This window comes from Leptodactylus fuscus, chromosome 8 (genome assembly GCF_031893055.1).
Source record: "Leptodactylus fuscus isolate aLepFus1 chromosome 8, aLepFus1.hap2, whole genome shotgun sequence".
Lineage (NCBI taxonomy): Eukaryota > Metazoa > Chordata > Amphibia > Anura > Leptodactylidae > Leptodactylus > Leptodactylus fuscus.
Genome location: NC_134272.1, coordinates 1,015,584 through 1,158,711, shown reverse-complemented (window position 1 = coordinate 1,158,711; position 143,128 = coordinate 1,015,584). Strand labels below are relative to the sequence as shown.

Sequence of the window (143,128 nt, the reverse complement as noted above, 5' to 3'; positions counted from 1 at the left end):
AGAGCCCCCCTCCATGTGTCACAGTAGGGACATAACAGAGCTCCTCCATGTGTCACAGTAGGGACATAACAGAGCCCCCTCCATGTGTCACAGTAGGGACATAACAGAGCTCCTCCATGTGTCACAGTAGGGACATAACAGAGCCCCCTCCATGTGTCACAGTAGGGACATAACAGAGCCCCCTCCATGTGTCACAGAAGGGACATAACAGAGCTCCCTCCATGTGTCACAGTAGGGACATAACAGAGCCTCCTCCATGTGTCACAGTAGGGACATAACAGAGCCCCCTCCATGTGTCACAGTAGGGACATAACAGAGCTCCTCCATGTGTCACAGTAGGGACATAACAGAGCCCCCTCCATGTGTCACAGAAGGGACATAACAGAGCTCCTCCATGTGTCACAGTAAGGGACATAACAGAGCCCCCTCCATGTGTCACAGTAGGGACATAACAGAGCCCCCTCCATGTGTCACAGTAGGGACATAACAGAGCTCCCTCCATGTGTCACAGTAGGGACATAACAGAGCTCCTCCATGTGTCACAGTAAGGGACATAACAGAGCCCTCCTCCATGTGTCACAGTAGGGACATAACAGAGCCCCCTCCATGTGTCACAGTAGGGACATAACAGAGCTCCCTCCATGTGTCACAGTAGGGACATAACAGAGCTCCCTCCATGTGTCACAGTAGGGACATAACAGAGCTCCCTCCATGTGTCACAGTAGGGACATAACAGAGCTCCTCCATGTGTCACAGTAGGGACATAACAGAGCTCCTCCATGTGTCACAGTAGGGACATAACAGAGCTCCTCCATGTGTCACAGTAGGGACATAACAGAGCTCCTCCATGTGTCACAGTAGGGACATAACAGAGCTCCTCCATGTGTCACAGTAGGGACATAACAGAACTCCTCCATGTGTCACAGTAGGGACATAACAGAGCTCCTCCATGTGTCACAGTAGGGACATAACAGAGCTCCTCCATGTGTCACAGTAGGGACATAACAGAGCCTCCCTCCATGTGTCACAGTAGGGACATAACAGAGCTCCCTCCATGTGTCACAGTAGGGACATAACAGAGCTCCTCCATGTGTCACAGTAGGGACATAACAGAGCTCCTCCATGTGTCACAGTAGGGACATAACAGAGCTCCTCCATGTGTCACAGTAGGGACATAACAGAGCTCCTCCATGTGTCACAGTAGGGACATAACAGAGCTCCCTCCATGTGTCACAGTAGGGACATAACAGAGCCTCCTCCATGTGTCACAGTAAGAAGGGACATAACAGAGCTCCTCCATGTGTCACAGTAGGGACATAACAGAGCTCCCTCCATGTGTCACAGTAGGGACATAACAGAGCTCCCTCCATGTGTCACAGTAGGGACATAACAGAGCCTCCCTCCATGTGTCACAGTAGGGACATAACAGAGCTCCTCCATGTGTCACAGTAGGGACATAACAGAGCTCCTCCATGTGTCACAGTAGGGACATAACAGAGCCCCCTCCATGTGTCACAGTAGGGACATAACAGAGCCCCCTCCATGTGTCACAGTAGGGACATAACAGAGCCCCCCCCCATGTGTCACAGTAAGGACATAACAGAGCCCCCTCCATGTGTCACAGTAGGGACATAACAGAGCCCCCCTCCATGTGTCACAGTAGGGACATAACAGAGCTCCTCCATGTGTCACAGTAAGGACATAACAGAGCCCCCTCCATGTGTCACAGTAGGGACATAACAGAGCCCCCTCCATGTGTCACAGTAGGGACATAACAGAGCCCCCTCCATGTGTCACAGTAGGGACATAACAGAGCTCCCTCCATGTGTCACAGTAGGGACATAACAGAGCTCCCTCCATGTGTCACAGTAGGGACATAACAGAGCTCCCTCCATGTGTCACAGTAGGGACATAACAGAGCTCCTCCATGTGTCACAGTAGGGACATAACAGAGCCCCTCCATGTGTCACAGTAGGGACATAACAGAGCTCCTCCATGTGTCACAGTAGGGACATAACAGAGCTCCTCCATGTGTCACAGTAGGGACATAACAGAGCCCCCTCCATGTGTCACAGTAGGGACATAACAGAGCCTCCTCCATGTGTCACAGTAGGGACATAACAGAGCCCCCTCCATGTGTCACAGTAGGGACATAACAGAGCTCCTCCATGTGTCACAGTAGGGACATAACAGAGCCCCCTCCATGTGTCACAGTAGGGACATAACAGAGCCTCCTCCATGTGTCACAGTAGGGACATAACAGAGCCTCCTCCATGTGTCACAGTAGGGACATAACAGAGCCCCCCTCCATGTGTCACAGTAGGGACATAACAGAGCCTCCTCCATGTGTCACAGTAGGGACATAACAGAGCCTCCTCCATGTGTCACAGTAGGGACATAACAGAGCCTCCTCCATGTGTCACAGTAGGGACATAACAGAGCCTCCTCCATGTGTCACAGTAGGGACATTACAGAGCTCCCTCCATGTGTCACAGTAGGGACATAACAGAGCCCCCCCCATGTGTCACAGTAGGGACATAACAGAGCTCCCTCCATGTGTCACAGTAGGGACATAACAGAGCCCCCTCCATGTGTCACAGTAGGGACATAACAGAGCCTCCTCCATGTGTCACAGTAGGGACATAACAGAGCTCCCTCCATGTGTCACAGTAGGGACATAACAGAGCTCCTCCATGTGTCACAGTAGGGACATAACAGAGCCTCCTCCATGTGTCACAGTAGGGACATAACAGAGCTCCTCCATGTGTCACAGTAGGGACATAACAGAGCCCCTCCATGTGTCACAGTAGGGACATAACAGAGCCTCCTCCATGTGTCACAGTAGGGACATAACAGAGCCCCCTCCATGTGTCACAGTAGGGACATAACAGAGCTCCCTCCATGTGTCACAGTAGGGACATAACAGAGCCCCCCCCCATGTGTCACAGTAGGGACATAACAGAGCTCCTCCATGTGTCACAGTAGGGACATAACAGAGCTCCCTCCATGTGTCACAGTAGGGACATAACAGAGCCCCCCCCCCATGTGTCACAGTAGGGACATAACAGAGCTCCTCCATGTGTCACAGTAGGGACATAACAGAGCCCCCCCCATGTGTCACAGTAGGGACATAACAGAGCTCCTCCATGTGTCACAGTAGGGACATAACAGAGCCCCCTCCATGTGTCACAGTAGGGACATAACAGAGCCCCCTCCATGTGTCACAGTAGGACATAACAGAGCTCCCTCCATGTGTCACAGTAGGGACATAACAGAGCCTCCTCCATGTGTCACAGTAGGGACATAACAGAGCCCCCTCCATGTGTCACAGTAGGGACATAACAGAGCTCCTCCATGTGTCACAGTAGGGACATAACAGAGCCCCCTCCATGTGTCACAGTAGGGACATAACAGAGCTCCTCCATGTGTCACAGTAGGGACATAACAGAGCCCCCTCCATGTGTCACAGTAGGGACATAACAGAGCTCCTCCATGTGTCACAGTAGGGACATAACAGAGCCCCCTCCATGTGTCACAGTAGGGACATAACAGAGCCCCCTCCATGTGTCACAGTAGGGACATAACAGAGCCCCCTCCATGTGTCACAGTAGGGACATAACAGAGCTCCTCCATGTGTCACAGTAAGGACATAACAGAGCCCCCTCCATGTGTCACAGTAGGGACATAACAGAGCCCCCTCCATGTGTCACAGTAGGGACATAACAGAGCTCCCTCCATGTGTCACAGTAGGGACATAACAGAGCTCCCTCCATGTGTCACAGTAGGGACATAACAGAGCTCCCTCCATGTGTCACAGTAGGGACATAACAGAGCTCCTTCATGTGTCACAGTAGGGACATAACAGAGCTCCTCCATGTGTCACAGTAGGGACATAACAGAGCTCCTCCATGTGTCACAGTAGGGACATAACAGAGCTCCTCCATGTGTCACAGTAGGGACATAACAGAGCTCCTCCATGTGTCACAGTAGGGACATAACAGAACTCCATGTGTCACAGTAGGGACATAACAGAGCTCCTCCATGTGTCACAGTAGGGACATAACAGAGCTCCTCCATGTGTCACAGTAGGGACATAACAGAGCCCCCTCCATGTGTCACAGTAGGGACATAACAGAGCTCCTCCATGTGTCACAGTAGGGACATAACAGAGCTCCTCCATGTGTCACAGTAGGGACATAACAGAGCTCCTCCATGTGTCACAGTAGGGACATAACAGAGCTCCTCCATGTGTCACAGTAGGGACATAACAGAGCTCCTCCATGTGTCACAGTAGGGACATAACAGAGCTCCTCCATGTGTCACAGTAGGGACATAACAGAGCTCCTCCATGTGTCACAGTAGGGACATAACAGAGCTCCTCCATGTGTCACAGTAGGGACATAACAGAGCTCCCTCCATGTGTCACAGTAGGGACATAACAGAGCTCCTCCATGTGTCACAGTAGGGACATAACAGAGCTCCTCCATGTGTCACAGTAGGGACATAACAGAGCCCCCTCCATGTGTCACAGTAGGGACATAACAGAGCTCCTCCATGTGTCACAGTAGGGACATAACAGAGCTCCTCCATGTGTCACAGTAGGGACATAACAGAGCCCCCTCCATGTGTCACAGTAGGGACATAACAGAGCCCCCTCCATGTGTCACAGTAGGGACATAACAGAGCCCCCCCCATGTGTCACAGTAAGGACATAACAGAGCCCCCCCCATGTGTCACAGTAGGGACATAACAGAGCCCCCCCCCATGTGTCACAGAAGGGACATAACAGAGCTCCTCCATGTGTCACAGTAAGGACATAACAGAGCCCCCTCCATGTGTCACAGTAGGGACATAACAGAGCCCCCTCCATGTGTCACAGTAGGGACATAACAGAGCCCCCTCCATGTGTCACAGTAGGGACATAACAGAGCTCCCTCCATGTGTCACAGTAGGGACATAACAGAGCTCCCTCCATGTGTCACAGTAGGGACATAACAGAGCTCCCTCCATGTGTCACAGTAGGGACATAACAGAGCTCCTCCATGTGTCACAGTAGGGACATAACAGAGCCCCCTCCATGTGTCACAGAAGGGACATAACAGAGCTCCTCCATGTGTCACAGTAAGGACATAACAGAGCCCCCTCCATGTGTCACAGTAGGGACATAACAGAGCTCCTCCATGTGTCACAGTAGGGACATAACAGAGCTCCCTCCATGTGTCACAGTAGGGACATAACAGAGCTCCTCCATGTGTCACAGTAGGGACATTACTGAGCTCCTCCATGTGTCACAGTAGGGACATAACAGAGCCCCCTCCATGTGTCACAGAAGGGACATAACAGAGCTCCTCCATGTGTCACAGTAAGGACATAACAGAGCCCCCTCCATGTGTCACAGTAGGGACATAACAGAGCCCCCTCCATGTGTCACAGTAGGGACATAACAGAGCTCCCTCCATGTGTCACAGTAGGGACATAACAGAGCTCCCTCCATGTGTCACAGTAGGGACATAACAGAGCTCCCTCCATGTGTCACAGTAGGGACATAACAGAGCTCCCTCCATGTGTCACAGTAGGGACATAACAGAGCTCCTTCATGTGTCACAGTAGGGACATAACAGAGCTCCCTCCATGTGTCACAGTAGGGACATAACAGAGCTCCCTCCATGTGTCACAGTAGGGACATAACAGAGCTCCCTCCATGTGTCACAGTAGGGACATAACAGAGCTCCTTCATGTGTCACAGTAGGGACATAACAGAGCTCCTCCATGTGTCACAGTAGGGACATAACAGAGCTCCTCCATGTGTCACAGTAGGGACATAACAGAGCTCCTCCATGTGTCACAGTAGGGACATAACAGAGCTCCTCCATGTGTCACAGTAGGGACATAACAGAACTCCATGTGTCACAGTAGGGACATAACAGAGCTCCTCCATGTGTCACAGTAGGGACATAACAGAGCTCCTCCATGTGTCACAGTAGGGACATAACAGAGCTCCTCCATGTGTCACAGTATGGACATAACAGAGCTCCTCCATGTGTCACAGTATGGACATAACAAAGCTCCTCCATGTGTCACAGTAGGGACATAACAGAGCTCCTCCATGTGTCACAGTAGGGACATAACAGAGCCCCCTCCATGTGTCACAGTAGGGACATAACAGAGCCCCCTCCATGTGTCACAGTAGGGACATAACAGAGCTACCTCCATGTGTCACAGTAGGGACATAACAGAGCTCCTCCATGTGTCACAGTAGGGACATAACAGAGCTCCTCCATGTGTCACAGTAGGGACATAACAGAGCTCCTCCATGTGTCACAGTAGGGACATAACAGAGCTCCTCCATGTGTCACAGTAGGGACATAACAGAGCTCCTCCATGTGTCACAGTAGGGACATAACAGAGCTCCTCCATGTGTCACAGTAGGGACATAACAGAGCTCCTCCATGTGTCACAGTAGGGACATAACAGAGCTCCTCCATTTGTCACAGTAGGGACATAACAGAGCTCCTCCATGTGTCACAGTAGGGACATAACAGAGCTCCTCCATGTGTCACAGTAGGGACATAACAGAGCTCCTCCATGTGTCACAGTAGGGACATAACAGAGCTCCTCCATGTGTCACAGTAGGGACATAACAGAGCCCCCTCCATGTGTCACAGTAGGGACATAACAGAGCTCCCTCCATGTGTCACAGTAGGGACATAACAGAGCTCCTCCATGTGTCACAGTAGGGACATAACAGAGCTCCTCCATGTGTCACAGTAGGGACATAACAGAGCCCCCTCCATGTGTCACAGTAGGGACATAACAGAGCTCCCTCCATGTGTCACAGTAGGGACATAACAGAGCCCCCTCCATGTGTCACAGTAGGGACATAACAGAGCTCCTCCAAGTGTCACAGTAGGGACATAACAGAGCCCCCTCCATGTGTCACAGTAGGGACATAACAGAGCTCCTCCATGTGTCACAGTAGGGACATAACAGAGCCCCCTCCATGTGTCACAGTAGGGACATAACAGAGCTCCTCCATGTGTCACAGTAGGGACATAACAGAGCTCCTCCATGTGTCACAGTAGGGACATAACAGAGCTCCCTCCATGTGTCACAGTAGGGACATAACAGAGCTCCTCCATGTGTCACAGTAGGGACATAACAGAGCCTCCTCCATGTGTCACAGTAGGGACATACCAGAGCCTCCTCCATGTGTCACAGTAGGGACATAACAGAGCTCCTCCATGTGTCACAGTAGGGACATACCAGAGCCTCCTCCATGTGTCACAGTAGGGACATAACAGAGCTCCTCCATGTGTCACAGTAGGGACATAACAGAGCTCCTCCATGTGTCACAGTAGGGACAGTCTTCTTCTCAGGGCAGGCTTCATGTCTCCGTCTGTGACCATAGAGCTGATGGGCCAAGAAGTCTCCTCTGTCCATAGGACATTCCCCAGAAGCTTTGTGGTTGTCAGCATGGAGTCTGGTTATTACTTGTGTCAGATTTTGGATATTTCTGGGACCATTGTGGGATTTTCTTTAATTAAATGAAGGGGGCCAACAATTTTGTCCACATGTGTAGATCTCATCCCTTCCGGCCTGCGGGGGGCACCAGTGTGTAGTGTCGCTCTGTGATCAGTGACATCATCTGAATCCACCTGTTACCTCATCACCGTCTTGGCTGCCATCTTAGCTCTCCCTTGTGCTTCACACTGCAGCTCTGCTTATATATATGATATATAGTGTAGATGAGCTCCAGGTCACTGTTCACACACAGCACTTGTCAGTGTCCTCGGCTGCACTAGGCTCCACCCTCTCGATGACATCATTTGTTTCATCCTCAGACTTGTCAGAATGTTTCACGGTAAATGGCAGAGATTACCGGGGTTCGGTGAACTACGCTGGGCCGGAGAAGACTCCCTGTCTGTACTGGAACCAAACAATCCAACACCGCTACAACACACAGTCCGACCCGTCCGGGGAGCTGGGGCTTGGAAACCACAACCATTGCAGGTATGGCGGGGGAAGGGCTGACACTCTGGCCCCAATAAGTGCTAAGCCATTGCTGCAATACGTGAAAGTGGGGACAACCAATATGGTGCCCAGGTAGCCCATCACTACACCCTGAGGTGGAGGTCTCCATAGCGAGACTACCCTTAAAGGGACGTTCAAAACAGCAAAAGCTCCACATGGAGGAGATGGCAGAAAAAAAACAATAATAAATTACCTCATACCGGCAGTGAGTGACAGTCACAGAGAAGCAATGACCTTACATGAGACAGTCGGGAGTCCGGAGGTGACAACAGTCTTACATGAGACAGCCGGCCTGGAGGTGACACAACAGTCTTACATGAGACAGCCGGCCTGGAGGTGACAACAGTCTTACATGAGACAGCCAGCCTGGAGGTGACACAACAGTCTTACATGAGACAGCCAGCCTGGAGGTGACACAACAGTCTTACATGAGACAGTCGGCCTGGAGGTGACACAACAGTCTTACATGAGACAGCCGGCCTGGAGGTGACACAACAGTCTTACATGAGACAGCCAGCCTGGAGGTGACACAACAGTCTTACATGAGATAACCAGTGTGGAGACTTCCCAATGGAGTTACGTCCTGGCTTCATCTGTGTGCAGATGTGTAGCATACAGTGGTGAGACCGGAGTTGCCCCGCTCTTTACTTCACCACTGTGCCCTCTTTGTGCTCCGGCCCTGGGCGCGATGTAATGACATCACTCTTATCACTCCTGCAGTCACCTGAGGACTCCGGGAGCAGAGACAGCTCATAGCACAGCAGGAGAGCGAGGAGGGGTGGGCAGAGTTTTGCTTATGTTAAACTTTGGGGCCAAATGGAGAAGGAAGACATTACACTTGGGGGGGGGGGCAAATAAATGGATGAAATACTTGCTCACACTATTCTGTTTAGCTATGAAATTGTTGTACAAGACACAAGCAGCAGCGGTGATACTGAGACCAGTTGGAGTAGATGCCAGTCCATGGCAATGACCAGTCCCGTGCTTATAGACCTACATGTGTCACCAACGCCACCAGGCCGTGCCACCACCACCACCACCACAAGGCTGTTTATTACAATGTGATCATTATGTCTACAGGAATCCAGATGCTGATGTCCAGCCTTGGTGCTACGTGTCTGAGACAGAGGACGGAGTCTACTGGAAGTACTGCGACATCCCATCATGCCACAGTATGCGCAGGGGGGCTCATCTGTATAGTGGGGTGCAGAGAATTGTGGGCTTATTGTTGTCTCTCTATCCCTAGTGCCCGGATATGTCGGCTGCTTCGTGGACCGGGGCTTTCCTCCTGCCCTCAGTGGGGCCAGTGGAACATCAAAAAAGCTCACCATCCAGACCTGCATCCAATTCTGCAGGAGGAAAGGACTTGAGGTAGGAAAAACGCCACAACATCATCCATACCATATCTTCTATGTTCTGACATCATCCATACTATACCTTCTATGTTCTGACATCATCCATACTATACCTTCTACGTTCTGACATCATCCATACGTTCTGACATCATCCATACCATATCTTCTACATTCTGACATCATCCATATTATACCTTCTACATTCTGACATCATCCATATTATACCTTCTACGTTCTGACATCATCCATACCATACCTTCTACGTTCTGACATCATCCATACCATATCTTCTACGTTCTGACATCATCCATACCATATATTCTACGTTCTGACATCATCCATACCATACCTTCTACGTTCTAACATCATCCATACCATACCTTCTACGTTCTGACATCATCCATACCATATATTCTACGTTCTGACATCATCCATATTATACCTTCTACGTTCTGACATCATCCATACCATACCTTCTACGTTCTGACATCATCCATACCATATCTTCTAAGTTCTGACATCATCCATACTATACCTTCTACATTCTGACATCATCCATACAGTGACTTCTGACATCATCCATATTATACCTTCTACGTTCTGACATCATCCATACCATATCTTCTAAGTTCTGACATCATCCATACTATACCTTCTACATTCTCACATCATCCATACAGTGACTTCTGACATCATCCATACCATATATTCTACGTTCTGACATCATCCATATTATACCTTCTACGTTCTGACATCATCCATACCATATCTTCTAAGTTCTGACATCATCCATACTATACCTTCTACATTCTCACATCATCCATACTATACCTTCTACATTCTGACATCATCCATACAGTGACTTCTGACATCATCCATATTATACCTTCTACGTTCTGACATCATCCATACCATACTTTCTACGTTCTGACATCATCCATATTATACCTTCTACGTTCTGACATCATCCATACCATATCTTCTACGTTCTGACATCATCCATACCATATCTTCTATGTTCTGACATCATCCATACCATATATTCTACGTTCTGACATCATCCATATTATACCTTCTACGTTCTGACATCATCCATCCATGCTTCCAATCATGTGACCTGGTTCCTTACCCCCTTTGTCCCGGCAGTACGCGGGGGTGGAGGCGGGCTACGCTTGCTTCTGCGGCAGTTCCTCGGATGTGGCAGCTCTACAGATGGTCAGTAGTTCTCAGTGTGACCAGGTCTGTTTTGGAAGGAGCGATGAGCTTTGTGGTGGTGACGGGAAGATGAGTGTGTACAGCGGTGAGTGTGCGCAGACCTCTGGAGCAGACGTGTTGGCTACTAGCCACAGACATGACATTTGCTGTGTTATTTTCTCTGCAGTATGGGTGGGTACATGCCATGGAAACTTCTCCTCCACCACGGGGGTCCTGTACTCTCCAGATTTCCCAGATGAATACAGTGTGGACAGGTCATGTTTCTGGGATATTTTCCTCCCAGGCACCAAGGCCATACACCTCCAGTTTAAGTCCTTTCAGATCCCAGACCCTAATGATGTTCTGAGGCTAAAGGATGGAGACAGTGGACACCTGCTGCTCCAGATTCCAGGGGGACAAGAACCTCCAAACAATGTCACCTTTCAGACGGACCACCTTCAGATAACCTTCCAGTCTGACCATGAGCTTAGTGGTGCGGGATATGTCATAGTGTACAGAGGTAGGTCCCAACCTAAAGCAGGAGCAGAGCGCTGGTAGTTCTTGGGTTAATGGAGAGCTTCTACCTCCCTGTTTTCCAGGTCTGGGGACCCTGACATCATCTGTGGCCCCATATTCTAGGACAACCTCTACCTCTGTCCGAGAAGAAAGTCCTGCAAGGCAGAGTAATAGTGAGCAGCAGAGCCCCAGGAATGGTGAGTGTCGGAGCGAGCAGCAGATATCTGGAGAGGTTGTGGTGTCTGCCGGACTGTCCGGGTCAAAGGGATTGGACGCTGCTCGGTTATTCCCAGTATAGGTCCCTGGGGGTGACAGTTCTGATGTCTATGGCCATGTTCAGACCCTTCTTGTATCTTCTTCTTTACAGCTTGGCTCCTCTTGGCCGCAAGCTCGTCTGTTCTGCTCCTCGGCATTGGATATTTGATGTGGAGGTAAGATGGATGATGGCAAGTACAGCCATAAGTGCACCAGGAGTGATGTGATGAACATGGATGAGCGAACCTTTCAGGCTTGGGTTTGTTTGGCGTTTGGGGGCTTAGGCCCCTGATCCAATTGGCAGTGAAATGATTATACTCTGGAGTCTCTCTCATACTGGTGACGCTTGCTTGTCCACATGACCGCTGCGGTCTAATCACGGGCATATGAAGATACCGAGAGGGAAGGAGGACCCAAAAGAGAAGGGGAGGATAAATCTCTTTGTTTCTGTCCCCTCCTCTGGCCACAGAGTATAATGAGTTATTGCCCGTCTCAGTGGCCATTTTAGTTCATGTGAGATTTTGTACCACCCTCTGGCGGCCGCCTCCCCCCACCCTTGTTACTCGGATATTGTCTTGTTTTCCCCTTCCTCATATGGTTGAGTGCGGTGTAGCCATCTGTTGAATGATGAGATGTGGTGTGAACGGTGTCTTAGGCCGGTGACTGACGTCTGCCTTTTGTGCGGTCTTTGTACAGTTACCTAACCTGTGGTCGTTGCGCGCCATCTCTGGGACCGAGCTGCAGTCATTCGTGCTGCTCCATGCCGTACAGACACCAGAAGGCACAGAGCGGAGACCTCACCAGTGTCAACCAGTCCATGAAGTCACTGTTGTAAATATCTGGCCCCAAATCGCCCCCAGAACATTGCGAGATATGTTTTTGACACTTCTGGAAAGTCCAGTATGACTTGTGAATGGGGGAACAGCAGGGGGCGCTGGTCACACCCGTCCTCCTAACAGGACCGACGTCTGTACAGCTCGGAGAGGACAAGAGGCTGACACGGACACGAGGACGCCATTGTCAGTCACCAGTCCAGCTGTATACGCTGTTATTGTTCTACGTGACGTAAGTCTATAAACAGAAAGGACAATTCGGGGACAGTTTTACTTTCAGGATAACTCTTCATATTACTACAATAAGTTGTGTGAATCCTTTGCTTACATCACTTCTTACACCTCCAGAGCTGCATTCATAATTCTACGTGACATGTGCTGACATAACCTGGACTATAGATTAGGCTTTGACCTATTGTTGCTAGGCTAGATGAATAAAAACGGACACCAGGATTGTGATATACGTGCTGAGCATGATCTACTCCAGTCACATCCAGAGCTGTCTGATAATCCCATCACATCCTGAGCTGAAGTGACAATACTTCGGTTAAGCTTGGCCCAATACTCCAGTCACATCAAAGGCTGCAGTCGCCATTCTGTTGTTCCATGCAGAACTGTAGTCACAATTCTGCTAATACATCAGGTTATACTGCAGTCACCACCAGAGCTGCATTCACTATTCTGCTGTCCTAGAGCTGGGTTCACAGTTCTTCTGTTCCCAAAACCTTATGTAAATAGACATATAGATTTCAGTGGGTGCTTGTCATCATTTTGCGTCCGTTCCGTCATTTTTTTTTTTTTAACTGATAAAACATCCACATCCTCAGGGCTTGTACCTCTGTCCAAAAAATGGATCCGCAACGGAAAGCGACAAATACAAAGTCATTGGAATGTGGAGGGATCACCTTAGTCTGTCCGTCCGTTCTCTGTACAGAGGTCCCTCAGCTTACACGTTTGTAAAGGCGAGCCAACGTCCCAGTAGTAGGTAGATGGATGACTAGGCCTGAACCTCAGAAGACTTGTGGCTGTGTCAGAACTTAGATTTCTTACCTCTGAAGGTGAGGAGTGGGAACCCCATCAACGAAAACTATGACCCTAGTTACAGGCACCTTATCTCTACCTAATCAAAAGTGACACCAACCATCACATCTGTCAGACCTTACTGAGCCCCAAACCACAAGTAATTTGGCTATCACACTTGCCAGATATTACAAGAGCATTCCTCTGCAGGATCAGAATGGTCGGGGCTGTGGAACATTCTTCTGCAGGATCAGAAGGGTCGGGGCTGTGGAGCATTCCCCTGCGTAAGTTTCTGCGGCATCTCTCCTCCTCCGGCCACTGACGTTTCTGGATTCTGAGTCCTGGAGAAAGCAAAAGAATTGTCCACAAATCTGCGGGAAAAGGTGGCGGAACTGAATAAACCAGGAAAGGGCTCCAAGGAGATCTCCAAGGAACTGCTAATGCCGCTCAGCCGTGTTCACACTGTGAGTAACAAACGGAAACTCAGGGGCAACAACCAAACAGGTCAAGGAGACCAACCAATATGTCCGACACAACTGCCTGGGTGCAAAGACAGACCCAGACATAAGATCAGCCGAAATCCAGGAGTCTCTGAGATCTATCAGTGCGACTTTTACAAGATGCACAATAAGGAGGAGCCTGAGGAAAAATGGGTTGCATGGTGGAGTTGTCAGAAGAAAGCCATTACTGATGCCACAAAAATGTTGCCTTCAATACGCCAAACAGCACAGACACAAGCCTCAAAACTTCTGGAACAAGGTGATGTAGAGCGATGAGAAAACCAGAATCGTTCCATCTGGAGAGGACACAACAAGGCCTATGATGGAAGGAACGCCATGCCTACTGTACAGCCCAGAGGTGATCACAAATGATGAGGAGATGTGGGAGCTTCAAAGGCTCAGGAAACTTGGTCTGCGTAGAAGGAAAGATGAACGCAACGCATTATCAGCAAATACTGGAGATTCCTCAGCTAGGAGGCTGTGCATGGGACGGACTGGGACGTTCCAACATGACAACCATCCAAAACACAAAGCCAAGTCGTCCTGTCATTGGCTACAACAGAAGAGAGTGAAGATTCTGGAGCGGCCATCTCAGTCTGACCCCAATATCATTGAGCCTCTCTGGGGGGATCTCAGGACATGGAAGACAGGCCGGGAACGTACAGAAACAAGAAGAAAAAAGAGGGGGCACCGGGGGAGGGGAACTGAACAACTGGGGAAACTGTTCAACAGCATCATCAATAACAGAATCCTCACCTTCCTCACACAACACGGGGTCCTCAGCAAGAGCCAAGCAGGGTTCATGCCAAACCACCGCACCACAGACCATATCTACACCCTGCACAGCCTCATCAAGACGCACGTCCACAACACCAGAAGAGGCAAGATATTCGCCTGCTTCGTAGACTTTAAGAAGGCGTTTGATTCAGTATGGCACCCAGGCCTACTTCTAAAACTCCTAGAGAGTGGAATAGGAGGAAGAACGTACGACGTCATCAAGAGCTCCTACACCGGAAACCAGTGCAGTGTGAAGGTGAATGGGAAAAGGACAGCATACTTCCAACAGGCCCGAGGGGTCAGACAAGGCTGTAGCCTGAGCCCAACGCTCTTCAACATCTATATCAATGAACTGGCTACAGCCCTGGAGGCCTCACCAACCCCAGGCCTCACCCTGAACAACCGGGAGGTGAAGTTCCTGCTATACGCCGACGACCTCCTACTCCTGGCCCCCACCGAGAAAGACCTCCAAGAAAGCCTGTCAGTGCTGGAAAAATTCAGCACCACATGGGCTCTACCCATCAACCAGAAGAAGACCAAAGTCATGGTATTTCAGAAGAAGGGACACAATAAAGCCCCCACCCCACAATTCACACTGAACGGCTCCACACTGGAGAAAACCAAAAGCTACACCGACCTGGGACTGGAGCTCAGCCAATCAGGAAGCTTCAAAGCAGCAATAGAAACCCTGAAAGCAAAAGCCTGCAGAACCTTCTACGCCATCAGAAGACAACTGTACCACCTCAAACCACCGGTGAGGGTCTGGCTGAAGATATTTGATGCAGTCATCCCCCGATCCTTCTCTATGGCAGTGAGGTTTGGGGCCCAGCCACCTACCCAGACCAGTCAAAGTGGGATTCCAGCCCAACAGAGAACTTCCACCTGGAGTTCTGCAAATACCTGCTCCATGTCCATCGCAACACCACCAACATGGCCTGCAGGGCAGAGCTAGGCAGACTCCCCCTATGGCTCACCATACAGAAGAGGGCGCTAGCTTTCCAGGCACACATCCAGGGGAGCGACTCCTACCACCACCAAGCCTGGCTAAGCCACCTGAGCAAACCAGACACCCCCCAACCAAACAGCAGCCAACCACCAAACCAAAAACACCAACAGATGATTACCAAGGCCGAAATAAAGGCGACCACAGAGGCAAACAGAGAGCGGTACATTGAAGAATGGAGAAACGAAATAAATAACTCCAAGAAACTCACCAATGTGTACCAATCCCTACAAAGGGACTACACCATGGCCACCTACCTGGAGAGAATACGCCACCCCAAGCACAGACAGACCCTGAGCCGGTACAGACTGAGCGCCCACAACCTAGAGATAGAGACGGGGCGATACAGGCAGACGTACAAGCCACGGAAGAAGAGACTGTGCCAGCACTGTGACCAGGGGGTCCTAGAAGACCAGACCCACTTCCTGCTACACTGCACCAAATACTCAGCTGTGAGGGCCGTCTACTACCAAAGACTCTCTGCCCACATCCCAGACTGGGAGAAGAGGAAACTCTACATCCTACTGGGAGAAGAAGAGGCCACTGTGGAGATCGCTGCCCAATACGTGTCCAGCTGTCACCAAACAAGAGGAAGATGAGACTCCACGGACTGTTATATTTATCCCAATACACCCGCCCCGCCCCACCCCCCCATATAGCGGTCACCAACTAAGAGGAAGATGAGACTCCACGGACTGTTATATTTATCCCAATACACCCGCCCCGCCCCACCCCCCCATATAGCGGTCACCAACTAAGAGGAAGATGAGACTCCACGGACTGTTATATTTATCCCAATACACCCGCCCCAGCCCACCCCCACCTCCCCATATAGCGGTCACCAACTAAGGGGGCGTTCACACTACCGTCGGTGTCCGACATGTAGTGTCCGCTTCTAGTGTCCGCTCAAAATCTGTCACGGACACTAGGAGCGGACACTAGATGTGTCCGTGACACCTGTCATTCACTTTAATGGGCATCGGGTGCGTTCTTTTGCACTCCGTGCCCGTCCTTCTCTGTCCGCAAGAGAAGATGTCCGACTTCTCAAGCGGACAGAAAAACCCTGCATGCAGGGACAGGGAAGGACGGGCACGGAGTGCAAAAGAACGCACCCGATGCCCATTCAAGTGAATGACAGGTGTCACGGACACATCTAGTGTCCGCTCCTAGTGTCCGTGACAGATTTTGAGCGGACACTAGGAGCGGACACTACATGTCGGACACCGACGGTAGTGTGAACGCTCCCTAAGAGGAAGACGAGACTCCACGGACTGTTATACCCCAAACCACCCCTGACTCCAACTCGCCCCCCCCCCCCCCCCACTTTACTAGCTTTGGCAATGCCAAATATCTATTCAGACGTGCCAATAAAGCTTGTTTGATTTGATTATATACATACACACACATATATACACAGACACATATATATACATACACATATACACCCCTAACCCCCACTATACGATAATGTACCTCATAATCTATACTGTCTACTATAATACGCTATAGGGGGGTTATTGGCTGTTTTTGTTATCGGGGTATATAATGCCCAGTTATTGGCTGTTTTTGTTATCGGGGTATATAATGCCCAGCACCTCCCATCACTGACTGAGGAGATCAAAGCTGCAGGGGGCGCTATAACCCCAACCTGACTGCAAGTGGAGAGTCTGCATTGTCTGACTAATCATGGCACTGGCCGGCCGGGGACAGGTGGGTTCTGTGTATACCCGATGATGTCACGGCCTTGTCACTGTATATTCAGCTATACTGTCAATACTCGGCTGCACAGGAATCACCGTCCTTCACCCCATGTAATAGTGGGGTACATCCCAGCACTATACACTGAGAGGGGGCCCAAAACCCCTGAGTGCTCCCCCACATTACACAGCAGAGACCCACAGGCTCAGAGAGAAGCGGCCATTTGTCAGCCTCCTATCTCCCAAGAGGAAAGGCCCTCCTCCTAGTTTCGGGGTACAGGCTCTCCTCTCAGGTTCGGGGTACAGGCTCTCCTCCTCTTAGGTTCGGGGTACAGGCTCTCCTCTCAGGTTCGGGGTACAGGCTCTCCTCTCAGGTTCGGGGTACAGGCTCTCCTCCTCTCAGGTTCGGGGTACAGGCTCTCCTCCTCTCAGGTTCGGGGTACAGGCCCTCCTCTCAGGTTCGGGGTACAGGCTCTCCTCTCAGGTTCGGGGTACAGGCTCTCCTCCTCTCAGGTTCGGGGTACAGGCTCTCCTCCTCTCAGGTTCGGGGTACAGGCTCTCCTCCTCTTAGGTTCGGGGTACAGGCTCTCCTCCTCTCAGGTTCGGGGTAAAGGCTCTCCTCCTCTCAGGTTCGGGGTACAGGCTCTCCTCCTCTTAGGTTCGGGGTACAGGCTCTCCTCTCAGGTTCGGGGTACAGGCTCTCCTCTCAGGTTCGGGGTACAGGCTCTCCTCTCAGGTTCGGGGTACAGGCTCTCCTCCTCTCAGGTTCGGGGTACAGGCTCTCCTCCTCTCAGGTTCGGGGTACAGGCTCTCCTCCTCTCAGGTTCGGGGTACAGGCTCTCCTCCTCTCAGGTTCGGGGTACAGGCTCTCCTCCTCTCAGGTTCGGGGTACAGGCTCTCCTCCTCTCAGGTTCGGGGTACAGGCTCTCCTCCTCTCAGGTTCGGGGTACAGGCTCTCCTCTCAGGTTCGGGGTACAGGCTCTCCTCTCAGGTTCGGGGTACAGGCTCTCCTCCTCTCAGGTTCGGGGTACAGGCTCTCCTCTCAGGTTCGGGGTACAGGCTCTCCTCCTCTTAGGTTCGGGGTACAGGCTCTCCTCTCAGGTTCGGGGTACAGGCTCTCCTCTCAGGTTCGGGGTACAGGCCCTCCTCTCAGGTTCGGGGTACAGGCTCTCCTCCTCTCAGGTTCGGGGTACAGGCCCTCCTCTCAGGTTCGGGGTACAGGCTCTCCTCCTCTCAGGTTCGGGGTACAGGCTCTCCTCTCAGGTTCGGGGTACAGGCTCTCCTCCTCTCAGGTTCGGGGTACAGGCTCTCCTCCTCTCAGGTTCGGGGTACAGGCTCTCCTCCTCTCAGGTTCGGGGTACAGGCTCTCCTCCTCTCAGGTTCGGGGTACAGGCTCTCCTCTCAGGTTCGGGGTACAGGCTCTCCTCCTCTCAGGTTCGGGGTACAGGCTCTCCTCCTCTCAGGTTCGGGGTACAGGCTCTCCTCTCAGGTTCGGGGTACAGGCTCTCCTCTCAGGTTCGGGGTACAGGCTCTCCTCTCAGGTTCGGGGTACAGGCTCTCCTCTCAGGTTCGGGGTACAGGCTCTCCTCCTCTCAGGTTCGGGGTACAGGCCCTCCTCTCAGGTTCGGGGTACAGGCTCTCCTCTCAGGTTCGGGGTACAGGCTCTCCTCCTCTCAGGTTCGGGGTACAGGCTCTCCTCCTCTCAGGTTCGGGGTACAGGCTCTCCTCTCAGGTTCGGGGTACAGGCTCTCCTCTCAGGTTCGGGGTACAGGCTCTCCTCTCAGGTTCGGGGTACAGGCTCTCCTCTCAGGTTCGGGGTACAGGCTCTCCTCCTCTCAGGTTCGGGGTACAGGCTCTCCTCCTCTCAGGTTCGGGGTACAGGCTCTCCTCCTCTCAGGTTCGGGGTACAGGCTCTCCTCTCAGGTTCGGGGTACAGGCTCTCCTCCTCTCAGGTTCGGGGTACAGGCTCTCCTCCTCTCAGGTTCGGGGTACAGGCTCTCCTCTCAGGTTCGGGGTACAGGCTCTCCTCCTCTCAGGTTCGGGGTACAGGCTCTCCTCCTCTCAGGTTCGGGGTACAGGCTCTCCTCCTCTCAGGTTCGGGGTACAGGCTCTCCTCCTCTCAGGTTCGGGGTACAGGCTCTCCTCTCAGGTTCGGGGTACAGGCTCTCCTCCTCTCAGGTTCGGGGTACAGGCTCTCCTCCTCTCAGGTTCGGGGTACAGGCTCTCCTCCTCTCAGGTTCGGGGTACAGGCTCTCCTCCTCTCAGGTTCGGGGTACAGGCTCTCCTCTCAGGTTCGGGGTACAGGCTCTCCTCCTCTCAGGTTCGGGGTACAGGCTCTCCTCTCAGGTTCGGGGTACAGGCTCTCCTCCTCCTCTCAGGTTCGGGGTACAGGCTCTCCTCCTCTCAGGTTCGGGGTACAGGCTCTCCTCCTCTCAGGTTCGGGGTACAGGCTCTCCTCCTCTCAGGTTCGGGGTACAGGCTCTCCTCTCAGGTTCGGGGTACAGGCTCTCCTCTCAGGTTCGGGGTACAGGCTCTCCTCCTCTTAGGTTCGGGGTACAGGCTCTCCTCCTCTTAGGTTCGGGGTACAGGCTCTCCTCCTCTCAGGTTCGGGGTACAGGCTCTCCTCTCAGGTTCGGGGTACAGGCTCTCCTCTCAGGTTCGGGGTACAGGCTCTCCTCTCAGGTTCGGGGTACAGGCTCTCCTCCTCTCAGGTTCGGGGTACAGGCTCTCCTCCTCTCAGGTTCGGGGTACAGGCTCTCATCCTCTCAGGTTCGGGGTACAGGCTCTCATCCTCTCAGGTTCGGGGTACAGGCTCTCCTCCTCTCAGGTTCGGGGTACAGGCTCTCCTCTCAGGTTCGGGGTACAGGCTCTCCTCCTCTCAGGTTCGGGGTACAGGCTCTCCTCTCAGGTTCGGGGTACAGGCTCTCCTCCTCTCAGGTTCGGGGTACAGGCTCTCCTCCTCTCAGGTTCGGGGTACAGGCTCTCCTCCTCTCAGGTTCGGGGTACAGGCCCTCCTCTCAGGTTCGGGGTACAGGCTCTCCTCCTCTCAGGTTCGGGGTACAGGCTCTCCTCCTCTCAGGTTCGGGGTACAGGCTCTCCTCCTCTCAGGTTCGGGGTACAGGCTCTCCTCCTCTTAGGTTCGGGGTACAGGCTCTCCTCCTCTCAGGTTCGGGGTACAGGCTCTCCTCCTCTCAGGTTCGGGGTACAGGCTCTCCTCCTCTTAGGTTCGGGGTACAGGCTCTCCTCCTCTCAGGTTCGGGGTACAGGCTCTCCTCCTCTCAGGTTCGGGGTACAGGCTCTCCTCCTCTCAGGTTCGGGGTACAGGCCCTCCTCTCAGGTTCGGGGTACAGGCTCTCCTCCTCTCAGGTTCGGGGTACAGGCTCTCCTCCTCTCAGGTTCGGGGTACAGGCTGTCCTCCTCTCAGGTTCGGGGTACAGGCTCTCCTCTCAGGTTCGGGGTACAGGCTCTCCTCTCAGGTTCGGGGTACAGGCTCTCCTCTCAGGTTCGGGGTACAGGCTCTCCTCCTCTCAGGTTCGGGGTACAGGCTCTCCTCCTCTCAGGTTCGGGGTACAGGCTCTCCTCTCAGGTTCGGGGTACAGGCTCTCCTCTCAGGTTCGGGGTACAGGCTCTCCTCTCAGGTTCGGGGTACAGGCTCTCCTCTCAGGTTCGGGGTACAGGCTCTCCTCTCAGGTTCGGGGTACAGGCTCTCCTCCTCTCAGGTTCGGGGTACAGGCCCTCCTCTCAGGTTCGGGGTACAGGCTCTCCTCCTCTCAGGTTCGGGGTACAGGCTCTCCTCCTCTCAGGTTCGGGGTACAGGCTCTCCTCCTCTCAGGTTCGGGGTACAGGCTCTCCTCTCAGGTTCGGGGTACAGGCTCTCCTCTCAGGTTCGGGGTACAGGCTCTCCTCCTCTCAGGTTCGGGGTACAGGCTCTCCTCCTCTCAGGTTCGGGGTACAGGCTCTCCTCTCAGGTTCGGGGTACAGGCTCTCCTCTCAGGTTCGGGGTACAGGCTCTCCTCTCAGGTTCAGGGTACAGGCTCTCCTCTCAGGTTCGGGGTACAGGCTCTCCTCTCAGGTTCGGGGTACAGGCTCTCCTCCTCTCAGGTTCGGGGTACAGGCTCTCCTCCTCTCAGGTTCGGGGTACAGGCCCTCCTCTCAGGTTCGGGGTACAGGCTCTCCTCTCAGGTTCGGGGTACAGGCTCTCCTCCTCTCAGGTTCGGGGTACAGGCTCTCCTCCTCTCAGGTTCGGGGTACAGGCTCTCCTCTCAGGTTCGGGGTACAGGCTCTCCTCTCAGGTTCGGGGTACAGGCTCTCCTCTCAGGTTCGGGGTACAGGCTCTCAGGTTCGGGGTACAGGCTCTCCTCTCAGGTTCGGGGTACAGGCTCTCCTCCTCTCAGGTTCGGGGTACAGGCTCTCCTCCTCTCAGGTTCGGGGTACAGGCTCTCCTCCTCTCAGGTTCGGGGTACAGGCTCTCCTCTCAGGTTCGGGGTACAGGCTCTCCTCCTCTCAGGTTCGGGGTACAGGCTCTCCTCCTCTCAGGTTCGGGGTACAGGCTCTCCTCCTCTCAGGTTCGGGGTACAGGCTCTCCTCTCAGGTTCGGGGTACAGGCTCTCCTCCTCTCAGGTTCGGGGTACAGGCTCTCCTCTCAGGTTCGGGGTACAGGCTCTCCTCCTCTCAGGTTCGGGGTACAGGCTCTCCTCCTCTCAGGTTCGGGGTACAGGCTCTCCTCCTCTCAGGTTCGGGGTACAGGCTCTCCTCTCAGGTTCGGGGTACAGGCTCTCCTCCTCTCAGGTTCGGGGTACAGGCTCTCCTCCTCCTCTCAGGTTCGGGGTACAGGCTCTCCTCCTCTCAGGTTCGGGGTACAGGCTCTCCTCTCAGGTTCGGGGTACAGGCTCTCCTCCTCTCAGGTTCGGGGTACAGGCTCTCCTCCTCCTCTCAGGTTCGGGGTACAGGCTCTCCTCTCAGGTTCGGGGTACAGGCTCTCCTCCTCTCAGGTTCGGGGTACAGGCTCTCCTCTCAGGTTCGGGGTACAGGCTCTCCTCCTCTCAGGTTCGGGGTACAGGCTCTCCTCTCAGGTTCGGGGTACAGGCTCTCCTCCTCTCAGGTTCGGGGTACAGGCTCTCCTCCTCCTCTCAGGTTCGGGGTACAGGCTCTCCTCCTCTCAGGTTCGGGGTACAGGCTCTCCTCTCAGGTTCGGGGTACAGGCTCTCCTCCTCTCAGGTTCGGGGTACAGGCTCTCCTCCTCCTCTCAGGTTCGGGGTACAGGCTCTCCTCTCAGGTTCGGGGTACAGGCTCTCCTCCTCTCAGGTTCGGGGTACAGGCTCTCCTCTCAGGTTCGGGGTACAGGCTCTCCTCCTCTCAGGTTCGGGGTACAGGCTCTCCTCCTCTCAGGTTCGGGGTACAGGCTCTCCTCCTCTCAGGTTCGGGGTACAGGCTCTCCTCCTCTCAGGTTCGGGGTACAGGCTCTCCTCCTCTCAGGTTCGGGGTACAGGCTCTCCTCCTCTCAGGTTCGGGGTACAGGCTCTCCTCTCAGGTTCGGGGTACAGGCTCTCCTCCTCTCAGGTTCGGGGTACAGGCTCTCCTCCTCTCAGGTTCGGGGTACAGGCTCTCCTCCTCTCAGGTTCGGGGTACAGGCTCTCCTCCTCTCAGGTTCGGGGTACAGGCTCTCCTCTCAGGTTCGGGGTACAGGCTCTCCTCTCAGGTTCGGGGTACAGGCTCTCCTCCTCCTCTCAGGTTCGGGGTACAGGCTCTCCTCTCAGGTTCGGGGTACAGGCTCTCCTCCTCCTCTCAGGTTCGGGGTACAGGCTCTCCTCTCAGGTTCGGGGTACAGGCTCTCCTCTCAGGTTCGGGGTACAGGCTCTCCTCCTCCTCTCAGGTTCGGGGTACAGGCTCTCCTCCTCTCAGGTTCGGGGTACAGGCTCTCCTCTCAGGTTCGGGGTACAGGCTCTCCTCTCAGGTTCGGGGTACAGGCTCTCCTCTCAGGTTCGGGGTACAGGCTCTCCTCCTCCTCTCAGGTTCGGGGTACAGGCTCTCCTCTCAGGTTCGGGGTACAGGCTCTCCTCTCAGGTTCGGGGTACAGGCTCTCCTCTCAGGTTCGGGGTACAGGCTCTCCTCCTCTCAGGTTCGGGGTACAGGCTCTCCTCCTCTCAGGTTCGGGGTACAGGCTCTCCTCTCAGGTTCGGGGTACAGGCTCTCCTCTCAGGTTCGGGGTACAGGCTCTCCTCCTCTCAGGTTCGGGGTACAGGCTCTCCTCTCAGGTTCGGGGTACAGGCTCTCCTCTCAGGTTCGGGGTACAGGCTCTCCTCTCAGGTTCGGGGTACAGGCTCTCCTCCTCTCAGGTTCGGGGTACAGGCTCTCCTCCTCTCAGGTTCGGGGTACAGGCTCTCCTCCTCCTCTCAGGTTCGGGGTACAGGCTCTCCTCTCAGGTTCGGGGTACAGGCTCTCCTCCTCTCAGGTTCGGGGTACAGGCTCTCCTCTCAGGTTCGGGGTACAGGCTCTCCTCTCAGGTTCGGGGTACAGGCTCTCCTCTCAGGTTCGGGGTACAGGCTCTCCTCCTCTCAGGTTCGGGGTACAGGCTCTCCTCCTCTCAGGTTCGGGGTACAGGCTCTCCTCTCAGGTTCGGGGTACAGGCTCTCCTCTCAGGTTCGGGGTACAGGCTCTCCTCCTCTCAGGTTCGGGGTACAGGCTCTCCTCCTCTCAGGTTCGGGGTACAGGCTCTCCTCCTCTCAGGTTCGGGGTACAGGCTCTCCTCCTCTCAGGTTCGGGGTACAGGCTCTCCTCTCAGGTTCGGGGTACAGGCTCTCCTCTCAGGTTCGGGGTACAGGCTCTCCTCTCAGGTTCGGGGTACAGGCTCTCCTCCTCTCAGGTTCGGGGTACAGGCTCTCCTCCTCTCAGGTTCGGGGTACAGGCTCTCCTCCTCTCAGGTTCGGGGTACAGGCTCTCCTCCTCTCAGGTTCGGGGTACAGGCTCTCCTCTCAGGTTCGGGGTACAGGCTCTCCTCTCAGGTTCGGGGTACAGGCTCTCCTCCTCTCAGGTTCGGGGTACAGGCTCTCCTCCTCTCAGGTTCGGGGTACAGGCTCTCCTCCTCTCAGGTTCGGGGTACAGGCTCTCCTCCTCTCAGGTTCGGGGTACAGGCTCTCCTCCTCTCAGGTTCGGGGTACAGGCTCTCCTCTCAGGTTCGGGGTACAGGCTCTCCTCTCAGGTTCGGGGTACAGGCTCTCCTCTCAGGTTCGGGGTACAGGCTCTCCTCCTCCTCTCAGGTTCGGGGTACAGGCTCTCCTCCTCTCAGGTTCGGGGTACAGGCTCTCCTCCTCTCAGGTTCGGGGTACAGGCTCTCCTCCTCTCAGGTTCGGGGTACAGGCTCTCCTCCTCTCAGGTTCGGGGTACAGGCTCTCCTCCTCTCAGGTTCGGGGTACAGGCTCTCCTCCTCTCAGGTTCGGGGTACAGGCTCTCCTCCTCTCAGGTTCGGGGTACAGGCTCTCCTCTCAGGTTCGGGGTACAGGCTCTCCTCTCAGGTTCGGGGTACAGGCTCTCCTCCTCTCAGGTTCGGGGTACAGGCTCTCCTCCTCCTCTCAGGTTCGGGGTACAGGCTCTCCTCCTCCTCTCAGGTTCGGGGTACAGGCTCTCCTCCTCCTCTCAGGTTCGGGGTACAGGCTCTCCTCCTCCTCTCAGGTTCGGGGTACAGGCTCTCCTCCTCTCAGGTTCGGGGTACAGGCTCTCCTCCTCTCAGGTTCGGGGTACAGGCTCTCCTCCTCTCAGGTTCGGGGTACAGGCTCTCCTCCTCTCAGGTTCGGGGTACAGGCTCTCCTCCTCTCAGGTTCGGGGTACAGGCTCTCCTCCTCTCAGGTTCGGGGTACAGGCTCTCCTCCTCCTCTCAGGTTCGGGGTACAGGCTCTCCTCCTCTCAGGTTCGGGGTACAGGCTCTCCTCCTCCTCTCAGGTTCGGGGTACAGGCTCTCCTCCTCTCAGGTTCGGGGTACAGGCTCTCCTCCTCCTCTCAGGTTCGGGGTACAGGCTCTCCTCCTCTCAGGTTCGGGGTACAGGCTCTCCTCTCAGGTTCGGGGTACAGGCTCTCCTCCTCCTCTCAGGTTCGGGGTACAGGCTCTCCTCCTCTCAGGTTCGGGGTACAGGCTCTCCTCTCAGGTTCGGGGTACAGGCTCTCCTCTCAGGTTCGGGGTACAGGCTCTCCTCCTCTCAGGTTCGGGGTACAGGCTCTCCTCCTCTCAGGTTCGGGGTACAGGCTCTCCTCCTCTCAGGTTCGGGGTACAGGCTCTCCTCCTCTTAGGTTCGGGGTACAGGCTCTCCTCCTCTCAGGTTCGGGGTACAGGCTCTCCTCCTCTCAGGTTCGGGGTACAGGCTCTCCTCCTCTCAGGTTCGGGGTACAGGCTCTCCTCCTCTCAGGTTCGGGTCCTCCGATAGAACATCCATCTTTGCTTCGACCTATCCGGATGAGGCGTGGTCTTTGGTTGCCTGGAGACCGCTGCTCTCCACAGCCCGTGGTACTGATGGGCGGGGCTTCTCTGTATTGCACGTTCGGGCGGGAGGCGGGAAAACGAATGACAGAAAGCGGGGGGCGGGGACAGGGAGGGGGCGGAGCCTGAGACCGCTGTCCGCCTGGAGCTGCCGTGGAGACCGGGAGACGGCGCCGGTGAGAGGAGGCCGGAGAGACGGCAGCGAGACATCCGACCGGGAGACTCCTCCCCTGACCGCCCTGAAGGGAGTCCGTCAGTAAGAGACCCCTCACAGAGACCTCATCAGTAAGAGACCCCATCAGTAAGAGACCTCATCAGTAAGAGACCCCTCACAGAGACCTCATCAGTAAGAGACCCCTCACAGAGACCTCATCAGTAAGAGACCCCTCACAGAGACCCCATCAGTAAGAGACCCCTCACAGAGACCCCATCAGTAAGAGACCCCTCACAGAGACCCCATCAGTAAGAGACCCCTCACAGAGACCTCATCAGTAAGAGACCCCTCACAGAGACCCCATCAGTAAGAGACCCCTCACAGAGACCCCATCAGTAAGAGACCCCTCACAGAGACCCCATCAGTAAGAGACCCCTCACAGAGACCTCATCAGTAAGAGACCCCATCAGTAAGAGACCCCTCACAGAGACCCCATCAGTAAGAGACCCCTCACAGAGACCCCATCAGTAAGAGACCCCTCACAGAGACCCCATCAGTAAGAGACCCCTCACAGAGACCCCATCAGTAAGAGACCCCTCACAGAGACCTCATCAGTAAGAGACCCCTCACAGAGACCCCATCAGTAAGAGACCCCTCACAGAGACCCCATCAGTAAGAGACCCCTCACAGAGACCCCATCAGTAAGAGACCCCTCACAGAGACCTCATCAGTAAGAGACCCCATCAGTAAGAGACCTCATCAGTAAGAGACCCCATCAGTAAGAGACCCCTCACAGAGACCCCATCAGTAAGAGACCCCTCACAGAGACCCCATCAGTAAGAGACCCCTCATAGAGACCCCATCAGTAAGAGACCCCTCACAGAGACCCCATCAGTAAGAGACCCCTCACAGAGACCTCATCAGTAAGAGACCCCTCACAGAGACCCCATCAGTAAGAGACCCCTCACAGAGACCTCATCAGTAAGAGACCCCTCACAGAGACCCCATCAGTAAGAGACCCCTCACAGAGACCCCATCAGTAAGAGACCCCTCACAGAGACCCCATCAGTAAGAGACCCCTCACAGAGACCCCATCAGTAAGAGACCCCTCACAGAGACCCCATCAGTAAGAGACCCCTCACAGAGACCTCATCAGTAAGAGACTCCTCACAGAGACCTCATCAGTAAGAGACCCCTCACAGAGACCCCATCAGTAAGAGACCCCCTCACAGAGACCCCTCATAGAGACCCCTCACAGAGACCTCATCAGTAAGAGACCCCATCAGTAAGAGACCCCATCAGTAAGAGACCTCATCAGTAAGAGACCCCTCACAGAGACCCCATCAGTAAGAGACCCCATCAGTAAGAGACCCCATCAGTAAGAGACCTCATCAGTAAGAGACCCCTCACAGAGACCCCATCAGTAAGAGACCCCTCACAGAGACCCCATCAGTAAGAGACCCCTCATAGAGACCCCATCAGTAAGAGACCCCTCATAGAGACCCCATCAGTAAGAGACCCCTCACAGAGACCTCATCAGTAAGAGACCCCATCAGTAAGAGACCCCATCAGTAAGAGACCTCATCAGTAAGAGACCCCTCACAGAGACCCCATCAGTAAGAGACCCCTCACAGAGACCCCATCAGTAAGAGACCCCTCACAGAGACCCCATCAGTAAGAGACCCCTCATAGAGACCCCATCAGTAAGAGACCCCTCACAGAGACCTCATCAGTAAGAGACCCCTCACAGAGACCTCATCAGTAAGAGACCCCTCACAGAGACCCCATCAGTAAGAGACCCCTCACAGAGACCCCATCAGTAAGAGACCCCTCACAGAGACCCCATCAGTAAGAGACCCCTCACAGAGACCCCATCAGTAAGAGACCCCTCACAGAGACCCCATCAGTAAGAGACCCCTCACAGAGACCCCATCAGTAAGAGACCCCTCACAGAGACCTCATCAGTAAGAGACTCCTCACAGAGACCTCATCAGTAAGAGACCCCTCACAGAGACCCCATCAGTAAGAGACCCCCTCACAGAGACCCCTCATAGAGACCCCTCACAGAGACCTCATCAGTAAGAGACCCCATCAGTAAGAGACCCCATCAGTAAGAGACCTCATCAGTAAGAGACCCCTCACAGAGACCCCATCAGTAAGAGACCCCATCAGTAAGAGACCCCATCAGTAAGAGACCTCATCAGTAAGAGACCCCTCACAGAGACCCCATCAGTAAGAGACCCCTCACAGAGACCCCATCAGTAAGAGACCCCTCATAGAGACCCCATCAGTAAGAGACCCCTCATAGAGACCCCATCAGTAAGAGACCCCTCACAGAGACCTCATCAGTAAGAGACCCCATCAGTAAGAGACCCCATCAGTAAGAGACCTCATCAGTAAGAGACCCCTCACAGAGACCCCATCAGTAAGAGACCCCTCACAGAGACCCCATCAGTAAGAGACCCCTCACAGAGACCCCATCAGTAAGAGACCCCTCATAGAGACCCCATCAGTAAGAGACCCCTCACAGAGACCTCATCAGTAAGAGACCCCTCACAGAGACCTCATCAGTAAGAGACCCCTCACAGAGACCCCATCAGTAAGAGACCCCTCACAGAGACCCCATCAGTAAGAGACCCCTCACAGAGACCCCATCAGTAAGAGACCCCTCACAGAGACCCCATCAGTAAGAGACCCCTCACAGAGACCCCATCAGTAAGAGACCCCTCACAGAGACCCCATCAGTAAGAGACCCCTCACAGAGACCTCATCAGTAAGAGACCCCTCACAGAGACCCCATCAGTAAGAGACCCCTCACAGAGACCCCATCAGTAAGAGACCCCTCACAGAGACCTCATCAGTAAGAGACCCCATCAGTAAGAGACCCCTCACAGAGACCCCATCAGTAAGAGACCCCTCACAGAGACCCCATCAGTAAGAGACCCCTCATAGAGACCCCATCAGTAAGAGACCCCTCACAGAGACCCCATCAGTAAGAGACCCCTCACAGAGACCTCATCAGTAAGAGACCCCTCACAGAGACCCCATCAGTAAGAGACCCCTCACAGAGACCCCATCAGTAAGAGACCCCTCACAGAGACCCCATCAGTAAGAGACCCCTCACAGAGACCCCATCAGTAAGAGACCCCTCACAGAGACCCCATCAGTAAGAGACCCCTCACAGAGACCCCATCAGTAAGAGACCCCTCACAGAGACCCCATCAGTAAGAGACCCCTCACAGAGACCTCATCAGTAAGAGACTCCTCACAGAGACCTCATCAGTAAGAGACCCCTCACAGAGACCCCATCAGTAAGAGACCCCCTCACAGAGACCCCTCATAGAGACCCCTCACAGAGACCTCATCAGTAAGAGACCCCATCAGTAAGAGACCCCATCAGTAAGAGACCTCATCAGTAAGAGACCCCTCACAGAGACCCCATCAGTAAGAGACCCCATCAGTAAGAGACCCCATCAGTAAGAGACCTCATCAGTAAGAGACCCCTCACAGAGACCCCATCAGTAAGAGACCCCTCACAGAGACCCCATCAGTAAGAGACCCCTCATAGAGACCCCATCAGTAAGAGACCCCTCATAGAGACCCCATCAGTAAGAGACCCCTCACAGAGACCTCATCAGTAAGAGACCCCTCACAGAGACCCCATCAGTAAGAGACCCCCTCACAGAGACCCCTCATAGAGACCCCTCACAGAGACCTCATCAGTAAGAGACCCCCTCACAGACCCCATCAGTAAGAGACCACTCACAGAGACCCCATCAGTAAGAGACCCCTCACAGAGACCTCATCAGTAAGAGACCCCCTCACAGAGACCTCATCAGTAAGAGACCCCTCACAGAGACCCCATCAGTAAGAGACCCCTCACAGAGACCTCATCAGTAAGAGACCTCATCACAGACCCCATCAGTAAGAGACCCCCTCACAGACCCCATCAGTAAGAGACCCCTCACAGAGACCCCTCACAGAGACCCCATCAGTAAGAGACCCCTCACAGAGACCCCATCAGTAAGAGACCCCCTCACAGACCCCATCAGTAAGAGACCCCTCACAGAGACCCCATCAGTAAGAGACCCCCTCACAGACCCCATCAGTAAGAGACCACTCACAGACCCCATCAGTAAGAGACCCCTCACAGAGACCCCATCAGTAAGAGACCCCTCACAGAGACCCCATCAGTAAGAGACCCCCTCACAGACCCCATCAGTAAGAGACCCCTCACAGACCCCATCAGTAAGAGACCCCTCATAGAGACCCCATCAGTAAGAGACCCCTCACAGAGACCTCATCAGTAAGAGACCCCTCATAGAGACCCCATCAGTAAGAGACCCCTCATAGAGACCCCATCAGTAAGAGACCCCTCACAGAGACCTCATCAGTAAGAGACCCCTCACAGAGACCCCATCAGTAAGAGACCTCATCAGTAAGAGACCCCTCACAGAGTCCTCATCAGTAAGAGACCCCATCAGTAAGAGACCCCTCAGAGATCCCATCAGTAAGAGACCCCTCACAGAGACCCCATCAGTAAGAGACCTCATCAGTAAGAGACCCCTCACAGAGACCTCATCAGTAAGAGACCCCTCACAGAGACCCCATCAGTAAGAGACCTCATCAGTAAGAGACCCCTCACAGAGACCCCATCAGTAAGGGACCCCTCACAGAGACCTCATCAGTAAGAGACCCCTCACAGAGACCCCATCAGTAAGAGACCTCATCAGTAAGAGACCCCTCACAGAGACCCCATCAGTAAGAGACCCCTCACAGAGACCTCATCAGTAAGAGACCCCTCACAGAGACCCCATCAGTAAGAGACCCCTCACAGAGACCCCATCAGTCAGAGACCCCTCACAGAGACCCCATCAGTAAGAGACCCCTCACAGAGACCTCATCAGTAAGAGACCCCTCACAGAGACCTCATCAGTAAGAGACCCCTCACAGAGACCCCATCAGTAAGAGACCCCATCAGTAAGAGACCCCTCACAGAGACCTCATCAGTAAGAGACCCCTCACAGAGACCTCATCAGTAAGAGACCCCTCACAGAGACCCCATCAGTAAGAGACCCCTCACTGAGACCTCATCAGTAAGAGACCCCTCACAGAGACCTCATCAGTAAGAGACCCCTCACAGAGACCACATCAGTAAGAGACCCCTCACTGAGACCTCTTCAGTAAGAGACCCCTCACAGAGACCCCTCATAGAGACCCCTCACAGACCCCATCAGTAAGAGACTCCTCACAGAGACCCCATCAGTAAGAGACCCCTCACAGAGACCCCATCAGTAAGAGACCCCTCACAGAGACCTCATCAGTAAGAGACCCCTCACAGAGACCCCATCAGTAAGAGACCCCTCACTGAGACCTCATCAGTAAGAGACCCCTCACAGAGACCACATCAGTAAGAGACCCCTCACTGAGACCTCTTCAGTAAGAGACCCCATATAGAATCCCCATCAGTAAGAGACCCCTCACAGAAACCTCCAGTAAGAGACCCCTCACAGAGACCCCATCAGTAAGAGACCCCCTCACAGAGACTGTATAGACCACCTTAGAGACCTCTCTGTGCAGACCCTATCATAGTTTTTATCCTTCATAGTGACAGGTCTCCGTGAGGTGAGAGTGGCAGAGACCTCGGTCAGCAGGACGTGCGCCCCCTGATATGGACTCTCTGGGGTGGGCACCTTCTCGAGAGCGCTGCCAGTTCTTTGGGCACAAGTGATGCAAGAATCTATGAGTGACCAGGGAAAAAGCTGACACCAGAGGAGGTCACGAGAGACTGCCGGGCGTATGTGTGCCTTGTGGACAGCAGTGTGACGTGTTGGATTAGGTGCCGGACCCTCCCTCTGAGCAGTGACTTTCATCTGTAGAGGACGACTTGTATGACGGTGTCACCTGCGATAACAGCATCTTACACCTCACTGCCTGCCACCCCGGGAAGACTGCCGCCTGGAAAGGGAGACCGCTGGCTACTACTCCAGAGACTCCTCCCACGGGCAGAGACCGCTGCTTCTCACACCTGAGACTCCTCCCGTGCAGAGAGACCGCTGCTTCTCACACCTGAGACTCCTCCCGCGGGCAGAGACCGCTACTTCTCACACCTGTCGACACCTCCCGCGCAGAGAGACCGTTGCTTCTCAAACCTGAGACTCCTCCCGTGCAGAGAGACCGCTGCTTCTCACACCTGTCGACACCTCCCGTGCAGAGAGACTGCTGCTTCTCACACTTGAGACTCCTCCCACGGGCAGAGACCGTTGCTTCTCACACTTGAGACTCCTCCCGCGGGCAGAGACCGTTGCTTCTCACACCTGAGACTCCTCCCGCGGGCAGAGACCGTTGCTTCTCACACCTGAGACTCCTCCCGCGGGCAGAGACCGTTGCTTCTCACACCTGAGACTCCTCCCGTGCAGAGAGACCGCTGCTTCTCACACCTGAGACTCCTCCCGCGGGCAGAGACCGTTGCTTCTCACACCTGAGACTCCTCCCGCGGGCAGAGACCGTTGCTTCTCACACCTGAGACTCCTCCTGCGGGCAGAGACCGTTGCTTCTCACACCTGAGACTCCTCCCGTGCAGAGAGACTGCTGCTTCTCACACCTGAGACTCCTCCCGTGCAGAGAGACCGTTGCTTCTCACACCTGTCGACACCTCCCGTGCAGAGAGACTGCTGCTTCTCACACCTGAGACACCTCCCACAGGCGGAGACCACTGCTTCTCACACCTGAGACTCCTCCCGCACGGAGAGACCTCTGCCTGTGTCCTCCTTAGTGAGTGCTCCATGGGCTCCGAGGAGATGTCCAGGTGGAGGTGTGTGTGCAGCTGATCCAACCACTCTCCCGAGTCTCTGAGGAGCCATTCTTTGACTTCATGGCGTTTCTGAGTGGCCCCCGGCTCCTGGATTGGGCCAGCTCTCCCCCACACCTGCAATTTAACAAGTTTGTGCTGACGGGATACCGCCCTGTGGCCAGCGGAGCAGAGTGTCTGCAGAGTCTGTTCTACCTGCACAATGAGCTGGGCAACATCTACACACACGGTGGGTGAGCGAGACGCGTGAGCGTTGTGTGATACAGTCTGTGCAGTGCTGGTGACGAGGTGTAGGTGCGCTGTATGTCCCATCCATAGCTGAGTGTATCCCCCCGCGCTGAGCGCTCTATGTGGGACTTACATTCAGCACATGGTCTGGGGGAGCGCTTGTACATTTCAGGCATTGGCAATCTACTGACAGTAGGGACGTATGAAACTATCTTTGATGTGTTTTTGTTTTTTTTTTGGTCCTTATGATTGCTCTCGGTGTTCGCTGGATCTTTGTATCTAACATTTCTCCATAGAATTCTCATGTCAACAAATGTTCCATAAAAACTCTGTGTAAGAGGCCTCTGACTTGTCAGTGTCTGTGGAAAGTCGCTGTGGCCCTGAGCCTGTCCCGGACAGTACGGCAGTGTCACGAAAGGGACAGGATGGACCATGTGACTGATAGGGTGGACAATGTCATGGACAGGACGATCTATGTCACAGACAGGACGGGCAGTGTCATACGAGGGATAGGATGGACAATGTGACGGACAGGAGGTGATATCACGGAGGAGATAGGATGGGCGATGTTACTAGTAGGTTGGTTAATACGGACAAGACAGGCGATATCACGGACAGGACATTCAGTGTCACTGGTAGGGAGGATAATGTCACAGACAGGACTGGCAGTGTCATAGACAGGATGGACGATATGCCTGTAAGTGTGGACAGTGTCATGGATAGAACGGCAATGTCGCAGATCCATCGGCCATCAGATAGAACATGATGTGTTGTAGAGGAGACATCCAGTGTCTTCCCATAGACCCTCATCATTAGGGGGCAGCTGTGCCTGAAGGGTTAATTCCTTTCTGTGCCTGTGCCGGCCTCCAGCACCTTCAGATGCTCCGCACTTCACCTACGTACCTGCATTCGTTTCCATCTGGTGTCCATACAGCCGGTTCCTGTCAGTCAAGGGTTAACCTAAGTATGTAAAGTCTTTAGAAGCTTTAAGGTGAGTATGAGGAGCGGTCAGTCGGTAAGGAGCTCAGAGTCCTAATCTCTTTACTAGTGACCTGGATTCCCTGATAGGGTTAGGACTGGAGATGGCCCAGTAGGGGGGTCTACATGTATAGACTGTTGTATCTGTAGGTGGGACCCTCATCCCAGATGGTGTGTGTGGACATGGTCAGTGTGTGGCCATCGTACGCTCGTGGTGTTGGGGAGAGTCCTGGTAATGTAAATCTTGTAATGTTCTTATACAAATGACCTTCCAGCTCCCTGACGTCACCGCTGACAAGCACTCTCACCCAATGAAGTGACCGCTCAGCTCCGGCTCCTCGGAAGAGGAATTTCTAAAAGCGGATTGAGTCAGGACGATGAAGAACATTGCTTACTCAGCTGCCTCACCCCCTTCCCCCAAATCCTGCCAAGTGCTGGAGGGATGTCACACCTGCAGTCTCAGGGGACGCGGCCGCCGTCTGCCCTCACCCACAAACCTATAGCTGGAACTATAAATTGTCAGAACAACGTGGCCGCTGCTGAGCGCTGCATTATGGGACACGGGAGCAGCAGGGTGCACTACAAACAGCCATACAGTGACTGAGAGAGATACCCTCTGGCCGCAGAAACGGTCTGTGTCCTGTCGAGTCTTGTCAATGTGATGCAATGATGATCTATGGAAGCAATGCCAAAGCAGAAGGTTATTGGGGATACCGGCCAATTGGGCGCAGGCTCTAGGACCCTGTTGGCACCTCTAGCCTGGATACAAGATGAGATATGGCAGGACATGGAGGTATATACAGGCTCTGTATGGTATATAGCAGTACATTTATCACAGATCTTACAGCCGGGCCTATAGATTCACACTCATAGGTTGGTGATGTTCCAGCTGGTTCCATTAATAGTGGATTGGTGATATCTCTGGTGACCAGGCAGGACCAGGAAGTGTTGTAATCTGGTGGAGACATTCCTGGGGACCCGTGTGTGTGGGCGAGCATTATCCTGCTGGTACCACCCTGCCATGAGAGACAAGATGTGGCCGCAGGATGTCCTGTACATGTTACTGAGCTGTCCGTGTCCTCGTATCACTGCTAGGGGTGACCGATTGCTGTAGGCAATGGCTCCTCAGATCATCTGCAGGGTCGCTTTAACCATAGGACAAATCGTGCAGGGCAGGTAACTCAAAGATTGGCGTTATCCGCTCCGGGCTCCATTAGTCAGCCTTGTTGGGAGGAGCGATGAAGGCCGAGACACAGACATCATTAGAGTCATAGCCTGCAGGTCTGTGGGAACGGGGTTGGATTATTTCTTTTTTGGTTCTTGTGTCTTACTGATGACTGAGGGAGCATTATGTGTGGGTAAGAGGACAGTAAATTGTGGTGGGGGTCACTTACAAAAAGTTTCAACAGGGCCCCACAGTCTATTAAAACAAACCTACCATGGGAGACCAAACGCGTGGCAACACAATGTCCATATTTATAATATGAATAATCAAAAATTTAGTAGATCTTTATAGACTTCCTCCAACTATTCTACTAGTGCCGACATCTGTTGTCTTTATCATTTACCAATGGACTATGAAGGCAGAAACTCTCTATGGTTTGGGACTTGGTACCAACACAACCATGATGTCCTTATTGTGGTCGGATTATCTTCTCATACATGTAGTGTCCTCTCCTGATAACCCGCCATGATGTCCTTATTGTGGTCAGGTTATCTTCTCATACATGTAGTGTCCTCCTGATAACCAGCCATGATGTCCTTATTGTGGTCAGGTTATCTTCTCATACATGTAGTGTCCTCCTGATAACCAGCCATGATGTCCTTATTGTGGTCAGATTATCTTCTCATACATGTAGTGTCCTCCTGATAACCAGCCATGATGTCCTTATTGTGGTCAGATTATCTTCTCATACATGTAGTGTCCCCTCCTGATAACCAGCCATGATGTCCTTATTGTGGTCGGGTTCTCTGCTCATACATGTAGACGTGGTTCTGTTCATGGCAGACCCTGTGACATGGAGATTGTGTCGGTGCTATCGGCCAAGTGCTAATGAATTAGTTCCAGGTAACTCCTTGTGTACACAGTGCTCCATGGTGTGTGTGGAGAGTAAATACTCGCTGCCGCCTCCCGTCCTGTTGAGTCGTGTAATACGTGTAGTATAGGCCCGATTTACCTGCTAAGAACGGGCCGGGCTGGACCTGGCACCTCTGCTCGGCTGAGCCTCATTTGGCCGGTAAATCTGGTCAATACATAGACAGTTGTGACATGAGGGTGACTAAGTGCGGCCGTCCAGCTGGTGAGGGGGTGCGCGGTCTACCTCCAGTCTATTTCTCCACCCAGACTACATAATATACTATCCTACAGGTTGCACAGATGGGTTCAGATGTAGCCGAGAGGCATTGATTGGGCGACATTCACACCTCTGCTATGTCTGGGCAGTGAATATATCTTAGGTTACATGTTTAGTTCTAGCTGTGTGGTATATGAGGAATGGTCACATCAGTGAGTGCGCTGGTTACACGCAGGGCGTCCCTTGTCTCGTATCTATCGGCTGGGTTTGATACGGGGGACATGATTGGTAACTTTGTACTTTGGCTCCGGTTTCGGCAGTGTCTTTTTTAGTTCTGAGCTTTTCACTAAGATAAGAGGCAGCAAACATGGCTTCATATGTATAGGAGGAGCAGCGTCTTCTCGAGGGCTGTAACCAGAGCTTGTCCTGTACGTCACCATCATCCTACAGACTCAGCACAAGCATTTTATGCAAATCTGTTTCCAAAACATCCCTCTGCCCCAGAGTGCAGCTGCCAAGGACAGAATGGACAGTCTATAGACACTGTAGTGGGGAGAGGAGTCAGTAAGGATAAGGAGGGAGCAGTCTGCTGAGAGGCAGGATGAATGTATCAGCACCTCACTGCCAAACATGGAGGGAGCAGTCTTCTGAGGGGCAGGATCAATGTATCAGCACCTCACTGCCAAACATGGAGGGAGCAGTCTGCTGAGGGGCAGGATGAATGCAGCACCTCACTGCCAAACATGGAGGGAGCAGTCTGCTGAGAGGCAGGATGAATGCAGCACCTCACTGCCAAACATGGAGGGAGCAGTCTGCTGAGAGGCAGGATGAATGTATCAGCACCTCACTGCCAAACATGGAGGGAGCAGTCTGCTGAGGGGCAGGATGAATGTATCAGCACCTCACTGCCAAACATGGAGGGAGCAGTCTGCTGAGGGGCAGGATGAATGCAGCACCTCACTGCCAAACATGGAGGGAGCAGTCTGCTGAGAGGCAGGATGAATGCAGCACCTCACTGCCAAACATGGAGGGAGCAGTCTGCTGAGAGGCAGGATGAATGTATCAGCACCTCACTGCCAAACATGGAGGGAGCAGTCTGCTGAGGGGCAGGATGAATGTATCAGCACCTCACTGCCAAACATGGAGGGAGCAGTCTGCTGAGGGGCAGGATGAATGCAGCACCTCACTGCCAAACATGGAGGGAGCAGTCTGCTGAGGTGGGGCGGTGTCAGGCAGGAGCAGAGAAGGGAGTTGGAGCTCCAATCAGAGGCAGCCAGTGTCAGAGCTCAGAATCACACCCCCTTGTCTACTCCTGCCTGACACCGCCCACCTGACAGTACAAATACTAAATAGTATATCATCTAATCTAACAGCACGGTAACGGTAGAGAAAAAATTCCAAACTGTGCTGGAATGAGTGGAGAGGAGCCATTAAATGGTGCAACGAGCTGGACGTGGCGGAAGGGCCTAAAGTAAGAAACTAAACATAAGGACTTGTGGTGTCTGACAGCCATGTTGTACTGCACATGCTCAGGTCAAGGGTCCCGGAGAGCATAGAGTGTGATTACTGGAGCGGCCATGAAATACAAGCCCTGGGTGGTAAGGCTGCACCGCGCTGGCTGTGTAGTGTGATATCCCGGGCCAGTAAATAAGACTAGGCTTCAGATTACAGGCGTGATAGGACGTGTGCGCTTAGTGGATCATGTACAACACGGCTCTGGCTCAGGATCCAGGTCTCACATTTGCAGTGAGATGTAAACACGATTGTGTGAGGCTTCTGGCTGTAGACATGACGGAGGCCAGCAGTGCTCCGGGGCAGGCTGTAAATGTGACGCAACCCGACAGAGAACTGATGGGACGATTTGCAGGAGATGAGCCGCACACTTAGGTCCTCACACTAGACTCTGCCATCGCTCAGTCCACGTGGCTAGGAAATGCTGCAATGTATTACTAGATTTACTGACGCCAGTCAGACGGGCTACAGTGGACAGACAGACACTGGAAGGAGGGAGACGTTCTCCAGGATATCAATGGCATTGCTTCTTCGGAGTTTGAGGTCACTCGTGTGAATACAGACTTACTGTCACTTTTCTATTGTTTTAGGGATCCCACTCCTTGGCTTTTTGTTCCTGCTCCCTCTACAAATCCCCTGGCGTCAGCTGTCTGTCCCTTGGCTCGGTGTGGTCCACTACCTAGCCTGTGTTAGCCCCCAGCTGGGCAGCGTGCTATATCATCTCTTTATGAACCACCATGGCGGAGCGCCCGTCTACCACAAGCTCCTCACTCTCGATATGTGCGGCATCTGCCTTGTCAATACTTTGGGTAAGTTGTCAGCATGTGTACATGACAGCAGATGAGATGTCCTGCCTTGTGGCCAGATTGTGATGTGTGGTCTGTCTCCACAGGTGCCCTCCCCATCATTTACTGCACCCTGCTCTGCCATCCATACACACGGAGCCTGGCGCTCTTGGCATACAGCGGCTTGTCTAGCTACGTCATCTTTTGTGCAGTCAGCGCTCACAGTAACATAAGCCGCCTCTGCTCATTCGCCTGGCAGGCTGCCTTCCGCTTCTTCTTCTTTTATCTCCGTTGGGCAGGATTGGGCTCCGGCCACCCATCTTCACTACGCTGCTACCTCCTTATGGACAGTCTGGCCCTTCTCGGAGGCATCATTAATATTTCCCGCCTTCCTGAACGTTTACAACCTGGAAAGTTTGACTATTGGTGCAACAGTCACCAGATTATGCACGTCCTGGTGGTGATCAGCATCTTATATTTGCACTGGGGTGTAACCTCTGACCTCATCTGGATAAGCAGCTATTCATGTCCGCTGGAGTGACACACACCTATCAGCAGGACACAGCGACATAGATGTAGCTCAACACACAAGCAACCAGCAAAACCAAACTTGAAATAGAAAATTTATGTAGATGTATTTAATATGCGTTGGGGGATGACGGCATTATTTATTAGATTGTATGGACTCATGTGAGCAGAGATCTCCAAGGAGGCGCTACCGTATCAGTATTATGTAGGGTGATGGAGGACGTAGACAGACATGACAGCTGTGTCCTCCACCCATGGTCAGGTACAGTGCTATGCTCCAGTCATAGGGAGGCAGTGGGGCGCACACAGGACAGCACCTTTAGATTTAGTGACGGGTCTTTCCACCAGTCAGCGGGTGTCTACAAACCCATCAGTGTACAGCAGGGTATGGGCAGAGGGTAGCATAAGACAAGCCTGTAGTTCCCTTTTCTGATTTGCCCAGGAGGAATAGTTGCCTTACACCTCTCTTCTAGACCGCGGAGCCTTTAGCTGCTCCTCCTGGGGGGCCGGAGCACACTGACAGGGCTTTGCACGAGGCCAGTATTACTAATGCAATAATAAATCTTTTATGAAAACTTGTGTGTGCTGTAAGTCTATAGAAATCCCCAGATAGAAGGTGCGACAGAGTCCGATACTGCCCTAAAAAAAACCCTACCAAAATCTGATCCAGAAATAGAAGACACCCTGTCACCCCAGAGGACAAGAAGAAACGTCATTGGAATAGTCTTTAATAAACTTCTCGCCTTACCAGATACGTACAATCCTGCACAGAACATACACTACCCATAGGGGGCACTGTGCTCCCTGCCCAGCTCTTTATGGGGTCACTGCAGTCCTCTCATATCCCAGTCACAGCAGAATGAAGATGCAGCTGAAATCTCAGCACCTTAAGATAATCCAACTCCTTAACTGTCCAAGCAGCCCCCGAATGGCAGAACATGACAAGTCTAGTGCTCCGAGGCCTCGTCAAACATACTGAGAAGGTTCCGAGGTAGAAAGGAAGAGCGGGGAGCTTCAGCGTCCACAAAGCCAGAAGAAGTGCCACTGCTGTCCTGACCAACAGACTTCACACTGTGTGGAGAGTCCTGGCTGATCCGGCTCATGTTGGGCGTCATAGGCAGCGCCGACCTGGGAACAAAGCAAAGCCTCATACAGTGCCCATGTAAAAGCCTTCAGTAAGGCTGAAAAGACTCCACGTGTACAGAAGGTACCGCCATACACCATCAACAAGGACAACTGTATAGGGAGCGGATACCAACACCAGGCATGGCCTCAGCTGGGGGCACTACATGTAATCGCCTCCAATATACTGAGAGTAATCGTGGAGGTCTGACAATCTGGACGTCTCAGGCTTAGGAAATATCCAGTGAGACACGGGGAGGTCGGCACATACGGACACTGCACCGGACTAGACACCACGCTGAGGATTCTGGCCTACAGTGTCATCACTTACCTCTGCCGCAGACTGTAGTCCGGAGACAGATTGCGGGGAGTAGACGTGCTGCCCAGAGACGGACGCGACAGCAGATCTGGAGAATGTCTGCTGCTTAAAAGAAAACAAGAGTGGTCAGTCCATAACTGGAGGCCGATCTGTGCCTACTGCGGCGGACGCTACAGGGGCAAACAAACCTGAGGGGGAATTCTTGTCCATGGTAGGTGAGATTCCTGGGGTAACCCAGAGGACTTGGCGGCACTTCAAAGACATCATCTCCAAGACTTTCATCTTCCCAGTCGCTGGAAAAGCTGCTCTCCAAGCCACAGTTTTGGGATGGAGAGGAGGGTGGAGAGTCTGAGGTAGTGCTGGACGTCCAGCGGAAAAGCCGGGTCACTGGACTCCTCAGAGCGCACAACAGCAGGGTCACCAGCCACAGCAAACACTGCAAAACAAAAGCAGCAGATTTTATAGCGGGTAATCAAGAATCCCCCCAGCCCAGTGGTCGAAGGGGTCATCCACTTTGTAATAGGGTTATCAGTATTAGATCTGGGGGGAGGGGGGTCCCTACAGTCAGGACCCCCACACATAAGCTGTATTAAAGGGATCCTACCAGTCAGACACAGTTTTTTGTAGGTACCACGTCGGAATAGCCTTAAGAAAGGCTATTCGTCTCCTACCTTTCGTCATCTTCTCCACGCCTCCGTTCGCCTACAATCCCGGTTCTTGTCGGTATGTAAATGAGTTCTTTTGAAGCACTGGGGGCGTCCCCAATGCTGCCAGAGAACTCTCTCCAGCGCCACCTCCTCTTCTTCAGCAGCGTCATCTTCATCCTCTTCTTCCAGTGGTGGCTTGTAACTTCTAGGGCAGAGCAGACTGCGCATGCCCACAGGCCACGAGAAAATGGCCACTTGCACAGTATTGTAAGCCATCGCCGGAAGAAGAGGCTGAAGAGGACGCTGCCGAAGAAGGAGGCGGTGGTGCTGGAGAGAGTTCTCTCTCAGCATTGGGGACACCCCCAGGGCTGTCTGAGCACTGCGGCCCGCCCACAGTGCTGCGAGAGAACTCATTTACATACTGACAAGAATCAGGATTGTAGGCGAACGTCGGTGTGGAGAAGACAATGGAAAGTAGAAGAATAGCCTTTCTTAAAGGGATTCTACCATTAAAGCAACTTTTTTTTTCTAATTACCACGTCAGAATAGCCTTAAGAAAGGCTAATCGTCTCCTACCTTTAGATGTGGTCTCCGTCGCGCCATTCCTTAGAAAAATTTCTATGCTAATGAGGTCTCGGCAGCAATGGGGGCATCCTTCGTCATGTCTGACGCCTGCGCAGTCGGCGGCCATATTTCCAAGGCTGCAATTGCGCGCATGCGCAGTACGCTCCTCACATCTTCGCCGAACAGAGTGTACTGCGCATGCTCAGTAAGGTCCGTACAGCCCTCCGACACGTGAGTGAACTCATCCAGGCGTCCGAGGGCTGTACGGACCTTACTGAGCATGCGCAGTACACTCTGTTCGGCGAAGATGTGAGGAGCGTCATGCGCATGCGCGCAATTGCAGCCTTGGAAATATGGCCGCCATGCGCAATCGGCTCTAACAGGGTCTCGCTGTCAGAGCCGACTGCGCAGGCGTCAGACATGACGAGGAAAGAAGACGACAGACAAGGGGAGGAGGCAGATGAAGAAGAAGGACGCCCCCATTGCTGCCGAGACCTCATTAGCATACCGGTAAGTACCGGTATTTCTAAGGTACGGCGCGACTGAGACCACATCTAAAGGTAGGAGATGAATAGCCTTTCTTAAGGCTATTCCGACGTGGTAATTAGAAAAAAAAGAAGTTGCTTTAATGGTAGAATCCCTTTAAGGCTATTCCGACATGGTAACTACAAAAAATTGTGTCTGACTGATAGGATCCCTTTAAGGAAGTAATATTTACGTGCCAGGAGCCCCGCTTCTCACTCACTATATAAAGTGTGAAGTGCCCTATAAACTCTAGTAAGGCCAATCGCTAGACTTTGTACGGCAAGTAAACGTTACCATGACCTGCGCTGTATCGGAGAAGCTGATCTGGGGGTGTCAGTGGATAACCCCTTTAATACACAGCAGCTATATACGGCCTCACCTGGAACATGGACAATATAGTATTAAGGAATCCTCGCGAGGTCAGAGTCGCCCTCCTCCACCTCTCAGCCCTCTGGATAGCAGGAAGAGACAGCAGCCAATCCACAGTGGCCCGGCAGCGATAATGTGGCTCCAACATCCCAGACAAGACCTTCAGGAAATCGGGGGGCAGTTCTGAAGACAGAGAATGAAACCGAGCGAGGAATAAGAGCAGCAGCGAGCGCATGGCCGAGGACACAGTGCCTGCTCGGGAGACTTAAGGAGAGCACCCACCTGATGTGAACTCCGTAGGGAGGTGACCCTGCCGCAGCTGCTGCCAGCCTTCTCCACCCTTCGGGAGCTCCATGTTACAAGCCACTTCTAGCAGCGTCATTCCAAGACTGAGACACAAGAGGAGAGACGTAAGGGGGGGCTCAGGAGACCGTAATAGCACCGCACCGAAATCAGAGCAGCTCTCACCTGAACACATCAGCAGCCTTCGTGAACACCCCGTCCAGCAGCTCCGGGGCCATGTAACGGGGGTCCCCCTCCTGGGCCTCTCCACTTCCTTCTGCTCCATCCAGCTCCACCATCAGCCCAAAGTCCCCCAACTTGTAGACCCCAGAGTAGGAGATGAAGACATTGGCTGGCTTAATGTCCAGATGTAGCAGGTTGCGGTCATGGAGATGTTTGAGGCCTCGGAGGAGGTCACAGGTTATATTCCAGATTTCTCGTGGTGAAGGAGGTTCCCCCAACTCTTCTGAGTACTGCTGCAGGCTACACACACACAGCTCCGTCTGCAGATACAGCATCCGCTTCTCCTCCCACGCCCGCACAAAGCGCAAGCAGTTGGGGTGCTCTCCCACCCGCTCATGTTTTCTCACCTCCTGCAGCTTTCGGAGACGGTCAGACTCGCCACGGAACGGGGAAACTGATCGCTTCACTGCATACACACAGCCGTCCTCGCGGCTCCGGACCTGCCGACATGGAAGTCCTGGAGTCACCCAACAAAATACACGTCCAGGCAAAAGAATCCCCCAACCCAACTATCTACCAGTGAACATATAGCACCTGACACCCTCGCCCCATAATATCCTCTGAGACCAGACCCCTCACCCTCCATAATACCCCCCAGACCAGACCCCTCACCCTCCACAATACCCCCAGACCAGACCCCTCACCCTCCACAATACCCCCCAGACCAGACCCTTCACCCTCCACAATACCCCCCAGACCAGACCCTTCACAATACCCCCCAGACCAGACCCCTCACCCTCCACAATACCCCCCAGACCAGACCCCTCACCCTCCACAATACCCCCCAGACCAGACTCCTCACCCTCCATAATACCCCCCAGACCAGACCCCTCACACTCCATAATACCCCCCAGACCAGACCCCTCACCCTCCATAATACCCCCCAGACCAGACCCCTCACCCTCCATAATACCCCCCAGACCAGACCCCTCACCCTCCATAATACCCCCCAGACCAGACCCCTCACCCTCCACAATACCCCCCAGACCAGACCCCTCACCCTCCACAATACCCCCCAGACCAGACCCCTCACCCTCCACAATACCCCCCAGACCAGACCCCTCACCCTCCACAATACCCCCCAGACCAGACCCCTCACCCTCCACAATACCCCCCAGACCAGACCCCTCACCCTCCATAATACCCCCCAGACCAGACCCCTCACCCTCCATAATACCCCCCAGACCAGACCCCTCACCCTCCATAATACCCCCAGACCAGACCCCTCACCCTCCATAATACCCCCCAGATCAGACCCCTCACCCTCCACAATACCCCCCAGACCAGACCCCTCACCCTCCACAATACCCCCCAGACCAGACCCCTCACCCTCCATAATACCCCCCAGACCAGACCCCTCACCCTCCATAATACCCCCCAGACCAGACCCCTCACCCTCCATAATAGCCCCCAGACCAGACCCCTCACCCTCCATAATACCCCCCAGACCAGACCCCTCACCCTCCATAATACCCCCCAGACCAGACCCCTCACCCTCCATAATACCCCCCAGACAAGACCCCTCACCCTCCATAATACCCCCCAGACCAGACCCCTCACCCTCCATAATACCCCCCAGACCAGACCCCTCACCCTCCATAATAGCCCCCAGACCAGACCCCTCACCCTCCATAATACCCCCCAGACCAGACCCCTCACCCTCCATAATAGCCCCCAGACCAGACCCCTCACCCTCCATAATAGCCCCCAGACCAGACCCCTCACCCTCCATAATACCCCCCAGACCAGACCCCCTCACCCTCCATAATACCCCCCAGACCAGACCCCTCACCCTCCATAATACCCTCCATAATACCCCCCAGACCAGACCCCTCACCCTCCATAATACCCCCCAGACCAGACCCCTCACCCTCCATAATACCCCCCAGACCAGACCCCTCACCCTCCATAATACCCCCCAGACCAGACCCCTCACCCTCCATAATACCCCCCAGACCAGACCCCTCACCCTCCATAACAGCCCCCAGACCAGACCCCTCACCCTCCATAATAGCCCCCAGACCAGACCCCTCACCCTCCATAATACCCCCCAGACCAGACCCCTCACCCTCCACAATACCCCCCAGACCAGACCCCTCACCCTCCACAATACCCCCCAGACCAGACCCCTCACCTTCCATAATACCCCCCAGACCAGACCCCCTCACCCTCCACAATACCCCCCAGACCAGACCCCCTCGCCCTCCACAATACCCCCCAGACCAGACCCCCTCGCCCTCCATAATACCCTCCCTTAGACCAGACCCCTCACCCTCCATAATACCCCCCAGACCAGACCCCTCACCCTCCACAATACCCCCCAGACCAGACCCCTCACCCTCCATAATACCCCCCAGACCAGACCCCCTCACCCTCCATAATACCCTCCCTTAGACCAGACATTTTCTCCCCCATCTTTTGCTTACCTTATAGACTTCCCCAAAAGACCCCCTCCCCAGTCTGCAGAGTGTCTGGAAGCATTGCTTGAAGAAGGTTTCCTCTTTGCTGTGGTCATACAGGCGGCTGACCGGCTGCTTGTGCTGGGGACTTCGGAAGGACACACTTTGGGGCCGGGGCTGGCTCCAGGACCGCTGCTTATTTGGAAAGATGCGGCTGATTGGGGGGATGCTCTTCACCGGGGGCCGCGGGGGCAGGGTGTAGCAGAGCGCTCGGCCCCTCTTCTTGTGGGAGAAACTCTGCTCAGCTTGGCTGAAATGTGCTGGCACTGGAATAGGCGTGCGGGTCATTAAAGCGTCGCCCATATCATCTCCTGGCACCGGCATGGCTCAGCCCCACCAAGACAGGCCACGAGGAGACAGTCAGGGAGGAAAGGGTCTGAGAAGAAAACCACAGGGGGCGATAAATCACCCAAATATTACTAACACCCTAAAGTCATCTCTGTCTCTAGGGTCAGTCTCCATCACTCCCCTCTCTCTCTCTAGGGTCAGTCTCCATCACTCCCCTCTCTCTCTCTAGGGTCAGTCTCCATCACTCCCCTCTCTCTCTCTAGGGTCAGTCTCCATCACTCCCCTCTCTCTCTCTAGGGTCAGTCTCCATCACTCCCCTCTCTCTCTCTAGGGTCAGTCTCCATCACTCCCCTCTCTCTCGGGTCAGTCCCCATCACTCCCCTCTCTCTCGGGTCAGTTTCCATCACTCCCCTCTCTCTCGGGTCAGTCTCCATCACTCCCCTCTCTCTCTCTAGGGTCAGTCTCCATCACTCCCCTCTCTCTCTCTAGGGTCAGTCTCCATCACTCCCCTCTCTCTCTCTCTCGGGTCAGTCTCCATCACTCCCCTCTCTCTCTCTCTCGGGTCAGTCTCCATCACTCCCCTCTCTCTCTCTCTAGGGTCAGTCTCCATCACTCCCCTCTCTCTCTCTCTAGGGTCAGTCTCCATCACTCCCCTCTCTCTAGGGTCAGTCTCCATCACTCCCCTCTCTCTCTCTAGGGTCAGTCTCCATCACGCCCCTCTCTCTAGGGTCAGTCTCCATCACGCCCCTCTCTCTAGGGTCAGTCTCCATCACGCCCCTCTCTCTAGGGTCAGTCTCCATCACTCCCCTCTCTCTCTCTCTAGGGTCAGTCTCCATCACGCCCCTCTCTCTCTCTAGGGTCAGTCTCCATCACTCCCCTCTCTCTCTCTAGGGTCAGTCTCCATCACTCCCCTCTCTCTAGGGTCAGTCTCCATCACTCCCCTCTCTCTCGGGTCAGTCTCCATCACTCCCCTCTCTCTCTCTCTAGGGTCAGTCTCCATCACGCCCCTCTCTCTCTCTAGGGTCAGTCTCCATCACTCCCCTCTCTCTCGGGTCAGTCTCCATCACTCCCCTCTCTCTCTCTAGGGTCAGTCTCCATCACTCCCCTCTCTCTCGGGTCAGTCTCCATCACGCCCCTCTCTCTCTCTAGGGTCAGTCTCCATCACTCCCCTCTCTCTCTCTAGGGTCAGTCTCCATCACTCCCCTCTCTCTCTCTAGGGTCAGTCTCCATCACTCCCCTCTCTCTCTCTAGGGTCAGTCTCCATCACTCCCCTCTCTCTCTCTAGGGTCAGTCTCCATCACTCCCCTCTCTCTCTCTCTAGGGTCAGTCTCCATCACGCCCCTCTCTCTCTCTAGGGTCAGTCTCCATCACGCCCCTCTCTCTCGTATAAATGTCACTCACCATGGAGTCTTTTGCCGTTGCTCTCGGTTTCTTTCTCTCAGGTTCTTCTGGTGATTTGTCACCTCCTCCTTTCTCTCACTTAGTCTGTCTCTTTTCACCCGGTCTGTCTCTGTCCCCCATCACTATCTGTCTGCTCTCCTCAGCCCCCCTGGTCAGTCAGTGCACCCCGTATAACCTTCCCCTCTCTCCTCAGCCCCCCTGGTCAGTCAGGTGCACCCCGTATAACCTTCCCCTCTCTCCTCAGCCCCCCTGGTCAGTCAGTGCACCCCGTATAACCTTCCGCTCTCTCCTCAGCCCCCCTGGTCAGTCAGGCGCACCCCGTATAACCTTCCCCTCTCTCCTCAGCCCCCCTGGTCAGTCAGGCGCACCCCGTATAACCTTCCCCTCAGCCCCCCTGGTCAGTCAGGCGCACCCCGTATAACCTTCCCCTCTCTCCTCAGCCCCCCTGGTCAGTCAGGCGCACCCCGTATAACCTTCCCCTCTGTCCTCAGCCCCCCTGGTCAGTCAGGCGCACCCCGTATAACCTTCCGCTCTCTCCTCAGCCCCCCTGGTCAGTCAGTGCACCCCGTATAACCTTCCCCTCTCTCCTCAGCCCCCCTGGTCAGTCAGGTGCACCCCGTATAACCTTCCGCTCTCTCCTCAGCCCCCCTGGTCAGTCAGTGCACCCCGTATAACCTTCCCCTCTCTCCTCAGCCCCCCTGGTCAGTCAGGCGCACCCCGTATAACCTTCCCCTCTCTCCTCAGCCCCCCTGGTCAGTCAGGCGCACCCCGTATAACCTTCCGCTCTCTCCTCAGCCCCCCTGGTCAGTCAGTGCACCCCGTATAACCCTCCCCTCTCTCCTCAGCCCCCCTGGTCAGTCAGGCGCACCCCGTATAACCTTCCCCTCTCTCCTCAGCCCCCCTGGTCAGTCAGTGCACCCCGTATAACCTTCCCCTCTCTCCTTAGCCCCCCTGGTCAGTCAGGCGCACCCCGTATAACCTTCCGCTCTCTCCTCAGCCCCCCTGGTCAGTCAGTGCACCCCGTATAACCTTCCCCTCTCTCCTCAGCCCCCCTGGTCAGTCAGTGCACCCCGTATAACCTTCCGCTCTCTCCTCAGCCCCCCTGGTCAGTCAGGCGCACCCCGTATAACCTTCCCCTCTCTCCTCAGCCCCCCTGGTCAGTCAGTGCACCCCGTATAACCTTCCCCTCTCTCCTCAGCCCCCCTGGTCAGTCAGGCGCACCCCGTATAACCTTCCGCTCTCTCCTCAGCCCCCCTGGTCAGTCAGGCGCACCCCGTATAACCTTCCCCTCTCTCCTCAGCCCCCCGGTCAGTCAGGCGCACCCCGTATAACCTTCCCCTCTCTCCTCAGCCCCCCTGGTCAGTCAGTGCACCCCGTATAACCTTCCGCTCTCTCCTCAGCCCCCCTGGTCAGTCAGGCGCACCCCGTATAACCTTCCCCTCTCTCCTCAGCCCCCCTGGTCAGTCAGGTGCACCCCATATAACCCTCCCCTCTCTCCTCAGCCCCCCTGGTCAGTCAGTGCACCCCGTATAACCTTCCCCTCTCTCCTCAGCCCCCCTGGTCAGTCAGGCGCACCCCGTATAACCTTCCCCTCTCTCCTCAGCCCCCCTGGTCAGTCAGGCGCACCCCGTATAACCTTCCCCTCTCTCCTCAGCCCCCCTGGTCAGTCAGGCGCACCCCGTATAACCTTCCGCTCTCTCCTCAGCCCCCCTGGTCAGTCAGGCGCACCCCGTATAACCTTCCGCTCTCCCCTCAGCCCCCCTGGTCAGTCAGGTGCACCCCGTATGACCTTCCCCTCTCTCCTCAGCCCCCCTGGTCAGTCAGGTGCACCCCGTATAACCTTCCCCTCTCTCCTCAGCCCCCCTGGTCAGTCAGGTGCACCCCATATAACCTTCCCCTCTCTCCTCAGCCCCCCTGGTCAGTCAGTGCACCCCGTATAACCTTCCCCTCTCTCCTCAGCCCCCCTGGTCAGTCAGGTGCACCCCATATAACCTTCCCCTCTCTCCTCAGCCCCCCTGGTCAGTCAGTGCACCCCGTATAACCTTCCCCTCTCTCCTCAGCCCCCCTGGTCAGTCAGGTGCACCCCGTATAACCTTCCCCTCTCTCCTCAGCCCCCCTGGTCAGTCAGTGCACCCCATATAACCTTCCCCTCAGCCCCCCTGGTCAGTCAGTGCACCCCGTATAACCTTCCGCTCTCTCCTCAGCCCCCCTGGTCAGTCAGGTGCACCCCGTATAACCTTCCCCTCTCTCCTCAGCCCCCCTGGTCAGTCAGTGCACCCCATATAACCTTCCCCTCAGCCCCCCTGGTCAGTCAGGTGCACCCCGTATAACCTTCCGCTCTCTCCTCAGCCCCGGTCAGTCTTTAGTTTTCGCGCCAGAATGTTTCAGCAGCTTGTGCCGTGACGTCAATCGCCCCGCCCTCCTCGACTTAGCTCCGCCCAGCGTAACACGGCCGCCACTCACAAGATGGCGCTGTGAGATTGATCCGGCGGCTGCGCGGAGCGGTGCACCCTGGGAGGGAGGTCAGCGGATACTCGGAGCGCAGTGTCGGGCGCTGGCTCTTTGTCTAGTTACAGCCTCCCCGGGACGGACGGGCGGACACGGCCGGGATGGTGAGTACAGGCGGGGAGGACAGCAGGGGGCTGATCCGGGCCCTGGTGTGGTCAGTTAGGGAGCGGGTTGCGGAAGGCTCGTGTGCGCCTTGTGGGGCCTAGGCCGCGCAGACCAAAGCTGACCTTCTCAACATGGCGGACTGTGGGCGACAGCGAGACACCGAGCCGCCCGATCGCCACTGCTCACGGGTTCTTATCTCTCCGGTTTCGGATAACCGAACCATAACCGGCCCTGACCTCCCCAACATGGCGGCCCGCGGCTTCCGACTCCCCTGGTAACGGAACAGCCGAGCTCCACACCCAAGATGGCGGCTGTGTGTGGTGTGGGGTATCTGGATTTATTATCCCGGAGTGTAATAATAGGCAGTTATCTCCTCAAAATATGCCCATTATACCTCATATCCCCCCCCCCAGTATATAATATACCTCACATATCCCCCCCCAGTATATAATATACCTCACATATCCCCCCCCAGTATATAATATACCTCACATATCTCCCCCCAGTATATAATATACCTCACATATCCCCCCCAGTATATAATATACCTCACATATCCCCCCCCAGTATATAATATACCTCACATATCCCCCCCCAGTATATAATATACCTCACATATCCCCCCCCAGTATATAATATACCTCACATATCTCCTCCCAGTATATAATATACCTCACATATCTCCTCCCAGTATATAATATACCTCACATATCCCCCCCAGTATATAATATACCTCACATATCTCCCCCCAGTATATAATATACCTCACATATCCCCCCCAGTATATAATATACCTCACATATCCCCCCCCAGTATATAATATACCTCACATATCCCCCCCAGTATATAATATACCTCACATATCTCCTCCCAGTATATAATATACCTCACATATCTCCTCCCAGTATATAATATACCTCACATATCCCCCCCCAGTATATAATATACCTCACATATCTCCTCCCAGTATATAATATACCTCACATATCCCCCCCAGTATATAATATACCTCACATATCCCCCCCAGTATGTAATATACCTCACATATCTCCTCCCAGTATATAATATACCTCACATATCCCCCCCCAGTATATAATATACCTCACATATCCCCCCCCCAGTATATAATATACCTCACATATCCCCCCCCAGTATGTAATATACCTCACATATCCCCCCCCCAGTATGTAATATACCTCACATATCCCCCCCCAGTATATAATATACCTCACATATCCCCCCCCAGTATATAATATACCTCACATATCCCCCCCAGTATATAATATACCTCACATATCCCCCCCCAGTATATAATATACCTCACATATCCCCCCCCCAGTATATAATATACCTCACATATCCCCCCCCCAGTATATAATATACCTCACATATCCCCCCCCAGTATATAATATACCTCACATATCCCCCCCCAGTATATAATATACCTCACATATCCCCCCCAGTATATAATATACCTCACATATCCCCCCCAGTATATAATATACCTCACATATCCCCCCCAGTATATAATATACCTCACATATCCCCCCCAGTATATAATATACCTCACATATCCCCCCCAGTATATAATATACCTCACATATCCCCCCCCAGTATATAATATACCTCACATATCCCCCCAGTATATAATATACCTCACATATCCCCCCCAGTATATAATATACCTCACATATCCCCCCCAGTATATAATATACCTCACATATCCCCCCCCAGTATATAATATACCTCACATATCCCCCAGTATATAATATACCTCACATATCCCCCCCCCAGTATATAATATACCTCACATATCCCCCCCCAGTATATAATATACCTCACATATCCCCCCCCCCCAGTATGTAATATACCTCACATATCCCCCCCAGTATATAATATACCTCACATATCCCCCCCCAGTATATAATATACCTCACATATCCCCCCCCAGTATATAATATACCTCACATATCCCCCCCAGTATATAATATACCTCACATATCCCCCCCAGTATATAATATACCTCACATATCCCCCCCAGCATATAATATACCTCACATATCCCCCCCAGTATATAATATACCTCACATATCCCCCCCCAGTATATAATATACCTCACATATCCCCCCCCAGTATATAATATACCTCACATATCCCCCCCCCAGTATATAATATACCTCACATATCCCCCCCCAGTATATAATATACCTCACATATCCCCCCCAGTATATAATATACCTCACATATCCCCCCAGTATATAATATACCTCACATATCCCCCCAGTATATAATATACCTCACATATCCCCCCAGTATATAATATACCTCACATATCCCCCACCCCAGTATATAATATACCTCACATATCTCCCCAGTATATAATATACCTCACATATCCCCCCCCAGTATATAATATACCTCACATATCCCCCCCAGTATATAATATACCTCACATATCCCCCACCCCAGTATATAATATACCTCACATATCCCCCCCCAGTATATAATATACCTCACATATCCCCCCCAGTATATAATATACCTCACATATCCCCCCCAGTATATAATATACCTCACATATCCCCCCCAGCATATAATATACCTCACATATCCCCCCCAGTATATAATATACCTCACATATCCCCCCCCAGTATATAATATACCTCACATATCCTCCCCCCAGTATATAATATACCTCACATATCCCCCCCAGTATATAATATACCTCACATATCCCCCCCCAGTATATAATATACCTCACATATCCCCCCCAGTATATAATATACCTCACATATCCCCCCCAGTATATAATATACCTCACATATCCCCCCCCAGTATATAATATACCTCACATATCCCCCCCAGTATATAATATACCTCACATATCCCCCACCCCAGTATATAATATACCTCACATATCCCCCCCAGTATATAATATACCTCACATATCCCCCCCAGTATATAATATACCTCACATATCTCCCCAGTATATAATATACCTCACATATCCCCCCCAGTATATAATATACCTCACATATCCCCCCAGTATATAATATACCTCACATATCCCCCCCCCCAGTATATAATATACCTCACATATCTCCCCAGTATATAATATACCTCACATATCCCCCCCAGTATATAATATACCTCACATATCCCCCCCAGTATGTAATATACCTCACATATCTCCTCCCAGTATATAATATACCTCACATATCTCCTCCCAGTATATAATATACCTCACATATCCCCCCCAGTATATAATATACCTCACATTTCCCCCCCAGTATATAATATACCTCACATATCCCCCACCCCAGTATATAATATACCTCACATATCCCCCACCCCAGTATATAATATACCTCACATATCTCCCCAGTATATAATATACCTCACATATCCCCCCCAGTATATAATATACCTCACATATCCCCCCCCAGTATGTAATATACCTCACATATCCCCCCCCAGTATGTAATATACCTCACATATCCCCCACCCCAGTATATAATATACCTCACATATCCCCCCAGTATATAATATACCTCACATATCTCCCCCCAGTATATAATATACCTCACATATCCCCCCCAGTATATAATATACCTCACATATCCCCCCTAGTATATAATATACCTCACATATCCCCCCCAGTATATAATATACCTCACATATCCCCCCCAGTATATAATATACCTCACATATCCCCCACCCCAGTATATAATATACCTCACATATCCCCCCCCCAGTATATAATATACCTCACATATCCCCCCCAGTATATAATATACCTCACATATCCCCCCCCAGTATATAATATACCTCACATATCCCCCCCAGTATATAATATACCTCACATATCCCCCCCCCAGTATATAATATACCTCACATATCCCCCACCCACCTCTAATGGGGTGCACCGTATGTGCAGGAGGTCATGAAATGTCTTTAACCCCTTCCCGCCGATGGCCTTTTTTGATTTTTGTTTTTGACTCCCCTCATTCTAAACCCCATAACTTATTTCCCCGCCCCCATATCAGGCCTTAATCTTTACGGGACAAATTATTTATTCTGTATAATGTCCTGGGAAGCTGCAAAAACATTCAGAAAGGGGGGGATTGGAAGAAAAACTGCATTTCTGCGACTTTCTCACGGGCTTCGGTTTTAGGGCGTTCACTGCGCCGCCACAATGACATGTCCTCTGTATTCTGAGTTTCGGTGCGGTTTCGGTGATACCTCTTATAAGGTTTTATTTACATTTTGATCCCTTAAAAATAATCCAAAACTTTGTTGAAAATTTTTTTTTCTAAAAGTCGCCATATTCTGACAGCTGTAACTTTTTTATACGTGCGTGCACGGGGATGTATAGGGCGTCTTTCTTTGCGGGGCCGGGTGTACTTTGCAGTTCTACCATTTTCGGGAAATGCTTTTGCTTTGATCACTTTTTATTCAAATTTTTATCAGAATCAAAACAGTGAAAAAACGTCGGTTTGGCACTTTTGACCATTTTTCCGGTTACGGCGTTTACCGAACAGGAAAAATATTTGTATAGCTTTGTAGAGCCGGCGATGTTGGACACGGGGAGACCTAACATGTAGGGGTGTCACAGTATTTATCTACCGTATTTTACGGACTATAAGGCGCACTGGACTATAAGCCGCATTGCCCATGAGCGCCTTATAGTCCGTCTCGGTTCATATATAAGGCGCACCGGACTATAAGCCGCAGTCCGGTGCGCATTATATCTTATTGAAAGCGGCGGCAGGCAGACTTTGCCAGCGGCCGCTTAACCCCCCCGCGTGCCAGCCGCTTCTATTGGAAGCGCTCGGCAGGCGAGGAGGGGCTCTATCAGCAAAATCATGCTGATAGAGCCCAACCGTAAACGTTAGGTTAAACTAACCCCCCCCCCCCCCCCCCCCCCCCCTGTTACAGCAGGGCTGCCGGACACTTCCTATTCATTTCTATGGGGGAGCGCTCGCATGCCGGCTCCCATAGAAATGAATAGGAAGTGTCCGGCAGCCCTGCTGTAACGCCGGCGTGTACGGCTGTGATACACGCCGGCGTTCGGTAGTGTGAATGCACCCTTACGGTGCCTTTTATGTATGTATGGAAGTGGCACGCAGTCTTTGCCGCCGCTTCCATCCATATATAAGGCGCACCGGACTATAAGCCGCACTTACGATTTCTGAGGAAATCGTAGGTTTTTATGTGCGGCTTATAGTCCGGAAAATACAGTACTTTTATATGTCTTCTAGGGAAAGGGGGGCGACTTGAATTTTTAATAATACTTTTTAAAAAAATTTTAGAATTTTATTTACTGTTTTTTTTTTTTGTTTTTTTGCATTTCTGAGACCCCGTAGCAGTGCTGAACCCCAGGGGGTCTGATCACTAATGCAATGCATGACCATGCACAGAGCAGCCTGCAAAGAAAAGAGACTGCAGACCGGCCGGGAGACTTTACAAGGCTTCCGGCTGTCATGGCAACGTGACGTCGGCCCTGGAGCCCAGGCGCCAGCGATCACTGGCAAAATGGCGGCGCCGGAGGAGGTAATGCCTCTGACCTCTGTCTGGGGACCGATCGGAGACACCAGCACCGGTTGTAAAGCAGTACACACCCAGCGGCTATGGCAGCTACTCGGCTCCCGGGTGGTCGCCATACTTACACACCTGGCATGTGCCGTACTATTACAGCGGATATCAGGAAAGGGTTAAGAGGCCTCCAGTTATTTGGATGGAAAAAGGGTCTGTATTACAGCAGTGCAGGAGATGGCAGCAGGACACCCCAACCCCACCCCCCCGCCTCCTGTATATACCTGCCTTCAGTGTGACCCCGCCCCCTCCTGTATATACCTGCCTTCAGTGTGACCCCGCCCCCTCCTGTATATACCTGCGTTTGGTGTGACCCTGCCCCCTCCTGTATATAGCAGCCTTCAGTGTGACCCCGCCCCCTCCTGTATATACCTGCCTTCAGTGTGACCCCGCCCCCTCCTGTATATACCTGCGTTTGGTGTGACCCCGCCCCCTCCTGTATATAGCAGCCTTCAGTGTGACCCCGCCCCCTCCTGTATATACCTGCCTTCAGTGTGACCCCGCCCCCTCCTGTATATAGTGGCCTTCGGTGTGACCCCGCCCCCTCCTGTATATACCTGCGTTTGGTGTGACCCCACCCCCTCCTGTATATAGCAACCTTCAGTGTGACCCCGCCCCCTCCTGTATATACCTGCCTTCAGTGTGACCCCACCCCCTCCTGTATATACCTCCCTTTGGTGTGACCCCGCCCCCTCTTGTATATACCTGCCTTCAGTGTGACCCCGCCCCCTCTTGTATATACCTGCCTTCAGTGTGACCCCGCCCCCTCCTGTATATACCTGCGTTTGGTGTGACCCCGCCCCCTCCTGTATATACCTGCCTTCAGTGTGACCCCGCCTCCTCCTGTATATACGTCCCTTTGGTGTGACCCCGCCCCCTCCTGTATATACCTGCCTTCAGTGTGACCCCGCCCCCTCCTGTATATACCTGCCTTCGGTGTGACCCCGCCCCCTCCTGTATATACCTGCCTTCGGTGTGACCCCGCCCCCTCCTGTATATACCTGCCTTCAGTGTGACCCCGCCTCCTCCTGTATATACCTCCCTTTGGTGTGACTCCTCCTCCTTTTTTCACCAGGACGTGTTTTTGATGATCCGCCGTAATAAAACCACCATCTTCACGGACGCGAAGGAGAACACGACTGTCTTTGAGCTGAAGAGGATTGTGGAGGGGATTCTGAAGAGACCCCCGGAGGAGCAGCGACTGTACAAGGTGAGTGTTTGGGCTTCTCCAGCTCCTTGTCGGTTCCTCGGGCCGCTCCTCACCTTTCCCCTCGCTGTCTCTTCCAGGATGACCAGCTATTAGATGACAACAAGACTTTAGGTGACTGCGGCTTCACCAGCCAGACAGCACGGCCCCAGGCTCCGGCCACTGTAGGCCTGGCGTTCCGCTGCTCCGGTGAGTACTGTGTAGTGTGAGGTGCGCTGTGCGCCGATGCCACCACAGAGCTGACTCTTCTGTCTTGCAGGAGACTCCTTTGAATCTCTGCGGGTCGATCCCTTCTCGAGTCCCCCCGAACTCCCAGATGTCATGAAGCCGCAGGAGACGAGTGGCAGCGCTAATGAGCAGGCGGTGCAGTGAGACGCTGCCGCACGGCCCCCCGCTCCCTGATCTTCCCAGTCATTACCCCCTCACCCCGGTGGAACAACACTGCAGCTTATGCCTCGCTACGCCTGGGGAGCCTCTGTCGCCATCACCCTGTTCACCTGTGTGTACAAAGTGACTGCTGTCCTCCCCTGAGATGGGATAGGCTTATGCAAGATCTGTCTGTCCACAAGGGCACCCCATCATGGCCCGCTCCCTCACCCCTCCCTTCTCTTCCTGGTTTTGGGGTTCGGGTTGCTCTGGTATTGATTATGTTCTATTTTATTTTTTAAACACAATAAATTTTGTTTGCCTGTGTGCGCATTGCTGCTGTTCTCTTTATTTCACCCGCTGGGGGCAGGAGAGGTTTGGGGCGCGGGCGTCCGCTCTGTGTGTATGACAGTAATCCGCCCGACCTCTGGGTACAAGTGACTGGGGGATGGTTTACTCTACTGTGCCGGTCTGTGCCCTGTGTTGGGACACTGATGACTATAGGCAGGGTGGGCAGGTGCTGATGGCTATACTTAGGGTGGGCACGTGCTGATGGCTATACCCAGGGTGGGCACGTGCTGATGACTATAGGCAGGGTGGGCACGTGCTGATGGCTATACCCAGGGTGGGCACGTGCTGATGACTATAGGCAGGGTGGGCAGGTGCTGATGGCTATACCCAGGGTGGGCACGTGCTGATGGCTATACCCAGGGTGGGCACGTGCTGATGACTATAGGCAGGGTGGGCACGTGCTGATGGCTATACCCAGGGTGGGCACGTGTTGATGGCTATACCCAGGGTGGGCAGGTGCTGATGACTATAGGCAGGGTGGGCAGGTGCTGATGACTATAGGCAGGGTGGGCACGTGCTGATGGCTATACCCAGGGTGGGCAGGTGCTGATGGCTATACCCAGGGTGGGCACGTGCTGATGGCTTTACCCAGGGTGGGCAGGTGCTGATGGCTATACCCAGGGTGGGCAGGTGCTGATGGCTATACCCAGGGTGGGCAGGTGCTGATGGCTATACCCAGGGTGGGCACGTGCTGATGGCTATAGGCAGGGTGGGCACGTGCTGATGGCTATACCCAGGGTGGGCACGTGCTGATGGCTATACTTAGGGTGGGCACGTGTTGATGGCTATACCCAGGGTGGGCAGGTGCTGATGGCTATACCCAGGGTGGGCAGGTGCTGATGACTATAGGCAGGGTGGGCAGGTGCTGATGACTATAGGCAGGGTGGGCAGGTGCTGATGGCTATACCCAGGGTGGGCACGTGCTGATGGCTTTACCCAGGGTGGGCAGGTGCTGATGGCTATACCCAGGGTGGGCAGGTGCTGATGGCTATACCCAGGGTGGGCAGGTGCTATTGGCTATACCCAGGGTGGGCAGGTGCTGATGACTATAGGCAGGGTGGGCAGGTGCTATTGGCTATACCCAGGGTGGGCAGGTGCTGATGGCTATACCCAGGGTGGGCACGTGCTGATGACTATAGGCAGGGTGGGCAGGTGCTATTGGCTATACCCAGGGTGGGCAGGTGCTGATGGCTATACCCAGGGTGGGCAGGTGCTGATGGCTATACCCAGGGTGGGCAGGTGCTGATGACTATAGGCAGGGTGGGCAGGTGCTGATGACTATAGGCAGGGTGGGCAGGTGCTATTGGCTATACCCAGGGTGGGCAGGTGCTATTGGCTATACCCAGGGTGGGCAGGTGCTGATGACTATAGGCAGGGTGGGCACGTGCTGATGGCTATACCCAGGGTGGGCAGGTGCTGATGGCTATACCCAGGGTGGGCAGGTGCTGATGGCTATAGGCAGGGTGGGCAGGTGCTGATGGCTATACCCAGGGTGGGCAGGTGCTGATGGCTATACCCAGGGTGGGCACGTGCTGATGACTATAGGCAGGGTGGGCAGGTGCTATTGGCTATACCCAGGGTGGGCACGTGCTGTTGCTGCTGCCTGCACCGACTGGTTTTCACGCTCTGATGATCCTGTGCCATCTCTGACTTGTTGCCCTCTTCACGCTTCTCGAGGATGTGGCGTCTGCTTTAGATATGACAGTGACTGATGAGGCAGGTGTACAAATAACGGACGGAGCGCCTGCCGCAGGGTGTGGTGCGCTCTTACTCACTGGTTCTTCTCCCAGCTGTCACTTCATACCTTGCTGCTGTTCCAGTCTGAGGTGGTCTTGGGGGGCAGCCATATTGCACCCTATATGTTGGCAAAGTGACTTGTAACCAAAAAAATCTATCAGGTTTGTATTCTTGCAAGTTGTGTCATGATGTCGCAACGTGACAACTTAGTAAAAATGTTTGTTGTGTAACCAAAGTTGTCATGTGGGCCAAGTCTATCGGAAGTCTTAAGTCCCTCCCTGATGACAGGGAATTGTGGGAGGACGAGGACTGATGTCATGAACCCTGTGTATATAGCAGGTGTCAGTCACTCTTCTGGCTGCGTACAGGTCGGGGCATGTGCAGGGAGTGGTTACCATGTGTTCATTGTGTGCAGGGTGTGGAGGTTGTGTCACACTGTGTATGCCAGGCTGGCTGGGTGTGCACAATAATGCAGTCACACAAGATTTTATCACCAGGGACGAGGAGTTCTGTAGGTGGCGGAGAAAATCCTGCCTTTGCTGTATGGCCCCTGAAGACGACTTCTCCTGTCCTGCCACCTCCCATGCCTGGCTCTGAAAAACATCAGGACAAAATTTCTGAAACCTCTTATCCCATTCCTAGGACCACTGCCTGCTGGGGGCGCTGCTCTTCATCCAGTACCAGCACCTGCCTCTTTGAAGCTGCATCATACTGTTCTGACAAGCACTTGTCTCCTGGAAGCTCCATCCTACTTATAGGACTTGTCAGTCTCCTGGAAACTCTCTCCTAGATCTGCCATCTATCTGCTGGATACGCCGCTCTTCGCCTCGGAATAGTATTTGTCTCCTACGAGCTCCATCCTGCTCCTAGGACGTGTCTCCTGCGAGCTCCATCCTGCTCCTAGGACGTGTCTCCTGCGAGCTCCTTCCTGCTCCTAGGACGTGTCTCCTGCGAGCTCCTTCCTGCTCCTAGGACGTGTCTCCTACGAGCTCCATCCTGCTCCTAGGACGTGTCTCCTACGAGCTCCATCCTGCTCCTTGGACGTGTCTCCTGCGAGCTCCATCCTGCTCCTAGGACGTGTCTCCTGCGAGCTCCATCCTGCTCCTAGGACGTGTCTCCTACGAGCTCCATCCTGCTCCTAGGACGTGTCTCCTACCAGCTCCATCCTGCTCCTTGGACGTGTCTCCTGCGAGCTCCATCCTGCTCCTTGGACGTGTCTCCTGCGAGCTCCATCCTGCTCCTAGGACGTGTCTCCTGCGAGCTCCGTCCTGCTCCTAGGACGTGTCTCCTGCGAGCTCCGTCCTGCTCCTAGGACGTGTCTCCTGCGAGCTCCGTCCTGCTCCTAGGACGTGTCTCCTGCGAGCTCCGTCCTGCTCCTAGGACGTGTCTCCTGCGAGCTCCGTCCTGCTCCTAGGACGTGTCTCCTGCGAGCTCCGTCCTGCTCCTAGGACGTGTCTCCTGCGAGCTCCGTCCTGCTCCTAGGACGTGTCTCCTGCGAGCTCCGTCCTGCTCCTAGGACGTGTCTCCTGCGAGCTCCGTCCTGCTCCTAGGACGTGTCTCCTGCGAGCTCCGTCCTGCTCCTAGGACGTGTCTCCTGCGAGCTCCGTCCTGCTCCTAGGACGTGTCTCCTGCGAGCTCCGTCCTGCTCCTAGGACGTGTCTCCTGCGAGCTCCGTCCTGCTCCTAGGACGTGTCTCCTGCGAGCTCCGTCCTGCTCCTAGGACGTGTCTCCTGCGAGCTCCGTCCTGCTCCTAGGACGTGTCTCCTGCGAGCTCCGTCCTGCTCCTAGGACGTGTCTCCTGCGAGCTCCGTCCTGCTCCTAGGACGTGTCTCCTGCGAGCTCCGTCCTGCTCCTAGGACGTGTCTCCTGCGAGCTCCGTCCTGCTCCTAGGACGTGTCTCCTGCGAGCTCCGTCCTGCTCCTAGGACGTGTCTCCTGCGAGCTCCGTCCTGCTCCTAGGACGTGTCTCCTGCGAGCTCCGTCCTGCTCCTAGGACGTGTCTCCTGCGAGCTCCGTCCTGCTCCTAGGACGTGTCTCCTGCGAGCTCCGTCCTGCTCCTAGGACGTGTCTCCTGCGAGCTCCGTCCTGCTCCTAGGACGTGTCTCCTGCGAGCTCCGTCCTGCTCCTAGGACGTGTCTCCTGCGAGCTCCGTCCTGCTCCTAGGACGTGTCTCCTGCGAGCTCCGTCCTGCTCCTAGGACGTGTCTCCTGCGAGCTCCGTCCTGCTCCTAGGACGTGTCTCCTGCGAGCTCCGTCCTGCTCCTAGGACGTGTCTCCTGCGAGCTCCGTCCTGCTCCTTGGACGTGTCTCCTGCGAGCTCCGTCCTGCTCCTTGGACGTGTCTCCTACCAGCTCCATCCTGCTCCTAGGACGTGTCTCCTACCAGCTCCATCCTGCTCCTAGGACGTGTCTCCTGCGAGCTCCATCCTGCTCCTAGGACGTGTCTCCTGCGAGCTCCATCCTGCTCCTAGGACGTGTCTCCTACGAGCTCCATCCTGCTCCTAGGACGTGTCTCCTACCAGCTCCATCCTGCTCCTAGGACGTGTCTCCTACCAGCTCCATCCTGCTCCTAGGACGTGTCTCCTGCGAGCTCCATCCTGCTCCTAGGACGTGTCTCCTGCGAGCTCCATCCTGCTCCTAGGACGTGTCTCCTGCGAGCTCCATCCTGCTCCTAGGACGTGTCTCCTGCGAGCTCCATCCTGCTCCTAGGACGTGTCTCCTGCGAGACCTTCCAGCTGAAGCGCAGATTTCATGCACGTTATGGCCCATCGTCCTGCATAACTCCTTCTAAGAATACTATTTTTCTCCTGGAAGCTTCATCCTCCTGATAGGACTACCACTCCTCTCCTGGAAGCTCCTCCATCCTCCTGATAGGACTACCACTCCTCTCCTCCATCCTCCTGATAGGACTACCACTCCTCTCCTTCATCCTCCTGATAGGACTACCACTCCTCTCCTCCATCCTCCTGATAGGACTACCACTCCTCTCCTCCATCCTCCTGATAGGACTACCACTCCTCTCCTCCATCCTCCGTGACTGTGATGGGTGGTAATAATGTGAAGAATGCCTCGGACCCTCACAATGGTAACTATCGCTCTGCCTTTAGTCTCCCTGTATTCTCTACCCACTGTGTTGTTCTGAGATAACTATTCAGTCCTGGTGTCCGAAAGGCCTGTCATTGTAGTATTAGTCCTAGTACTCCTGATGGTTGTATTATTGATGAGTGGTATCCGTGAGGCGAGGGCTACACCATGATTTTTGGCCATGATATTACTATTACTATACTCATTACTATATTGTAGTATTACTAGTCCTATTACTATACTCAGTCCTATAGTGTAATAATACACTATAGTACTGAGTATAGTAATAGGACTAGTAGTAATACACTATAGTACCGAGTATAGTAATAGGACTAGTAATAATACACTATAGTACAGAGAATAGTAATAGGACTAGTAATAATACACTATAGTACCGAGTATAGTAATAGGACTAGTAGTAATACGCTATAGTACTGAGTATAGTAATAGGACTAGTAATAATACACTATAGTACCGAGTATAGTAATAGGACTAGTAGTAATACGCTATAGTACCGAGTATAGTAATAGGACTAGTAGTAATACAATATAATACATGTAGTAATAGGACTAGTAATAATACACTATAGTACCGAGTATAGTAATAGGACTAGTAATAATACACTATAGTACCGAGTATAGTAATAGGAGTAGTAATAATACACTATAGTACTGAGTATAGTAATAGGACTAGTAATAATACACTATAGTACCGAGTATAGTAATAGGACTAGTAGTAATACAATATAATACATGTAGTAATAGGACTAGTAGTAATACGCTATAGTACCGAGTATAGTAATAGGACTAGTAATAATACACTATAGTACCGAGTATAGTAACAAGTCTAGTAATAATACAATATAATACATGTAGTAATAGGAGTAGTAATAATACACTATAGTACCGAGTATAGTAATAGGACTAGTAGTAATACACTATAGTACTGAGTATAGTAATAGGACTAGTAATAATACAATATAATACATGTAGTAATAGGACTAGTAATAATACACTATAGTACTGAGTATAGTAATAGGACTAGTAATAATACAATATAATACATGTAGTAATAGGACTAGTAATAATACACTATAGTACAGAGTATAGTAATAGGACTAGTAATAATACACTATAGTACCGAGTATAGTAATAGGACTAGTAGTAATACACTATAGTACTGAGTATAGTAATAGGACTAGTAATAATACAATATAATACATGTAGTAATAGGACTAGTAATAATACACTATAGTACCGAGTAAAGTAATAGGACTAGTAGTAATACACTATAGTACTGAGTATAGTAATAGGACTAGTAATAATACAATATAATACATGTAGTAATAGGACTAGTAATAATACACTATAGTACTGAGTATAGTAATAGGACTAGTAATAATACAATATAATACATGTAGTAATAGGACTAGTAATAATACACTATAGTACAGAGTATAGTAATAGGACTAGTAATAATACACTATAGTACAGAGTATAGTAATAGGACTAGTAGTAATACACTATAGTACTGAGTATAGTAATAGGACTAGTAATAATACAATATAATACATGTAGTAATAGGACTAGTAATAATACACTATAGTACAGAGTATAGTAATAGGACTAGTAATAATACACTATAGTACTGAGTATAGTAATAGGACTAGTAATAATACACTATAGTACTGAGTATAGTAATAGGACTAGTAGTAATACGCTATAGTACTGAGTATAGTAATAGGACTAGTAATAATACACTATAGTACCGAGTATGGTAATAGGACTAGTAATAATACAATATAGTACCGAGTATAGTAATAGGACTAGTAATAATACACTATAGTACCGAGTATGGTAATAGGACTAGTAATAATACACTATAGTACCGAGTATAGTAATAGGACTAGTAATAATACACTATAGTACCGAGTATGGTAATAGGACTAGTAATAATACACTATAGTACTGAGTATAGTAATAGGACTAGTAATAATACACTATAGCACCGAGTATAGTAATAGGACTAGTAATAATACGCTATAGTACCGAGTATGGTAATAGGACTAGTAGTAATACGCTATAGTACTGAGTATAGTAATAGGACTAGTAATAATACACTATAGTACAGAGTATAGTAATAGGACTAGTAGTAATACGCTATAGTACAGAGTATAGTAATAGGACTAGTAATAATACACTATAGTACAGAGTATAGTAATAGGACTAGTAGTAATACGCTATAGTACTGAGTATAGTAATAGGACTAGTAATAATACACTATAGTACAGAGTATAGTAATAGGACTAGTAGTAATACGCTATAGTACTGAGTATAGTAATAGGAGTAGTAATAATACACCATAGTACTGAGTATAGTAATAGGACTAGTAATAATACACTATAGTACTGAGTATAGTAACAAGTCTCGTAATAATACAATATAATACATGTAGTAATAGGAGTAGTAATAATACACTATAGTACAGAGTATAGTAATAGGACTAGTAATAATACACTATAGTACCGAGTATAGTAATAGGACTAGTAATAATACACTATAGTACCGAGTATAGTAATAGGACTAGTAATAATACACTATAGTACTGAGTATAGTAATAGGACTAGTAATAATACAATATAATACATGTAGTAATAGGACCAGTAGTAATACACTATAGTACCGAGTATAGTAATAGGACTAGTAATAATACAGTATAGTACTGAGTATAGTAATAGGACTAGTAATAATACACTATAGTACCGAGTATAGTAATAGGACTAGTAATAATACGCTATAGTACCGAGTATAGTAATAGGACTAGTAGTAATACAATATAATACATGTAGTAATAGGACTAGTAGTAATACACTATAGTACCGAGTATGGTAATAGGACTAGTAATAATACACTTTAGTACTGAGTATAGTAATAGGACTAGTAGTAATACAATATAATACATGTAGTAATAGGACTAGTAGTAATACACTATAGTACCGAGTATGGTAATAGGACTAGTAATAATACACTATAGTACTGAGTATAGTAATAGCACTAGTAGTAATACAATATAATACATGTAGTAATAGGACTAGTAATAATACACTATAGTACAGAGTATAGTAATAGGACTAGTAATAATACACTATAGTACCGAGTATAGTAATAGGACTAGTAATAATACAATATAATACATGTAGTAATAGGACTAGTAATAATACACTATAGTACAGAGTATAGTAATAGGACTAGTAATAATACACTATAGTACCGAGTATAGTAATAGGACTAGTAATAATACACTATAGTACTGAGTATAGTAATAGGACTAGTAATAATACACTATAGTACAGAGTATGGTAATAGGACTAGTAATAATACACTATAGTACTGAGTATAGTAATAGGACTAGTAATAATACACTATAGTACTGAGTATGGTAATAGGACTAGTAATAATACACTATAGTACTGAGTATAGTAATAGGACTAGTAGTAATACAATATAATACATGTAGTAATAGGACTAGTAGTAATACACTATAGTACCGAGTATGGTAATAGGACTAGTAATAATACACTATAGTACTGAGTATAGTAATAGGACTAGTAATAATACACTATAGTACAGAGTATAGTAATAGGACTAGTAATAATACACTATAGTACCGAGTATAGTAATAGGACTAGTAGTAATACACTATAGTACAGAGTATAGTAATAGGACTAGTAGTAATACGCTATAGTACCGAGTATAGTAATAGGACTAGTAATAATACACTATAGTACTGAGTATAGTAATAGGACTAGTAGTAATACAATATAATACATGTAGTAATAGGACTAGTAATAATACACTATAGTACTGAGTATAGTAATAGGACTAGTAATAATACACTATAGTACCCAGTATAGTAATAGGACTAGTAGTAATACACTATAGTACTGAGTATAGTAATAGGACTAGTAGTAATACACTATAGTACTGAGTATAGTAACAAGTCTAGTAATAATACAATATAATACATGTAGTAATAGGACTAGTAATAATACACTATAGTACTGAGTATAGTAATAGGACTAGTAATAATACACTATAGTATCCAGTATAGTAATAGGACTAGTAATAATACACTATAGTACCGAGTATAGTAATAGGACTAGTAGTAATACACTATAGTACCGAGTATAGTAATAGGACTAGTAATAATACACTATAGTACCGAGTATAGTAATAGGACTAGTAATAATACAATATAATACATGTAGTAATAGGAGTAGTAATAATACACTATAGTACCGAGTATGGTAATAGGACTAGTAATAATACACTTTAGTACTGAGTATAGTAATAGGACTAGTAGTAATACAATATAATACATGTAGTAATAGGACTAGTAGTAATACACTATAGTACAGAGTATAGTAATAGGACTAGTAATAATACACTATAGTACCGAGTATAGTAATAGGACTAGTAATAATACAATATAATACATGTAGTAATAGGACTAGTAATAATACACTATAGTACTGAGTATAGTAATAGGACTAGTAATAATACACTATAGTATCCAGTATAGTAATAGGACTAGTAATAATACACTATAGTACCGAGTATAGTAATAGGACTAGTAGTAATACACTATAGTACAGAGTATAGTAATAGGACTAGTAATAATACACTATAGTACCGAGTATAGTAATAGGACTAGTAATAATACAATATAATACATGTAGTAATAGGACTAGTAATAATACACTATAGTACAGAGTATAGTAATAGGACTAGTAATAATACACTATAGTACCGAGTATAGTAATAGGACTAGTAATAATACACTATAGTACTGAGTATAGTAATAGGACTAGTAATAATACACTATAGTACAGAGTATGGTAATAGGACTAGTAATAATACACTATAGTACTGAGTATAGTAATAGGACTAGTAATAATACACTATAGTACTGAGTATGGTAATAGGACTAGTAATAATACACTATAGTACTGAGTATAGTAATAGGACTAGTAGTAATACAATATAATACATGTAGTAATAGGACTAGTAGTAATACACTATAGTACCGAGTATGGTAATAGGACTAGTAATAATACACTATAGTACTGAGTATAGTAATAGGACTAGTAATAATACACTATAGTACAGAGTATAGTAATAGGACTAGTAATAATACACTATAGTACCGAGTATAGTAATAGGACTAGTAGTAATACACTATAGTACAGAGTATAGTAATAGGACTAGTAGTAATACGCTATAGTACCGAGTATAGTAATAGGACTAGTAATAATACACTATAGTACTGAGTATAGTAATAGGACTAGTAGTAATACAATATAATACATGTAGTAATAGGACTAGTAGTAATACACTATAGTACCGAGTATAGTAATAGGACTAGTAGTAATACACTATAGTACTGAGTATAGTAATAGGACTAGTAGTAATACACTATAGTACTGAGTATAGTAATAGGACTAGTAGTAATACGCTATAGTACCGAGTATAGTAATAGGACTAGTAATAATACACTATAGTACTGAGTATAGTAACAAGTCTAGTAATAATACAATATAATACATGTAGTAATAGGACTAGTAATAATACACTATAGTACTGAGTATAGTAATAGGACTAGTAATAATACACTATAGTACCCAGTATAGTAATAGGACTAGTAGTAATACACTATAGTACTGAGTATAGTAATAGGACTAGTAGTAATACACTATAGTACTGAGTATAGTAACAAGTCTAGTAATAATACAATATAATACATGTAGTAATAGGACTAGTAATAATACACTATAGTACTGAGTATAGTAATAGGACTAGTAATAATACACTATAGTATCCAGTATAGTAATAGGACTAGTAATAATACACTATAGTACCGAGTATAGTAATAGGACTAGTAGTAATACACTATAGTACCGAGTATAGTAATAGGACTAGTAATAATACACTATAGTACCGAGTATAGTAATAGGACTAGTAATAATACAATATAATACATGTAGTAATAGGAGTAGTAATAATACACTATAGTACCGAGTATAGTAATAGGACTAGTAATAATACAATATAATACATGTAGTAATAGGAGTAGTAATAATACACTATAGTACAGAGTATAGTAATAGGACTAGTAATAATACACTATAGTACCGAGTATAGTAATAGGACTAGTAATAATACACTATAGTACCGAGTATAGTAATAGGACTAGTAGTAATACGCTATAGTACCGAGTATGGTAATAGGACTAGTAATAATACACTATAGTACCGAGTATAGTAATAGGACTAGTAATAATACAATATAATACATGTAGTAATAGGACTAGTAATAATACACTATAGTACTGAGTATAGTAATAGGACTAGTAATAATACACTATAGTATAGAGTATAGTAATAGGACTAGTAGTAATACGCTATAGTACCGAGTATGGTAATAGGACTAGTAATAATACACTATAGTACCGAGTATAGTAATAGGACTAGTAGTAATACGCTATAGTACCGAGTATGGTAATAGGACTAGTAATAATACACTATAGTACCGAGTATAGTAATAGGACTAGTAGTAATACGCTATAGTACCGAGTATAGTAATAGGACTAGTAATAATACACTATAGTACCCAGTATAGTAATAGGACTAGTAGTAATACGCTATAGTACCGAGTATGGTAATAGGACTAGTAATAATACACTATATTACCGAGTATAGTAATAGGACTAGTAATAATACACTATATTACCGAGTATAGTAATAGGACTAGTAATAATACACTATATTACCGAGTATGGTAATAGGACTAGTAATAATACACTATAGTACTGAGTATAGTAATAGGACTAGTAATAATACACTATATTACCGAGTATAGTAATAGGACTAGTAATAATACACTATATTACCGAGTATAGTAATAGGACTAGTAATAATACACTATATTACCGAGTATGGTAATAGGACTAGTAATAATACACTATATTACCGAGTATAGTAATAGGACTAGTAATAATACACTATATTACCGAGTATGGTAATAGGACTAGTAATAATACACTATAGTACCGAGTATAGTAATAGGACTAGTAATAATACACTATAGCACCGAGTATAGTAATAGGACTAGTAATAATACGCTATAGTACCGAGTATGGTAATAGGACTAGTAGTAATACGCTATAGTACTGAGTATAGTAATAGGACTAGTAATAATACACTATAGTACTGAGTATAGTAATAGGACTAGTAGTAATACAATATAATACCGAGTATAGTAATAGGACTAGTAGTAATACACTATAGTACCGAGTATAGTAATAGGACTAGTAATAATACACTATAGTACTGAGTATAGTAATAGGACTAGTAGTAATACAATATAATACATGTAGTAATAGGACTAGTAACACAATATTATAGTATTCGTAGTATTCCAGTGTCCTAGTAATTAGTTGCCGCAGTAATTAGCCTGTAATTAGTAATACTTGTACTGTATAATATTTGCAGTATTTCCTCGTGACATTTCGCCGCTCTCGTCCGTTCATATTTCCATTTCTTGGCTCCAGAGGGCTAGAATATGAAGGAGAATCTCCGGTGAAATCCTCATGAATTTGTCTTGCTTGTCGGCCGTCTGTAGGTTGCTCAGGATGACGGTCACACAGAGATAGCGCCTCCCTTGTTTGTGGCTATGACTGGTATTGTAGATTATAACGCCATTGAAGTGATGTAGGGGCGAGCTGTTCTACCATATACAGGCTGTGGGCAGGGGGGGGCGCTGTCTCTTGGTGTAAGTGGCCATGTTCTTCTGGGTACATTACATGTGGGTTCTGTCTCGGTAAGTTCTAGATGACATTGTCTTTCCTTCCGGAAGTTCTAGATACTTTGTTCTTGTAAACGTTTTGCTTAGTTCTGAATGTTGTGTCCACAGATCCTACGGCGAGTCCGGTGTCACCATCACACTACAAGCTTCATCAGTCCCCAACAGCCTCCCCCACAGCAGACATGTTCTGCACACCCATAAGCGGCCCTGAGACAAGGCCCACACCCATGGACACAGGCCCTTCCCCTGAAGAGCGAAGCCCCACCCACGACGAACCTAGGAGTATGGATGGTTGGGGTGCTCCTTTTGGTCGGGCAATGACAAGAATCCAGAGAGTGGCCTCTGCTTTGGATGAGATGCACAGTCAGCTGCAAGGCCTTCTAATTCCAGGAAACAGCTCTGAGGGGCCCCGAATCTTGGATTCAGCTCTGGGGTGGGAGGCTCGGCTAGCAGAAGTGAGGAAAGACCTGAGGGGAGGCTTACGGGAATTGGGTGACCTGAGGAACCAGTATGAAGCCCGGAGTGCAGGTACGACTAGTAGTGTCCTCCATCTGTAGACACCCACATTGGGGGCCCTACGTATATGACAAAACGAGTCAGAAGGGCGGAGTAAAGGGTCTGTGCCCCCCCCCCCAAATCTCTCCTGTGGGATTGTTATAGCCAATAATACAACAATCATCCGCACATCCTTCTAAGTCTGTCTCTATCTTACAGGTTTAGGAACAGAAAACATGAAGTCCACAGACACTCAGGTGAGATGGCCAATAAGTAGTGAGCCGGCCTGTGACTACTGAGACGACTAACAAGTAGTGAGCCGGCCTGCGACTACTGAGACGACTAACAAGTAGTGAGCCGGCCTGCGACTACTGAGACGACTAACAAGTAGTGAGCCGGCCTGCGACTACTGAGACGACTAACAAGTAGTAAGCCGGCCTGTGACTACTGAGACGACTAACAAGTAGTGAGCCGGCCTGTGACTACTGAGACGACTAACAAGTAGTGAGCCGGCCTGTGACTACTGAGACGACTAACAAGTAGTGAGCCGGCCTGTGACTACTGATACGACTAACAAGTAGTGAGCCGGCCTGCGACTACTGAGACGACTAACAAGTAGTAAGCTGGCCTGTGACTACTGAGACGACTAACAAGTAGTAAGCTGGCCTGTGACTACTGAGACGACTAACAAGTAGTGAGCCGGCCTGCGACTACTGAGACGACTAACAAGTAGTAAGCTGGCCTGTGACTACTGAGACGACTAACAAGTAGTGAGCCGGCCTGTGACTACTGAGACGATATACAAGTAGTGAGCCGGCCTGTGACTACTGAGACGATATACAAGTAGTGAGCCGGCCTGTGACTACTGAGACGACTAACAAGTAGTGAGCCGGCCTGTGACTACTGAGACGATATACAAGTAGTGAGCCGGCCTGCGACTACTGAGACGACTAACAAGTAGTGAGCCGGCCTGTGACTACTGAGACGACTAACAAGTAGTGAGCCGGCCTGCGACTACTGAGACGACTAACAAGTAGTGAGCCGGCCTGTGACTACTGAGACGATATACAAGTAGTGAGCCGGCCTGTGACTACTGAGACGATATACAAGTAGTGAGCCGGCCTGTGACTACTGAGACGACTAACAAGTAGTGAGCCGGCCTGTGACTACTGAGACGATATACAAGTAGTGAGCCGGCCTGCGACTACTGAGACGACTAACAAGTAGTGAGCCGGCCTGTGACTACTGAGACGACTAACAAGTAGTGAGCCGGCCTGCGACTACTGAGACGACTAACACGTAGTGAGCCGGCCTGCGACTACTGAGACGACTAACAAGTAGTGAGCCGGCCTGTGACTACTGAGACGATATACAAGTAGTGAGCCGGCCTGTGACTACTGAGACGACTAACAAGTAGTGAGCCGGCCTGTGACTACTGAGACGATATACAAGTAGTGAGCCGGCCTGCGACTACTGAGACGACTAACAAGTAGTGAGCCGGCCTGCGACTACTGAGACGACTAACAAGTAGTGAGCCGGCCTGCGACTACTGAGACGACTAACACGTAGTGAGCCGGCCTGCGACTACTGAGACGACTAACAAGTAGTGAGCCGGCCTGCGACTACTGAGACGACTAACACGTAGTGAGCCGGCCTGTGACTACTGAGACGACTAACAAGTAGTGAGCCGGCCTGTGACTACTGAGACGATATACAAGTAGTGAGTCGGCCTGAGACTACTGAGACGACTAACACGTAGTGAGCCGGCCTGCGACTACTGAGACGACTAACAAGTAGTGAGCCGGCCTGCGATTACTGAGACGACTAACACGTAGTGAGCCGGCCTGTGACTACTGAGACGACTAACAAGTAGTGAGCCGGCCTGTGACTACTGAGACGAATAACAAGTAGTGAGCCGGCCTGTGACTACTGAGACGACTAACAAGTAGTGACCCGGCCTGCGACTACTGAGACGATATACAAGTAGTGAGCCGGGCTGTAACTACTGAGACGATATACAAGTAGTGAGCCGGCCTGCAACTACTGAGACGACTAACAAGTAGTGAACTGGCCTGTGACTACTGAGACGACTAACAAGTAGTGAGCCGGCCTGTGACTACTGAAACGACTAACAAGTAGTGAGCTGGCCTGTGACTACTGATACGACTAACAAGTAGTGAGCCGGCCTGTGACTACTGAGACGATATACAAGTAGTGAGCCGGCCTGTGACTACTGAGACGACTAACAAGTAGTAAGCTGGCCTGTGACTACTGAGACGATATACAAGTAGTGAGCCGGCCTGTGACTACTGAGATGACTAACAAGTAGTGAGCCGGCCTGCGATTACTGAGACGACTAACACGTAGTGAGCCGGCCTGTGACTACTGAGACGACTAACAAGTAGTGAGCCGGCCTGTGACTACTGAGACGAATAACAAGTAGTGAGCCGGCCTGTGACTACTGAGACGACTAACAAGTAGTGACCCGGCCTGTGACTACTGAGACGATATACAAGTAGTGAGCCGGCCTGCGACTACTGAGACGACTAACAAGTAGTGAGCCGGCCTGCGACTACTGAGACGACTAACAAGTAGTGAGCCAGCCTGTGACTACTGAGACGACTAACACGTAGTGAGCCGGCCTGCGACTACTGAGACGAATAACAAGTAGTGAGCCGGCCTGTGACTACTGAGACGATATACAAGTAGTGAGCCGGCCTGTGACTACTGAGACGATATACAAGTAGTGAGCCGGCCTGTGACTACTGAGACGATATACAAGTAGTGAGCCGGCCTGCGACTACTGAGACGACTAACAAGTAGTGAGCCGGCCTGTGACTACTGAGACGACTAACAAGTAGTGAGCCGGCCTGTGACTACTGAGACGACTAACAAGTAGTGAGCCGGCCTGTGACTACTGAGATGACCCACAAATAGTGAGTGGCCTGTGATTACTAAGATGGCTGACAAGTAGTGAAATGGCTTATGACTACTAATACAACCAAAGACTAGTGAGACCGCCTCTGAGTTCCGAGACACCCTCAAACAGTGAGATGACTTATGGCTACTGACTCGGGCCACAAGAGGTGATAAACCACAACATTTGACAGCATGAACGTGTGCGGCCAATTCAGGCAGGTGACTGCAGAGACAGAATAAGTGTCAGTCTGATTTCACAGGAAAACAGGAGAGCGCTGGAATCTGAGGAGAGGATAGAGAGGAAGCGGCTGCGGGGTAAGTACATGGAGGTAATAGTCTGCAGGGAGTGTAGTGCGATGCTCTGTGGTGACACTGCCGTACTCAGTGCTGCTCTGCTCCCTCACAGATCGCGTCTATCAGTTACAGAAAGAAAACGTGAAATTAACAGAGAGAATCATCGAGCTGCAGGTGAGACCTCCTCCGTGTACGTCTACTCTGCGCCTCTCCACCGCGTACGTCTACTCTGCGCCTCTCCACCGCGTACGTCTACTCTGCGCCTCTCCACCGCCTACGTCTACTCTGCGCCTCTCCACCGCCTACGTCTACTCTGCGCCTCTCCACCGCCTACGTCTACTCTGCGCCTCTCCACCGCCTACGTCTACTCTGCGCCTCTCCACCGCCTACGTCTACTCTGCGCCTCTCCACCGCGTACGTCTACTCTGCGCCTCTACACCGCCTACGTCTACTCTGCGCCTCTCCACCGCGTACGTCTACTCTGCGCCTCTCCACCGCGTACGTCTACTCTGCGCCTCTCCACCGCCTACGTCTACTCTGCGCCTCTCCACCGCCTACGTCTACTCTGCGCCTCTCCACCGCCTACGTCTACTCTGCGCCTCTCCACCGCGTACGTCTACTCTGCGCCTCTCCTCCGCGTACGTCTACTCTGCGCGTCTCCACCGCGTACGTCTACTCTGCGCCTCTCCACCGTGTACGTCTACTCTGCTCGTCTCCACTGTGTACGTCTACTCTGCGCCTCTCCACCGTGTACGTCTACTCTGCGCCTCTCCACCGTGCACGTCTACTCTGCGCCTCTCCACCGTGCACGTCTACTCTGCGCGTCTCCATCGCGTACTTCTACTCTGCGCGTCTCCGCCGCGTACGTCTACTCTGCGCCTCTCCGCCGCGTACGTCTACTCTGCGCGTCTCCGCCGCGTACTTCTACTCTGCGCGTCTCCGCCGCGTACTTCTACTCTGCGCGTCTCCGCCGCGTACTTCTACTCTGCGCGTCTCCGCCGCGTACTTCTACTCTGCGCATCTCCGCCATGTACGTCTACTCTGCGCGTCTCCACCACATGTATCTTTGAGTCATCTATCGCCTCAAGTATCTCTCCACCTGGAGTATCTCCATCTCATTTTTCTCCACCTCATGTCTCTCTTGGTCATGGGCCTCCACCTCCTGTCTCTCTTGACCATGGGCCTCCACCTCCTGTCTCTCTTGGCCATGGGCCTCCACCTCCTGTCTCTCTTGGTCATGGGCCTCCACCTCCTGTCTCTCTTGGTCATGGGCCTCCACCTCCTGTCTCTCTTGGTCATGGGCCTCCACCTCTTGTCTCTCTTGGTCATGGGCCTCCACCTCCTGTCTCTCTTGGCCATGGGCCTCCACCTCCTGTCTCTCTTGGTCATGGGCCTCCACCTCCTGTATCTCTACCATGTATTGTTCTTCGTTGAAAGCCTTGACCTCAGATAGCTCTTTTTTTATCTCTTCCTTTTGCGCCTCCATCTTGTTTGTCACCTTATGTATCTCCACATCACCTCTACACTCTGCAATGTACATCAGTCTATCTTTGTCCATTACTGTCTTCATATTATCTTTACAGGGTGAAGTTCAAGACCTCAACCTGCTGCAGTCGGATCTCCGCACAGCTGTCTCTGTAGCTGAGAGATTTAGAGAGGAGGCCCAAGAAAAACTGGAGATATGTCAGCGAGAAAACCAGAGAATGAGAAGCAAAGGGTAAGAGGCATCTAAGACCAGAACCTGGCTCTCAGAATTAAGGATGGTCCTGAATTCTTTGGTGATGTTCACACAACTCTGGGTAATGGGCAGTGGTGGATTCTGGTGCCAGACTGACCTGCCCAGGCTCCAGCACAATAATGATCTAGTAGAAGACACTCGAGCAAAGAGTACTATGGTCAGTTTCCTAGAGGTTGTTGTACTGTGAGCCCTCACAATTCTTGAATCTGATGGGCTCAGAGAACCTTACCTGTGACACTGTGAGCTGGTAACATGGCTCTGGATTGTGACAGACCTCTCTGTGGTGGATACATGGCTCTCGGGAGTGGTGGGTCCCACCATGATGGTCACATGACTCTGGATAGCGGCAGACCTCTCTGTGGTGGATACATGGCTCTCGGGAGTGGTGGATCCCACCATGATGGTCACATGGCTCTGGATTGTGACAGACCTCTCTGTGGTGGATACATGGCTCTCGGGAGTGGTGGGTCCCACCATGATGGTCACATGACTCTGGATAGCGGCAGACCTCTCTGTGGTGGATACATGGCTCTCGGGAGTGGTGGATCCCACCATGATGGTCACATGGCTCTGGATTGTGGCAGACCTCTCTGTGGTGGATACATGGCTCTCGGGAGTGGTGGGTCCCACCATGATGGTCACATGGCTCTGGATTGTGGCAGACCTCTCTGTGGTGGATACATGGCTCTCGGGAGTGGTGGATCCCACCATGATGGTCACATGGCTCTGGATGGTCGTCACTCCCTCCATGATCACTGTATGACTGGCTCATGGTAGGTGGTGGGTCAGACACATGGAGGAGATAACAGAGCAATGGTGATGTGTGGTGAAGGCAAGTTGTTTTCTTTTCATATAGCTCTGACTCTGTGGATTGGGCAGACAGCTCCACCGTCAATGGTTCTCTTCAGGGATATCGCAGCCTTCCTCGAGGAGTCATTCTGTCCTCCATGCGGGTAAGTGGACTGTTCACATTATGTTTGGGGCTTGGCCTTTAACATATTCACTTGCTATTATCTGAACTCTCCTTGCAGGAGCCAATCCTAAAGTCGAGCAGCCTCATGAGCGTGCCCCCTGGCAGTTCCCTGGCCCAGGATTCAGGTGAGACGCGACTTGCCACTGAAAAGTCTGTGCAACATCAGAGGTGTCTGAGTGGTTTCTGCAGGGATCACTTGTCTACACGTCTGAGGAAGCTGCTCACTCGTCTTCCTCAGTAAGATGTCCCGTAGGAGCCATCAGCCAATCCCGCATTCTGGTCAATGAAGCTTTGGCTAAATCTTTTCACACTGTGTAATGATAAGACTTGTTGTCCTCTAACCCTCATCATTTCATGTCTCCATGGTCAGAAGCTGCAGCATCCCGCAAAGAGAGGAGAGGGAGCCTGGAAACATTATTAAACCAGTCGAAAGCCACGTGAGTGACGCGCATCTCTGTGCATGCAGGACCTGCGCCACACACCCTGAAGGCGGCTGCCATGGTAGGTCGGCTCTGATGTTTATTATATTTACACAGGGAGAACTTGACTGAAGACTCGGGGTCCTTTTTCCGTCGTTATGGAGGTTCAAAAAGAGGAGTGTTCCTGCGCTGGGCTCAAGACCGCACCTGTGGGTATAAGGTGGGTGCAAAGAGGAACGTCACCAGTACCCCCACCTGACACATATACTCACCTCTAGAAGTCCCAGCATCATTGGGGAGATGAAAATATAGTCCAGCTTCTGTCCTACTGGAAATGGTATTGGACTTATCACCTGCCGGTTACATCAGCAGGAGGGATCACCCGTCAGTTATGTCAGCAGGAGGGATCACCCGTCGGTTATGTCAGCAGGAGGGCTCACCCGTCAGTTATGTCAGCAGGAGGGATCACCCGTCGGTTATATCAGCAGGAGGGATCACCTATCGGTTATATCAGCAGGAGGGATCACCCGTCGGTTATATCAGCAGGAGGGATCACCTATCAGTTATATCAGCAGGAGGGATCATCCGTCGGTTATATCAGCAGGAGGGATCACCTATCGGTTATATCAGCAGGAGGGATCACCCGTCGGTTATATCAGCAGGAGGGATCACCTATCAGTTATATCAGCAGGAGGGATCACCCGTCGGTTATATCAGCAGGAGGGATCACCTATCGGTTATATCAGCAGGAGGGATCACCTGTTGGTTATATCAGCAGGAGGGATAACTGACACTCCCGCCTTTCAGCAGATATTTATAGTTGTATGTATTGCAGCATGTGGTTATCACAAACTTCAGCACCTCCTGGGTGGACGGCATGGCACTGTGTGCTCTCCTGCACTCCTACCTCCCACAGAGTATTCCATATTCACAGCTCCGCCCTCTGGAGAAGGTAGGCAGCCATCACTGTGCCATCTGACCAGGATTAGGACAATCAACTGCTTCTCACTGACATTAAACTCTATCTTACAGAGGAAGAACCTCCAGTTGGCATTCCAGGTGGCTGAGACTGCGGGGATCCCCTCGTTGCTGGTAATCGCTCGCCCATGTACCCCGGTGTCTGCCTTCTCCTCTGTCTGCGTGACTGACACCTGGTTCTCTCTTGTAGACCATTGACCACATGCTCCAGACACAAGGACCAGACTGGCAGAAAGTTCTTCTCTACGTTGAGTCCATTTACCAGAAATTTGAGGCCTGAATTTTCCAAGTTATATCCTGGGACTGACAACCTCCTATACTGCGCTGCTGTTGGCGGAGGCCATGACCGTCATCTCCAGTCTGTTACATGGATTCTGCTCATCCTAATGGGGTCCTGCCTTGTGAGGCCACCAGCTCCGGACAGAGGATGTGTAGACCACCAATGGAACTGGCTTTATTACTGGACTGGCTACAATGAAGTCACTGCCAAATAAAACACATAAAACCCGGTGGCGCCCTCTGCTGGTCTATTATTACTTGTAGTTTCCAAATACCCCACAACTCCCATCAGATATACTACAAATCCCAGCAGGTTCCAGGAGTGTCAGGAGCAGCCCCCTGTCTGTTACCCTGTGATTGCCGACGCTCCCCGCACCATAGACTTGTCACTCCAGGCCCACAGATCCTTGCTAAACTGGTTATTCCTGTCCGTCATGGTCGGCCCAGAGCTCAGGCAGATCCAGACACAGTCTGAGTGGTTGGCAGGTAGCAGCGTTTCAGTGTGCCAGTCTCCATCACGTCATATGACCCCAGGTGACTATCCAAGACGTGCAACCACAAGGTACAGCTCTCGCCCCTGCTCACACTGTACACTGCTGACTTTAGGCACAACTCCTCCAGCCGTTACTTACAGAAGTCCTCCGATGTCTCTACAATAGGCGACCTCACCACAGACGGGGGCGACAGCGAGTACAGAGACTTATACCGGGACTGTGTGGACTGGTGTCAGCGGAACCAGCTCAGGATTAATGCTGGGAAGACCAAGGAGATGGGGGAGGACTTTAGTAAGCGGAGAAGGGCCCCGAATCTGGTGGAGATCCAGGGGATGGGCAGTGAGATAGTCAGGACCTATAAGTACCGGGGTGCGCTCCTCAATAATAAGCTGGAGAGGGCCGATCACCTGGAGGCGCTGCACAGAAAGATGCACAGCGGGCTCTAACTGCTCAGGAGGCCGAGGGGTCCGGGGGCCACTTCTTAGGGTCTGTGGGGTCCGGGGGCCACTTCTTAGGGCCTGTGGGGTCCGGGGGCCACTTCTTAGGGCCTGTGGGGTCCGGGGGCCACTTCTTAGGGCCTTTTCCATCTTCTCCGGAGTGGCCTGCGGGGGGCGCTGTATACCAGCCAGGGATAGGAATAGACTTGTCAGGCTGGCTAGAAGGGCCGGCTCTCTCCTCGGGGCCCCTGGGCCCAGTACAGGTGGGGGGGGTGACAGAAGGACACTGTCCGTGGTGACCTCCATGCTGGAGAACATCTCCCACCCCATGTATGAGACGTGATAGCACCGGGCAGTCCTGTCAGTGACCGACTGCTGCCCCCCAAGTGTGAGAAGGAGCTATCGGAGACCCCCCCCCGCGGTCAGGCTGTATAATCTACACCAGGCCGAGCGCAGACACTCCGCACACAGGACTACATGCTCCTGAAGTTGTCATCTCCTCCTACTATCTGCTCCGCCTGGATGTTCCTGCTGTCACTGCGATGTCTCTTTCTATTAGTATTGGATTCTCTGCTGCGGTAACACCGACTATCCTGGGGGAGACGCTATTATAGGGTTATCTTATCTATGTACATGTCCTCTCTGGACAAATGATGTGCTACGTGTAGTACTAACGCCCATCATAGACAGAAGGACAGGGGTCCACGTGGTTGTGACCAGTCAGTCTCACCTTTACCTTCCCCAGACACATCACGGAGCCCTGAGTAGCCACAATTGCTGGTCACTGGTCGTTCTTTCTTGTTGGTATTAGCCCGTGGCCACACCACAAGACTGGCCCTATGATGTCAGTAACACAGTCTGGTCCTTGTCACAGTTACTCACCCATTGTCAGCAGACAGACGACTGCGCCGTCCTATAATCCGCACAAAGATTTATAAAAGTCCTTTATTACAAACACGTCGCACCACTCAATATCAGCGCACACAAGCCTCAGATTCACACGCAGGACGGACGGCCATGACACCAGGGAGGGCGGTGGCGGCGGCCACACAAGCTGTCCATAGCCAGCCACCCGCCCTCATACATAGAGATCAAAGTCTAGTCGCAGGGAGTTGTAGAACTGTCCAGTGGAGCTGTCCACCCGCCGGCAGTACACGCCTTCTGAGAAGTAGCCGCCATCCACCCATTCCTGGAGGAAGTACATACATGAGCTACAGGACATACATGTGAGGGGAGGAGCTTAGTCTAAGTGCTCTTCTTACCTGCATCTGGGCACTGGTGAATGGGCCATACAGCTCAGCCCCTTCCTCGTTCTCCCATTTATACTCCCACATGACTTCATCCGCTGCTGCTACCGCTATGGAGAGAGCAGACAGTCAGAGTTACGGCAGCTGCGGTGGCCATCGCCACGCTCTTGGGCTAAGACCTCATTACCTTCTTTAGTCGCCAGCTTCTCCTCTTCCACCTCATCAGCAAACATGTCGAGGGCTGGCGCGGGGGGCGGCTCCAGGGAACGCAGTTTGTAGGCCAACTTCTCGTACGAGTCCTGATACACGTCATACACCCCCAGCGCCACCATCTGGTCTGCCAGAGAGATGAGTCGTTCCAGAGGCGCCATCTTTTTTTCTGGCTCGGCCATGTCTTGTGATTTCTCAGTGCTCGGCTCTGCAGCCTCGTCCACCCGCACGTCTGTTCCGTCCCCGGGCTGCCTGGACTCTTTCGTCTGCACTCTCTTAACCCTCTGTGTCCCGGCTCTATTTCGGGCTCCACTCCCACCCAAACGCTGGATGCCTTTGGCTACAGTTTCCCCCGGTTGTAAGACCTTCAGGATCTCCTCCAGGATGTTCTTCATCTCCATCGGTGCTCGGCCTTCATCTGAGTCCGACTCCTCATCCGCAGAACCAGGAGGCGGAGCATTCCGCTCCTTAATGCGAACCTGAGAAGCAGAGGAGTGTCAGCGGGTGTGGTGGGTGTGATGGTCGGCACTCCACAACTAGGTCCCTTACCCAATCAATGTTCTCCAGCCAGTGGTCTCGGATTTGGGCTTCCTTACGCAAGAAATAATTCCCCTCGGAGTCAAAATGTCCTTCCTCCATCTCTTCATTGAGGTTGAAGGGAGTTATCTGGATCCCACCCTCTGACTCCAGAGTGGCGTTCTCCTGCCCTGTGTGACAAGACAAAAATAGAATCCCACAAGATCACAGGTGGCCCCTCCTCCCCTCTACACATGGTATGGACCAGGAGGCTCCAGAGAGGTGGCAGTGTAATGAGGGCCGGGTCTGACAAGCTGTAAGTATACAGTATATACCGTCACCGGGACTTACTCACTATAGTCTGCTCCACCACTCACCGTGGCGCTTTATAGCTCCGCCTACTAACTCCGCCCCTTCAGCCCCCTCACAGTGACAATACGTGGAACATAATCTGCACCAAACGTTGGGCCCTCACCTTCCACATCCTCTGGGGCCAACATGTTGTACTTGGAGGATTCTCCAGATTCTTCCTCTCCATCATCTTCCTCATCACTGTCCAGAGAATGTTTCCCCTTAAAGCGGCTGCCGGGACCCCCGACCGTCTCCGGAAACTGAAAGAGTAAGGGGGGGGGGGGGGGCACAAAAATACCATAAAAACACCACCCTGTGATAAGACCGTCTGTCCACCCCTTCCATGATGTAATGGAACGACCCAAGACAGACCCCCCCCCCCACAACGTCCCCTTCTCGTGGCCCCCCCAGTATAACGTCCTCTTCTCGTGCCCCCCCCCCCAGTATAACGTCCCCTTCTTGTGCCCCCCCCACAGTATAACGTCCCCTTCTCGTGCCCCCCCCACAGTATAACGTCCTCTTCTCGTGCCCCCCCCCCCAGTATAACGTCCCCTTCTTGTGCCCCCCCACAGTATAACGTCCCCTTCTTGTGCCCCCCCCACAGTATAACGTCCCCTTCTCGTGCCCCCCCCAGTATAACGTCCCCTTCTTGTGCCCCCCCCCACAGTATAACGTCCCCTTCTTGTGGCCCCCCCACAGTATAACGTCCCCTTCTTGTGCCCCCCCCACAGTATAACGTCCCCTTCTCGTGGCCCCCCCCCACAGTATAACGTCCCCTTCTCGTGCCCCCCCACAGTATAACGTCCCCTTCTCGTGGCCCCCCCACAGTATAACGTCCCCTTCTCGTGGCCCCCCCACAGTATAACGTCCCCTTCTCGTGGCCCCCCCACAGTATAACGTCCCCTTCTCGTGGCCCCCCCACAGTATAACGTCCCCTTCTCGTGGCCCCCCCCACAGTATAACGTCCCCTTCTTGTGGCCCCCCCACAGTATAACGTCCCCTTCTCGTGGCCCCCACAGTATAACGTCCCCTTCTCGTGGCCCCCACAGTATAACGTCCCCTTCTCGTGGCCCCCCACAGTATAACGTCCCCTTCTCGTGGCCCCCCACAGTATAACGTCCCCTTCTCGTGGCCCCCCACAGTATAACGTCCCCTTCTCGTGGCCCCCCACAGTATAACGTCCCCTTCTCGTGGCCCCCCACAGTATAACGTCCCCTTCTCGTGGCCCCCCACAGTATAACGTCCCCTTCTCGTGGCCCCCCACAGTATAACGTCCCCTTCTCGTGGCCCCCCACAGTATAACGTCCCCTTCTTGTGGCCCCCCACAGTATAACGTCCCCTTCTTGTGGCCCCCCACAGTATAACGTCCCCTTCTTGTGGCCCCCCACAGTATAACGTCCCCTTCTTGTGGCCCCCCACAGTATAACGTCCCCTTCTTGTGCCCCCCCCCACAGTATAACGTCCCCTTCTCGTGGCCCCCCACAGTATAACGTCCCCTTCTCGTGGCCCCCCACAGTATAACGTCCCCTTCTCGTGGCCCCCCACAGTATAACGTCCCCTTCTCGTGGCCCCCCACAGTATAACGTCCCCTTCTCGTGGCCCCCCACAGTATAACGTCCCCTTCTCGTGGCCCCCCACAGTATAACGTCCCCTTCTTGTGGCCCCCCACAGTATAACGTCCCCTTCTTGTGGCCCCCCACAGTATAACGTCCCCTTCTTGTGGCCCCCCACAGTATAACGTCCCCTTCTTGTGGCCCCCCCACAGTATAACGTCCCCTTCTTGTGGCCCCCCCACAGTATAACGTCCCCTTCTTGTGGCCCCCCCACAGTATAACGTCCCCTTCTTGTGGCCCCCCCACAGTATAACGTCCCCTTCTTGTGGCCCCCCCACAGTATAACGTCCCCTTCTTGTGGCCCCCCCACAGTATAACGTCCCCTTCTTGTGGCCCCCCCACAGTATAACGTCCCCTTCTTGTGGCCCCCCCCACAGTATAACGTCCCCTTCTTGTGGCCCCCCCCACAGTATAACGTCCCCTTCTTGTGGCCCCCCCCACAGTATAACGTCCCCTTCTTGTGGCCCCCCCACAGTATAACGTCCCCTTCTTGTGGCCCCCCCACAGTATAACGTCCCCTTCTTGTGGCCCCCCCACAGTATAACGTCCCCTTCTTGTGGCCCCCCCACAGTATAACGTCCCCTTCTTGTGGCCCCCCCACAGTATAACGTCCCCTTCTTGTGGCCCCCCCACAGTATAACGTCCCCTTCTTGTGGCCCCCCCACAGTATAACGTCCCCTTCTTGTGGCCCCCCCACAGTATAACGTCCCCTTCTTATATATATATCCCCCCTTGTATATTATAATAGTATGACCCAGGACAGCCCCGCATGTTACAAGCCCCGCCCGCTCCTCACTCTTCTCTTGCTTCTCTCCTCATCTTCCGGCAAATCATCGAACGTCACTTTCCTCTTTGACATCCTGTAGGGGTAGAGATGACGTCAGAGGTGCGGCGCTGTCGGGGTCTCCCTCCATACACGGCCGGGCCGCCACTTACCTGCTGCTCCGCTCACTCGCGCTAATTGTTTTGACTGATAAAGATGACATCAGACGCACAGGAAGTACGTCATTGGAAGGTCCATTATATCCGGGTCACGTGTCGCAGCTGCTCGCGTACCTTACGGACACCGCCCACTGATTAGCGCCCCGCCCACGGACCTCCCCGTCTACTGAAAGGGGCTGAAAAAGGAAGAGGAACGCCCCAATATCTAACCCCGCCCAGTGTCTGGCTCCGCCTAATATCTAACCACGCCCAATGTCTAACCCCGCCCAGTGTCTGGTCCCGCCCAATGTGTAACCCCGCCCAATGCATATCCTCGCCCAATATCTAACCACGCCCAATACCTGGCTCCGCCTAATATCTAACCCCGCCCAGTGTCTGGTCCCGCCCAATATCTAACCCCGCCCAGTGTCTGGTCCCGCCTAATATCTAACCCCGCCCAGTGTCTGGTCCCGCCCAATATCTAACCCCGAAACACAATAGAAAAAAATGGCCAAAGAATAAATGCAATCAACGATACAAAATCTATCAAATATATCAATTGTATTCAATAAATATTAACATTGCTGATGCCTCCTGAGGAAGAGACGTTGATGCGGGGCACAGTATGGAGACCGGGATTTGGCTTTTCCCTTACACACCATGGCTACAGGTATTACATACGCTTCCTTTTGTGATATACGCTAACTATATGGTTATGGGCTGTCACTATCCTATTAATATTATAAAAAATGTTTGTGGGTTCGTGTGTTTGTTCCTCAATCACGCAAAAACCGCTCCACCGATTTGGCTGAAATTTTCCACAAACATAGTCACTACACTGGATTGCGCAATAGGCTACTTTTCGTCACAATAGCGCACATACGTTTTTCCCAGGACCCCCACAAAACCCAAACTCACATCACTATCTCTGCAATCTCACACACTTTGGACCATAGCAAGCCACAAAATTCCTATTACCCTCTACAGCAGAGGTCAGCAACCCCTGGCACACATGCTAAGAGTGGCACTCCTGCCATATTTCACTGGCACGCCAGCAGCACAGGACCTGCAAGAGTTACATGAAGTCTCTGCTAGAGCTGAGGCATAAGGACACTCCCCTTCTCTCACTGCCCTCCAATGAGAGGGCTGCAGGAAACCCAGGGGGTGGAGCTTAATCGCTCAGTCTCTGCCTGCTATAGTGATAGCTCCTGCCATCTGCACCCTGCAAAGGCTCCCCGAGGAGGAGAGGAAGCTGCTAGCAAAGTGACAGTAACAAGCACACAGCTCCCTTCCTTTAGTTCCTATTCTCATTAATGTCAGGCATTTGGGGTTATTAGTTTAGTGTTAGTAACTCCATGTGCCTCACATTAATAGGAATAACCCCCATCATGTCCCTCATATTAACCCCTGTGTGTCTCACATTAATAGGAATAACCCCCATCATGTCCCTCATATTAACCCCTGTGTGTCTCACATTAATAGGAATAACCCCCATCATGTCCCTCATATTAACCCCTGTGTGCCTCACATTAATAGGAATAACCCCCATCATGTCCCTCATATTAACCCCTGTGTGCCTCACATTAATAGGAATAACCCCCATCATGTCCCTCATATTAACCCCTGTGTGTCTCACGTTAATAGGAATAACCCCCATCATGTCCCTCATATTAACCCCTGTGTGTCTCACATTAATAGGAATAACCCCCATCATGTCCCTCATATTAACCCCTGTGTGCCCCATATAAAGGTTACTAATATGTGAGACATATGGAGGGACTAATAAAAGACCTCAGTAATGAAGATACTTAATTATTACCTCCAAGTCTCTCACATATCAGTAACTAGAGATGAGCGAGTACTGTGGGGATCAGCCGATCTGAACAGCACGCTCCATAGAAATGAATGGATGCACCTGGTACTTCCACTTGGACGTAGCCGGCGCGCTTAACCCCCTGTGTACCGGCTACGTTCATTCATTTCTATGCGAGCGTGCTGTTCGGATCGGCTGATCCCCACAGTACTCGCTCATCTCTATCAGTAACTCTTACACAGGGGTTAATGTGAGGGACATGATGGGGTTAATTGTTATTAATAAGAGGCGCATGGAGTTACTAAACTGTCATGCACAGGGCCAGACTTTATGTGGCTGCTCGAGAGTATCCTGTGCCCAAAACTGACATGTACTGGCGCAAAATAACAAATCATACAATGTCATATATCAAAGTATATTAACCTGAAATACCTCTGTCCCAAAGTCACTATGTACAGTTTATACCAACACCGTATAGCGGCTGAAATACAAATTACATCCAACACAAAAGTCTCATGTGCTCTCAGAATTACAGCAACAACAAGATACAAAGTTACATTTCATATCCCAGACCTTATACACAGTACGAAAACCTTACCCGCGCCTGTATATACCCACTGCTACAATCACCGCAGACAAAGTCGCCGGTACCAGCTAGTATAGTATATAAGTGACACAGGGTATATACAGTATAAGTATCGCCCCCTGCAGTCCTGTCAGATAATCCTCGCTGTCCCCAGATAATGATTACACAGCACAGACTCTTATATAGTATATAAGTGACACAGGGTATATACAGTATAAGTATCGCCCCCTGCAGTCCTGTCAGATAATCCTCGCTGTCCCCCAGATAATGATTACACAGCACAGACTCTTATATAGTATATAAGTGACACAGGGTATATACAGTATAAGTATCGCCCCCTGCAGTCCTGTCAGATAATCCTCGCTGTCCCCCAGATAATGATTACACAGCACAGACTCTTATATAGTATATAAGTGACACAGGGTATATACAGTATAAGTATCGCCCCCTGCAGTCCTGTCAGATAATCCCCGGTGTCCCCCAGATAATGATTACACAGCACAGACTCTTATATAGTATATAAGTGACACAGGGTATATACAGTATAAGTATCGCCCCCTGCAGTCCTGTCAGATAATCCTCGCTGTCCCCAGATAATGATTACACAGCACAGACTCTTATATAGTATATAAGTGACACAGGGTATATACAGTATAAGTATCGCCCCCTGCAGTCCTGTCAGATAATCCTCGCTGTCCCCCAGATAATGATTACACAGCACAGACTCTTATATAGTATATAAGTGACACAGGGTATATACAGTATAAGTATCGCCCCCTGCAGTCCTGTCAGATAATCCTCGGTGTCCCCCAGATAATGATTACACAGCACAGACTCTTATATAGTATATAAGTGACACAGGGTATATACAGTATAAGTATCGCCCCCTGCAGTCCTGTCAGATAATCCTCGGTGTCCCCCAGATAATGATTACACAGCACAGACTCTTATATAGTATATAAGTGACACAGGGTATATACAGTATAAGTATCGCCCCCTGCAGTCCTGTCAGATAATCCCTGGTGTCCCCCAGATAATGATTACACAGCACAGACTCTTATATAGTATATAAATGACACAGGGTATATACAGTATAAGTATCGCCCCCTGCAGTCCTGTCAGATAATCCTCGCTGTCCCCCAGATAATGATTACACAGCACAGACTCTTATATAGTATATAAGTGACACAGGGTATATACAGTATAAGTATCGCCCCCTGCAGTCCTGTCAGATAATCCTCGCTGTCCCCAGATAATGATTACACAGCACAGACTCTGTATATAGTATATAAGTGACACAGGGTATATACAGTATAAGTATCGCCCCCTGCAGTCCTGTCAGATAATCCTCGCTGTCCCCCAGATAATGATTACACAGCACAGACTCTTATATAGTCTTATATAGAGCCCCCCCAGTATAACATCCCCTTCTTGTGGCCCCTCCACAGTATAACGTCCCCTTCTTGTGGCCCCCCCACAGTATAACGTCCCCCTCTTGTGGCCCCCCAACAGTATAACGTCCCCTTCTTGTGGCCCCCCACAGTATAACGTCCCCTTCTTGTGGCCCCCCACAGTATAACGTCCCCTTCTTGTGGCCCCCACAGTATAACGTCCCCTTCTTGTGGCCTCCCACAGTATAACGTCCCCTTCTTGTGGCCCCCCACAGTATAACGTCCCCTTCTTGTGGCCCCCCACAGTATAACGTCCCCCTCTTGTGGCCCCCCCACAGTATAACGTCCCCTTCTTGTGGCCCCCCACAGTATAACGTCCCCTTCTTGTGGCCCCCAACAGTATAACGTCCCCTTCTTGTGGCCCCCCCCACAGTATAACGTCCCCTTCTTGTGGCCCCCCCACAGTATAACGTCCCCTTCTTGTGGCCTCCCAAAGTATAACGTCCCCTTCTTGTGGCCCCCCCACAGTATAACGTCCCCTTCTTGTGGCCCCCCCACAGTATAACGTCCCCTTCTTGTGGCACCCCCACAGTATAACGTCCCCTTCTTGTGCCCCCCCCCCACAGTATAACGTCCCCTTCTTGTGCCCCCCCCCCCCACACACACACAATATAACGTCCCCCATCCCTTTGTAATAACTTTATTAACACGTTATGTCACAGGGCAGGACCCCGGATGGCCCATGATGCTTTGCTGACCTGTCAGGTGATTGCCAGCACAGGTGAATGAGATTACCAGCCCCCACCCCCAAAGACAGTCCATGTGACTGCTGCAAGGAGGAAGTGTGACAGCACACAGGGAACTTCAGCACGAGACAGCCGGGGACCGGATCAGACATACAGCAGAGACTGCAGAAAGAGACAGCCGGGGAGATCACACACAGGTGAGACAGCCAGAGAGAGAGAAGACATGGGAGAGACTGCAGAATGAGACAGCCAGAGAGAGATCAGACACAGGAGAGACTGCAGAATGAGACAGCCAGAGAGAGATCACACACAGGAGAGACTGCAGAATGAGACAGCCAGAGAGAGATCACACACAGGAGAGACTGCAGAATGAGACAGCCAGAGAGAGATCACACACAGGAGAGACTGCAGAATGAGACAGCCAGAGAGAGATCAGACACAGGAGAGACTGCAGAATGAGACAGCCAGAGAGAGATCAGACACACAGGAGAGACTGCAGAATGAGACAGCCAGAGAGAGATCAGACACAGGAGAGACTGCAGAATGAGACAGCCAGAGAGAGATCACACACAGGAGAGACTGCAGAATGAGACAGCCAGAGAGATCACACACAGGAGAGACTGCAGAATGAGACAGCCAGAGAGATCAGACACAGGAGAGACTGCAGAATGAGACAGCCAGAGAGAGATCACACACAGGAGAGACTGCAGAATGAGACAGCCAGAGAGAGATCACACACAGGAGAGACTGCAGAATGAGACAGCCAGAGAGAGATCACACACAGGAGAGACTGCAGAATGAGACAGCCAGAGAGAGATCACACACAGGAGAGACTGCAGAATGAGACAGCCAGAGAGATCAGACACAGGAGAGACTGCAGAATGAGACAGCCAGAGAGAGATCAGACACAGGAGAGACTGCAGAATGAGACAGCCAGAGAGAGATCAGACACAGGAGAGACTGCAGAATGAGACAGCCAGAGAGAGATCACACACAGGAGAGACTGCAGAATGAGACAGCCAGAGAGAGATCAGACACAGGAGAGACTGCAGAATGAGACAGCCAGAGAGAGATCACACACAGGAGAGACTACAGAGTGAGACAGCCAGAGAGAGATCAGACACAGGAGAGACTGCAGAATGAGACAGAGAGAGATCAGACACAGGAGAGACTGCAGAATGAGACAGCCAGAGAGATCACACACAGGAGAGACTGCAGAATGAGACAGCCAGAGAGAGATCAGACACAGGAGAGACTGCAGAATGAGACAGAGAGAGATCAGACACAGGAGAGACTGCAGAATGAGACAGAGATCAGACACAGGAGAGACTGCAGAATGAGACAGAGAGAGATCACACACAGGAGAGACTGCAGAATGAGACAGCCAGAGAGAGATCAGACACAGGAGAGACTGCAGAATGAGACAGCCAGAGAGAGATCACACACAGGAGAGACTACAGAATGAGACAGCCAGAGAGAGATCACACACAGGAGAGACTGCAGAATGAGACAGCCAGAGAGAGATCACACACAGGAGAGACTGCAGAATGAGACAGAGAGAGATCAGACACAGGAGAGACTGCAGAATGAGACAGCCAGAGAGAGATCAGACACAGGAGAGACTGCAGAATGAGACAGCCAGAGAGAGATCAGACACAGGAGAGACTGCAGAATGAGACAGCCAGAGAGAGATCACACACAGGAGAGACTGCAGAATGAGACAGCCAGAGAGAGATCACACACAGGAGAGACTGCAGAATGAGACAGCCAGAGAGAGATCAGACACAGGAGAGACTGCAGAATGAGACAGCCAGAGAGAGAGATCAGACACACAGGAGAGACTGCAGAATGAGACAGCCAGAGAGAGATCAGACACAGGAGAGACTGCAGAATGAGACAGCCAGAGAGAGATCACACACAGGAGAGACTGCAGAATGAGACAGCCAGAGAGATCACACACAGGAGAGACTGCAGAATGAGACAGCCAGAGAGATCAGACACAGGAGAGACTGCAGAATGAGACAGCCAGAGAGAGATCAGACACAGGAGAGACTGCAGAATGAGACAGCCAGAGAGAGATCACACACAGGAGAGACTGCAGAATGAGACAGCCAGAGAGAGATCAGACACAGGAGAGACTGCAGAATGAGACAGCCAGAGAGAGATCACACACAGGAGAGACTGCAGAATGAGACAGCCAGAGAGAGATCAGACACACAGGAGAGACTGCAGAATGAGACAGCCAGAGAGATCAGACACAGGAGAGACTGCAGAATGAGACAGCCAGAGAGAGATCACACACAGGAGAGACTGCAGAATGAGACAGCCAGAGAGAGATCAGACACAGGAGAGACTGCAGAATGAGACAGCCAGAGAGAGATCAGACACAGGAGAGACTGCAGAATGAGACAGAGAGAGATCAGACACAGGAGAGACTGCAGAATGAGACAGCCAGAGAGAGATCACACACAGGAGAGACTGCAGAATGAGACAGCCAGAGAGAGATCAGACACAGGAGAGACTGCAGAATGAGACAGCCAGAGAGAGACACACACAGGAGAGACTACAGAGTGAGACAGCCAGAGAGAGATCAGACACAGGAGAGACTGCAGAATGAGACAGAGATCAGACACAGGAGAGACTGCAGAATGAGACAGAGAGAGATCACACACAGGAGAGACTGCAGAATGAGACAGCCAGAGAGAGATCAGACACAGGAGAGACTGCAGAATGAGACAGCCAGAGAGAGATCAGACACAGGAGAGACTGCAGAATGAGACAGAGAGAGATCAGACACAGGAGAGACTGCAGAATGAGACAGAGAGAGATCAGACACAGGAGAGACTGCAGAATGAGACAGAGAGAGATCAGACACAGGAGAGACTGCAGAATGAGACAGCCAGAGAGAGATCACACACAGGAGAGACTGCAGAATGAGACAGCCAGAGAGAGATCAGACACAGGAGAGACTGCAGAATGAGACAGCCAGAGAGAGATCAGACACAGGAGAGACTGCAGAATGAGACAGCCAGAGAGAGATCACACACAGGAGAGACTGCAGAATGAGACAGCCAGAGAGAGATCAGACACAGGAGAGACTGCAGAATGAGACAGAGAGAGATCAGACACAGGAGAGACTGCAGAATGAGACAGCCAGAGAGAGATCACACACAGGAGAGACTGCAGAATGAGACAGCCAGAGAGATCACACACAGGAGAGACTGCAGAATGAGACAGCCAGAGAGAGATCAGACACAGGAGAGACTGCAGAATGAGCCAGAGAGAGATCAGACACAGGAGAGACTGCAGAATGAGACAGCCAGAGAGAGATCAGACACAGGAGAGACTGCAGAATGAGACAGCCAGAGAGAGATCAGACACAGGAGAGACTGCAGAATGAGACAGAGAGAGATCAGACACAGGAGAGACTGCAGAATGAGACAGCCAGAGAGAGATCACACACAGGAGAGACTGCAGAATGAGACAGAGAGAGATCAGACACAGGAGAGACTGCAGAATGAGACAGCCAGAGAGAGATCACACACAGGAGAGACTGCAGAATGAGACAGCCAGAGAGAGATCAGACACAGGAGAGACTGCAGAATGAGACAGCCAGAGAGAGATCAGACACAGGAGAGACTGCAGAATGAGACAGCCAGAGAGAGATCAGACACAGGAGAGACTGCAGAATGAGACAGAGAGAGATCAGACACAGGAGAGACTGCAGAATGAGACAGCCAGAGAGAGATCACACACAGGAGAGACTGCAGAATGAGACAGCCAGAGAGAGATCACACACAGGAGAGACTGCAGAATGAGACAGCCAGAGAGATCACACACAGGAGAGACTGCAGAATGAGACAGCCAGAGAGAGATCAGACACAGGAGAGACTGCAGAATGAGACAGAGAGAGATCAGACACAGGAGAGACTGCAGAATGAGACAGAGAGAGATCAGACACACAGGAGAGACTGCAGAATGAGACAGAGAGAGATCAGACACAGGAGAGACTGCAGAATGAGACAGAGAGAGATCAGACACAGGAGAGACTGCAGAATGAGACAGAGAGAGATCAGACACAGGAGAGACTGCAGAATGAGACAGCCAGAGAGAGATCACACACAGGAGAGACTACAGAGTGAGACAGAGAGAGATCAGACACAGGAGAGACTGCAGAATGAGACAGCCAGAGAGAGATCAGACACAGGAGAGACTGCAGAATGAGACAGCCAAAGAGAGATCACACACAGGAGAGACTACAGAATGAGACAGCCAGAGAGATCAGACACAGGAGAGACTACAGAATGAGACAGCCAGAGAGAGATCACACACAGGAGAGACTACAGAATGAGACAGAGAGAGATCAGACACAGGAGAGACTGCAGAATGAGACAGCCAAAGAGAGATCACACACAGGAGAGACTGCAGAATGAGACAGCCAGAGAGAGATCAGACACAGGAGAGACTGCAGAATGAGACAGCCAGAGAGAGATCAGACACAGGAGAGACTACAGAATGAGACAGAGAGAGATCAGACACAGGAGAGACTACAGAATGAGACAGCCAGAGAGATCAGACACAGGAGAGACTACAGAATGAGACAGCCAGAGAGATCAGACACAGGAGAGACTGCAGAATGAGACAGAGAGAGATCAGACACAGGAGAGACTGCAGAATGAGACAGCCAGAGAGAGATCACACACAGGAGAGACTACAGAGTGAGACAGCCAGAGAGAGAGCAGACACAGGAGAGACTGCAGAATGAGACAGCCAGAGAGAGATCAGACACAGGAGAGACTGCAGAATGAGACAGCCAAAGAGAGATCACACACAGGAGAGACTACAGAATGAGACAGCCAGAGAGATCAGACACAGGAGAGACTACAGAATGAGACAGCCAGAGAGAGATCACACACAGGAGAGACTACAGAATGAGACAGAGAGAGATCAGACACAGGAGAGACTGCAGAATGAGACAGCCAAAGAGAGATCACACACAGGAGAGACTACAGAATGAGACAGCCAGAGAGATCAGACACAGGAGAGACTGCAGAATGAGACAGAGAGAGATCAGATACAGGAGAGACTGCAGCGCTAGTTCTAGCGTCCACATGCAGGGAGCGTTGCGATGGTTCTGACCCAGCTGCAGTTCTTGGTCCTTCTGCTCCCCCGCTGAGTCTGTGTGTGATCCGGCAGGGTGCGAGGTGACAGAACAGCAGCAGTCCATAGACCTGCACCCCCTGCCAGGAGGCCTCGGTCCCGCTCACTTGTCTCAGTTTTTCTCTTTGTCCCTTTCAGAGGCTGCAATGAAGCTGGAGACCAGTTCACGACTTGCTTGTTGCACCCCAGAGAAGGAAGGCTACCTGCTGAAGAAAGGTGGGCGCCATGCTTCCTACCATCGCCGCTGGTTCATGCTGTGCGGAAACATGCTCCTGTACTGGGAACGGCAGGGAGACCCCCACCCTCTGGGGCTCATACTACTGGAGGGCAGCACAGTGACGCTGAGGAACTCCAAACTGGAATTTGCCTTCTCACTCTGCTCCGTCTCCCGGGTTTACAAAATGGCAGCTGAGAGCCAACGAGAACTGGAGCTGTGGGTTAGGGCCTTACTTAGTGCCAACCTGGGTTACACCAAGACCCTTCTGGGAGAACTCCGCACTCAGTACCTGAGCCTCACAAAGGGACACATTGAACTGTGCTCAAGAAGCCAGACAGATGAGTTCTCTGGTGAGTGCCAATGGGGAGCCAGGTTTGGAGTGCTGCATCAATGGCTGGGCGAGGAGGTGGCCCGGCTGCGAAACGCCAACCGTATAGACTCACCCAGAAATGAGATTCATGTACCCTAAAGAAATTCCAAAATAAAGAAAGAAATTATGAGTCAAAGAGAGCGCACGCGATACCCCCGCCACTCTCCGCGTCCCCTAATGGATCTAAAATATGCAGATTGTAAATGCATAGCAACTGAGTCACCAGATAACAGGCAGGGCGTGGTCATCACTGAGTCACCAGATAACAGGCAGGGCGTGGTCATCACTGAGTCACCAGATAATGGGCAGGGCGTGGTCATTACTGAGTCACCAGATAACAGGCAGGGCGTGGTCATCACTGAGTCACCAGATAACAGGCAGGGCGTGGTCATCACTGAGTCACCAGATAACAGGCAGGGCGTGGTCATTAATGGGTCACCAGATAACAGGCAGGGCGTGGTCATCACTGAGTCACCAGATAACGGGCAGGGCGTGGTCATTAATGGGTCACCAGATAACAGGCAGGGCGTGGTCATCACTGAGTCACCAGATAACAGGCAGGGCGTGGTCATTAATGGGTCACCAGATAACAGGCAGGGCGTGGTCATCACTGAGTCACCAGATAATGGGCAGGGCGTGGTCATTACTGAGTCACCAGATAACAGGCAGGGCGTGGTCATCACTGAGTCACCAGATAACAGGCAGGGCGTGGTCATCACTGAGTCACCAGATAACAGGCAGGGCGTGGTCATCACTGAGTCACCAGATAACAGGCAGGGCGTGGTCATCACTGAGTCACCAGATAACAGGCAGGGCGTGGTCATTAATGGGTCACCAGATAACAGGCAGGGCGTGGTCATCACTGAGTCACCAGATAACAGGCAGGGCGTGGTCATTAATGGGTCACCAGATAACAGGCAGGGCGTGGTCATCACTGAGTCACCAGATAACGGGCAGGGCGTGGTCATTACTGAGTCACCAGATAACAGGCAGGGCGTGGTCATCACTGAGTCACCAGATAACAGGCAGGGCGTGGTCATCACTGAGTCACCAGATAACAGGCAGGGCGTGGTCATCACTGAGTCACCAGATAACAGGCAGGGCGTGGTCATTACTGAGTCACCAGATAACAGGCAGGGCGTGGTCATTAATGGGTCACCAGATAACAGGCAGGGCGTGGTCATTACTGGGTCACCAGGTAACGGGCAGGGCGTGGTCATTAATGGGTCACCAGATAACAGGCAGGGCATGGTCATTACTGAATCACCAGATAACGGGCAGGGCGTGGTCATTAATGGGTCACCAGATAACAGGCAGGGCGTGGTCATTACTGAGTCACCAGATAACAGGCAGGGCGTGGTCATTAATGGGTCACCAGATAACAGGCAGGGCGTGGTCATTACTGGGTCACCAGGTAACGGGCAGGGCGTGGTCATTAATGGGTCACCAGAAAACAGGCAGGGCATGGTCATTACTGAGTCACCAGATAACGGGCAGGGCGTGGTCATTAATGGGTCACCAGATAAGTCAGGGCGTGGTAATTAATGGGTCACCAGATAACGGGCAGGGCGTGGTCATTAATGGGTCACCAGATAACGGGCAGAGCGTGGTCATTACTGGGTCACCAGATAACGGGTAGGGCGTAGTCATTAATGGGTCACCAGATTACTGGCAGGGCGTGGTCATTACTGGTTCACCAGATCACGGGCAGGGCGTGGTCATTAATGGGTCACCAGATAACGGGCAGGGCGTGGTCATTAATGGGTCACCAGATTACTGGCAGGGCGTGGTCATTAATGGTTCACCAGATAACATCCAGGGCGTGGTCATTAATGGGTCACCAGATCACGGGCAGGGCGTGGTCATTAATGGGTCACCAGATAACGGGTATGGTGTGGTCAGTAATGGGTCACCAGATAACGGGCAGGGCGTGGTCATTAATGGGTCATCAGATAACGGGCAGGGCGTGGTCATTAATGGGTCACCAGATAACGGGCAGGGCGTGGTCATTAATGGGTCACCAGATAACGGGTAGGGTGTGGTCAGTAATGGGTCACCAGATTACTGGCAGGGCGTGGTCATTAATGGGTCACCAGATAACAGGCAGGGCGTGGTCATTAATGGGTCACCAGATAACGGGCAGGGCGTGGTCATTAATGGGTCACCAGATAACGGGTAGGGTGTGGTCAGTAATGAGTCACCAGATAACGGGCAGGGCGTGGTCATTAATGGGTCACCAGATAACGGGCAGGGCGTGGTCATTAATGGGTCACCAGATCACGGGCAGGGCGTGGTCATTAATGGGTCACCAGATAACGGGCAGAGCGTGGTCATTACTGGGTCACCAGATAACGGGTAGGGCGTAGTCATTAATGGGTCACCAGATTACTGGCAGGGCGTGGTCATTACTGGTTCACCAGATCACGGGCAGGGCGTGGTCATTAATGGGTCACCAGATAACGGGCAGGGCGTGGTCATTAATGGGTCACCAGATTACTGGCAGGGCGTGGTCATTAATGGTTCACCAGATAACATCCAGGGCGTGGTCATTAATGGGTCACCAGATCACGGGCAGGGCGTGGTCATTAATGGGTCACCAGATAACGGGTATGGTGTGGTCAGTAATGGGTCACCAGATAACGGGCAGGGCGTGGTCATTAATGGGTCATCAGATAACGGGCAGGGCGTGGTCATTAATGGGTCACCAGATAACGGGCAGGGCGTGGTCATTAATGGGTCACCAGATAACGGGTAGGGTGTGGTCAGTAATGGGTCACCAGATTACTGGCAGGGCGTGGTCATTAATGGGTCACCAGATAACAGGCAGGGCGTGGTCATTAATGGGTCACCAGATAACGGGCAGGGCGTGGTCATTAATGGGTCACCAGATAACGGGTAGGGTGTGGTCAGTAATGAGTCACCAGATAACGGGCAGGGCGTGGTCATTAATGGGTCACCAGATAACGGGCAGGGCGTGGTCATTAATGGGTCACCAGATCACGGGCAGGGCGTGGTCATTAATGGGTCACCAGATAACGGGTAGGGTGTGGTCAGTAATGGGTCACCAGATAACGGGTAGGGTGTGGTCAGTAATGAGTCACCAGATAACAGGCAGGGCGTGGTCATTAATGGGTCACCAGATAACGGGCAGGGCGTGGTCATTAATGGGTCACCAGATAACGGGCAGGGCGTGGTCATTAATGGGTCACCAGATAACGGGTAGGGTGTGGTCAGTAATGGGTCACCAGATTACTGGCAGGGCGTGGTCATTAATGGGTCACCAGATTACTGGCAGGGCGTGGTCATTAATGGGTCACCAGATAACGGGTAGGGTGTGGTCATTAATGGGTCACCAGATAACGGGCAGGGCGTGGTCATTAATGGGTCACCAGATAACGGGTAGGGTGTGGTCAGTAATTGGTCACCAGATTACTGGCAGGGCGTGGTCATCAATGGGGCACCAGATAACAGGCAGGGCGTGGTCAGTAATGGGTCACCAGATAACGGGCAGGGCGTGGTCATTAATGAGTCACCAGATTACTGGCAGGGCGTGGTCATTAATGGGTCACCAGATTACTGGCAGGGCGTAGTCATTAATGGGTCACCAGATTACTGGCAGGGCGTGGTCATTACTGGGTCACCAGATAACGGGTAGGACGTGGTCATTACTGGGTCACCAGATAATGGGCAGGGTGTGGTCATTAATGGGTCACCAGATTACTGGCAGTGCGTGGTCATTAATGGGTCACCAGATAACAGGCAGGGCGTGGTCATTAATGGGTCACCAGATAACGGGTAGCGTGTGGTCATTAATGGTTCACCAGATAACGGGTAGGGCGTGGTCATTAATGGGTCACCAGATTACTGGCAGGGCGTGGTCATTAATGGGTCACCAGATAACGGGCAGGGCGTGGTCATTAATGGGTCACCAGATTACTGGCAGGGCGTGGTCATTACTGGGTCACCAGATTACTAGCAGGGCGTGGTCATTAATGGGTCAACAGATAACATCCAGGGCGTGGTCATTACTGGGTCACCAGATAACATCCAGGGCGTGGTCATTACTGGGTCACCAGATAACTGGCAGGGCGTGGTCATTAATGGTTCACCAGATAACGGGCAGAGTGTGGTCATTACTGGGTCACCAGATAACGGGCAGGGCGTGGTCATTAATGGGTCACCAGATAACGGGTAGGGTGTGGTCAGTAATGGGTCACCAGATTACTGGCAGGGCGTGGTCATTAATGGGTCACCAGATTACTGGCAGGGCGTGGTCATTAATGGGTTACCAGGTAACTGGCAGGGCGTGGTCATTAATGGGTCACCAGATTACTGGTAGGGTGTGGTCATTAATGGTTCACCAGATAACATCCAGGGCGTGGTCATTACTGGGTCACCAGATAACTGGCAGGGCATGGTCATTAATGGGTCACCAGATTATTGGAAGGGCGTGGTCATTAATGGGTCACCAGATAACGAGCAAGGCGTGGTCATTAATGGGTCACCAGATTACTGGCAGTGCGTGGTCATTAATGGGTCACCAGATAACAGGCAGGGCGTGGTCATTAATGGGTCACCAGATAACGGGTAGCGTGTGGTCATTAATGGTTCACCAGATAACGGGTAGGGCGCGGTCATTAATGGGTCACCAGATAACAGGCAGGGCGTGGTCATTAATGGGTCACCAGATAACGGGCAGGGCGTGGTCATTAATGGGTCACCAGATTACTGGCAGGGCGTGGTCATTACTGGGTCACCAGATTACTAGCAGGGCGTGGTCATTAATGGGTCAACAGATAACATCCAGGGCGTGGTCATTACTGGGTCACCAGATAACATCCAGGGCGTGGTCATTACTGGGTCACCAGATAACTGGCAGGGCGTGGTCATTAATGGTTCACCAGATAACGGGCAGAGTGTGGTCATTACTGGGTCACCAGATAACGGGCAGGGCGTGGTCATTAATGGGTCACCAGATAACGGGTAGGGTGTGGTCAGTAATGGGTCACCAGATTACTGGCAGGGCGTGGTCATTAATGGGTCACCAGATTACTGGCAGGGCGTGGTCATTAATGGGTTACCAGGTAACTGGCAGGGCGTGGTCATTAATGGGTCACCAGATTACTGGTAGGGTGTGGTCAGTAATGGGTCACCAGATAACATCCAGGGCGTGGTCATTACTGGGTCACCAGATAACTGGCAGGGCATGGTCATTAATGGGTCACCAGATTATTGGAAGGGCGTGGTCATTAATGGGTCACCAGATTACTGGCAGGACGTGGTCATTTATGGGTCACCAGATTACTGGCAGGGCGTGGTCATTAATGGGTCACCAGATTACTGGCAGGGCGTGGTCATTACTGGGTCACCAGATAACTGGCAGGGCGTGGTCATTAATGAGTCACCAGATAACATCCAGGGTGTGGTCATTAATGGGTCACCAGATCACGGGCAGGGCGTGGTCATTAATGGGTCACCAGATAACGGGTAGGGTGTGGTCAGTAATGGGTTACCAGATAACGGGTAGGGTGTGGTCATTAATGAGTCACCAGATCACGGTCAGGGCGTGGTCATTAATGGGTCACCAGATAACGGGTAGGGTGTGGTCAGTAATGGGTTACCAGATAACGGGCAGGGCGTGGTCATTAATGGGTCACCAGATAACGGGTAGGGTGTGGTCAGTAATGGGTTACCAGATAACGGGTAGGGCGTGGTCATTAATGGGTCACCAGATTACTGGCAGGGCGTGCTCATTAATGGGTCACCAGATAACATCCAGGGCGTGGTCATTACTGGGTCACCAGATAACTGGCAGGGCGTGGTCATTAATGAGTCACCAGATAACGGGCAGAGTGTGGTCATTACTGGGTCACCAGATTACTGGTAGGGTGTGGTCATTAATGGTTCACCAGATAACATCCAGGGCGTGGTCATTACTGGGTCACCAGATTACTGCCAGGGCGTGGTCATTAATGGGTCACCAGATTACTGGCAGGGCATGGTCATTAATGGGTCACCAGATTACTGGCAGGGCGTGGTCATTAATGGGTCACCAGATAACATCCAGGGCGCGGTCATTAGTGGGTCACCAGATAACTGGCAGGGAGTGGTCATTAATGAGTCACCAGATTACTGGCAGGGCGTGGTCATTAATGGGTCACCAGATTACTGGCAGGGCGTGGTCATTACTGGGTCACCAGATAACATCCAGGGCGCGGTCATTAGTGGGTCACCAGATAACTGGCAGGGAGTGGTCATTAATGAGTCACCAGATAACGGGCAGGGCGTGGTCATTAATGGGTCACCAGATAATGGGCAGGGCGTGGTCATTAATGGGTCACCAGATAATGGGCAGGGTGTGGTCATTACTGGGTCACCAGATAACATCCAGGGCGCGGTCATTAATGAGTCACCAGATAACGGGCAGGGCGTGGTCATTAATGGGTCACCAGATAATGGGCAGGGCGTGGTCATTAATGGGTCACCAGATAACAGGCAGGGCATGGTCATTACTGAGTCACCAGATAACGGGCAGGGCGTGGTCATTAATGGGTCACCAGATAACAGGCAGGGCGTGGTCATTACTGAGTCACCAGATAACAGGCAGGGCGTGGTCATTAATGGGTCACCAGATAACAGGCAGGGCGTGGTCATTACTGGGTCACCAGGTAACGGGCAGGGCGTGGTCATTAATGGGTCACCAGAAAACAGGCAGGGCATGGTCATTACTGAGTCACCAGATAACGGGCAGGGCGTGGTCATTAATGGGTCACCAGATAAGTCAGGGCGTGGTAATTAATGGGTCACCAGATAACGGGCAGGGCGTGGTCATTAATGGGTCACCAGATAACAGGCAGGGCGTGGTCATCACTGAGTCACCAGATAACGGGCAGGGCGTGGTCATTAATGGGTCACCAGATAACAGGCAGGGCGTGGTCATCACTGAGTCACCAGATAACAGGCAGGGCGTGGTCATTAATGGGTCACCAGATAACAGGCAGGGCGTGGTCATCACTGAGTCACCAGATAATGGGCAGGACGTGGTCATTACTGAGTCACCAGATAACAGGCAGGGCGTGGTCATCACTGAGTCACCAGATAACAGGCAGGGCGTGGTCATCACTGAGTCACCAGATAACAGGCAGGGCGTGGTCATTAATGGGTCACCAGATAACAGGCAGGGCGTGGTCATCACTGAGTCACCAGATAACGGGCAGGGCGTGGTCATTAATGGGTCACCAGATAACAGGCAGGGCGTGGTCATCACTGAGTCACCAGATAACAGGCAGGGCGTGGTCATTAATGGGTCACCAGATAACAGGCAGGGCGTGGTCATCACTGAGTCACCAGATAATGGGCAGGGCGTGGTCATTACTGAGTCACCAGATAACAGGCAGGGCGTGGTCATCACTGAGTCACCAGATAACAGGCAGGGCGTGGTCATCACTGAGTCACCAGATAACAGGCAGGGCGTGGTCATCACTGAGTCACCAGATAACAGGCAGGGCGTGGTCATCACTGAGTCACCAGATAACAGGCAGGGCGTGGTCATTAATGGGTCACCAGATAACAGGCAGGGCGTGGTCATCACTGAGTCACCAGATAACGGGCAGGGCGTGGTCATTACTGAGTCACCAGATAACAGGCAGGGCGTGGTCATCACTGAGTCACCAGATAACAGGCAGGGCGTGGTCATCACTGAGTCACCAGATAACAGGCAGGGCGTGGTCATCACTGAGTCACCAGATAACAGGCAGGGCGTGGTCATTACTGAGTCACCAGATAACAGGCAGGGCGTGGTCATTACTGGGTCACCAGGTAACGGGCAGGGCGTGGTCATTAATGGGTCACCAGATAACAGGCAGGGCATGGTCATTACTGAGTCACCAGATAACGGGCAGGGCGTGGTCATTAATGGGTCACCAGATAACAGGCAGGGCGTGGTCATTACTGAGTCACCAGATAACAGGCAGGGCGTGGTCATTAATGGGTCACCAGATAACAGGCAGGGCGTGGTCATTACTGGGTCACCAGGTAACGGGCAGGGCGTGGTCATTAATGGGTCACCAGAAAACAGGCAGGGCATGGTCATTAATGGGTCACCAGATTACTGGCAGGGCGTGGTCATTAATGGTTCACCAGATAACATCCAGGGCGTGGTCATTACTGGGTCACCAGATCACGGGCAGGGCGTGGTCATTAATGGGTCACCAGATAACGAGTATGGTGTGGTCAGTAATGGGTCACCAGATAACGGGCAGGGCGTGGTCATTAATGGGTCATCAGATAACGGGCAGGGCGTGGTCATTAATGGGTCACCAGATAACGGGCAGGGCGTGGTCATTAGTAGGTCACCAGATAACGGGTAGGGTGTGGTCAGTAATGGGTCACCAGATTACTGGCAGGGCGTGGTCATTAATGGGTCACCAGATAACAGGCAGGGCGTGGTCATTAATGGGTCACCAGATAACGGGCAGGGCGTGGTCATTAATAGGTCACCAGATAACGGGTAGGGTGTGGTCAGTAATGGGTCACCAGATAACTGGCAGGGAGTGGTCATTAATGAGTCACCAGATTACTGGCAGGGCGTGGTCATTAATGGGTCACCAGATTACTGGCAGGGCGTGGTCATTACTGGGTCACCAGATAACATCCAGGGCGCGGTCATTAATGAGTCACCAGATAACGGGCAGGGCGTGGTCATTAATGGGTCACCAGATAATGGGCAGGGCGTGGTCATTAATGGGTCACCAGATAATGGGCAGGGTGTGGTCATTACTGGGTCACCAGATAACATCCAGGGCGTGGTCATTACTGGGTCACCAGATCACGGGCAGGGCGTGGTCATTAATGGGTCACCAGATAACGAGTATGGTGTGGTCAGTAATGGGTCACCAGATAACGGGCAGGGCGTGGTCATTAATGGGTCATCAGATAACGGGCAGGGCGTGGTCATTAATGGGTCACCAGATAACGGGCAGGGCGTGGTCATTAGTAGGTCACCAGATAACGGGTAGGGTGTGGTCAGTAATGGGTCACCAGATTACTGGCAGGGCGTGGTCATTAATGGGTCACCAGATAACAGGCAGGGCGTGGTCATTAATGGGTCACCAGATAACGGGCAGGGCGTGGTCATTAATAGGTCACCAGATAACGGGTAGGGTGTGGTCAGTAATGGGTCACCAGATAACTGGCAGGGAGTGGTCATTAATGAGTCACCAGATTACTGGCAGGGCGTGGTCATTAATGGGTCACCAGATTACTGGCAGGGCGTGGTCATTACTGGGTCACCAGATAACATCCAGGGCGCGGTCATTAATGAGTCACCAGATAACGGGCAGGGCGTGGTCATTAATGGGTCACCAGATAATGGGCAGGGCGTGGTCATTAATGGGTCACCAGATAATGGGCAGGGTGTGGTCATTACTGGGTCACCAGATAACATCCAGGGCGCGGTCATTAATGAGTCACCAGATAACGGGCAGGGCGTGGTCATTAATGGGTCACCAGATAATGGGCAGGGCGTGGTCATTAATGGGTCACCAGATAACAGGCAGGGCATGGTCATTACTGAGTCACCAGATAACGGGCAGGGCGTGGTCATTAATGGGTCACCAGATAACAGGCAGGGCGTGGTCATTACTGAGTCACCAGATAACAGGCAGGGCGTGGTCATTAATGGGTCACCAGATAACAGGCAGGGCGTGGTCATTACTGGGTCACCAGGTAACGGGCAGGGCGTGGTCATTAATGGGTCACCAGAAAACAGGCAGGGCATGGTCATTACTGAGTCACCAGATAACGGGCAGGGCGTGGTCATTAATGGGTCACCAGATAAGTCAGGGCGTGGTAATTAATGGGTCACCAGATAACGGGCAGGGCGTGGTCATTAATGGGTCACCAGATAACAGGCAGGGCGTGGTCATCACTGAGTCACCAGATAACGGGCAGGGCGTGGTCATTAATGGGTCACCAGATAACAGGCAGGGCGTGGTCATCACTGAGTCACCAGATAACAGGCAGGGCGTGGTCATTAATGGGTCACCAGATAACAGGCAGGGCGTGGTCATCACTGAGTCACCAGATAATGGGCAGGACGTGGTCATTACTGAGTCACCAGATAACAGGCAGGGCGTGGTCATCACTGAGTCACCAGATAACAGGCAGGGCGTGGTCATCACTGAGTCACCAGATAACAGGCAGGGCGTGGTCATTAATGGGTCACCAGATAACAGGCAGGGCGTGGTCATCACTGAGTCACCAGATAACGGGCAGGGCGTGGTCATTAATGGGTCACCAGATAACAGGCAGGGCGTGGTCATCACTGAGTCACCAGATAACAGGCAGGGCGTGGTCATTAATGGGTCACCAGATAACAGGCAGGGCGTGGTCATCACTGAGTCACCAGATAATGGGCAGGGCGTGGTCATTACTGAGTCACCAGATAACAGGCAGGGCGTGGTCATCACTGAGTCACCAGATAACAGGCAGGGCGTGGTCATCACTGAGTCACCAGATAACAGGCAGGGCGTGGTCATCACTGAGTCACCAGATAACAGGCAGGGCGTGGTCATCACTGAGTCACCAGATAACAGGCAGGGCGTGGTCATTAATGGGTCACCAGATAACAGGCAGGGCGTGGTCATCACTGAGTCACCAGATAACGGGCAGGGCGTGGTCATTACTGAGTCACCAGATAACAGGCAGGGCGTGGTCATCACTGAGTCACCAGATAACAGGCAGGGCGTGGTCATCACTGAGTCACCAGATAACAGGCAGGGCGTGGTCATCACTGAGTCACCAGATAACAGGCAGGGCGTGGTCATTACTGAGTCACCAGATAACAGGCAGGGCGTGGTCATTACTGGGTCACCAGGTAACGGGCAGGGCGTGGTCATTAATGGGTCACCAGATAACAGGCAGGGCATGGTCATTACTGAGTCACCAGATAACGGGCAGGGCGTGGTCATTAATGGGTCACCAGATAACAGGCAGGGCGTGGTCATTACTGAGTCACCAGATAACAGGCAGGGCGTGGTCATTAATGGGTCACCAGATAACAGGCAGGGCGTGGTCATTACTGGGTCACCAGGTAACGGGCAGGGCGTGGTCATTAATGGGTCACCAGAAAACAGGCAGGGCATGGTCATTACTGAGTCACCAGATAACGGGCAGGGCGTGGTCATTAATGGGTCACCAGATAAGTCAGGGCGTGGTAATTAATGGGTCACCAGATAACGGGCAGGGCGTGGTCATTAATGGGTCACCAGATAACGGGCAGAGCGTGGTCATTACTGGGTCACCAGATAACGGGTAGGGCGTAGTCATTAATGGGTCACCAGATTACTGGCAGGGCGTGGTCATTACTGGTTCACCAGATCACGGGCAGGGCGTGGTCATTAATGGGTCACCAGATAACGGGCAGGGCGTGGTCATTAATGGGTCACCAGATTACTGGCAGGGCGTGGTCATTAATGGTTCACCAGATAACATCCAGGGCGTGGTCATTACTGGGTCACCAGATCACGGGCAGGGCGTGGTCATTAATGGGTCACCAGATAACGAGTATGGTGTGGTCAGTAATGGGTCACCAGATAACGGGCAGGGCGTGGTCATTAATGGGTCATCAGATAACGGGCAGGGCGTGGTCATTAATGGGTCACCAGATAACGGGCAGGGCGTGGTCATTAATAGGTCACCAGATAACGGGTAGGGTGTGGTCAGTAATGGGTCACCAGATTACTGGCAGGGCGTGGTCATTAATGGGTCACCAGATAACAGGCAGGGCGTGGTCATTAATGGGTCACCAGATAACGGGCAGGGCGTGGTCATTAATGGGTCACCAGATAACGGGTAGGGTGTGGTCAGTAATGAGTCACCAGATAACGGGCAGGGCGTGGTCATTAATGGGTCACCAGATAACGGGCAGGGCGTGGTCATTAATGGGTCACCAGATCACGGGCAGGGCGTGGTCATTAATGGGTCACCAGATAACGGGTAGGGTGTGGTCAGTAATGGGTCACCAGATAACGGGTAGGGTGTGGTCAGTAATGAGTCACCAGATAACGGGCAGGGCGTGGTCATTAATGGGTCACCAGATAACGGGCAGGGCGTGGTCATTAATGGGTCACCAGATAACGGGCAGGGCGTGGTCATTAATGGGTCACCAGATAACGGGTAGGGTGTGGTCAGTAATGGGTCACCAGATTACTGGCAGGGCGTGGTCATTAATGGGTCACCAGATTACTGGCAGGGCGTGGTCATTAATGGGTCACCAGATAACGGGTAGGGTGTGGTCATTAATGGGTCACCAGATAACGGGCAGGGCGTGGTCATTAATGGGTCACCAGATAACGGGTAGGGTGTGGTCAGTAATTGGTCACCAGATTACTGGCAGGGCGTGGTCATTAATGGGGCACCAGATAACAGGCAGGGCGTGGTCAGTAATGGGTCACCAGATAACGGGCAGGGCGTGGTCATTAATGAGTCACCAGATTACTGGCAGGGCGTGGTCATTAATGGGTCACCAGATTACTGGCAGGGCGTGGTCATTAATGGGTCACCAGATTACTGGCAGGGCGTGGTCATTACTGGGTCACCAGATAACGGGTAGGGCGTGGTCATTACTGGGTCACCAGATAACGAGCAAGGCGTGGTCATTAATGGGTCACCAGATTACTGGCAGTGCGTGGTCATTAATGGGTCACCAGATAACAGGCAGGGCGTGGTCATTAATGGGTCACCAGATAACGGGTAGCGTGTGGTCATTAATGGTTCACCAGATAACGGGTAGGGCGTGGTCATTTATGGGTCACCAGATTACTGGCAGGGCGTGGTCATTAATGGGTCACCAGATAACGGGCAGGGCGTGGTCATTAATGGGTCACCAGATTACTGGCAGGGCGTGGTCATTACTGGGTCACCAGATTACTAGCAGGGCGTGGTCATTAATGGGTCAACAGATAACATCCAGGGCGTGGTCATTACTGGGTCACCAGATAACATCCAGGGCGTGGTCATTACTGGGTCACCAGATAACTGGCAGGGCGTGGTCATTAATGGTTCACCAGATAACGGGCAGAGTGTGGTCATTACTGGGTCACCAGATAACGGGCAGGGCGTGGTCATTAATGGGTCACCAGATAACGGGTAGGGTGTGGTCAGTAATGGGTCACCAGATTACTGGCAGGGCGTGGTCATTAATGGGTCACCAGATTACTGGCAGGGCGTGGTCATTAATGGGTTACCAGGTAACTGGTAGGGTGTGGTCATTAATGGTTCACCAGATAACATCCAGGGCGTGGTCATTACTGGGTCACCAGATAACTGGCAGGGCATGGTCATTAATGGGTCACCAGATTATTGGAAGGGCGTGGTCATTAATGGGTCACCAGATTACTGGCAGGACGTGGTCATTTATGGGTCACCAGATTACTGGCAGGGCGTGGTCATTAATGGGTCACCAGATTACTGGCAGGGCGTGGTCATTACTGGGTCACCAGATAACTGGCAGGGCGTGGTCATTAATGAGTCACCAGATAACATCCAGGGTGTGGTCATTAATGGGTCACCAGATCACGGGCAGGGCGTGGTCATTAATGGGTCACCAGATAACGGGTAGGGTGTGGTCAGTAATGGGTTACCAGATAACGGGCAGGGCGTGGTCATTAATGGGTCACCAGATAACGGGTAGGGTGTGGTCAGTAATGGGTTACCAGATAACGGGTAGGGCGTGGTCATTAATGGGTCACCAGATTACTGGCAGGGCGTGCTCATTAATGGGTCACAAAATAACATCCAGGGCGTGGTCATTACTGGGTCACCAGATAACTGGCAGGGCGTGGTCATTAATGAGTCACCAGATAACGGGCAGAGTGTGGTCATTACTGGGTCACCAGATTACTGCCAGGGCGTGGTCATTAATGGGTCACCAGATTACTGGCAGGGCGTGGTCATTAATGGGTCACCAGATAACATCCAGGGCGTGGTCATTAATGGGTCACCAGATAACTGGCAGGGAGTGGTCATTAATGAGTCACCAGATTACTGGCAGGGCGTGGTCATTAATGGGTCACCAGATAACTGGCAGGGAGTGGTCATTAATGAGTCACCAGATTACTGGCAGGGCGCGGTCATTAGTGGGTCACCAGATAACTGGCAGGGAGTGGTCATTAATGAGTCACCAGATTACTGGCAGGGCGTGGTCATTAATGGGTCACCAGATTACTGGCAGGGCGTGGTCATTACTGGGTCACCAGATAACATCCAGGGCGCGGTCATTAATGAGTCACCAGATAACGGGCAGGGCGTGGTCATTAATGGGTCACCAGATAATGGGCAGGGCGTGGTCATTAATGGGTCACCAGATAATGGGCAGGGTGTGGTCATTACTGGGTCACCAGATAACATCCAGGGCGCGGTCATTAATGAGTCACCAGATAACGGGCAGGGCGTGGTCATTAATGGGTCACCAGATAATGGGCAGGGCGTGGTCATTACTGGGTCACCAGATAATGGGCAGGGTGTGGTCATTACTGAGTCACCAGATAACGGGCAGGGCGTGGTCATTAATGGGTCACCAGATAACAGGCAGGGCATGGTCATTACTGAGTCACCAGATAACGGGCAGGGCGTGGTCATTAATGGGTCACCAGATAACAGGCAGGGCGTGGTCATTACTGAGTCACCAGATAACAGGCAGGGCGTGGTCATTAATGGGTCACCAGATAACAGGCAGGGCGTGGTCATTACTGGGTCACCAGGTAACGGGCAGGGCGTGGTCATTAATGGGTCACCAGAAAACAGGCAGGGCATGGTCATTACTGAGTCACCAGATAACGGGCAGGGCGTGGTCATTAATGGGTCACCAGATAAGTCAGGGCGTGGTAATTAATGGGTCACCAGATAACGGGCAGGGCGTGGTCATTAATGGGTCACCAGATAACGGGCAGAGCGTGGTCATTACTGGGTCACCAGATAACGGGTAGGGCGTAGTCATTAATGGGTCACCAGATTACTGGCAGGGCGTGGTCATTACTGGTTCACCAGATCACGGGCAGGGCGTGGTCATTAATGGGTCACCAGATAACGGGCAGGGCGTGGTCATTAATGGGTCACCAGATAACGGGCAGGGCGTGGTCATTAATGGGTCACCAGATAACGGGTAGGGTGTGGTCAGTAATGGGTCACCAGATTACTGGCAGGGCGTGGTCATTAATGGGTCACCAGATAACAGGCAGGGCGTGGTTATTAATGGGTCACCAGATAACGGGCAGGGCGTGGTCATTAATGGGTCACCAGATAACGGGTAGGGTGTGGTCAGTAATGAGTCACCAGATAACGGGCAGGGCGTGGTCATTAATGGGTCACCAGATAACGGGCAGGGCGTGGTCATTAATGGGTCACCAGATAACGGGCAGGGCGTGGTCATTAATGGGTCACCAGATAACGGGTAGGGTGTGGTCAGTAATGGGTCACCAGATTACTGGCAGGGCGTGGTCATTAATGGGTCACCAGATAACAGGCAGGGCGTGGTCATTAATGGGTCACCAGATAACGGGCAGGGCGTGGTCATTAATGGGTCACCAGATAACGGGTAGGGTGTGGTCAGTAATGAGTCACCAGATAACGGGCAGGGCGGTCATTAATGGGTCACCAGATAACGGGCAGGGCGTGGTCATTAATGGGTCACCAGATCACGGGCAGGGCGTGGTCATTAATGGGTCACCAGATAACGGGTAGGGTGTGGTCAGTAATGGGTCACCAGATAACGGGTAGGGTGTGGTCAGTAATGAGTCACCAGATAACGGGCAGGGCGTGGTCATTAATGGGTCACCAGATAACGGGCAGGGCGTGGTCATTAATGGGTCACCAGATAACGGGCAGGGCGTGGTCATTAATGGGTCACCAGATAACGGGTAGGGTGTGGTCAGTAATGGGTCACCAGATTACTGGCAGGGCGTGGTCATTAATGGGTCACCAGATTACTGGCAGGGCGTGGTCATTAATGGGTCACCAGATAACGGGTAGGGTGTGGTCATTAATGGGTCACCAGATAACGGGCAGGGCGTGGTCATTAATGGGTCACCAGATAACGGGTAGGGTGTGGTCAGTAATTGGTCACCAGATTACTGGCAGGGCGTGGTCATTAATGGGGCACCAGATAACAGGCAGGGCGTGGTCAGTAATGGGTCACCAGATAACGGGCAGGGCGTGGTCATTAATGAGTCACCAGATTACTGGCAGGGCGTGGTCATTAATGGGTCACCAGATTACTGGCAGGGCGTGGTCATTAATGGGTCACCAGATTACTGGCAGGGCGTGGTCATTACTGGGTCACCAGATAACGGGTAGGGCGTGGTCATTACTGGGTCACCAGATAACGAGCAAGGCGTGGTCATTGATGGGTCACCAGATTACTGGCAGTGCGTGGTCATTAATGGGTCACCAGATAACAGGCAGGGCGTGGTCATTAATGGGTCACCAGATAACGGGTAGCGTGTGGTCATTAATGGTTCACCAGATAACGGGTAGGGCGTGGTCATTAATGGGTCACCAGATTACTGGCAGGGCGTGGTCATTAATGGGTCACCAGATAACGGGCAGGGCGTGGTCATTAATGGGTCACCAGATTACTGGCAGGGCGTGGTCATTACTGGGTCACCAGATTACTAGCAGGGCGTGGTCATTAATGGGTCAACAGATAACATCCAGGGCGTGGTCATTACTGGGTCACCAGATAACATCCAGGGCGTGGTCATTACTGGGTCACCAGATAACTGGCAGGGCGTGGTCATTAATGGTTCACCAGATAACGGGCAGAGTGTGGTCATTACTGGGTCACCAGATAACGGGCAGGGTGTGGTCATTAATGGGTCACCAGATAACGGGTAGGGTGTGGTCAGTAATGGGTCACCAGATTACTGGCAGGGCGTGGTCATTAATGGGTCACCAGATTACTGGCAGGGCGTGGTCATTAATGGGTTACCAGGTAACTGGCAGGGCGTGGTCATTAATGGGTCACCAGATTACTGGTAGGGTGTGGTCATTAATGGTTCACCAGATAACATCCAGGGCGTGGTCATTACTGGGTCACCAGATAACTGGCAGGGCATGGTCATTAATGGGTCACCAGATTATTGGAAGGGCGTGGTCATTAATGGGTCACCAGATTACTGGCAGGACGTGGTCATTTATGGGTCACCAGATTACTGGCAGGGCGTGGTCATTAATGGGTCACCAGATTACTGGCAGGGCGTGGTCATTACTGGGTCACCAGATAACTGGCAGGGCGTGGTCATTAATGGGTCACCAGATCACGGGCAGGGCGTGGTCATTAATGGGTCACCAGATAACGGGTAGGGTGTGGTCAGTAATGGGTTACCAGATAACGGGCAGGGCGTGGTCATTAATGGGGCACCAGATCACGGTCAGGGCGTGGTCATTAATGGGTCACCAGATAACGGGTATGGTGTGGTCAGTAATGGGTCACCAGATAACGGGTAGGGTGTGGTCATTAATGAGTCACCAGATCACGGTCAGGGCGTGGTCATTAATGGGTCACCAGATAACGGGTAGGGTGTGGTCAGTAATGGGTTACCAGATAACGGGCAGGGCGTGGTCATTAATGGGTCACCAGATTACTGGCAGGACGTGGTCATTTATGGGTCACCAGATTACTGGCAGGGCGTGGTCATTAATGGGTCACCAGATTACTGGCAGGGCGTGGTCATTACTGGGTCACCAGATAACTGGCAGGGCGTGGTCATTAATGAGTCACCAGATAACATCCAGGGTGTGGTCATTAATGGGTCACCAGATCACGGGCAGGGCGTGGTCATTAATGGGTCACCAGATAACGGGTAGGGTGTGGTCAGTAATGGGTTACCAGATAACGGGTAGGGTGTGGTCATTAATGAGTCACCAGATCACGGTCAGGGCGTGGTCATTAATGGGTCACCAGATAACGGGTAGGGTGTGGTCAGTAATGGGTTACCAGATAACGGGCAGGGCGTGGTCATTAATGGGTCACCAGATAACGGGTAGGGTGTGGTCAGTAATGGGTTACCAGATAACGGGTAGGGCGTGGTCATTAATGGGTCACCAGATTACTGGCAGGGCGTGCTCATTAATGGGTCACCAGATAACATCCAGGGCGTGGTCATTACTGGGTCACCAGATAACTGGCAGGGCGTGGTCATTAATGAGTCACCAGATAACGGGCAGAGTGTGGTCATTACTGGGTCACCAGATTACTGGCAGGGCGTGGTCATTAATGGGTCACCAGATTACTGGTAGGGTGTGGTCATTAATGGTTCACCAGATAACATCCAGGGCGTGGTCATTAATGGGTCACCAGATAACTGGCAGGGCGTGGTCATTAATGGGTCACCAGATTACTGGCAGGGCGTGGTCATTACTGGGTCACCAGATTACTGCCAGGGCGTGGTCATTAATGGGTCACCAGATTACTGGCAGGGCATGGTCATTAATGGGTCACCAGATTACTGGCAGGGCGTGGTCATTAATGGGTCACCAGATAACATCCAGGGCGCGGTCATTAGTGGGTCACCAGATAACTGGCAGGGAGTGGTCATTAATGAGTCACCAGATAACGGGCAGGGCGTGGTCATTAATGGGTCACCAGATTACTGGCAGGGCGTGGTCATTACTGGGTCACCAGATAACATCCAGGGCGCGGTCATTAATGAGTCACCAGATAACGGGCAGGGTGTGGTCATTAATGGGTCACCAGATAATGGGCAGGGCGTGGTCATTAATGGGTCACCAGATAATGGGCAGGGTGTGGTCATTACTGGGTCACCAGATAACATCCAGGGCGTGGTCATTAATGAGTCACCAGATAACGGGCAGGGCGTGGTCATTAATGGGTCACCAGATAATGGGCAGGGCGTGGTCATTAATGGGTCACCAGATAATGGGCAGGGCGTGGTCATTAATGGGTCACCAGATAATGGGCAGGGTGTGGTCATTAATGGGTCACCAGATAACGGGCAGTGCGTGGTCAGTAATGGGTCACCAGATAACGGGCAGGGCGTGGTCATTAATGGGTCACCAGATAACGGGTAGGGTGTGGTCAGTAATGAGTCACCAGATCACGGGCAGGGCGTGGTCATTAATGGGTCACCAGATTACTGGCAGGGCGTGGTCATTAATGGGTCACCAGATTACTGGCAGGGTGTGGTCATTATTGGTCACCAGATTACTGGCAGGGTGTGGTCATTATTGGTCACCAGATTACTGGCAGGGTGTGGTCATTATTGGTCACCAGATTACTGGCAGGGTGTGGTCATTATTGGTCACCAGATTACTGGCAGGGTGTGGTCATTATTGGTCACCAGATTACTGGCAGGGCGTGGTCATTAATGGGTCACCAGATTACTGGCAGGGTGTGGTCATTATTGGTCACCAGATTACTGGCAGGGTGTGGTCATTATTGGTCACCAGATTACTGGCAGGGTGTGGTCATTATTGGTCACCAGATTACTGGCAGGGTGTGGTCATTATTGGGTCACCAGATTACTGGCAGGGCGTGGTCATTATTGGTCACCAGATTACTGGCAGGGTGTGGTCATTATTGGTCACCAGATTACTGGCAGGGTGTGGTCATTATTGGTCACCAGATTACTGGCAGGGTGTGGTCATTATTGGTCACCAGATTACTGGCAGGGTGTGGTCAGTAATGGGTCACCAGATAACGCTGGGTAAAGTGGAGACAGCCTATGATGTAAGTATCTCCGCTAGACTCAGTGTGAGTGCCCAGTGCCAGTCTGCTGCAGCTACAGCCTAGTGTCCATTATGGGAATGGCTTCTAGAATTCCTGGTTCTGGAGAGTAAATGGCTCTGAGAATATTCGGTATCTTCCAGATAACCTCTCTGTGACCTCTCTGTGACCTCTCTGTGACCTTCGCTCCCTTTCTGGTCTCTGCTGTTTTACACAATCAGATGTTTTGATAATAAATTGCAACGTATAACAAGCGAGTGACGGAAATAAAGCAGGAGACTCAGTGACCATGGTGGTGATGATCATGTTGGTAGCGATGGTGGCCCCCAGACAAGTGATAGTGGCCCCCAGACAAGTGATAGTGGCCCCCAGACAAGTGATAATGTCCCCCAGTGCCAGACAAGTGATAATGTCCCCCAGTGGCCCCCAGACAAGTGATAATGTCCCCCAGTGGCCCCCAGACAAGTGATAATGTCCCCCAGTGGCCCCCAGACAAGTGATAATGTCCCCCAGTGGCCCCCCACTCTAGTTGTGCTATATATATAAAGCACACCCCACTTCCCCACCCTGGGTCCCCAGTGCTCTGTGATCCTCCTCCTCTGCAGATCGTTGCAGACATCACTAAAGCCTTCCTCAGTATGCCCATGTAGTTAAAGGGAGGTGAGCGGCCATTTCCCCACTGGATTGTCACAGGCCACCAGGTTTGGAACTGCTACTGTCCTCTATGGAATTAATATAATAATGTACAGCACCATGGGATTAATATAATAATGTACAGAGCACCATGGGATTAATATAATAATATACAGAGCACCATGGGATTAATATAGTAATGTACAGAGCACCATGGGATTAATATAGTAATGTACAGAGCACCATGGGATTATTATAATAATGTACAGAGCACCATGGGATTAATATAATAATGTACAGAGCACCATGGGATTAATATAATAATGTACAGAGCACCATGGGATTAATATAATAATGTACAGAGCACCATGGGATTAATATAATAATGTACAGAGCACCATGGGATTAATATAATAATGTACAGAGCACCATGGGATTAATATAATAATGTACAGAGCACCATGGGATTAATATAATAATGTACAGAGCACCATGGGATTAATATAATAATGTACAGCACCATGGGATTAATATAATAATGTACAGAGCACCATGGGACTAATATAATAATGTACAGAGCACCATGGGACTAATATAATAATGTACAGCACCATGGGATTAATATAATAATGTACAGCACCATGGGATTAATCTAATAATGTACAGCACCATGGGATTAATCTAATAATGTACAGAGCACCATGGGACTAATATAATAATGTACAGCACCATGGGATTAATATAATAATGTACAGAGCACCATGGGATTAATATAATAATGTACAGAGCACCATGGGATTAATATAATAATGTACAGAGCTCCATGGAATTAATATAATAATGTACAGAGCACCATGGGATTAATATAATAATGTACAGAGCACCATGGGATTAATATAATAATATACAGAGCACCATGGGATTAATATAATAATGTACAGAGCACCATGGGATTAATATAATAATGTACAGGACTGTGGGATTAATATAATAATGTACAGAGCACCATGGGATTAATATAATAATGTACAGAGCACCATGGGATTAATATAATAATGTACAGAGTACCATGGGAGTAATATAATAATGTACAGAGCACCATGGGATTAATATAATAATGTACAGAGCACCATGGGATTAATATAATAATGTACAGTGCACCATGGGAGTAATATAATAATGTACAGAGCACCATGGGAGTAATATAATAATGTACAGAGCACCATGGGATTAATCTAATAATGTACAGAGCACCATGGGATTAATATAATAATGTACAGAGCACCATGGGATTAATATAATAATGTACAGTGCACCATGGGATTAATATAATAATGTACAGAGCACCATGGGATTAATATAATAATGTACAGAGCACCATGGGATTAATATAATAATGTACAGTGCACCATGGGATTAATATAATAATGTACAGAGCACCATGGGAGTAATATAATAATGTACAGCACCATGGGATTAATATAATAATGTACAGTGCACCATGGGAGAAATATAATAATGTACAGTGCACCATGGGAGTAATATAATAATGTACAGAGCACCATGGGATTAATATAATAATGTACAGAGCACCATGGGATTAATATAATAATGTACAGCACCATGGGATTAATATAATAATGTACAGAGCACCATGGGATTAATATAATAATGTACAGAGCACCATGGGATTAATATAATAATGTACAGAGCACCATGAAATTAATATAATAATGTACAGAGCACCATGGGATTAATATAATAATGTACAGCACCATGGGATTAATATAATAATGTACAGAGCACCATGGGATTAATATAATAATGTACAGAGCACCATGGGATTAATATAATAATGTACAGAGCACCATGGGATTAATATAATAATGTACAGGACTGTGGGATTGATGGTGCTATATAAATTATAACAATATAATCTGTGGTGGTCTGCCCCGCCCCCTTGCATACATCAGTCATTCTGGTAGTTGCCGAGTCCTGTAAGTTACAGCAGTGGACGGGGCTAGTCCATGGGGCTAGCAGAAGCTACACGCACTCCCTGTCCACTCCTGCCACCACCAGGCCACAGAGACGGCCATAATAACTGATGTGTAGGGTTCGATAAACAGGAAAGGTCATCAGTATGAGAAATCCCTATGGGGCTGGTTACGGATAACCCCTCTGCGTACCCAGGACAAGACTCGGGTGGGTGGGGGGGAGTAGGGACAGGTGGTCACTAAGAGGGTGCACTGACAGGGGTGACGGGTGGGCACTGAGAATGCAGGTGCACCTGAGGATGGTGGGGGGAGTACATGGGGACCTGAGTGGGGGGAGAGGGTGTAACAGCAGGAGGCGCTGTGAGGACTGAGGAGACGGCACTGGCTGTATAACATGATGCGGACAGTCAGGGGCAGCTGTCAGATCCCGGGCGGGGGTTGTAGTCACTTACTGAGCTCTCACTGCCCCCATATACACTTAATCTTACCATTACATGTCTGTGTGGTTTCTGAGAATGTAGCAGTCAGCCCCGGCAGCGGAGTGGGCCCTTCAGGAGCATAGGGCCCTGGCACTTGCCCCGGTATGCTGGCCCTGGTAAGAGCGTTTGCCAGGATTCCCGCGGTCTGCCCTCCTTGGCTTTCTTGCTCAGTAATCTAACGGCCTGTAAGTACCAAATATAAATGAGCTATAAGGAGGCGTCATCGTTATTCTATATGATGGAGAAGATTCCGGAGCTATATGTTCCGATTCACGGGTCACATCTTCTACGGCCTCATCTGACCCGCGGGCGAGAGTGTAGTAAGCGAAATAATCTGCTGAAGAATGATCGATAGAGCAGAAACCCCCCCAAACTGCTATCGGGGTCCGAGCCGCATCTCGTGAGCCTCTGAGCTTGAGATAAGTCTGGAGGTAAGTAGGGGAGTCTACAAGGGCCAATACACAGGGGACTGTAGGGATATAGATTGGACGGACGTCTTCATCCAACCTCATCTACTATGTAACTATATACAACATTTTTCCATAACGTTGCGCCTGGAGCGCTCTTCGTCATATGTTGTACATAGTTACATAGTAGATGAGGTTGGATGAAGACGTCCGTCCAATCTATATCCCTACAGTCCCCTGTGTATTGGCCCTTGTAGACTCCCCTCCGTTGGCCGTCCAGTGACGTCTTTGTGAGATGGGACTAACAAGCATCAGCGACATGTTTATATCTCCGGGATCTTCTCCATCTTTTATTATTTCGTACGTTGCTGCGTTTACCAGGCCAATATCTGGGACTCTCAGCAGTAAGACCTGTCCTGGTTCTCGGGGGTCGGAGGGCTTTTCAGATTTCAGTAAATTTTGCCTTTCATTAATTTGGTGGCGGAGTCTGGAGAAGAGCGGAGAGGTCGCTGTACACAATCCAAGCTGCTGGAGCTCTAGTGTGACGTCTCCACAATCTCTGATGGTTTGGGGGCCATGTCCTCTGCTGGGGGTCCACTGGGGTGTTATCAGGACCAAAGCCAGCGCCGCGTCTACCAGGAGATTCTCCAGCACTTGAGGCTTCCTCTGCCCACGAGCTTATGAAGATGGAATTGTCATTCTCCAGCCCCTGTCCACACTGCCCAACGTAGCAAGACCTGGTGTAATAGCCGCAGTATCACCGGCCTGACCCCCATAGAGAGTCTATGAGAGACCCCAGACCCAACAATACAGACGAGCTGAAGGCGGCTATCATACACCCTGGGCTTCCATAACACGAGCTCTGCAGGCCACAGGCCAATCCCTCCAGAACACAGGCCAATCCCTCCAGGAGACAGACCGATCCCTCCAGGCCACAGGCCGATCCCTCCAGGAGACAGGCCGATCCCTCCAGAACACAGGCCAATCCCTCCAGGAGACAGGCCGATCCCTCCAGGAGACAGACCGATCCCTCCAGGCCACAGGCCGATCTCTCCAGGAGACAGGCCGATCCCTCCAGGAGACAGACCGATCCCTCCAGGAGACAGGCCAATCCCTCCAGAACACAGGCCAATCCCTCCAGGAGACAGGCCGATCCCTCCAGGAGACAGACCGATCCCTCCAGGCCACAGGCCGATCTCTCCAGGAGACAGGCCGATCCCTCCAGGAGACAGACCGATCCCTCCAGGAGACAGGCCGATCCCTCCAGAACACAGGCCAATCCCTCCAGGAGACAGGCCGATCCCTCCAGGAGACAGACCGATCCCTCCAGGCCACAGGCCGATCTCTCCAGGAGACAGGCCGATCCCTCCAGGAGACAGACCGATCCCTCCAGGAGACAGGCCGATCCCTCCAGGAGAAAGGACGATCCCTCCAGGAGACAGGCCGATCCCTCCAGGCCACAGGCCGATCCCTCCAGGAGACAGGACGATCCCTCCAGAACACAGGCCAATCCCTCCAGGAGACAGGATGATCCCTCCAGGACACAGGCCGATCCCTCCAGGACACAGGCCGATCCCTCCAGGACACAAGCCAATCCCTCCAGGAGACAGGACGATCCCTCCAGGACACAGGCCGATCTCTCCAGGAGACAGGCCGATCCCTCCAGGAGACAGGCCGATCCCTCCAGGAGAAAGGCCGATCCCTCCAGGAGACAGGCCGATCCCTCCAGGCCACAGGCCGATCCCTCCAGGAGACAGGACGATCCCTCCAGAACACAGGCCAATCCCTCCAGGAGACAGGATGATCCCTCCAGGACACAGGCCGATCCCTCCAGGACACAGGCCGATCCCTCCAGGACACAAGCCAATCCCTCCAGGAGACAGGACGATCCCTCCAGGACACAGGCCGATCCCTCCAAGAGACAGGACGATCCCTCCAGGACACAGGCCGATCCCTCCAAGAGACAGGACGATCCCTCCAGGAAACAGGTCGATCCCTCCAGGACACAGGCCAATCCCTCCAGGACACAGGCCGATCTCTCCAGGCCACAGGCCGATCCCTCCAGGACACAGGCCGATCCCTCCAGGAGACAGGACGATCCCTCCAGAACACAGGCCAATCCCTCCAGGACACAGGCCGATCCCTCCAGGACACAGGCCGATCCCTCCAGGACACAAGCCAATCCCTCCAGGAGACAGGACGATCCCTCCAGGACACAGGCCGATCCCTCCAAGAGACAGGACGATCCCTCCAGGACACAGGCCGATCCCTCCAAGAGACAGGACGATCCCTCCAGGACACAGGCCAATCCCTCCAGGACACAGGCCAATCCCTCCAGGACACAGGCTGATCTCTCCAGGCCACAGGCCGATCCCTCCAGGACACAGGCCGATCTCTCCAGGACACAGGCCGATCCCTCCAGGAGACAGGACGATCCCTCCAGGACACAGGCCAATCCCTCCAGGACACAGGCCAATCCCTCCAGGACACAGGCTGATCTCTCCAGGCCACAGGCCGATCCCTCCAGGACACAGGCCGATCTCTCCAGGACACAGGCCGATCCCTCCAGGAGACAGACCGATCCCTCCAGGCCACAGGCCGATCTCTCCAGGACACAGGCCGATCTCTCCAGGACACAGGCCGATCCCTCCAGGAGACAGAACGATCCGTCTAGGAGACAGGCCGATCCCTCCAGGAGACAGAACGATCCGTCTAGGAGACAGGCCGATCTCTTCAGACCACAGGCCGATCTCTTCAGACCACAGGCCGATCTCTCCAGGCCACAGGCCGATCTCTCCAGGACACAAGGCCGCATTGTGAGGTGATTCATGGAGCCCCCCACCAAGTATTGGGGCAGTTACTGGACACACTTGTCATTGGGCGACACTTCTGGGTGACATCATTGTATTACAGTTGTCTTATAGAATAATCTCATTTTATAGTTTTAGATATTTGATAGTTTTCTGCCTTTATATTACCGAGTAGGAAATCCAAGGTCCAGAAGATTCATTGACTTTACAGCCACAATGAACGCAACGCGGAGACATTAGTGGAGAAGGTGTGAGGAGGGCAGACCGCATGGATTGTGACGAGCGCCCTTACATTGACAAGTCTACTGAGCACGTGCAGGTGATCGTGTTCTGCGCTCTTCACCGCCCCCTATAGAAACTCACTGAAGGTGATAACTTGGGCATGTGCAGACCCTCCGGACTATCCGCACCCTCCTAAACTCAGACCGTGCCCTCCATCCTTATGTAGATGAGTGGGTGGGCAGTAATTCACACCTGCCCAGACCCCGAGCTATAATACCGTTCCATCACCACCCTCCGCGGGCACATGCGCATTAGATTGTATTATCTTGTATATTTTCTGCCGATATATTGTCTATTCTCAGTCCTTGGTGTCCCAATATTGTGAAGGTTTTTGGCTGTTTTATATTGAGGGCCACTCCCTATTGGCAATCCCTATGGCCATCTCTATAGACCAGACCTGGGCAACGTGCGGCCCTCTGACTGCTGGTGATGATGTCATCACAGCCTATCACCAGGATAGGCTATGACTCGTTAGTGGGTGGAGCCACACGGGACTGTGTGCTGCTGGATGATAAAGAGAGAAGAGACAGCAAGTGTGAGCAAGAGGGGGGCAGTTACACCGAATGCACATGGAGGGGGGACATTAAACTAGGGGCAGATGTGGGGGGGCAGTTACACCGAATGCACATGGAGGGGGGACATTAAACTAGGGGCAGATGTGGGGGGGCAGTTACACCGAATGCACATGGAGGGGGGACATTAAACTAGGGGCAGATGTGGGGGGGCAGTTACACCGAATGCACATGGAGGGGGGACATTAAACTAGGGGCAGATGTGGGGGGGCAGTTACACCGAATGCACATGGAGAGGGGACATTAAACTAGGGGCAGATGTGGGGGGGCAGTTACACCGAATGCACATGGAGAGGGGACATTAAACTAGGGGCAGATGTGGGGGGGCAGTTACACCGAATGCACATGGAGAGGGGACATTAAACTAGGGGCAGATGTGGGGGGGCAGTTACACCGAATGCACATGGAGAGGGGACATTAAACTAGGGGCAGATGTGGGGGGGCAGTTACACCAAATGCACATGGAGAGGGGACATTAAACTAGGGGCAGATGTGGGGGGGCAGTTACACCGAATGCACATGGAGAGGGGACATTAAACTAGGGGCAGCTGGAGGATATTAAACCATGGGGGGTAGCTGAAGGGGGACATGTTTACCTCTAGTTGCCCCCAGTTTAATGTCCCCCCTCCAGCTGTCCCAGTTTCGTGTCCCCTCTAGTTTCTGCTGGTTTATACTGGGGCACCAGGAGAGGGACTTAATACTGTGTGTGTGTGTGGGGGTATAATGTACGGGTGACTGTAGGAGGATTATACTTTGTGGGGCACATGGAAAAATGATTGAGAATGGGTGGAGTCAGCAGAGAAGTGGGTGGAGCTAAATTTGCTGCGCCGCGCATGGCCCTCTAGAATTTCTCATGTTTTTATAATTAATTGCCCACCCCTGCTATAGACACTCCCTATGGCCAATCCCTATAGACACTCCCTATGGCCAATCCCTATAGACACTCCCTATGGCCAATCCCTATAGACACTCCCTATGGCCAATCCCTATAGACACTCCCTATGCCCATCCCTATAGATACTCCCTATGGCCAATCCCTATAGACAATCCCTATAGACACTCCCTATGGCCAATCCCTATAGACACTCCCTATGGCCAATCCCTATAGACACTCCCTATGGCCAATCCCTATAGACACTCCCTATAGGCGCTTCCTTTATGGCACACTCCTTATGTAACGCATTGTCTGCTATAGGGTTGATCGGTTTTATTGTGCTTTCCGCGTCGCGTTTTCCTCTCTTCAGGACCTGGATGAGGATTTCCTTCTTTTTTTCATCCAGTTTTGAGCAGGTCCCATATATGACGGTATAATCAGTCAGAAGTCTGTCACTCCGAGCAGAGCCTCCGCCATAGATCGCAGACCTTGGACGACCATGTATAAGACATAAGGTCAGACACGTGACCGGCACATCCGGACCACCAGGCCCTACCATGTGCCAGTCACAGAAGGTCATTTTTTTATTCTTCTGTCAGAGGGACTCTTGGGAGCCCCCTCCGAGGCTCTAGCTACACCGCTGGATGGGGTCCGGACTCGTCTCCTTTCCTACAGAAGGTACAGATATGTGAGATGGCTCATACCCCACTGCACCAGTCTACAGTAGGAGCTGGACATAAACGGACCCCACTAATCTGAGCCCCCATAAAGCCTGACGAAGGTCACCCCGCACAGATAACACGGCTCACAGGTACATTTGTGTAATGATGTAATAGAAGATGAGGCGCAAACGGAACAGTCACCAAACTGCAGCCCAAACCTCACTTCATATTAAATATAATCCAGTTCCATCTTTAGTGCAGGAGAGGGCGCCAGATGTGCAGCCGTAATGAAATGTATCATGCAGAACATACAGGAGGCGGAGCAACCATTATGCATGGAGTGCTGATTATAAAGAGAGATGACTATAAGGGGAGGGGCAGAGCGCGGAGCAGGCTGCGAGGGGTGGGGCAGAGCGAGGAGCAAGCTGCGAGGGGTGGGGCAGAGAAAAGAAAAGCTTGTGAGGGGTGGGGCAGAGTGAGGAGCAGGCTGCGAGGGGTGGGGCAGGGTGAGGAGCAGGCTGCGAGGGGTGGGGCAGGGTGAGGAGCAGGCTGCGAGGGGTGGAGCAGAGCGCGGAGCAGGCTGCGAGGGGTGGGGCAGAGAAAAGAAAAGCTTGTGAGGGGTGGGGCAGAGTGAGGAGCAGGCTGCGAGGGGTGGGGCAGGGTGAGGAGCAGGCTGCGAGGGGTGGAGCAGAGCGCGGAGCAGGCTGCGAGGGGTGGGGCAGAGAAAAGAAAAGCTTGTGAGGGGTGGGGCAGAGTGAGGAGCAGGCTGCGAGGGGTGGGGCAGGGTGAGGAGCAGGCTGCGAGGGGTGGAGCAGAGCGCGGAGCAGGCTGCGAGGGGTGGAGCAGAGCGCGGAGCAGGCTGCGAGGGGTGGGGCAGAGAAAAGAAAAGCTTGTGAGGGGTGGGGCAGAGTGAGGAGCAGGCTGCGAGGGGTGGGACAGAGAAAAGAACAGGCTGCGAGGGGTGGGGCAGAGTGAGGAGCAGGCTGTGAGGGGTGGAGCAGAGCGCGGAGCAGGCTGCGAGGGGTGGAGCAGAGCGCGGAGCAGGCTGCGAGGGGTGGGGCAGAGAAAAGAAAAGCTTGTGAGGGGTGGGGCAGAGTGAGGAGCAGGCTGCGAGGGGTGGGACAGAGAAAAGAACAGGCTGCGAGGGGTGGGGCAAAGAGAGATGACTATTAGGGATGGGGCAGAGCGAGGAGCAGGCTGCGAGAGGTGGGGCAGAGCGAGGAGCAGGCTGTGAGGGATGGGGCAGAGCGAGGAGCAGGCTGCGAGAGGTGGGGCAGAGCGAGGAGCAGGCTGTGAGAGGTGGGGCAGAGCGAGGAGCAGGCTGTGAGGGATGGGGCAGAGCGAGGAGCAGGCTGCGAGGGGTGGAGCAGAGCGAGGAGCAGGCTGCGAGGGGTGGAGCAGAGCGAGGAGCAGGCTGCGAGGGGTGGAGCAGAGCGAGGAGCAGGCTGCGAGGGATGGGGCAGAGCGAGGAGCAGGCTGTGAGGGATGGGGCAGAGCGAGGAGCAGGCTGCGAGGGGTGGAGCAGAGAGGAGATGACTATAGGGGGAGTCACATAGTTAGAGTGAAGGAATCTTTGAATACGCAGTGAATGAATTACAGGCTCGGCCTCTCAGCACAAATCACGTCTCACAGACTGAGATAAATATACACGTATGTACACAAGTCTTAGGTCCTAATCGTCCCGTGTTCTGCAGAGCACACGTCCTGGAATTAGCTGCGAGCTCCAGAGCTGCATTCGGTTAGTTCAGTCTTTAAGGGGACAGAACAATCAGAGAATCACTTAAAAACAGAAAGCAACGTAACCAAAATATATACAAATAAAAGTGAAATGTGGGGCGGGGCATGCACCGAGGGAGGGGCCGGCGTCTCAGGATCAAGTGCAATCCCTCAAGGAGTTGTAAACAAGGACCTTCCATTCATTTCAATGTGGAGTGCAATACACGGAAGTCGCTTCCTGCACGTCCATGGCCCCGGGGCCCGCACAACGACGCAGGTGCCAAGAGGATGAAGGAGCATGCAGCAGAGACGAGAAAAGACAATCAGGTCCAAGGATGCTCATGACGAATAGTGTTTTTCCTTCTCAATAGGCCACTGCCCCACAGATCTGTACACAGAGGCCACGGGGGCTGAAACCAGAGGTCAAGAAAATAACAAAAAAGTGCCTTGGAGCGAAGGGTTTCCAGTTTTAAAGTTTCCTATGATAAGGTGAAGGTTTTGCAGACCTCGGGGCACGGCGGGGCCACATGAGCGCAGGTAATGAGATGTCTCGTCCGGCAGGACACTCCCAGTCCATAAGGCTCTAGAGCCGCTGGCACGCAGAGAACGCCCTTAGAAGTAAGTGTCGTGTGCCACACTGCCATCTTTGGGCCCAGGAGCGCTGTCTCCTCGTGGGGAGTCCGCAGCAGCAGCAGCAGCAGAGGATTCTTTACGTCTGAAGGAGAACTTCCTCTCCTTCTTGTGTCTGGCCTCGGCCTTCTCCTTCTCCTTCTGCACTCGCTTCTCCTCCTTCTCCTTCTGTTTTTCCCGCTCTCTCTCCTTCCTCCGCTCTTCTCGCTCTTCCTTCTCTCGTTTCTTTTCTCGCTCGCGTTCTTCTTTCTCTCTCTTTTTCTCCTGCTCCCTTTGCTTCTCTTTGCCCTTCTTGGTTGCCTCTCTGGGTGGTCCGAGGGGCGCCTTGTTGGCGGTGGGGGATGGCAGTGCAGGGCGGAGTCCTTCAGACACCACTACAGACTCTGGCTGGACAGCGAGCACTGGCGTGGCCGGTGGCGAGGGTCGTCTGAGGCTGGACAGGCTTAGCCGGCTGCCACTGAGGGTGGGATTGAGGCGGAGCCTCTCTTCATAGATCTGCCTGGCTCCATGGAGACGTCGTGAGGGGCGGTACTGTAACTCCCCTCGATTTTCCCGCCATTTCCGTAACTGGGTGTTGCTCTCTCGCTCTATTAAAGCATCCGTAACGGGAAGAGAACTCACCTGTGGAAACAAGGAGAGAAGTCATGACCCGCCCAAAACCCGGAGCCCCATAATGAGTGTCAGCCCCCAAACATGGCTCCTCACCTCAGGGAGCAGAACCTCCTCCTGCATACAGTGCACTGGCAGACTTCGCAGCTTCTCCATCGTCTCGTACATTCCCTGACAGCTTCGCAGCTTGTCCACCGACCCCAGGGTGTGTCTCAGTAACACCAGCCCTACACGAAATACAATTTTCACCCCTTCAACAGAAAGAGGAATCGGTAAGATGCTTGGCATGACGTAGAGGGAGACCCCATGGTCCTGGATGCCACCCAACATACCTTCACAAAAGAACATGTCCCATACACGAAGCACCGAGGCCCAGGGGAGCGTGCGGGAGAAGATGCACATAAACCACTCCGTCATATACAGGATCGGGTCAATCTTAAACTTCTTCAGGTGTCTGTAGGCCATGGGGCAAACCCTGCGCAACAGGGCAAAGAAAATCTCCCCATCCAGCTGTATGGCTTCCTATAAGAAAGCAAGAGGAAGACTGAACCTGACAGGCAGGGAGGCGAAATACAAGGGGTAGGGGGGACCAAAGGGCTAAGACATGTAGGAGGGGCAGGGGGGACCAAAGGGCTAAGACATGTAGGAGGGGCAGCGGGGACCGACAAGCACTGACATGTAGGAGGGGCAGGGGGGACCGACAGGCACTGACATGTAGGATGGGCAGGGGGGACAGACAGGCACTGACATGTAGGAGGGGCAGGGGGGACCGACAGGCACTGACATGTAGGAGGGGCAGGGGGGACCAAAGGGCTAAGACATGTAGGAGGGGCAGCGGGGACCGACAAGCACTGACATGTAGGAAGGGCAGGGGGGACCGACAAGCACTGACATGTAGGAGGGGCAGGGGGGACCACAGGGCTAAGACATGTAGGAGGGGCAGCGGGGACCGACAAGCACTGACATGTAGGATGGGCAGGGGGGACCGACAGGCACTGACATGTAGGATGGGCAGGGGGGACCGACAGGCACTGACATGTAGGAGGGGCAGGGGGGACCGACAGGCACTGACATGTAGGAGGGGCAGGGGGGACCGACAGGCACTGACATGTAGGAGGGGCAGGGGGGACCAAAGGGCTAAGACATGTAGGAGGGGCAGCGGGGACCGACAAGCACTGACATGTAGGAGGGGCAGGGGGGGACCGACAGGCACTGACATGTAGGAGGGGCAGGGGGGACCGACAGGCACTGACATGTAGGAGGGGCAGGGGGGACCAAAGGGCTAAGACATGTAGGAGGGGCAGGGGGGGACCGACAGGCACTGACATGTAGGAGGGGCAGGGGGGACCGGCAGGCACTGACATGTAGGAGGGGCAGGGGGGACCAAAGGGCTAAGACATGTAGGAGGGGCAGGGGGGACCGACAGGCACTGACATGTAGGAGGGGCAGGGGGGACCGGCAGGCACTGACATGTAGGAGGGGCAGGGGGGACCAAAGGGCTAAGACATGTAGGAGGGGCAGGGGGGGACCGACAAGCACTGACATGTAGGAGGGGCAGGGGGGACCGGCAGGCACTGACAAGTAGGAGGGGCAGCGGGGACCGACAAGCACTGACATGTAGGAGGGGCAGGGGGGACCGACAGGCACTGACATGTAGGAGGGGCAGGGGGGACCAAAGGGCCAAGACATGTAGGAGGGGCAGGGGGGACCGACAGGCACTGACATGTAGGATGGGCAGGGGGGACCGACAGGCACTGACATGTAGGAGGGGCAGGGGGGACCGGCAGGCACTGACATGTAGGAGGGGCAGGGGGGACCAAAGGGCCAAGACACGTAGGAGGGGCAGGGGGGACCGACAGGCACTGACATGTAGGAGGGGCAGGGGGGACCGACAGGCACTGACATGTAGGAGGGGCAGGGGGGACCAAAGGGCCAAGACACGTAGGAGGGGCAGGGGGGACCGACAGGCACTGACATGTAGGAGGGGCAGGGGGGACCAAAGGGCCAAGACATGTAGGAGGGGCAGGGGGGACCAAAGGGCCAAGACTTGTAGGAGGGGCAGGGGGGACCGACAGGCACTGACATGTAGGATGGGCAGGGGGGACCGACAGGCACTGACATGTAGGAGGGGCAGGGGGGACCGACAGGCACTGACATGTAGGATGGGCAGGGGGGACCGACAGGCACTGACATGTAGGATGGGCAGGGGGGACCGGCAGGCACTGACATGTAGGAGGGGCAGGGGGGACCAAAGGGCCAAGACACGTAGGAGGGGCAGGGGGGACCAAAGGGCCAAGACATGTAGGAGGGGCAGGGGGGACCGACAGGCACTGACATGTAGGATGGGCAGGGGGGACCGACAGGCACTGACATGTAGGATGGGCAGGGGGGACCGGCAGGCACTGACATGTAGGAGGGGCAGGGGGGACCAAAGGGCCAAGACATGTAGGAGGGGCAGGGGGGACCAAAGGGCCAAGACACGTAGGAGGGGCAGGGGGGACCGACAGGCACTGACATGTAGGAGGGGCAGGGGGGACCAAAGGGCCAAGACATGTAGGAGGGGCAGGGGGGACCGACAGGCACTGACATGTAGGAGGGGCAGGGGGGACCAAAGGGCCAAGACATGTAGGAGGGGCAGGGGGGACCAAAGGGCCAAGACTTGTAGGAGGGGCAGGGGGGACCGACAGGCACTGACATGTAAGAGGGGCAGGGGGGACCAAAGGGCCAAGACATGTAGGAGGGGCAGGGGGGACCAAAGGGCCAAGACATGTAGGAGGGGCAGGGGGGACCAAAGGGCCAAGACTTGTAGGAGGGGCAGGGGGGACCGACAGGCACTGACATGTAGGAGGGGCAGGGGGGACCAAAGGGCCAAGACATGTAGGAGGGGCAGGGGGGACCAAAGGGCCAAGACGTGTAGGAGGGGCAGGGGGACCAAAGGGCCAAGACATGTAGGAGGGGCAGGGGGGACCAAAGGGCCAAGACATGTAGGAGGGGCAGGGGGACCAAAGGGCCAAGACACGTAGGAGGGGCAGGTAAAGCATGTATGGAGGAGGATGCCGCTCACCAGGCCGGCGCTGTAGTATCCCGGCAGGTATTTGTCACAGATCTGGACCAGACACCAGAAGGCTTGCTGGAGGAGGAAAGAATCAGAGAAACAGGATAAAGGAGCAGCCGGCCAGACGGGCTACAAACATCACCCGATTGTATAGTCGCCCCCTGATGGCAAAGGAGGACACTGCACTGAACACTCTACTGTCACCATTCTGTAAGACACTGATTGGCCCTACACCTTTTTTCCCCTATACACCGTCCGTCTACCCCCCTTCCTGGGCACTGGCCCCATACACTGGCCATCTACCCCCCCTTCCTGGGCACTGGCCCCACACACTGGCCATCTACCCCCCCTTCCTGGGCACTGGCCCCACACACTGGCCATCTACCCCCCCTTCCTGGGCACTGGCCCCACACACTGGCCCTCTACCCCCCTTCCTGGGCACTGGCCCCACACACTGGCCCTCTACCCCCCTTCCTGGGCACTGGCCCCACACACTGGCCATCTACCCCCCTTCCTGGGCACTGGCCCCACACACTGGCCATCTACCCCCCTTCCTGGGCACTGGCCCCATACACTGGCCATCTACCCCCCCTTCCTGGGCACTGGCCCCATACACTGGCCATCTACCCCCCCTTCCTGGGCACTGGCCCCACACACTGGCCATCTACCCCCTTCCTGGGCACTGGCCCCACACACTGGCCATCTACCCCCCTTCCTGGGCACTGGCCCCATACACTGGCCATCTACCCCCCTTCCTGGGCATTGGCCCCACACACTGGCCATCTACCCCCCTTCCTGGGCATTGGCCGTCTACCCCCCTTCCTGGGCACTGGCCCCATACACTGGCCGTCTACCCCCCTTCCTGGGCACTGGCCCCACACACTGGCCATCTACCCCCCTTCCTGGGCACTGGCCCCACACACTGGCCATCTACCCCCCTTCCTGGGCACTGGCCCCACACACTGGCCATCTACCCCCCTTCCTGGGCACTGGCCCCACACACTGGCCGTCTACCCCCCTTCCTGAGCACTGGCCCCACACATTGGCCATCTACCCACCATTCCTGGGCACTGGCCCCATACACTGGCCATCTACCCCCCTTCCTGGGCACTGGCCCCACACACTGGCCATCTACCCCCCTTCCTGGGCACTGGCCCCACACACTGGCCGTCTACCCCCCTTCCTGAGCACTGGCCCCACACATTGGCCATCTACCCACCATTCCTGGGCACTGGCCCCACACACTGGTCTGGGCCCGATTACCTCGGCTGGCATGTGCATGAGCAGCACTGCGGCCACTGGAGCCTGGGCCTGGCAGTAGCCCTCCTCTGGTCTGTATACAGTGTAAGCCTTTAGGATACGGTACAGATCTTGCTGCCTGTAGGAAATAGATGACACACGAGGATTAGTGAGAAAGTCTTAAAGGGATCGTGTAGACCAGCGATTCTCAGCCTGATATACGTGTAACGTGGGGGCCACAGGGGGTCTGTGCAGCGACTGCTCCCTGACAAAAACCTCAGCAGTATATAAAGTTCTGTTACGCCCGGTTCACACTAGCTTATGTGTTCCGTCCAGAAGGAGTCCGCATCAGGATCCCCCAGATAGAATACAAGCGCAACTGCAAGCGCTGTGCAGTTAACGCGCACGGTCCCCATACACTATAACGGGGTCCGTGTGCTTGCCATGTACTGCTCGCATGGATGATTAATGCGGGCAGTGTGCGGCAAGCTCTACTTCCTATACAAGGACGGTTCACCATGTGTCACGTACCTACAGCTCTACTTCCTACACAAGGACGGTTCTCCATGTGTCACGTACCTACAGCTCTACTTCCTACACAAGGACGGTTCTCCATGTGTCACGTACCTACAGCTCTACTTCCCATACAAGGACGGTTCTCCATGTGTCACGTACCTACAGCTGTACATCCTACACAAGGACGGTTCTCCATGTGTCACGTACCTACAGCTCTACTTCCTACACAAGGACGGTTCTCTATGTGTCACGTACCTACAGCTCTACATCCTACACAAGGACGGTTCTCCATGTGTCACGTACCTACAGCTCTACTTCCTATACAAGGACGGTTCTCCATGTGTCACGTACCTACAGCTCTACATGCGACACAAGGACGGTTCTCTATGTGTCACGTACCTACAGCTCTACAACCTACACAAGGACGGTTCTCCATGTGTCACGTACCTACAGCTCTACTTCCCATAAAAGGACAGTTCTCTATGTGTCACGTACCTACAGCTCTACTTCCCATACAAGGACGGTTCTCAATGTGTCACGTACCTACAGCTCTACTTCCTATACAAGGACGGTTCTCAATGTGTCACGTACCTACAGCTCTACTTCCTATACAAGGACGGTTCTCCATGTGTCACGTACCTACAGCTCTACTTCCCATAAAAGGACAGTTCTCTATGTGTCACGTACCTACAGCTCTACTTCCCATACAAGGACGGTTCTCCATGTGTCACGTACCTACAGCTCTACTTCCTACACAAGGACGGTTCTCCATGTGTCACGTACCTACAGCTCTACTTCCCATACAAGGACAGTTCTCCATGTGTCACGTACCTACAGCTCTACTTCCCATACAAGGACGGTTCTCAATGTGTCACGTACCTACAGCTCTACTTCCTACACAAGGACGGTTCTCCATGTGTCACGTACCTACAGCTCTACTTCCCATACAAGGACGGTTCTCAATGTGTCACGTACCTACAGCTCTACTTCCTATACAAGGACGGTTCTCCATGTGTCACGTACCTACAGCTCTACTTCCTATACAAGGACGGTTCTCAATGTGTCACGTATCCACAGCTCTACATGCGACACAAGGACGGTTCTCTATGTGTCACGTACCTACAGCTCTACAACCTACACAAGGACGGTTCTCCATGTGTCACGTACCTACAGCTCTACTTCCTATACAAGGACGGTTCTCAATGTGTCACGTACCTACAGCTCTACTTCCTATACAAGGACGGTTCTCCATGTGTCACGTACCTACAGCTCTACTTCCTATACAAGGACGGTTCTCCATGTGTCACGTACCTACAGCTCTACATGCGACACAAGGACGGTTCTCTATGTGTCACGTACCTACAGCTCTACAACCTACACAAGGACGGTTCTCCATGTGTCACGTACCTACAGCTCTACTTCCCATAAAAGGACAGTTCTCTATGTGTCACGTACCTACAGCTCTACAACCTACACAAGGACGGTTCTCTATGTGTCACGTACCTACAGCTCTACTTCCCATACAAGGACGGTTCTCCATGTGTCACGTACCTACAGCTCTACTTCCCATACAAGGACGGTTCTCCATGTGTCACGTACCTACAGCTCTACTTCCTACACAAGGACGGTTCTCCATGTGTCACGTACCTACAGCTCTACTTCCCATACAAGGACGGTTCTCCATGTGTCACGTACCTACAGCTCTACTTCCCATACAAGGACAGTTCTCCATGTGTCACGTACCTACAGCTCTACTTCCCATACAAGGACGGTTCTCCATGTGTCACGTACCTACAGCTCTACTTCCTACACAAGGACGGTTCTCCATGTGTCACGTACCTACAGCTCTACTTCCCATAAAAGGACAGTTCTCTATGTGTCACGTACCTACAGCTCTACTTCCCATACAAGGACGGTTCTCCATGTGTCACGTACCTACAGCTCTACTTCCTACACAAGGACGGTTCTCCATGTGTCACGTACCTACAGCTCTACTTCCCATACAAGGACAGTTCTCCATGTGTCACGTACCTACAGCTCTACTTCCCATACAAGGACGGTTCTCAATGTGTCACGTACCTACAGCTCTACTTCCTACACAAGGACGGTTCTCCATGTGTCACGTACCTACAGCTCTACTTCCCATACAAGGACGGTTCTCAAGGTGTCACGTACCTACAGCTCTACTTCCTATACAAGGACGGTTCTCCATGTGTCACGTACCTACAGCTCTACTTCCTATACAAGGACGGTTCTCCATGTGTCACGTACCTACAGCTCTACATGCGACACAAGGACGGTTCTCTATGTGTCACGTACCTACAGCTCTACAACCTACACAAGGACGGTTCTCCATGTGTCACGTACCTACAGCTCTACTTCCCATAAAAGGACAGTTCTCTATGTGTCACGTACCTACAGCTCTACAACCTACACAAGGACGGTTCTCTATGTGTCACGTACCTACAGCTCTACTTCCCATACAAGGACGGTTCTCCATGTGTCACGTACCTACAGCTCTACTTCCCATACAAGGACGGTTCTCCATGTGTCACGTACCTACAGCTCTACTTCCTACACAAGGACGGTTCTCCATGTGTCACGTACCTACAGCTCTACTTCCCATACAAGGACGGTTCTCCATGTGTCACGTACCTACAGCTCTACTTCCCATACAAGGACAGTTCTCTATGTGTCACGTACCTACAGCTCTACTTCCCATACAAGGACGGTTCTCCATGTGTCACGTACCTACAGCTCTACTTCCTACACAAGGACGGTTCTCCATGTGTCACGTACCTACAGCTCTACATGCGACACAAGGACGGTTCTCCATGTGTCACGTACCTACAGCTCTACTTCCTACACAAGGACGGTTCTCCATGTGTCACGTACCTACAGCTCTACTTCCTATACAAGGACGGTTCTCCATGTGTCACGTACCTACAGCTCTACTTCCCATAAAAGGACAGTTCTCTATGTGTCACGTACCTACAGCTCTACTTCCCATACAAGGACGGTTCTCCATGTGTCACGTACCTACAGCTCTACTTCCTACACAAGGACGGTTCTCCATGTGTCACGTACCTACAGCTCTACTTCCCATACAAGGACAGTTCTCCATGTGTCACGTACCTACAGCTCTACTTCCCATACAAGGACGGTTCTCAATGTGTCACGTACCTACAGCTCTACTTCCTACACAAGGACGGTTCTCCATGTGTCACGTACCTACAGCTCTACTTCCCATACAAGGACGGTTCTCAATGTGTCACGTACCTACAGCTCTACTTCCTATACAAGGACGGTTCTCCATGTGTCACGTACCTACAGCTCTACTTCCTATACAAGGACGGTTCTCAATGTGTCACGTATCCACAGCTCTACATGCGACACAAGGACGGTTCTCTATGTGTCACGTACCTACAGCTCTACAACCTACACAAGGACGGTTCTCCATGTGTCACGTACCTACAGCTCTACTTCCTATACAAGGACGGTTCTCAATGTGTCACGTACCTACAGCTCTACTTCCTATACAAGGACGGTTCTCCATGTGTCACGTACCTACAGCTCTACTTCCTATACAAGGACGGTTCTCCATGTGTCACGTACCTACAGCTCTACATGCGACACAAGGACGGTTCTCTATGTGTCACGTACCTACAGCTCTACAACCTACACAAGGACGGTTCTCCATGTGTCACGTACCTACAGCTCTACTTCCCATAAAAGGACAGTTCTCTATGTGTCACGTACCTACAGCTCTACAACCTACACAAGGACGGTTCTCTATGTGTCACGTACCTACAGCTCTACTTCCCATACAAGGACGGTTCTCCATGTGTCACGTACCTACAGCTCTACTTCCCATACAAGGACGGTTCTCCATGTGTCACGTACCTACAGCTCTACTTCCTACACAAGGACGGTTCTCCATGTGTCACGTACCTACAGCTCTACTTCCCATACAAGGACGGTTCTCCATGTGTCACGTACCTACAGCTCTACTTCCCATACAAGGACAGTTCTCCATGTGTCACGTACCTACAGCTCTACTTCCCATACAAGGACGGTTCTCCATGTGTCACGTACCTACAGCTCTACTTCCTACACAAGGACGGTTCTCCATGTGTCACGTACCTACAGCTCTACTTCCCATAAAAGGACAGTTCTCTATGTGTCACGTACCTACAGCTCTACTTCCCATACAAGGACGGTTCTCCATGTGTCACGTACCTACAGCTCTACTTCCTACACAAGGACGGTTCTCCATGTGTCACGTACCTACAGCTCTACTTCCCATACAAGGACAGTTCTCCATGTGTCACGTACCTACAGCTCTACTTCCCATACAAGGACGGTTCTCAATGTGTCACGTACCTACAGCTCTACTTCCTACACAAGGACGGTTCTCCATGTGTCACGTACCTACAGCTCTACTTCCCATACAAGGACGGTTCTCAAGGTGTCACGTACCTACAGCTCTACTTCCTATACAAGGACGGTTCTCCATGTGTCACGTACCTACAGCTCTACTTCCTATACAAGGACGGTTCTCCATGTGTCACGTACCTACAGCTCTACATGCGACACAAGGACGGTTCTCTATGTGTCACGTACCTACAGCTCTACAACCTACACAAGGACGGTTCTCCATGTGTCACGTACCTACAGCTCTACTTCCCATAAAAGGACAGTTCTCTATGTGTCACGTACCTACAGCTCTACAACCTACACAAGGACGGTTCTCTATGTGTCACGTACCTACAGCTCTACTTCCCATACAAGGACGGTTCTCCATGTGTCACGTACCTACAGCTCTACTTCCCATACAAGGACGGTTCTCCATGTGTCACGTACCTACAGCTCTACTTCCTACACAAGGACGGTTCTCCATGTGTCACGTACCTACAGCTCTACTTCCCATACAAGGACGGTTCTCCATGTGTCACGTACCTACAGCTCTACTTCCCATACAAGGACAGTTCTCTATGTGTCACGTACCTACAGCTCTACTTCCCATACAAGGACGGTTCTCCATGTGTCACGTACCTACAGCTCTACTTCCTACACAAGGACGGTTCTCCATGTGTCACGTACCTACAGCTCTACTTCCTATACAAGGACGGTTCTCCATGTGTCACGTACCTACAGCTCTACTTCCCATACAAGGACAGTTCTCCATGTGTCACGTACCTACAGCTCTACTTCCCATACAAGGACGGTTCTCAATGTGTCACGTATCCACAGCTCTACATGCTACACAAGGACGGTTCTCCATGTGTCACGTACCTACAGCTCTACTTCCCATACAAGGACAGTTCTCCATGTGTCACATACCTACAGCTCTACTTCCCATACAAGGACGGTTCTCCATGTGTCACGTACCTACAGCTCTACTTCCTACACAAGGACGGTTCTCCATGTGTCACGTACCTACAGCTCTACTTCCCATACAAGGACGGTTCTCCATGTGTCACGTACCTACAGCTCTACATGCGACACAAGGACGGTTCTCTATGTGTCACGTACCTACAGCTCTACTTCCTATACAAGGACGGTTCTCTATGTGTCACGTACCTACAGCTCTACAACCTACACAAGGACGGTTCTCCATGTGTCACGTACCTACAGCTCTACTTCCTATACAAGGACGGTTCTCCATGTGTCACGTACCTACAGCTCTACTTCCTATACAAGGACGGTTCTCCATGTGTCACGTACCTACAGCTCTACTTCCTATACAAGGACGGTTCTCCATGTGTCACGTACCTACAGCTCTACAACCTACATCGAAGGATTTTTTTCTTAGCCTTTACATGTAATTTGATGTACTATAGGATGAGAGGCGGAGCAGGTGACTCGGACACTGCGGGGTCAGTGACTCGTTGCGTTTATGCCGCCATCTTACCCGTGGCCACCTCGTGCTGCAAACATCTCATGGAATGGAAACTGCCGGTGAAGATCTTTCTCGATTACATCCAGCCACTTGGGGTCTCCTTGCTGTCGCTCCATTTCCTACAGGCAGTGAGAAGGAAAGTGTTATGTCCCTGCCGCCACACACCAGGACGACTTCCTACAACCGCTACACTACGGTGTCATGGTGGACATCACTCACCTCAAATTTCCCCGGGTTTTTCATCAGAAGTTCGTGACTGTTGGAGAGAAACTGCCAGGCCTTGGCCCTCAAGGAAGATGGAATTCCCTTCCTGCATCTTAGCTTCACCTACAGACAGAGAGATATGGTAAGACACACCAGGGGACCAAGAGAGACTGTTCTAAGGATCAATACGAGAACATAGGGGGGCTCAGAGCCGGATGTGTCACCCCACCTTCTGAAAACGCCTTGTCAGCCATTTATCCCAATTACTGAACATTTCCAACCACTTCAGCTCTCGCTGTCGAGCAATTTCTACGGAAACTGAAGCGTCTCTGCAAGAAGAAATGAGAAGCAGCAGTCATGTAAGTAGCGAGACATCACACAAGACATCACACCCCATAACACCACCTCTGCAAATACCACATATAACACTTGTAGAAATACAACCTGGATCACCATGCACCCCACTCAACCATGTCAGACGCCATCCATCACCACCCCACAGCACCACTAGCCAGCCTCCACGTATCACACGCGCCCTCAGGCTCCACGTATCACACGCGCCCTCAGGCTCCACGTATCACACGCGCCCTCAGGCTCTACGTATCACACGCGCCCTCAGGCTCCACGTATCACACGCGCCCTCAGCCTCCACGTATCACACGCGCCCTCAGGCTCCACGTATCACACGCGTCCTCAGGCTCCACGTATCACACGCGTCCTCAGCCTCCACGTATCACACGCGCCCTCAGCCTCCACGTATCACACGCGCCTATCACACGCGCCCTCAGGCTCCACGTATCACACGCGCCCTCAGGCTCCACGTATCACACGCGCCCTCAGGCTCCACGTATCACACGCGTCCTCAGGCTCCACGTATCACACGCGCCCTCAGCCTCCACGTATCACACGCGCCCTCAGCCTCCACGTATCACACGCGCCCTCAGCCTCCACGTATCACACGCGCCCTCAGGCTCCACGTATCACACGCGTCCTCAGGCTCCACGTATCACACGCGTCCTCAGCCTCCACGTATCACACGCGCCCTCAGGCTCCACGTATCACACGCGCCTATCACACGCGCCCTCAGGCTCCACGTATCACACGCGCCCTCAGGCTCCACGTATCACACGCGTCCTCAGGCTCCACGTATCACACGCGTCCTCAGGCTCCACGTATCACACGCGTCCTCAGCCTCCACGTATCACACGCGCCCTCAGCCTCCACGTATCACACGCGCCCTCAGCCTCCACGTATCACACGCGCCCTCAGCCTCCACGTATCACACGCGCCCTCAGCCTCCACGTATCACACGCGTCCTCAGCCTCCACGTATCACACGCGTCCTCAGCCTCCACGTATCACACGCGCCCTCAGCCTCCACGTATCACACGCGCCCTCAGGCTCCACGTATCACACGCGCCCTCAGGCTCCACGTATCACACGCGCCCTCAGGCTCCACGTATCACACGCGCCCTCAGGCTCCACGTATCACACGCGCCCTCAGGCTCCACGTATCACACGCGCCCTCAGGCTCCACGTATCACACGCGCCCTCAGGCTCCACGTATCACACGCGCCCTCAGGCTCCACGTATCACACGCGCCCTCAGGCTCCACGTATCACACGCGCCCTCAGGCTCCACGTATCACACGCGCCCTCAGGCTCCACGTATCACACGCGTCCTCAGCCTCCACGTATCACACGCGCCCTCAGGCTCCACGTATCACACGCGCCCTCAGGCTCCACGTATCACACGCGCCCTCAGCCTCCACGTATCACACGCGCCCTCAGGCTCCATGTAGACAGTCAATTAGATGAAGGAACTGACCCGTTACCGCTGTACTGGTTCCCTCCTAAGAAGCCATATTTGTCGGTCTTCCTGTATGGCATGCCATTAATCTCAGAGTCAGACCCTAAAGAGCTGGCGTCATCCAGTAGGGTGAGAGACTCCATGGTCCCAGACATCAAACTGACAGAGTCCAGATAACTGAGAGTGTCTGGGGCCGGAGCCTTGGACTTAAAACTGGAGAGGGAGGCCGTCTCATGGCTGGTGGAGGTCTCTTGCTCTCGAGGCAGATGGCCAGGGTACAAGTTAGATCTAGGAGGGATGGGTAGAGGAGGCTTGGAGGACATGTTCCTGTGCGGGCTTGTAGGATCAGGAACACGAATTGGGGACAGTGATGACCAGCCAAGACTTGGCTGTGAGGGCAGATTGGGCATCTGATTCTGAGAAGTTGGGGTCGTCTGAGTCCCGTCACCCACTGAAGGGCTTTCCCCTCGCTTCTGCTGTACTAGGTCTTGTTGAGCAGTCTTCACATTTTCTAATTTTGTGGTCAGAGCGCTCTTCGCCTCCTCCACTCTCACAGCCGGAGCGCTCGGCACCTCCTCCGCTCTCACAGCCGGCGCGCTCTTCGCCTCCTCCGCTCTCACAGCCGGCGCGCTCGGCACCTCCTCCACTCTCACAGCCGAAACGCTCGGCACCTCCTCCACTCTCACAGCCGGAGCGCTCGGCACCTCCTCCGCTCTCACAGCCGAAGTGCTCGGCACCTCCTCCGCTCTCACAGTCGGAGCGCTCTTCGCCTCCTCCGCTCTCACAGCTGGAGCGCTCTTCGTTTCCTCCGCTCTCACAGCCGAAACGCTCGGCACCTCCTCCGCTCTCACAGTCGGAGCGCTCTTCGCCTCCTCCGCTCTCACAGCTGGAGCGCTCTTCGTTTCCTCCGCTCTCACAGCCGGAGCGCTCTTCGTTTCCTCCGCTCTCACAGCCGAAACGCTCGGCACCTCCTCCGCTCTCACAGCCGAAACGCTCGGCACCTCCTCCGCTCTCACAGCCGGAGCGCTCTTCGCCTCCTCCGCCCTCACAGCCGGAGCGCTCTTCGCCTCCTCCGCCCTCACAGCCGGAGCGCTCTTCGCCTCCTCCGCTCTCACAGCCGGAGCGCTCTTCGCCTCCTCCGCTCTCACAGCTGGAGCGCTCTTCGCCTCCTCCGCTCTCACAGCCGGAGCGCTCTTCGCCTCCTCCGCCCTCACAGCCGGAGCGCTCTTCGCCTCCTCCGCTCTCACAGCTGGAGCGCTCTTCGTTTCCTCCGCTCTCACAGTCAGAGCGCTCTTCGCATCCTCTGCTCTCTTTGCCTCCACCGCTCTCACAGCCGGAGTGCTCTTCACATCCTCCGCTCTCACATCCTCTGCTCTCTTCGCCTCCTCCTCCGCTCTTATGATGGGAGACCTCTGCACGTCTTGGGCTCTTACAGTTGGTGTACTGTCCTGTAGATGGGTTACACGTTGTGAACTCCCACAGACATTCCGGGTAACCACTTGCACGGCCACGTCTTGCTGCAGCAGTATCCGTGTCCCCATCCCATCATGGTCTGTAGTGCAGTCCTGAGTCCCAGTACAATGTGGCCCCTGACTGTTCTGTGGCAGGAGTGACCCCCCCTGGTCCTGTGTGGCTGACGGTTGCAGAGTTGGCACGCTGGCAGGTGGAGGTCCTCCGCCGTCCTGGATGATGGCTCCACCTGGTGCTGATGTTGGGGGTCTCTCCTGCCCCCCTTCTGCCCCCTGGCTGGTCTCCAGTTGGCGGGCTCCGTGGCTCTGCATCACTATCAGCACTCTCTGTGTGACTGTCGCCCTCTCAGGGGTCCCCGGTTTGCTCCCCCTGGCACTGATATCACTGCAGGCATCCCCGGCCCCCATTTGCTCCCCTCCCCGCCTGAGAGGACTCAGGGACCGGCGCTCCATGGAGCCTTTACGAGGAGGGGGTACTGGCCGGGTCCCCGGGGGGGACACGGAGGGCCCTGGCGGTGGCTCCATGTTCCGGTGCCGCTGAACAGGAACAGGCCGGCGGCTCAGGCGCTCACCGGCCCGGACTGACAGGGGAACCAGCAAGCCAATAAGAACCAAGCGCTGGGAAAGAGAGAGCCAATCAATGACGAGCAGGAAACAGGCTCGGCCTAAAGGACAACCAATTACAGTGCGCGACACATATCTTAACCTGTCATAATTTAAGTTAAAGCAAGGGATTGGCTAACGCTGAATGAAGCCGACCAATCAGGTGCCAGAGCCGTGCGGCGTCCATAAGGGAAGTGTCCGGAACAAGGAACAGGAAGCAGAGGCCTCGGAAGAAAGGGTGGAGCCTCGACCAATCAGCACACACTTCATACCTGAGAGTGACCAATCAGCTCTGGGGGGCGGGCAGACGGGGACGAGAAGTGAAACTCCACTTCAATAACTTTATTGACCGACAAAAAGTAAACAAAGTGTCAGTGACTGAAAATGTGGGCGGAGGGAGAGGGGTTGTGTGAGACATTCTATAGGGAGAGGAGACTGTCAGCAAGCAGGGACATTGTTGTGTGAGACATTCTATAGGGAGAGGAGACTGTCAGCAAGCAGGGACATTGCTGTGTGAGACATTCTATAGGGAGAGGAGACTGTCAGCAAGCAGGGACATTGCTGTGTGTGACATTCTATAGGGAGAGGAGACTGTCAGCAAGCAGGGACATTGCTGTGTGAGACATTCTATAGGGAGAGGAGACTGTCAGCAAGCAGGGACATTGCTGTGTGTGACATTCTATAGGGAGAGGAGACTGTCAGCAAGCAGGGACATTGCTGTGTGTGACATTCTATAGGGAGAGGAGACTGTCAGCAAGCAGGGACATTGCTGTGTGAGACATTCTATAGGGAGAGGAGACTGTCAGCAAGCAGGGACATTGCTGTGTGAGACATTCTATAGGGAGAGGAGACTGTCAGCAAGCAGGGACATTGCTGTGTGAGACATTCTATAGGGAGAGGAGACTGTCAGCAAGCAGGGACATTGCTGTGTGTGACATTCTATAGGGAGAGGAGACTGTCAGCAAGCAGGGACATTGCTGTGTGTGACATTCTATAGAGAGAGGAGACTGTCAGCAAGCAGGGACATTGCTGTGTGTGACATTCTATAGGGAGAGGAGACTGTCAGCAAGCAGGGACATTGCTGTGTGTGACATTCTATAGGGAGAGGAGACTGTCAGCAAGCAGGGACATTGCTGTGTGTGACATTCTATAGGGAGAGGAGACTGTCAGCAAGCAGGGACATTGCTGTGTGAGACATTCTATAGGGAGAGGAGACTGTCAGCAAGCAGGGACATTGTTGTGTGAGACATTCTATAGGGAGAGGAGACTGTCAGCAAGCAGGGACATTGCTGTGTCTGACATTCTATAGGGAGAGGAGACTGTCAGCAAGCAGGGACATTGCGTGTCTGACATTCTATAGGGAGAGGAGACTGTCAGCAAGCAGGGACATTGCTGTGTGTGACATTCTATAGGGAGAGGAGACTGTCAGCAAGCAAGGACATTGCTGTGTGTGACATTCTATAGGGAGAGGAGACTGTCAGCAAGCAGGGACATTGCTGTGTGTGACATTCTATAGGGAGAGGAGACTGTCAGCAAGCAGGGACATTGCTGTGTGAGACATTCTATAGGGAGAGGAGACTGTCAGCAAGCAGGGACATTGCTGTGTGTGACATTCTATAGGGAGAGGAGACTGTCAGCAAGCAGGGACATTGCTGTGTGTGACATTCTATAGGGAGAGGAGACTGTCAGCAAGCAGGGACATTGCTGTGTGAGACATTCTATAGGTAGAGGAGACTGTCAGCAAGCAGGGACATTGCTGTGTGTGACATTCTATAGGGAGAGGAGACTGTCAGCAAGCAGGGACATTGCTGTGTGAGACATTCTATAGGGAGAGGAGACTGTCAGCAAGCAGGGACATTGCTGTGTGAGACATTCTATAGGGAGAGGAGACTGTCAGCAAGCAGGGACATTGCTGTGTGTGACATTCTATAGGGAGAGGAGACTGTCAGCAAGCAGGGACATTGCTGTGTGTGACATTCTATAGGGAGAGGAGACTGTCAGCAAGCAGGGACATTGCTGTGTGTGACATTCTATAGGGAGAGGAGACTGTCAGCAAGCAGGGACATTGCTGTGTGTGACATTCTATAGGGAGAGGAGACTGTCAGCAAGCAGGGACATTGCTGTGTGTGACATTCTATAGGGAGTGGAGACTGTCAGCAAGCAGGGACATTGCTGTGTGTGACATTCTATAGGGAGAGGAGACTGTCAGCAAGCAGGGACATTGCTGTGTGTGACATTCTATAGGGAGAGGAGACTGTCAGCAAGCAGGGACATTGTTGTGTGAGACATTCTACAGGGAGAGGAGACTGTCAGCAAGCAGGGACATTGTTGTGTGAGACATTCTACAGGGAGAGGAGACTGTCAGCAAGCAGGGACATTGCTGTGTGTGACATTCTATAGGGAGAGGAGACTGTCAGCAAGCAGGGACATTGCTGTGTGAGACATTCTATAGGGAGAGGAGACTGTCAGCAAGCAGGGACATTGCTGTGTGAGACATTCTATAGGGAGAGGAGACTGTCAGCAAGCAGGGACATTGCGTGTCTGACATTCTATAGGGAGAGGAGACTGTCAGCAAGCAGGGACATTGTTGTGTGAGACATTCTACAGGGAGAGGAGACTGTCAGCAAGCAGGGACATTGCTGTGTGTGACATTCTATAGGGAGAGGAGACTGTCAGCAAGCAGGGACATTGCTGTGTGTGACATTCTATAGGGAGAGGAGACTGTCAGCAAGCAGGGACATTGCTGTGTGAGACATTCTATAGGGAGAGGAGACTGTCAGCAAG

The 143,128-nt window shown here is 52.2% G+C and overlaps 8 protein-coding genes and 1 long non-coding RNA gene across 12 annotated transcripts; 5 read left to right on the top strand and 4 right to left on the bottom strand.

Moving 5' to 3' along the window:
- The first annotated feature begins 7,816 nt into the window (after positions 1-7,816).
- Positions 7,817-13,980, top strand: KREMEN2 (kringle containing transmembrane protein 2). The gene is made up of 10 exons (XM_075284843.1): positions 7,817-8,010; positions 9,112-9,203; positions 9,278-9,402; positions 10,533-10,686; positions 10,768-11,100; positions 11,180-11,378; positions 11,464-11,527; positions 12,048-12,182; positions 13,390-13,488; positions 13,552-13,980. Exons 1-10 carry the CDS (start codon positions 7,817-7,819, stop codon positions 13,978-13,980), a joined length of 1,824 nt encoding a protein of 607 aa, XP_075140944.1.
- On the bottom strand, positions 9,899-10,337 carry LOC142216271 (uncharacterized). 2 transcript variants are annotated; one of them, XR_012717334.1, is made up of 3 exons: positions 10,194-10,302; positions 10,039-10,124; positions 9,899-9,976 (listed from the first exon to the last, which is right to left on the bottom strand). It is a non-coding gene; the product is annotated as an uncharacterized LOC142216271 (long non-coding RNA). The 2 variants fall into 2 exon arrangements; XR_012717335.1 differs by lacking the exon at positions 10,039-10,124 and having other exon boundaries at positions 9,905-10,007; positions 10,194-10,248; positions 10,280-10,337.
- Positions 13,981-32,557: 18,577 nt separating the features above from the next.
- On the top strand, positions 32,558-39,513 carry PAQR4 (progestin and adipoQ receptor family member 4). Its single transcript, XM_075283894.1, has 3 exons — positions 32,558-32,842; positions 38,216-38,434; positions 38,518-39,513. Exons 1-3 carry the CDS (start codon positions 32,677-32,679, stop codon positions 38,949-38,951), a joined length of 819 nt encoding a protein of 272 aa, XP_075139995.1. The 5' UTR covers positions 32,558-32,676; the 3' UTR covers positions 38,952-39,513.
- A 91-nt stretch (positions 39,514-39,604) lies between these two features.
- On the bottom strand, positions 39,605-47,257 carry PKMYT1 (protein kinase, membrane associated tyrosine/threonine 1). The gene is made up of 8 exons (XM_075284025.1): positions 47,158-47,257; positions 45,436-45,844; positions 42,953-43,449; positions 42,767-42,873; positions 42,495-42,667; positions 40,568-40,815; positions 40,392-40,481; positions 39,605-40,066 (listed from the first exon to the last, which is right to left on the bottom strand). The coding sequence occupies exons 2-8, from the start codon at positions 45,790-45,792 to the stop codon at positions 39,886-39,888; spliced, it is 1,653 nt and encodes a 550-aa protein (XP_075140126.1). The 5' UTR covers positions 45,793-45,844; positions 47,158-47,257; the 3' UTR covers positions 39,605-39,885.
- Positions 47,258-49,618: 2,361 nt separating this feature from the next.
- On the top strand, positions 49,619-57,265 carry ELOB (elongin B). Its single transcript, XM_075283848.1, has 4 exons — positions 49,619-49,769; positions 56,441-56,575; positions 56,653-56,761; positions 56,832-57,265. The coding sequence occupies exons 1-4, from the start codon at positions 49,767-49,769 to the stop codon at positions 56,942-56,944; spliced, it is 360 nt and encodes a 119-aa protein (XP_075139949.1). The 5' UTR covers positions 49,619-49,766; the 3' UTR covers positions 56,945-57,265.
- A 4,789-nt stretch (positions 57,266-62,054) lies between these two features.
- On the top strand, positions 62,055-78,250 carry LOC142217456 (uncharacterized). Of its 2 annotated transcripts, XM_075285704.1 has the most exons (13): positions 62,055-62,108; positions 70,078-70,497; positions 70,684-70,721; positions 73,644-73,698; positions 73,790-73,851; positions 75,261-75,394; positions 76,272-76,368; positions 76,447-76,513; positions 76,759-76,825; positions 76,925-77,027; positions 77,643-77,759; positions 77,840-77,899; positions 77,976-78,250. In XM_075285704.1, the coding sequence occupies exons 1-13, from the start codon at positions 62,066-62,068 to the stop codon at positions 78,063-78,065; spliced, it is 1,353 nt and encodes a 450-aa protein (XP_075141805.1). In that variant the 5' UTR covers positions 62,055-62,065; the 3' UTR covers positions 78,066-78,250. The 2 variants fall into 2 exon arrangements, with proteins under 2 accessions (XP_075141805.1, XP_075141806.1); XM_075285705.1 differs by lacking the exon at positions 77,643-77,759.
- A 1,676-nt stretch (positions 78,251-79,926) lies between these two features.
- Positions 79,927-83,948, bottom strand: CD2BP2 (CD2 cytoplasmic tail binding protein 2). Its single transcript, XM_075284024.1, has 7 exons — positions 83,869-83,948; positions 83,729-83,792; positions 81,444-81,579; positions 81,002-81,159; positions 80,430-80,931; positions 80,258-80,352; positions 79,927-80,184 (listed from the first exon to the last, which is right to left on the bottom strand). The coding sequence occupies exons 1-7, from the start codon at positions 83,916-83,918 to the stop codon at positions 80,074-80,076; spliced, it is 1,116 nt and encodes a 371-aa protein (XP_075140125.1). The 5' UTR covers positions 83,919-83,948; the 3' UTR covers positions 79,927-80,073.
- Positions 83,949-84,345: 397 nt separating this feature from the next.
- LOC142216809 (sesquipedalian-1-like) lies at positions 84,346-94,235 on the top strand. The gene is made up of 2 exons (XM_075284842.1): positions 84,346-84,523; positions 93,688-94,235. Exons 1-2 carry the CDS (start codon positions 84,514-84,516, stop codon positions 94,233-94,235), a joined length of 558 nt encoding a protein of 185 aa, XP_075140943.1. The 5' UTR covers positions 84,346-84,513.
- A 29,669-nt stretch (positions 94,236-123,904) lies between these two features.
- On the bottom strand, positions 123,905-140,349 carry LOC142216966 (uncharacterized). Of its 2 annotated transcripts, XM_075285103.1 has the most exons (10): positions 139,241-140,349; positions 138,291-139,141; positions 136,694-136,793; positions 136,480-136,587; positions 136,273-136,379; positions 129,867-129,981; positions 128,613-128,678; positions 125,881-126,070; positions 125,645-125,799; positions 123,906-125,560 (listed from the first exon to the last, which is right to left on the bottom strand). In XM_075285103.1, the coding sequence occupies exons 1-10, from the start codon at positions 140,264-140,266 to the stop codon at positions 124,922-124,924; spliced, it is 3,357 nt and encodes a 1,118-aa protein (XP_075141204.1). In that variant the 5' UTR covers positions 140,267-140,349; the 3' UTR covers positions 123,906-124,921. The 2 variants fall into 2 exon arrangements, with proteins under 2 accessions (XP_075141203.1, XP_075141204.1); XM_075285102.1 differs by having other exon boundaries at positions 123,905-125,560; positions 138,291-140,349.
- Positions 140,350-143,128: the final 2,779 nt, after the last annotated feature.

Coding starts and splice junctions, on each gene's coding strand:
- LOC142216966 (XM_075285102.1), bottom strand. CDS start 140,266: ATGGAGCCACCGCCAGGGCCCTCCGTGTCCCCCCCGGGGACCCGGCCA. Junction 136,588..136,693: donor TGACAAGGCGTTTTCAGAAG/GTGGGGTGACAC, acceptor CTCTGTCTGTAG/GTGAAGCTAAGATGCAGGAA. Junction 125,800..125,880: donor GGACATGTTCTTTTGTGAAG/GTATGTTGGGTG, acceptor TTTCTGTTGAAG/GGGTGAAAATTGTATTTCGT.
- ELOB (XM_075283848.1), top strand. Junction 56,576..56,652: donor AGGAGCAGCGACTGTACAAG/GTGAGTGTTTGG, acceptor TGTCTCTTCCAG/GATGACCAGCTATTAGATGA. Junction 56,762..56,831: donor CCTGGCGTTCCGCTGCTCCG/GTGAGTACTGTG, acceptor TCTGTCTTGCAG/GAGACTCCTTTGAATCTCTG.
- PKMYT1 (XM_075284025.1), bottom strand. CDS start 45,792: ATGCCGGTGCCAGGAGATGATATGGGCGACGCTTTAATGACCCGCACG. Junction 40,816..42,494: donor CTATATTGTCCATGTTCCAG/GTGAGGCCGTAT, acceptor TTTGTTTTGCAG/TGTTTGCTGTGGCTGGTGAC. Junction 40,067..40,391: donor GACTACAGTCTGCGGCAGAG/GTAAGTGATGAC, acceptor CTTTGTTCCCAG/GTCGGCGCTGCCTATGACGC.
- KREMEN2 (XM_075284843.1), top strand. CDS start 7,817: ATGACATCATTTGTTTCATCCTCAGACTTGTCAGAATGTTTCACGGTA. Junction 11,379..11,463: donor AAGGGATTGGACGCTGCTCG/GTTATTCCCAGT, acceptor TCTTCTTTACAG/CTTGGCTCCTCTTGGCCGCA. Junction 12,183..13,389: donor CAGTCCATGAAGTCACTGTT/GTAAATATCTGG, acceptor CACACTTGCCAG/ATATTACAAGAGCATTCCTC.
- LOC142217456 (XM_075285704.1), top strand. CDS start 62,066: ATGGGTGGTAATAATGTGAAGAATGCCTCGGACCCTCACAATG. Junction 73,699..73,789: donor AGAGAGGAAGCGGCTGCGGG/GTAAGTACATGG, acceptor GCTCCCTCACAG/ATCGCGTCTATCAGTTACAG. Junction 77,900..77,975: donor CGGGGATCCCCTCGTTGCTG/GTAATCGCTCGC, acceptor TCTCTCTTGTAG/ACCATTGACCACATGCTCCA.
- CD2BP2 (XM_075284024.1), bottom strand. CDS start 83,918: ATGTCATCTTTATCAGTCAAAACAATTAGCGCGAGTGAGCGGAGCAGC. Junction 83,793..83,868: donor GCGAGTGAGCGGAGCAGCAG/GTAAGTGGCGGC, acceptor CTACCCCTACAG/GATGTCAAAGAGGAAAGTGA. Junction 81,580..83,728: donor AGGAGAGAAGCAAGAGAAGA/GTGAGGAGCGGG, acceptor TTACTCTTTCAG/TTTCCGGAGACGGTCGGGGG.
- PAQR4 (XM_075283894.1), top strand. CDS start 32,677: ATGGCGTTTCTGAGTGGCCCCCGGCTCCTGGATTGGGCCAGCTCTCCC. Junction 32,843..38,215: donor GGGCAACATCTACACACACG/GTGGGTGAGCGA, acceptor CTATTGTTTTAG/GGATCCCACTCCTTGGCTTT. Junction 38,435..38,517: donor CTGCCTTGTCAATACTTTGG/GTAAGTTGTCAG, acceptor CTGTCTCCACAG/GTGCCCTCCCCATCATTTAC.